This window comes from Saimiri boliviensis, chromosome 6 (assembly GCF_048565385.1).
Source record: "Saimiri boliviensis isolate mSaiBol1 chromosome 6, mSaiBol1.pri, whole genome shotgun sequence".
In the NCBI taxonomy this organism is placed as follows: Eukaryota; Metazoa; Chordata; class Mammalia; order Primates; family Cebidae; genus Saimiri; species Saimiri boliviensis.
The window spans coordinates 119,382,374-119,526,552 of record NC_133454.1 but is presented as its reverse complement, the minus strand read 5'-3'; the positions used below and the strand labels follow the sequence as shown (position 1 = coordinate 119,526,552).

The window sequence follows — 144,179 nt, the reverse complement described above, 5'->3', positions numbered from 1 at the left end:
TGGACGTCAAGAAACTGAGGTCACAGTATAGACTTGACTTAGCTTGTTCCTTTGGGTACTCAGTTTCTTGGTTTTATTTCTCACTCTGGTTCTCATTTCTACATTTATAAAGTAAAAGGAATAAATAAACTGATCTCAGAGTGACTTCCTTTCTACTCCAACTCACACAGAAAAGAGAATTGAGCTAAGAGCATTCTGAAAGCTGTAGTTATAGGTAGGCAGCCTCCAGGGCACACCCCACAGCTGTACAGTAGAGTGTTAGGTAATCCCACATGGGCACTTCTTTTTAGGAACTCACCAGTTGATGCTTTGGGACTCTGATTTCCCAACATAATGACTAAAGTGTATACTCCTGGGGCTTCTAGTAGCCAGTGGTAGTCCTGATGCCCAGAGTATGTATCTTAGAATAAGCTAGATTCACCTTGAGACGGCACTCTTCTGCAATCTCAGAAAGGGCTGGTACAATGTGTGACAAGAGGAGAACTCACTAAAGCCTGGAAATCTCTAGTGAGTCTGAGCCCACCCTGAGACCACAACCTGCATCCTTGAGCTTCCTGCATGTTCACTGTGGGATTGTTCTCTGGAGGAAGAGGCCCAGATATTTCCTCCTAGAAGTTTGAAAAGACTACCCTTGTGCTAGGCTATACTCTACTCAGTATTGTTGCCAATAGCCACATTGACTATTTATATTTAAAGTAAAATTAAGTAAAATTTTTATTCAGTTGCATTATCTATATTTCACATCATCAGTAGCCATATGTGATGGCAATATTGTACAGTACAACTGTTGTACATTTCCATCATTACACAAAGTTACATTTCATTTCCATTGTAGAAAGTTTGGAGTGTAACTCAGGGTTCCAAATAATAATCTCTAAATAGCAAAGAGGGAAAAAAAGAATTGGGACTTTTTCTTGATGGCTTTGGAAGCTTTTTGTAGCCAGAGTTTCCAAATTGAGTTTCTGTGCAATTAAATTATATGACATTCTCTCATATAATCTCCAACATCAACCCTTTGAGGGATATAGGATTGAGTGAAGATTTAATGAAACTTTACAGACAAGAAACACTTCTGGCTATAATCCAGCCTTTCTCCCCCTGCCACTTTCAACTCTAGTTTTTGCTGGAATAGGAGATAAAGGCAGGTAAAGCTTTTTTTTTTTTTTCTTAGCCAATACAAATGACTAAGGACAACTTTTAGGGTGCAAGACTTTATACTCAAACAAAACAAAAGTATTATCTTTCTGGTGAGATAGATGAAAGAATGAGACATAGTACCACACATAAGCAGCATGTTGACTCATTTTTTTTTCAAGGGTTGTAACACCTGGGCTTAAACAGTGAACCCCAACCAATAGACCTCTTTATAACACTGTCAGCTTCCTTGCCATTGAAAACCTAAACTTGAAGGCCAGTTATCACCAAAAGGGCATCATAAATAAGCAAGATTTTTCTGTGATAGAATCTTGGATACCGGCTGAAAGGATGTTATAATTCCCTGAATGCAGACTCTGATGTAAGGTACAATAATTGGAGAAATGTGCTCTGAACAAGGCTATGGAGCATCCAGGTGCAGCTACTAACTCTAACAACTAACTGCTCTGGAACTGAGTTTTCAGCTTTTCAAAGTAGGAAGACTGGCCCTAATGAGTTCTAAGTTTCATTTTGAACCACTGAATTGTGGGTTATAGTTCTCATACTCACCAAAAGCTTGGTTAACCTTTTCTCTGTGACAATTGATAGAATGCCAGAGATGACAAACTAAGATAAAAGAGAAAATGGTCAGGTGAGTTTCCATGTAAAGAGAAACTGCAAGGTCACTATCACAATGTTTATAGAAAACTCTCATGGGAAAAGCCCTGGGGGACAAATGATCAATGAGGCAAGATCCATTTAAAGACAGATTTATCCCGTTTGTCCATATAGTGTTCAGATAGCAACAGGAAAAAAAAAAAGCAGAAATATATCCAAATAAACAAAATGAAGACCTTAAAAGCCAGGAAATAACATTTGTTTTCTTAATGAAATGAGAAAATTTTGGTATAGGATGTTCTTTAGAGAATGACATGAAAGCAATGGTATGGAAAGAGAAAAGAAATGGAGAGAATCATGTGGTTTTCATACATTGTTATATTGATGTGATGCAGCACATTTGATTTATGTATGTTGAGCTATGATTGTATCCCTGGAATAAATCTCACTTGATTATAGGAAGTGATCCTTTTAACATGTGGTTGAATTCAGTTTGCCAGTATCTTGTTGAAGATTTTTGCATCAATGTTCATTAGGGATATTGATCTGGAGATTTCTTGTATGTTTTTGTCTACCTTTGACATCAAGATAATGCTAGCCTCATAAAATGAGTTTGGAAATACTCCCTCCTCTTCAGTTTTTTGGAAGACCAGAGAAATGTTACTAGGTCTTCTTGAAAAGAAAATAAAAGATGGGAAAAGCTAACAGATATGGAAGGTCAGAGACATGGATCTTACATTGCTGGCTCCCCAGTTTAAGATAAAATGGTCAATGAGAACAGAAGGAAAGACAAGAATGGATGGCAGAAAACCTTCAAGGCTGTGTTTACACAATCAAAGAAATTTTCATCTTCTAGAATATTCATGATCTACCAGATTTAGTGCCATTAAGGAACAGAAAATTATTTGGCAGTTAGAAAAAAGGGGGACAAAGTTCAAAGAAAAGTTGTGATTCCTGTGACCCAGGTATTTAATTATTTGTCTATATAAACAAACCCCAAGTCCTTAAAAATATGAATTAGATGCCCCTTCAAAGGTGGACTGTGCTTGGTGACTTGCTTTTAAAGAATGGATTATAGAAAAAGGAGGGAAAGAAGCAGTAACTTTATAGAGTAAAAACTTGGAAAACACTACCCCAAACACATGATCAAGGTAAAGTGTATCAGTGACGATAAGTTGGTAGCATGACCCTTGATGTGACTTGATGAAAATGGTGCTTTACCTCTGTTATCATCAGCCAAAAATTCACTCAAGTCTAAACATCAGAAAAATATCAGACAAACCCCAATTTAGGAACATGCTATAAAAATCTCATCCAGTACTACTCCAAACTATCAAAGTCCTCAAGGAAAAAGAAAATCTGAGCAAGTCTAAAGGAGCCTGAGACGTCATGACGAAATGTAATATAGTGTAATGTAATAGCCTTGCATGGATCTTGACACAGAAAAAAAGGTCATTTGGGAAAACCTTTGAGATCCAAATCCAAATGAAACTTTAGATAATAAAAGAGGAAAAATGGACAAGATAGTAAAAAAGGTGGACTTCTTGATGCATCAAATAAACAAATATAAAAAAGGAGCTAATAACAGGTACGGAGTTTCAGGAAGTTGAAAGAGAAGCTTAATTATGAGAAAGCCTCAATCTAAGAGAAAGCAGTTTTCTGAGAAAAAGACTACTAAGTCCTTTTGAAACCCTAGACCTGCAGCTATTTCAGAGGAATTTCCAGCCCATCCCTGGGACATAGACAAGTGCTCAGCCTTCCCTGGGCATCAGTCAATGCCGTGAAAGCATTTTCAAAAAGCTCAGAGGTGAAAGTTTCCGTTCCTCCATAATCCGCGCAAGCATCTGTGTGGTTTTTCTGTGAGTGTATGATGTCTTCCATTGATGCTCATTTTTTTTAATAGCAAAAGATCCTTCCCAACTTTATCCTAATTTATGGATGTTTTGTCACTAGCTTCATCACAGCTCAAGATGATTAGGTAAAAAACAAGATGATCTTTAAAAGAAATGCTTATTTGAGTCTGATAAGTTGATCAAAATCAGGCAACCCCTGTCATCCTACCCCACTGAGTCCTCCCTGAACTATACACACAGGAGAACAAATTTCACCATGGACTCCTCGCTCCTGGCAGACAGAACATAGCAAGGTGGCAGGTGGAGAGTTTAAGCTATTGGCATCTTCCTTCCCTCTTCTCCCATGCTTCCCTCTTCAGAAACTCTCCTCACCAACAAGGGTCCTATGAACGGGTAAGCAGACTTCAGCAGTGTAGAAATCACTTGTGTAAAATTTGGAGAGAAGGAAACAGATGCCAAAATGATTCCCAAGCTTAACACCTTCATACCACACGAGATCTGGATAATCTGTGGAAAGAGAAAGGGGGACTGAGGATTAAAACCTTGGCACTTGTAATGTAACCCTGCCAGGCCAGGTGCAGTGGCTCACGCCTGTAACCCCAGCACTTTGGGAGGCCGAGGCAGGCAGATCACCTGATCTCTTGATCTGCCTGCCTCAACCTCCCAAAGTGCTGGGATTAGAGGCATGAGCCACTGCACCTGGCCAGGAATAAATACTTTTAAGACAACCTCTTGTGCGAAAGTTCTGGGACAGCTTTCTCCAAGTGGCTTCTACCCTTAAGTCCTTCTGGCAAAACTTAAGGCTCTCGACACACAATGGATGTCCAATCCCAAAACATACATCATCCCTTCCGCCTTCCCCCAACCCACCTCCAGCATGTTCTGAATGAGATTTACCCCAATAACTTTGACTTTTGCCTGTAGACGTTTCTTCAGGCTATCCTGCCTCTGGTTGGTGGGTTTGGGTTTCTCTGCTTGGGAGAAGTTGGTGTCGTTTGATGGGAGCACTATGATGGTCTCGTCGGGAACAGATTGTGATGTCATGATGGTGCTGCCAACTATGGAAAAAAAAATAGATTTAGCTCTTAAAAAGTACAGAGCTCTCAGATTCTGGCTGCAAAACTGGTAAGTCAGTTTCTGCCAATTAGTTCAGACTTGGCCTGTCTGTTAGAAAAAGAAACTGGTAGTATGGAGCAGTGAAAACCACACAACCTTGGTTTCATAAGGATTTTTCCATAATGTTTGACACAATCCATTATAGATAATAAACATATCACAGGGTGGCAGCAGCATGAATCTTGAGAGGTCCCAATATCCAGAGGCAAATGGTCTCACAAAATTTGCAATATGCAGCAATCTCCCTTCCCCTAGTCTTACTGACAACAGCTATATTGCCATATATTTGATGAATGTTTTAGACTAATAAATGAACTCTGCTTATCTATTTTTGTCTAATATGATTTATTAGCATTCATTGTAGATACATCTATCATATTTTACTAGACATGCTCTTAATTCTTATCATGCAATGGTTTTAATCCTTACGACAGCTCTACATGTTAATAAGTTAGTACAAACATGTAATAAATAAGAAAATGCAAAATAAAGTTTTAAGTTATGAATGTGAATAATATACACATTGCATATATGCATGGCATAGAGCTAATTCTGAAGAAAGATTTGCAGTTACCCTTCTTATTCAACCCTGTTCACACAGCTGGGAAGTTCTAAAGCCAGTCTTGGGGCCCAGCTTTCCTTGAGTGTGAAGCCTCTGCATAAATCTCCAGATTATTCAACCTCTTCCTACTTTCCCACCTGGCAATGCCAGCATGTGTCTGAGTTTACTCAGGCTGGAGAAGTAGCTGCATGCAGTCATATGAAAACAAGTCTTGGAGTCATAAGACATGGGCTCGCGTCCTGGATCCTCCACTTGTTAACATAAGGACAAAGTTGGCTGTGGTATTTGTTGCTGAGCTCAGCTTGGATCTCTTTTCACTGCACCATTCTTAGCCCACAGACTGCCCTGTTTGCAAATGGCCTAAGAACATTTGAAGAGACAAGAGCTCTGCTCCCGTTAATTACACAACCTTAAGTAAGTGACTCATCAGGATCATGCAGTTAGAATACAGAAGAAACAGAGTTAAAACCAAATGCTCCTTCCATTTGCCCACTCCAAAATGCTCTAGTGTCTCTTAACTGCTGTCAAGGAGTTTCAAGTCAAATTACTCCTCCAACGAGGTTACAGCAAGGGAATGGTGAGACGAGAAAAGTCTTTCAGCATTACCTACCTGTGCTCTTTGGTTCCAGCTGAGTCCTCAGAAGCTTCCAGCAGGGAGCTGGACAGTGTCTGGGTTCTTAGTCCCACCAATGGTTTCTACATACGTTCATCTTCTGAAAGTCATCCGCCCTTCCTTATTCCAGTGTTTGCAGCTATACAGGATGTGATACTTAGAGGTTGTAGATTTGTGAAATGTGCCTGCCCTTCCTTTTCTGTAAACTTCTAGCAACTTCAGAAAAATCACGAAAAGAACCAACTTATGACTGTGAGAATTCATGAGCACAAAGATTTATGTGTGAATTGCCACTTTGAGACATTCAAGTTACCCTTTATTAGGCCAGTCTGGTCTTAGAGCCTCATTTTTCTAATTTGGTAAATAGAGGAGCAATACCAACATTGGAGAATTGTCACAAAGATGAGCAAAAATATTTATAAAAAGTCTATGCTGCTTTGAAGCTTTCAATAATATGTAACTAATAATAGGAATATTGCTAATACTTATAAATAAAAATATTCTATCATATATAAGTAACCATAATAATCACAGCAATAATGATGATATTGCTTTCAATTAACATTCAATAATACATAGCTAATAATAGTATTATAGAATACAGGGAAAAAAACTTCCTTAAAAATTTGTTTTTTATGTATATATTTTGTTTTTTATTTTATTTATTTTTCTTTTTCTAGTTCCCCAAGCAAGCCCTTGGCAGGCTGAAAGCAGCCTTTCAACACTCATTGCCCAATTGCCACCTACCCTAAAGTCACCTTCCTCCTCTGGCTACTCTCTTTCTGTGGCAACATCTTTGCCCTCTGGAAAGGTTGGGCTACTCTAGGGAAGTAGTGAAGCTTGAGAAGGAACAAATGGGAAAGATTTAGCAGGACCTAAACAAATGCGACAAACTCACATGTAGGCTGGTTTTGTGAGGACAGAGCCACTGTGCCACTTCAAACCCTTGGCTGGGCATTCTTTGGAAGCTGACTTTAATGTATCAGGTAAGGAAACCTGAGTCAGCCAGGTGACTGCACAGCCCCATCGTGCAAGCTTCCTTCCTCCTTTCCTTGGGGCAGCTGGCAGAATGAACCCAGAAACACAGCCTGAACCATCACTGTCACATCAGAGGCCCATGGGTTCTGCACTTAATTCAAAACACTAACTCTTCTATTGAAGAAAAGACTTAAGAAACACTATTTAGAAAGGCTGGATTAATTCTCAGGGTCTGAATGTTACAGACACTACTAAATGTAATTGGCTTAAGTTCTAACCATGAGTCTGAAGAGGGGAATGGACTCACCCAGAAAGCCTGGGGAGAGGGGCAGAATCACCCTGGTGTAGTGAACCCCAAGTTTCTCTTCAGAGAATTAGTATGTCAGTATGTTCAGCTCTCTTATTCTTTAATTCTCTATTTTAAGGTTTAACTTCCTTGTAATTCCAGTAAACAACCTTCTCCACAGGTTCTAATCAATAGTTCACATCTGTTCCCCTGGCCCCCGGCTCTGTCCTGATTTATTCCAGTTACCTGCTCCGGTAACCTTCTTTGACCTAGATCCCCCCTGGCTACCTGCTCTGACCCTCCTGTAATCATCCTTCCTGACAAAACACCCACCCAGCCATTCCAGCTCGGATCCCTGCTCTCTTTAAAATAGCCAGTCGGGATTAGTCTAGCCTGTGCAGTCTAACCCTAGCCTGTAGGGGAATGACACAGCAATAGGGACGGCCCCCATGAGGCATAAGTATCCCTTTCCCCCCTTGTCCAAACATTCAGCCTCGGTTGCTAAATCTGTGAGCCACACCCTTCTATGGAAGTAAACTGCCTTTCTGAGAGGATTTTTCTTCAAGTGCTATTTCTTTTGCAGCACTGAAGTTTTACTTATAACACCTTTGACCTCGCTCACCTGAGCTCCTGGTGCCCCTTCCCCTTTCTCAAAGTGCCAGCTGTTTTTCCCATGGGTGCTCTGCATCTTTGTCACCTTCACAGCATCTGTGAAACAGTGGAATGCAGCTCTCCTCCTGAGCTTTGGTTAAGCAGGAACCGGCCGTGTCAGGAGCAATTATACCGCCTTTTTTTTAGGGGAATGTGCCAATAAACCAGTTGAAGTTGGCTACCCAAGCAAGGACTCCCTCTCCACTCTGTTTTTCTTTCTGTGCTATTTAATTTAAAATGATCTCTGATTTTAAGGATTATGTGAGACAGCACATGTAAGGTGCTTAGCACAGACCCCTGCAGAATTATGGCCTCTAAGTGGTCTGTTGGCTGTCTTCCTCTCCCCAACCTCCTTTTTTTTTCCATTTTGTCTTCAGTAAGCTCCAAACAAAACGCCTCTCTTGTCTTTCAGTTTACACTCATTCCGCCTTTTATATTCTCAGTTTTTTTCCGAAGTCTGAACTCTACCAACCTAACTAGAAGGGAAAACACTGGTATATCGATAACACATTCTGATTAATAATCTAGGACATGTTGCTCAAATAAGCTACAATGCCCTTTTGGACTGGGTAATTGTTTGGGGTAGGCGGTTATCCTGGGCACTGTAGGATGCTCAGCCGACTCCCTGGCCTATGCCAGCACAACCCCACCCTATGTGTAACAACCAGAAACATCATCAGATATTGTCAAATGTCTCTTGATAGAGGGAGAACAAAATCCCCTCACATCCATGTTGAGAACCACTGACCTAGGAACAAAAGGGTTTTTGTGTGTGTGTTCTGTGTAAAGGCAGGTGTGCAAGAAATAAAGCAATATTCTCCTTAAATCAATTTTTAATGTTTAATTTTAAAAAATTTAAATTGTCGAAACACATACAATTCATTATCTTAACCACTTTTTAGTGTATAGATCAGTAGTAGTAATTATGTTCATATTGCTGTGTAACAAATCTCTAGAACTTTTTCATCTGGCAAAACTGAAACTGTATACCCTTTGAACAACAACTATTACTCTCCTTCCTGCTCCTAATCCCTGGTAACCCCCATTCTAATTTCTGTTCCATATTCGTTCTATATCTACTTTGGATACCTCATGTGAGAGTGATACAGCTCCAACGACTGGATGATGACCAGGGTCCTTGGTCTTGCACTAATTGGATAAATGATATGGAGATATGGAGACATGCAGAGTGGTTTTAATGAGTGAATAATTTAATGGGCAAGAAAAAAGAAAGAAGAAAACAGCTTCCTTGTACAGAGACAGAGGGAGAGGGACTCTGAACAAAGAGAAACCCCGTGTGTGCCTGAAAAGTAGTTGGTTATTGCATAGGACCCAGGGGATTGGTTTGACCAGGGGTATCATTCATGTAGCCCATGAAAAATGTGGGTCTTTCACCTTAATATGCAAATGTGGGAGACCATGATGTCCTGAACACACATGTGTGAGTTATCTGGAGGTGGCCATCACACTGCACACTGGCACATGTGGTGACAAGCAGAAAAGGGTGGGAATTGCCATGTTGGCCATCTTAGGTTTCTAATCGTGAGTATTTGGATATCAAAGCTTGCCAGTCTGGCTCTCTAAGTTGGCTTTTCTGTTAGAAAATAAATGGTTCCAGGGGTTGCTTCTTATTACAGGAAAATTTCCACTGAGAACCTATACCTTTTGTAGCTGCCTACAAATTATTTCTTAATAACTTATTTAATAAGAGGAATCATACAGTATTTGTCTTTTTGTGATGGCTTATTTTACTTAGCATGAGATCGAAACTCCCTTTGCAAAATTATGACTGAGACAGTGAAAGAGATCTGACTTAACTGACTCCATCTTGCTTCTCACTGCCAACCTGTCTTTGTTCATTTCTGGGCGTAGGCTGAACTAACTTTGGGAGAAACTTAGTTTATAGTTTAATCAAAATGGTAACAGCTCTTTCCCAAAGCAGACCTTCTTCTTGCCTGGGGACTAGATTGCCTTTGTAGGACTAACATTAGTCACGAGATTAGAAATTACGGTTTAGGAGACATGCAGCTAAAGGCTACAAGATTCTGACCCTCCTTAAACTGCTCCTAAGATCAGTGCTTGTGATATTTTGCAGACCCTGCACTTGATGGATCAGCTGGCACCACCCAGATCAGTAAACTGTCTCATCTGATCTTGTAGCCGCCCCCCATCCCCCCAACCAAGGAACTGACTCAGTGCAAGAATATAGCTCTGACTCCCTGTAATTTCATCTCTGACCAATCAGCACTCCTGGCTCACTGGCTTCCTCCCACCCACCAAGTTATCCTTAAAAACTCTGCTCCTCAAATGCTCCAGGAGACTGATTTGAGTAGTAATAAAACTCCAGTCTCTGATGCAGCTGGCTCTGTGTGAATTACTCTTTCTATATTGCAATTCCCCTGTCCTGATAAAGCAGCTTTGTCTAGGCAGTGGGAAAGGAAAACCCCTTGGGCTGTCACAAGATGCCCAAGTTTCATCCATGTTGTAGCATGTGATTGGATTTCCTCTTTTGCAATGCTGGTTCATGTTTCTTTGTATGTCTTTACCACATTTTCTGTATTCATCCATTGAGGCACTTTTGGGTTGCTTCCACCTCTTGGCTATTATGAATAATGCTGCAATAAATATGGGTGTTTAAACATCTTTACAAGATCATGTAACTGATAGATATTTGTTTCTTTAAAGTTACTTTCTGGAGTTGCATTGTGTTCCTCTTTTTGTAATGCCCATGATTAGTTTTGTTGGTTTTGGTGTTTTAATTAGTGGAATCACATGGCATGTATTTTCGTGTGTGTTTGACATCTCTTCAGTATTATTGTAATATGTTGCTGGGTTTCACACAACCAAAATACTCAGGAATTAAATTAAATCTGTATTATTCCTCTCAAGTGTGTAGGTCAGGAGGTTTCAGTATGGTGAAAAGGGGCTAACAATAAGGAAAAAAAGTTTAGGGACTATGCTAACTTTTCATTTTCACATTTAACTCAAAACTTGCATTGAATGTATTAAACTTCCTCCTAAAGGGTAATTCTAGAATGAAACTAGACTGTCAGCTTCAAGAATTCACAGACAGCCCAGTTTGTTTATTCTATACTCCCAGTAGTGCCTGGAATGTAGCAGATATCAGCTAAAGCACCCTCTGTCTGTTTTCACTAGAAAACAGAGCCTGAGACAGGGACCGAATGCCAATGTTTTGTTGGGCGGGCACATAAAGTGCATAAATCATAAATGTACAGCTCAATGAATTATCAAAAAGTGAAGACATGTGTGTTCCTATCTTCCAGTTAAAAATTAGAAAATAGCTAGTACTAAGAAGGTATAAAGCCCTTTTGCTCCCTTCCAGACGCTATATCCCAAGAGTAACCACCATCTCAACCTCTAATCCCTGTGATTAGTTTTGTTGGCTTTGGTCCGTTAATTAATGAAATCATATGGCATGCATTTTTTGTTAAGTTTGACTTCTCTTCAGTGTTATTGTGTTATACTGCTGGGTAACACACAACCAAAAAAACTCAGGGATTAAATTCAATCTGTATTTTTCCTCTCAAGTTTGTAATTAAGTGAAGTTTCAGTATGATGAAAAGAGGCTAATTATAAGAGAAAATTAAAGTTTAGAAACTATGCCAAGTTTTCGTTTTCACTTTTAACTGAGAGCTCACATCAAATGTGCTAAAACTGTCTCCTAAAGGACAACTGTAGAATGAAACTGCAGTGTCGGCTCATGAGGTCATAGACAGCTCAGTTAGTTCGCTCTATATTCCCAGCAGTGCCTTTGTTCTCCAAAGGACAAGTGCCCTTATTCGAGACCCTCCCAGCAGTGCCTTGAATGTAGTAGACACTCAGTAAATATTTGTTGAATGAAGATATTGTGATAGAGGTAATTTACAGAGGTACTTAAGAGCTCTGTCTTCATCCTGGGGATGGCTGAATATGGATTTTGACCCTTTATCAAACTAAGAACATTGGCATTTATAATGTGAAGTTTAGAATCCTTTAAACCCTTGGCAAGCCCCAAGGTCAGTTTCTTTGCTAATAACTTGCAACTAGCCTAATGGGTGTGACAAGCCTGTGTTGACTATTTACTATTCAATGGGATAGAGAGAGTTTCTTAAGTAGATCTGGGCAGTGCAAGTCAGAAACTGGCCGGGTTCATGTGTCTGGTTAGGCCTGTGGGGAGCTTATACTGAGGAATGTCTCCGGTGCTTGCCTGCTCTCTCTTGCTGCATTGTACCGTCTGCCTTTAGGAAAAAGCCTTAGGTAAGTACATTCTGCGTTGTTTATTGAGTCCTTTCAAATATCTGCCTGTGGAAAATAATAGATTCTGATTGGTAATGTGATTGGAAATAGTATCATATCATATTTACAAAGACTTTGAATGGGTTTTCTTCTTTAATCAAATGTCCTTTAGATAGAAAACCAAAAAGTGAAATATAAACTGATCATTTTCTAGGTCAGCTAAAACAAATCTATGCATATGATACATTTCTAAGCAAAACTTGCAGAATTTGCAGGCTAATTTCTAGTTCCAAAATAAATTCAATCAAAATACTGAAATAATACAACCAATTACTAAATAACTAAATTTTCTAATCCAGATTCTGGGAAAGATAATCTTTGTCAACAACAAAATAAGGACTCTTATCTCACATGCAGATACTGTCAGAGTTTTATAATGTAAGAAAAAAAGTATATGCATATATTGGTTTGAAATATATATAAATTTGTATCTAATATACAAGTTCTTTATATACGTAAATTTATTTTCAAATAATATACATTTGTACATATTAAAATTATTTATATATTTAAATATATTTTCAAAAATATACAAATTTATATATATATTCCATACATATTTGTGTTTTTGTATATACATATGCATATATATCATTTAGGCCATTTACTGATCCTGTTATGAGCACAGTTTCTGTGGCTTCAGAGTTGGAGGTAAAATGGGAATACTTTCATTATTCTCCAAATATGGAAGAGAACACTAAGTAGAAAAAAACAACTTAAGATAAAAATTCAAGCCGGATGCAATGGTGTAAGCCTGTAATCCCAGCACTTTGGGAGGCCAAGGCAGGTGGATTATGAGGACAAGAGATGGAGACCATCCTGACCAACAACATGTTGAAACCCCATCTCTGCTAAAAAATACAAAAATTAGCTGGGCGTGGTGGCATGAACCTGTAGTCCCAGCTACTCGGGAGGCTGAGGCAGGAGAATCATTTCAACCCGGGAGATGGAGGTTGCAGTGAGTTGAGATCACACCGCTGCACTCCAGCCTGGGGACAGAGCAAGACTCTGTCTAAAAAAAAAAAAAATCAATTAATGAAAGTAATTGACAAGAGTTGAAGCACTTTGCCGCTGGTGTAAGGGGAAAAGGACCACTCTAGATGATAGCTGGCTTATAAAGCACTGTGAGGTTCCTGAGCTCCATCCACCTAGACTATGGCTCTCCTCATTTTGATGTCCAGCCCCTCCTGGACTCAAAAGCATACATTCAAGAGATGGGAGGAAGTTACAGGGTTTATCTGGTTAAGCTGTACCTGGAGTCTGAGAAAAAGTAGAACAAGCTGTCTTGACCTTTTACTGAAAAAACAAACAAACAAACAAAAACAAACAAACAAACAAACAAACAAAAAACACCCTTTGCTGAAATAGATGATAAAAAGATCCAGAGGGGGAACCACAAAGAACCTTCTGAACTGCTTCCTCTATTGGAAAGAGTGTACTTATTGAAGATAAATTTTTTTAGTCTAGTATTATCAGCCCCACACAGTTACTCAAAAGTATTTAAGTTCCTGGGAATCATATGAGCAGTAGCAATCTCAACAAACATTAGCCAGTAAAAAACAAAAACGAAAACAAATTGCTGATCTTGAAGAAATTTAAACCGGAAAGCAAATGCATCCTTAGTTTTGTTTAAACCATATCTCAAATTTAGTTGTTTTTTTGCTTTTTCATCCACCAGGCATTCAAAAGGAGGTTGCTTTATACATCTTTTCTGTGTTTTTCTACAGTAAACTCAAAATTCGAACTGAGACACATATTTTAATTAATTCAAAGATTGAAATATTTTCCCCAGAATTTGTATAGCTTATGTTTCCTCTATTTATGTTGTGTGAAAACAAAGTTTTCCATTATATTAAAACTGTCTGAATATTACTATATAACACATTGGAAAATATCAAAAATTAATTTAATTAATTAAATATAAAATAACTGCAATATGCTAGTGTCTTTTAATATTTGCTTCTTATGAAACCCAAACAAGGTGACTAAAGTATGAGCATATGAAAATACTTTAATTTTCTGCTTGAATATTTTAACTTATAAGTATTGATTAGATTAAGTTGTATATGTTGACATGCTTAAATCAATTTTAATATAAAAATGAAATTAAAATGCTAGTATCTGTATTCATGAACTTTTTTTTTTTTTTTTTTTTGAGATGGAATCTTACTCTGTGGCCCAGGCTGGAATGCAGTGGCATGATGGTAGCTCTCTGCAAACTCTTGCCTCCCACATTCAAGTGATTCTCCTTCCTCAGCCTCCCAAGTCGGGATTACAGGCATGAACAATTAACTTTTGTATTTTTAGTGGAGACAAAGTTTCACCATGTTGGCCAGACTGATCTTGAATTCCTGATCTCAAGTGATCCGCCCCCTCGGCCTCCCAAAGTGCTGGGATTACAGGCATGAGCCACCACAACCAGCCTGTGAGCATCTTTTTAAAGTTGAAACTCAACTCTTCCAATTATGATAGCACCAGACTTAATCTTCCACTCTGTTGTTGGTTAGAAAACTGGGTTGGCCACAGTGGCTAATGCCTCTAATCCCAGCATTTGGGAGACTGAAGTTGGAGAATCTCTCGAGCCGAGTATTTTGAGGCTGCAGTGAGCTATGATTGCACCACTGCACTCAAACCTGGGTGTCAGAGTTAGACCTTGTTTCAAAAAATTTTTTTATATCATGAATAAAACTGGAAAAAAAATAAGTACAACTGCTTCCTGACATTGAGCAACAGTTAGTGCAGGACTTTAAACATTAAAAAATGAAAACAAATGTAAATGTAATAATTGCTCTGGTTTTCTGCATAAGGAAACTTTCCAGATCATGGTCAGGGAAAGGGATCCATTCTGATATTGCCAAATTCAGAAGACAAAAACCAGAATTTTAGGGCACTGAGATGCTATAATTAGTGAGAAGAGAACCATAAAGGGGATAGCTATGCAGAGGCAGAGGTCCAGAAATCTTCAAGGAAGTATCCTAAATTTGTTGTCTAACACTAAGCTGTGCATTTATAAACCTATGCATGTAATAAAAGTTTAAAATACAGTCAAAGATTAGCCAGGTAGTTGTAAGCTGTATGATTAATAATAAGTCAATTATTATTAAAGCATATGCCCAACTAATAACAACTATAAACCTTCTGATATCATTTGGCTCCATGTCCCCACTCAAGTCTCATGTTGAATTGTAATCCCTAATGTTGGAGACAGATCTAATGGGAAGGGATTGGATCATGGGAGTGGACTTTCGCTTTGCTGTTCACATAATAGTGACTTCTCACGAGATTTGGTTTTTTAAAAGTGTGTAGAACTTCCCCCCCTTCACTCTCTCTTCCTCCTGCTTCCACTACATAAGACATGCTGGCTTCGCCTTCACCTTCCGCCATGATTGTAAGTTTCCTGAGGCCTCCACTGCCATGCCTCTTGTAGAACCTGTGGAACTGTCAATCAATTAAACCTCTTTTCTTTATAAACTACCCAGCGTCAGGTAGTTCTTTATAGCAATATGGAAAGGGACTAATACACCCTCCCTATCATGCCTTTTTAAAAGTCTCAAAAAAATCAAATTAGTCTTCAAGTTTAAGCTCCTGCATGAAATAAAGTAATATCTTGTGAAAAAAAGAAAAATTTGAGCACTCAATCAAATAAAACTCATAATATCCAGCATCTAGTCTACATTATTATATATGCCAAGAAGCAGGAAAATCACATAACAAATAGCTAGGAGAAAAATTAATTAATAAAAACAGGCCTGTAAATTTCAGAGATGACAACGAGAGAGAAGGTCTTTAAAATATATATTATAAGCATGCATAAGGATTTCAAGAAATGCATGGATACAGAGTATAAAAGTTAAAAATATAAAAAAATTAAAAAACATAAAATATAAAAAAATACTAGAAAAGGAAAAGCAAATAGCTAAAGAATAGGAACAATTACAGAAAAAGAAAATGGAAAAAACCATGTGCTTTAATTAATAAGAAACTCAACTGAAATGGTTTAGACCATAAATATTTATTAAAAGTCAGAGTTAAAACAAGTTTCAGGACCTAGCTTCTCACGGAATCAAGGATTAATTTTATTTCCATTTATTGCTATATCTGCTTATTTGGCTTTCTCTTAAACCTACTTCCTTTATAGACATACACATATGCCAGTAATAAAGCAGGCTACATGTATTCTTACTAATGTCCAATAAGAGATATAAAACATCTACATTGAAATAAATGCAGTAGTATTAAGTTGTTTGGTGGTTCTTGCTAGATTACCTTCCAACCTTCAACCAAGAAGATAGAATGTCTTAATTGACTTTTCCATACATCGTCCATCTCTGGAGCTGGAGAAAGTAGACGGGCTAACATTGATAGAAGAAAGACCTCCCATTCCCATGAAAGGCATGCATGGAGAAAAGGTGGATACTATAATAGATATGTGATTGTAGGGCAGAATGCAATATATAGAAATACTATATACTGAGTTGGAAAATAGGAAAGTCTATGAAAATTCATTATAAGATAAAAATTTTATCTTATCATAAAGATAAAAATTTTTATCTTATCATAATGAAAATATTACTTCCTCAAAAAAAAACTTTCCTGTTTACACTCTAATGACTCATCTCTCGCCACTATGACCAGCAACTACTAGCTAGCACATTAATTCTTCCAGTTAGCTTCTAACAACATATAAAATGTTTTGATTAATTGTTTATGTGTTAATCTATGTCCTGTCCCATAAAAGTTTAACCTACAAGAGAGGAAGGATATTATCTCTCTTACTCACCACTATTATCTTGTATATATAAGATATTATCTGTCTTACCACTATTTTCTTATATGCTTAAAACAATATCTGCCTCATTATAGATATTTTATAAATATCTGCCAAATAAAATGATAAATTGATATATATAATACATATCTATGTACATATATACATTTCTTTATATTAATTAAAACTTTTGAGGCTCCATATGTACCAGAGTCCTGGTATTTCTACCTTTGTTATACCAAGTAATTCTCACAGGTCTATGGGCAAGACAATATTACTACTACTTTCCTGAAAAGAAATATGAGGAACAGAGAAATTCTGTGGCATGTTCATAGCTACATAGGTAGTAAACAACAAAGACAGGACAGCAAGATGAAAACCCAGGGTTGTCTGATTAGAAAACCCACATTATTTACCACAATACTGTATTTTTGACATCAATACTTAGTATCTTTTCATCATATTGCATCAGAAAAGGAAGTAGGTAGCACATGAAAGTATTGCTTCTAATTGTATTTATTTTTGCTCTGCAATGAAAAATGTATTTAAAAATACCATATGTTGCACATTTCCATATATGGCACAGGATACAAATTCAGTTAAGATATAAGTCTGCCCAGTAGAAGGTGGGAGAAGGGGAAAAAAGAAGAAGATATAGAAAATATAAGATGAATCTGATCCTTAATATGATTTTTACTTCATCTGTGCTTTTACTCAAATGATAGCTTGTGCAGATGCAAGGACAGACTGTGCTATTTCAAGATGCTGTATATGGGGGGAGGAAGAGAAGGCCAAGCATCTCTACTTCCTGAAGGAAAAAGCACTTTGGTCCCCATAGGTGGGCGAAAAAAAGAAGTTAAATAAATGAGAGGAATATTATACAGGGGAGCAGAAGTATGTGTTTTGCATGGAGGCCTCATTTTAGCAATACCTTTTTTACTCTTCTGCTTCCAAATCTTATTTGCCAATGTAATGCCTTTATAGAAAGATCTTATAATGAATGAAAAACTTTCAAGTGCTGTTGTCTCATTAAATGCATTATTTATTTATTTAACTTCTAGTACTCGATAAAAAGCCAGGGAAATGAGTTGTTGAGTTCCAGGGGAAAAATGAGAACATAATTTTGAATTTATTATCTCTCTCTATACACACACAGAGTTTATAATTGGATTACATATAATAATGATATCAATATGTCTATCAGTATCAGAGTTGGATTCTGGTATATTCTCATGTGGGTTTCCTGTGTTACAGTCAGCATAGATTTTCTGGAACATTTTTCTGTTGCTCTTTTGGTGGCATCAAACCTCATTAAGTGGAGCAGGAGATGCTGTTCCTGCCATGTGAGAATTTGGTGGCAGAATTAACACAACCTGTGAAATCAATCAGAATGCCATTGGTGAGTCACCCAAGTAATCTCAGAGTACCCCTTTCCTGCTCACATAAATTCATCATTACCAGAGTTTACTCTTTTCTTCTCTGATTCATTCTCAAGATCAAGCATGTGGGGCTTCTCAGTCATCCTCTAGATCAGGCCAGATTTAGGGCATAACATTCAGTGATAGCTCTTGACCTGAGCTGCTGATGACCACTTTCCCGGTCTTGCAAGTGGATCAATCTTATGTGTGGATGGTGGTGCCCAATATGTTGAGTAAACCAAGGTGTCATGAAAAATATGGGGCTCTTCTTCCAAACCAGATTGTTCATGCTGATGACCTCAACATACCCAAATCATGATTTACTGGTTATGAATAAAGCATTTGCAAAAAAAAAAAAAAAAAAAAAAAAAAAACCACACTGGCCCAGAATAGCTGGGATCATCACAAAACTCAGAATAAGTTCTGGTTGTTCTTCCACAAACTCGGTTTGACATAGGGTTGGCAGAAGCACCAGGAAGAGATAAAGTGCTAGTCATCATATGCCTCCAAACCACTGCTTTTCTGAATTCACACCAGGAGATCAGGAAACAACATTCCCCAGCTCCTATGCTAAGAGCTGAAGGGAATACAGGCTTAAATATTATGACATGAAAGTTACTAAAGAGTTTGCCTCCATGTCCAAATGTTTTACTTAATGAAAACAGAAAGCTTTACTCAAGGAAATTACAGAATTATTGGTAATTGCTGAGAATCTCTCAATCTTGTGTTTTGCAATGCAAAACCCCACTACTAGAGTTAATGTGCTATAGACAATTTCTACTCTGTGAGGAAAGGCTGTAGGGAAGTGGGATGTGGTGTTGCCTTGGGAATCTCAAAAGAAGGCAGAGAGGTACAAAATGATGGAGAAGGGGAACAGAAGAACCATCTCATCACACTATGATCATTTTATTGTTTGGCTGTCGGTTTTGTCTGCCTGTGGGCCTTTGGGTAATGAAGCTAATGGGAAGCTGTTGGGGTTTATTATCCATTTCCTCATTCTGCCATCCTGAACCCTTGGAGGATATCCCTCCCTGTTCTTCCTAGAGCCTCTTTCTTGGTCTCTTCTCTCCTTCTATTCCCCACTTTCCTCTCTCTGTGTGACATTCTTTGGGCTTAGCTGCCAGGATCATCTAATGCAGGTCTTGGGGTAAGAGAGTGAGCAGGTGTGCACAGACTGATAGAGAAGTCTGAGATCCTGACATTTCTTCCCTATTCCAGGAAAACTTGTAATAGGATAATGGAATAAAATAAAATACTTTTGGGGGGCTTTTTCATTGTGAATTATTTTTGTATCTGGATTCAGAGGTTATGCCCTTTAATGGAGAAAGGAAAGGGAAAAAGAGCTCTTATGTAGCTATTGTGGTAGGCAGAGTTCTAAGGTGACACTCACTGACCCCTGATGATTCCCTCCCCTCCAGTGTGAATGGAACCTATGTATAAGATGGGATACAAGTCCTGTGTGTAGGTACTGACTACCTGACTTTCAGTTTATCAAAGAAGGGATTATTCTGAATAGACCTCACCTGTTCATGTGAACCCTTTATGAGAGGATTAAAGCATTAGCAACTGAATTTCCTGCTGGTCTTAGAGAAAATGTACATTGTCCTGAGTTCTCCAACTGAGAGGAAATGAATTCCGCCACATTAGCACAGAAGAGAATTAGAAGCTTCAGACAAGGCCACAGACCCAGCCAACTTCCTGATGACAGCCTTGTAAGATCCTGAGCTGAGGACCCACTTCAGCTGGGTCCAGACTCTTGACCCTTGGAAACTGAGAGATAATGAATGTGTGCTGTGTTAAGACTCTAAGTTTGTGTAATTGATTATTCAGCAATAGAAAACTAATACAGACATCTTCAAATGAAGGCCAATACTCACCCCACCGGGGTTACAACACATCGCTTTACATCCAAAGGCAGAGAGGGACACAGCAATGCAGAATTCTAGCACACTTAAGAGGAGCACTAAGCCATCCATACCCTAGGAGAAAACTCATACCAAAGAAATGTGAGAAATGGAGATGACAGGTGAAAACATTTACTAGTAACCACAATGTCACAAGAGGAAAAGCCCTGGCTGGGAGTCAGGAAACCTGCCTCCCAACTTCAGCCATACCCTTGACCGATTCTTGATCTGCTGAAGTAATTTCTCATTTTTTTCACTGACAAAATAATCACAGACATTTATTCCCTAGTTCAGTACTTCCAAGTGCTATTGTGCATAAGAAAGATGAAAGTGCTTTAAAAAATCAGAAAGGCAGTATAAAGACAATTATCATCTTAGTCCTTTTGAGTACTAGAAATTCATATCATTGACAAAATATTTTTATTCCATAATTTAGTGCTTGTAAGCAGAGTAATGGTACCCCAGGGAGATCTGCTAATCCTAATCTAATCCTCAGGTTCTGAGGTTTAGAATGCAGACCTCCCTGGGGGACCATTGTTCTTTTTGCATAGCAAAAAGCATTAAATTTGCAGATGAAATTAAGATTGCTTATTAGCTAGAATGGGAGAATTTTTCGGGATTATTCAAGTGGGTTCAAAGTAATGACAGAATCTTTTTAAGTGGAAGCAAGAGGCAGAATAGAGTTCAAGAGAGATTTGAAGATGCTGCCTTGCTTGATTTGAAGGTAGAGGATGTGATGATAAACCAAGAAACATAGGCAGCCTACAGAAGCCAGAAAAGGCAATAAAACTTACCATCGCCTAATCTTCGGAAAGGAGTGCAGCCTTGCCAGTACCCTGATTTTAGCCTAGTGAGCTCCGTTTTGATCTTCTGACCTCCAGAAATATAACCAAACTGTGTTGTCTTGAGACACTAAATTCATAGTAATTTGTTATAGTAACAATAAGAAGCTAACACAACAGTGAACACCAAGTAGGTCAGTCTTTATTCCGTCTCCCAAGAGCACTGATTTAGGTCTAGTCCTCAGCTAAGAAAGATGGTCAAAATTTGGAGAACATTGGGCAGTACACTGATTTCTATTAATTTTACCCTGGATTGACACAGGGATTATCTGGTTTAAAAATTCTCTTTTTCTCTCCATAGTTAGGGATAGTCTCTCTGTTGTGGAAGAGCCAATAGACCAAGAACTCGGGATATGAGTGATGCAGACTTAAGACCTTGAGAATATGTGCATTCATTGCTGATTTATTTCCTGGTACCTTCAACAGACGTAGTGGCCTCTCGGTTTCAAACACTGTTGTAGGCACAGAAGATAGAGCAGCAAACAAAACAGGCAATTCTCCTGTCTTCATAGATTTAACATCTAGAAGGGTAGACTAGAAGATGGCAAGCTTTCTGTGAAGGCCAGATGGTGTACATTTTAAGTTTTGCAGACTCTAAAGTGTCTCTCACACATAATCAAACCTGCTGTTATCACACAAAAGCAGCACTACACAGTATGTAAACAGATGGGCTTCTTTATATTTCAATTAAACTTTATGAAACTTTATTTACAAAAACAGATATAGGGCTGGGCCTCCAAAAAAAGTTCCATATCATGTAGAGTCTCTTGTTTAAAATTTTTAAAAATAATTTCAAGATAGCAACAGCAGAGCATTAGATCAAGCACAGGGCTCTTTCAACTGTGAAGACCTGAGTAACTGCACAGGTCCCATGCTCAGGAAATCAGCCCTACGAAGCCAGCCAATTCCAGATTTCGTCTCTATCATTGTGCCCTTAAAATATACAAATGAAGAGATCTTCAGAAACTAAAAGTAAAGTATTCTTCAGGATAACTGTAGCAAATAAGAGGGGAATTAGAAACAAGAAGTTGTAGAATCAAATCTTGCTTTTGCCAATTTCCGAGTGACCTTGGAAGAATTTGTCAAATTCTCTGAATAAGATTTTCTTATTTTGAGTGAGTGGCAAGAAATAAAACTGCTTACTATAAAGAACTCTAGGAATCTCAAGGGAAGTGAATTAGTTTAGCAAAGACACCTCAGGGGGTGATTTTGGCGTGACTATATAGCCCACAAAACTATGTAGAATTAGCTAGGAATGAAGTAAACAGAGTGCAATTGATTCTGCTTAGTAAGTTAGGAACAACGTTGAGTTTCCATGTTTACATGAGGGAAGGACACAGTGAGGAATAGAACTAAGCAGCAAAGTGAAAGGCTGAAAGTCCATATACAGGAAAAGTAACAGAAAATTTGCTGGTGTTGAAAACGACCAATAGGATTTTCCTTCCCCCTTTTCTCCCTCTCTTATTCCCTCTCTTTCGCCCTCCCTCTCTTTCTCCTTCCCTCCCTTCCTCCCTTCCTCCCTCCCTTTTTCCCTTTCTCTCTCTCTTTCTTTCTTTTTGACAGAGTCTCTCTCTGTTGCCCAGGCTGGAGTGCAATGACGCGATCTCAGCTCACTGCAACCTCTGCCTCCCGGGTTCAAGTGATTCTCCTGCCTTAACCTCCTGAGTAGCTGGGTTAAAGGTGTGCACCACCATGCCAAGCTAATTTTTGTATTTTTAGTGGAGACAGTTTTCACCATGTTAACCAGGATGGTCCTGAACTCCTGACATCGGGCAGTCGGCCTGCCTTGGCCTCCCAAAGTGCTGGTATTACAGACATGAGCCACCATGCCTGGCGACACCTTTTAATAATAGTGATTTATTTGTGCATTTTAGTCTGCTGTTACGTGCTGCAAGAACTCTTCCTCCTCACACCTACCCAATGACCTAAAATGTCAGGAAGTTTTATTACCTACAAAATATTGTATAAGTGGTATTTTCAGAATAAAGCAATTAGGATAGCATTGAGATAAGAACAATGGGTATAAAAAGTAGTAAAATTCAGAATGAAGGTTGAGAATTTTCCAGGAGCTAGATGTTGAGGATAAAAATGATTAACCTTGCAAGAACACCCAAAGATACTTAAAAGGGTACTGAGTTACTCCCCACTTGTAAAATACTGTTCAAGACAATTTTGCTTCATTACTAGAGAATGGGGACTGACATCTGGGCCCCGTTTTTAGTGAGGATAATAGTACATACTGAATCAATGTTTTAAAATTTAAATTGAAAAATTTATATAAAATAGCCAGCACAGTAACTAGTAATGAGTAGGTATTCTGTAACTGTAAGCTTTCTTCCCATTGTGCCTCATTGTATATAGAAGAAGAATAAAGACATGGATGAGACACCTACCTAACTCTTAAATAAAACATTATTCTATTTCTCAATCACTCCAATGTCATTCAGCAATTAGGGATCAATTATTGTTGTTGCCAGAGCCAGCACTCCCCAAACTTGCTCCTACGATGATATCCCATGAAAAGAGGCAGCACTAACCATCAAAATGGACACAGTCCCGTGACAATCATTTGACTCATCATAGTAGTAACAGTAAGGGTGATGGAATGAATAAATATCCAAGCTAAATGCGTTGATTAAGATCCCTGACACAGCCAATACAGAGCTGGTGATATTCACTCCCAGACTACCTCGAACCTAGAAAGGAATGAAAATCAATTAAACAACCAACAGCATCCTCAGATATATCTCCGTGAATCACTTTACACCCACTATTTATTTCTTACTGCCGTCTATCTTTATCTTGATTGTTTCCACAGTCTTCTAACTTATCTCCTTAGAGTGGTTTCAACTCTAATCTCTTGCCAAAATATAAATACGATCCCATTATTCCCCAGCTTAAATTCTTCAGATGATTCCTATGGGTACATGAGATGACCTCCAGATCTCTTCAGCAGTGTTTCCAACGTCTTTCGCACATTAGCGGGACCGCCTGATTTCTTATCTTTTTTCTAAATGCTGTTTGCCTGTCATGCCTCTCTATCTTTTGTATATTATCTCTCTCAGCAGTGTATTGTTTTCTGTACATTCTCTTCTCACAGGTAAAGGTTAGGAGGCTTTCAATAAGAGCTAAAATTGCACAGCAAAGTGTGAGGAGCCTAGTGTGGCTGCAGCTGGAAGAGACACGAGGCCAGATTTGGAAAACCCATGTTTATTATGCTCCAGAGTTTGATATTTATCTTTTGAACAAACTAAACTCAAATATAAACTTGAACTAGAAAAAAACATTTATTGAGATATGGGCTTTTGCATTTTATTGACTTTATGAAAGGTATCTTGGCATGAGAGTTACATTTTAAATTTGCTTCTTCTTATGCAATAACCTATTGTGAATTTCTTTTATTGAAAACTCAAATACAGTTGGAATCTACATTTTAATCAATCAGTCAGTAAATATTATGCCACACCAATGCTTGGTGTCACTGTCATGGGCCGACTCTCATGCTGCAGGGTTTTGCTAAGTAGTCCCACTTAATAGTTCTTCTCAATAATTCTCTGTATCTAAAAACAGATTCCCTCAGCAAGGGCAAGATTCCCTTCCTTGCCAAAATATCCAGTCTTAATGGCAGTAATTATATTACTAGCCTGATTGCAATTTTTGAAAGAATCGCTTCTGATTTTTTACAAACAAAGAAACAAAACCTGCTTTATACCCTAGCAGAATACATTTTTTTTATTAATCTTTCCTTTTTTTTGATACGAAAAAAAGAAAATATTACTCACCAGGCCTTTTGTAGTTCTAATTCCTGCTGCAACTGACAAGGATCCTGAAATAATAAACTAAGAAATGATAGAAAAACTGAAGGTAAAAAACTTTAAACAAGTATTGGAACTCATAACTTACTTTGAAATTAGATAGATAGGTTAAATCAGACCAATATTCTCAGGAAAAAAAAACACAAAAGTTTGCACATTATTTTCTCTTTTCCTAGAAAGAACAGGGAAATTATACCAGATAAATCCATGGGAGAATATATCAAGCTTTTCAAATAACACCTAACTGAAATGATATTAAAACTGTCTGAGGGCACTAAAAGATAGTTTCCAAACTCCTGATACAAAGTAATTCCTACATGGTACCAAAAGCGATGATGATACTTAAATGAAAAGTACTCTAAAATTATTCTCAGTCGGGCGCGGTGGCTCAAGCCTGTAATCCCAGCACTTTGGGAGGCCGAGGCGAGTGGATCACGAGGTCAAGAGATTGAGACCATCCTGGTCAACATGGGGAAACCCCGTCTCTAATAAAAATACAAAAAATTAGCTGGGCATGTTGGTGCATGCCTGTAATCCCAGCTACTCAGGAGGCCGAGGCAGGAGAATTGCTTGAACCTGGGAGGTGGAGGTTGCGGTGAGCCGAGATCGTGCCATTGCACTCCAGCCTGGGTAACAAGAGCGAAACTCCGTCTCAAAAAAAAAAAAAAAAAATTATTCTCATTTAGAATATTTTTTAAAGTTATAAGTAAAACAGTAGCAAAAATAAAAAATAAATTCACAATTAGATGATGACTAGAATACACTAGTTCATTTAATTCCAGCAGTAGGGCAATTATTTTTCATCTAACTAAAACAGCTAGTCAAGTTGGTTGGCCCCTCTACCTTAAAATATTCAATTCTTTTTTATTTGATTTTCAAATTTGATTTCAGATGATTCAAAAATTACACCTTCATATAAAAAATATTCAACTAACAAAAAAGCTCAATACATTTATTTAACTAACTTCCAAATACCCAGACATAGTGATGATTCATATTATCTAAATAGCTACTAGAATAAAAACACTAAAGGGAATCACCCATCATATAATATAAAATACATCATGAACATTTGGGATGCTCCTTCAACTCTACAAACATTTTTAATATTGAAATATTCTAATTTATGCAATTAAAGAATTTAAGAAAAAAATACATGCTAATTGCTATTCATGTTTGCAGTGTTGATAGGATAGGACATTTAATACAATTCAACATTATTGGCAATTTCAACATTACTGGTAAAATATAAAGAATTATACTTTCTGTAACATGATAGAAATCTGTTTCAATCTAGAAGTCTTTATTGTGTTCAATGATAAAAGAAAAGTAGGACCATTTCATTAAAGTTAAAATCAAGATAAAGTTAAAGACTATTATATAATAAATACTATTTGGGTAAATTAACCAAAATCATTATATAAAAAAAATAGTTGAAACAAATGGTTACAACTATTCTTATTAAAGTATGAACAATGTATATTGCAAACATCCAAAAATATGAACTAAAAAGTTCCATAAACTATTTTAAAAATTCAGTAAGTCACCTTGGAAAAACATTTTATACAGAAATTATTTACACATATTGTAAGTGTATATTTATGTTTGTGTATTTGAGAATAAGACTGAATAAGAGGACTTTATTCACCACAGGAAAAAATATGTATACAGTATCTCAGAGGAAAACATTTAACAAGGAATGTGCAACATACAGGAATAGAACTCAATAGAACTGAAGAGTCCAAAAACAAGAGAAACTTGTGAGTGGTTCTTGGTATTGATACTTACACTGTATGAGGGAGAAAAAGGAGGCACTTTACAGATGAGGTTTGGAAAGAAAGGTTGAAAGAATAATGGAAGGTGGCCGCAGAAAAGGTTTCACTAATTAAGTAAAGGCTCATTTAATGCAATGCCTACTAGAGTCTGCTGATGTCTCAGTGGAAAATGGCTCCCGCAGTTCCTGGTAATCTACTGAACATGTGTAGAAGATTTGCACCACATAAGCTGGTTTTCAATGTAATCTTGGAAATGGAAATAAAAGCAGAAAACTAGGTGGTTAGATGCATGTAATTCTGAAAATACGCTGGCACTATTTGAACCTTCATTTCTGTGCCAAATAGTTGTGATCTTGGGCAAGTTACTTAACCTCTCTTCATCCATAAAATAGTGATAATGAATAATCAGAAGTTTGTGGTAATTGTTTGAAGTGAAATTGTACATATAAAGCACTTAGTAGAGTGCCATATGATAGTAAGAGGTATTATTGGCATTAGTAATTTGGGATATATAAAGTATTGAGCAACTTTCCTGAAGTATCTGTTCTTCCAATCTCGCACTTCTGATGCAAACAGGTGAAGGGGAGCAAAAAGCAAGCTCTATTATAAAACTCTAAAATATCTCATTCTCACTTTCAGAAATAAATGGAAACCCTGTAATGCTAAAATAGACTCCCCGATTCTAACATAAATCCAACTTATAAATTTTATTTTTCTCTCATCAGTGGATAAAACTTGGTATTTTATTCTGTATGTTACTCTCAATTTGCATAAAAACTGTCTTGTGTTTTCTCTTGTAAGAAGGTCTTAACATTTAAATTCCAATTCTAATTTTAATTTAATATTAATAATAGTTTTAATTAATTTAATATTAATTATAATAATTATAGTTATTTTATTGAACTTATGAAACAAAATGTATCAAATACAACTTCATTTTCTAAGGTAACAATTTCCTGAGTTTCATTAGTCAGTAGATTAAATGTTAAAAACTGCTTGTGTGCCAGCCACATCTCCTCTTTCTCCTGCTCACTGAACCATCATTTCTTTCAGTTTCTCATGAGCTAAAAGGTAGGGTAGTATCCTCCCAGTTACAGAGGTAAATCTTGATTAGTACAAGCCAATAATGGCAAGTTCATTATTTTTACTGATAGTTGATTTGGGAATATGTTTATAAAATATTTACCAAAAGTGGAATGTGTCAACCATCTCCCTCTGATATGGTCTGCTAGCAGTCCTGTATGAAATCCTTATGCCATTGAATGAAGCAGTCCTAGAAGTGACAAGCCACTAATCTTGTTGTGAAATAATCAGTGCTTTCAATGTTTAAGCCATTCTGGTTTGGGTCTTTGGCAATGTGCTGCTGTAATATATCTAACTGACATATATAAATATTTAATCTACCCAGCTTTAATATAATACTATATTATTATTACTACTTTAAATATGATAAAATTGAATAAAAAATGGTTAGACACCACTCTCAAATTTACAGAATTATAAGATACAGTTAGACTAGGATTCCAAAGATGAGGGTATTGACAATTACTTTATGTTATCTTCAATTATATCTAAATATACTCTACTTACCATCACTGACCCCCAAATTGTGTACCCAATGTACACAGTAATCGGGTGAGGTCCATAAGCGTTAAATGCAATACACATCATTGTTATTCCCATGCTAAGGCTCATCAGAGCAATCAGAATCTGCACAACCTAGAAATGATGAAGAAAGTAAAAACTGATTATCCACCACAAAAATGATGCTTCCACCACCAGAGGTAATATCAATATTACCTCTCAGGATGTCTACCATTACCAATCATTTCAAGGTTAAAAGAGTATGCCAAAACCAGCCCAGAGGTGCTTTTCTGATACCTATGATGCTGCTTCTACCACAGTTCACTCAGAGAAGTGGCCTAGGAATCAGAAAGCAATTATTGTGGCAAGGGGAAGTAACCTGAAGAAAGGAGAATATATACAGGGGAAGAAAAAAAGAAGAGCAAATATATTTTCTTAAGGTCTAGGGTATGAGGACATGAGAATGAGTACACAGGGAACTAAAAATAGCAGAGTAGGAGTATCATTAACCCACGGCATTCAAAGCTTCAAAAACATTTAAACAACTTATCACGATTTGTGGGATGTAGTGAAAGCAATGCTTAGAGGAAAAGTTACAGCACTGAATGAGTATATTAGAAAATAATGATCTGAGTCCATGTGTTCTCATTGTTCAACACCCGCCTATGAGTGAGAATATACGGTGTTTGATGGGGGGGTGGGGAGGTGGGAAGAGATAGCATGGGGAGAAATGACAGATACAGGTGAGGGGACGGAAGGCAGCAAACCACACTGCCATGTGTGTACCTAAGCAACTATCTTGCATGTTCATCACATGTACCCCAAAACCTAAAATGCAATAAAAAATAAATAAATAAATAAATAAATAATAAAAAAAAATGATCTGAAATCAATCACCTGAGAGTCTACCTTAAGAAGCTAGAAAGAGAAGAGCAAATTAAACTCCAAGTAGGCAGAAGAAAAACTAGAATAGAAATTAGAGCAGAAAGCATGAAATCGAATGAACAGACAAAATCAATAAAATCCAAAACAGTTTTTAAAAATATATGTATAAATGAAATAAAGAAGCCTCTAGCCAGGCTAAGAAAAAGAGAGGACACAAACTACTAATATAAATGAAAGAAGGAACATCACTACAATTCCCATAGAAATTAAAATGATAATAAAATAATGCTATGAACAATTCTATGCCCACAGTTTGATAGCCTTGATAAAATGGGTAACTCCTTAAAGACAGTTTGTCAAAACTCACACAAGAAGAAGTAGACATTCTGAATATGCCTATAATTGTTAAATAAATTGAATCAATAATTAATAAATTTCCAAAACAGAAAGCATCAGACCTAGAAGGGCTCAGTGGTGAATTCTACCAAACACTTAAGAAAGAAATTATACCAATTATAATTATACCAATTATACCAATTATAACAGAAAATAGAAACAGAGGAAATACCCCCTAACTCATTCTATGGAGCTAGCACTATCATCTACCAAAAACCACGAAAAAACATTACAAGAAAAGAAAACTACAGATCAACATCTCTGATGAACAAAGCTATAAAAATCATCTACAAATATTTGCAAATGAAATCTAACAATGTATTTTAATTTATGTACCATGACTACATGGGATTTATCCCAGGTATGCAAAGCTGACTAAACATTCAAAAATTGATTAATGCAATTCATCACATCAACAGGCTAAAGAAGAAAAATCACATGATTATATTAACAGATGCAGAAAAACTATTGAACAAAATCCAATGCCTGTTTATTATAAAAACTTTTGAAAAACTATTAATAGAGGAGACCTTCTTCTGTTTGATAAAGAATATTTATTAAAAACCTACGGCTAGCCGGGCACGGTGGCTCACGCCTGTAATCCCAGCACTTTGGGAGGCTGAGGTGGGTGGATCACGAGGTTAAGAGATTGAGACCATCCTGGTCAACATGGTGAAACCCCGTCTCTACTAAAAATACAAAAAATTAGCTGGGCATGGTGGCACGTGCCTGTAATCCCAGCTACTCAGGAGGCTGAGGCAGGAGAATTGCCTGAAACCAGGAGGCGGAGGTTGTGGTGAGCCGAGATCGCACCATTGCACTCCAGCCTGGGTAACAAGAGTGAAACTCCGTCTCAAAAAAAAAAAAAAAAAAAAAAAAAAAAAAAAAAAAAAACCTACGGCTAACTTCATAGTTGGTGGAGAATCCTGGAACTAACAAACAATTATATTAGGTTTGTAGGATACAAGGTTAATACACAAGTGTCAATTACTTTATTATGTACTTATAATCCAGAAGTAAAATTTGAAATTAAAAGCATAATACCATTTAAATTAGCACCCCTAAAAGTGAAATATTTAGGTATTGGTATTTGGTATTTGTTAGGTATCAGTCTAAAAAAAATGTACAAAATCTATAAGAAACTACTAGTTTTGATAAAATAAATTAAACAACTAAATAAAGGGAGAGATATTCCATGTCCATGGATAGGAAGACAAAATATTGTCACCATGTCAGTTCTTCCCAACTTGATTAGTAGATTTAATGCAATCTCCATTAAAATCTCAGCAAGTTATTTTGTGTATATTGATAAACTGACTGAAAAATTTATAGGGAAAGGGAAAAGACTTAGAATAGCAAACACAATATTGAAGAAGAATAAGGATTTGTAGGACCAACACTACCCAGTTTTAGGACATACTATAAAGTAATAGTAATCAGGACTGTGCAGTATTAGCAAAGAAATAGACAAACAGATCAATGGAATAGAATAGAAAGCCTAGAGATGGTCACATAAATATAGTCAAGTGATCCTTGGTAGTGAACTAAGGTAATACAATAAGAAAAAAAAAGAGTCTTTTTAAAAATAGCACTAGGCCAGGCGCATTGGCACATGCCTGTAATCCCAGCACTTTGGGAGACCGAGGCGGGTGGATCACCTGAGGTCAGGAGTTCATGACCAACCTAACTAACATAGTGAAACCGGTCTCTACTAAGTACAAATATATAAAAAGAAAAGCTTGGCATGGTAATACAAATAACTTGGCATGGTGACGCATACCTGTATTCTGAGCTACTTGGGAGGCTGAGACAAAAGAATCACTTGTACCTGAGAGGCGGAGGTTGCAGTGAGCTGAGATCAGGCCATTGCACTTTAGCCAGGGCAACAAGAGTGGGACTTCATCTCAAAAAAAAAAAAAAAGTACTTAAAAAATTTGATATCCATAAGTAAAAAATAAAACTTAGACACATACCTTATATCCTTCATAAAAATTAACTCAAAATTAATACAGACACAAACGTTAAACTAAAAACTATAAGGTGCACTAAAATCTCAGAAATTACCACTAGAAAACCTATCCATGTAACAAAAAACCTGTACCCCAAAACCATTGAAATTTAAAATTTTTTAAATAAAAGAAAATGTAGTGCTGGTGATAGGTTATGAAAAAAACATGCTTGTATACTGTTTTGGGGTGACGAATTAGTAATGCCTCCTTGCACCAAAATTAAAATACACATACTCTTCCATCCAGCACCTCCAATTAGAGGTATCTACCTGACAGACATGCTCATATGTGCACATAAAGACACTTACTCACACCACAGCATGACTTGTAATAGTAAGAAATTAGGAGACAAACTAAATTTCCAGTAGAAAGGAAATGGTTGAATCTTTTGTAGAAGGATAATATAGATGGCTAGGATTCTAAACAAACTCTTCTACTATAACAACTAAAATGCTAGAAAAAAAAAATACTGAAAACTAAGAAACACTAAGGAAAGATACAAATGGAGGTGGGAATCCAGGCTGGAAAGCAGAGAGCAGAAGTCGGCTCTCACTCTGAGGGCATCTGCCAAACCTAGAACACTTGTATTTCGTTCTGACAGTCTGAGGAATGCCAAGATCTGCCAAGAGTGGGCAGACTAATAGAAGATGTTCATCCCATAAAGCTAAGGCCCCAAAGGGCTATATTCTCAAAAGGAGGAAAAGAACCTGTAAGTTATACCCACAAGCTGTTCCTCACACTAATTTATTGCCAAGATTCACAGTCTGAGGTGGTCTTTAAAAATTATCACCCAGGCCGGGTGCGGTGGCTCACACCTGTAATCCCAGCACTTTGGGAGTCCAAAGTGGGTGGATCATGAGCTCAAGAGATCGAGATCATCCTGGCCAACATAGTCAAACCTCAACTCTACTAAAACTACAAAAATTAGCTGGGTGTGGTGGCACACACCCATAGTCCCAGCTACTCAGGAGGCTGAGGCAAGATAATCACTTGAACCCAAGAGGCGTGGGTTGCAGTGAGCCAAGACTGCACCACTGAATTCCAACCTGGCGACAGAGTGAGACTGGATCTCAAAAAAAAAAAAATTATTAACCATCATTCCATGTATACATATTTCAAAATGACATGCTGTACATGGTAAATATAGGCATTTTGTTTGTCAATTAAAAATGCATAAATAAAAAATGCATAACTTTTAAAAGGAAAAAAAAACCTAAAAACTATAAAACTCCTAACAGGTAACATAGGCCAAAATCTAGCTGATCTTGAGTTTGGCGATTAATTTGTCAATACAATACCAAAGGCATGACCCATGAATTACAGAATTAATCATCTTAATTTTCATAAAATTAAAAAATTCTGCTCTGCAGAAGAGATCGTCAAGAGATGAAAAGACAAACCACAGACAGGGAGAAGATATCAAAGGATCATTATCCAAAATACACAACAAACTTAAAACTCAACAATAAGAACATAAACATCCTTGTTTAAAACTGTGCCAAAGAATTTAAGAAAACGCCTTACAAAAGAAGATATAGAGATGGTAAAGAAGTGCATGAAACGATGCTCCACATCTTGTATCACAAGAGAAATGCAAATTAAAATGATGAGAGTCCACTAGCACCTATTAGAACAGTAAAAATCCAAAGCACTGACACTACCAATTGCCAGAGATTACGGAAAACAGCAGGAACTGATTCACTGTCAGTTGAAATTCTTCAAAATGACAAAGTCACATGGAAGACAGTATGGCAGTTTCTTACAAAACTAAACATACCCTTACCTACACTATAACAATCATACTTACCCAAATGAGTTGAAAACTTACCTCCACACATAATGTGCACATGGATATTTATAGCAACCTTACTCATAACTGCCAAAGTTTGGAAGCCATCAAGATACCCTTCAGTAGGTGAACGCACAAATGGTGGTACATCTAGACAATGGAATATTATTCCGTACTAAAAATAAATGAGCTACAAGCCATACGAAAACATGGAGGAAATTTAAATGCAGGTTATTAGGTGATGGAACACAATCTAAAAAACCCGCCTATTGTACAATTCCAACTGTATGACTTTCTGTAAAAGGCAAACAAACTATTAAAACAATAAAAGATTGGTGGTTGCCAGAGATTGGTGGGAGGAAAGGATGAATAGGCAGAGCACAGAGAATGTTTAGGGCAGTGAAACTACTTTGTATGATACTATAAAGGTAGATATATATCACTATACCCTTGTTAAAACCCATAGAACACACAACACAGAGAAGGAACCCCATTGTGATTCGTCTATTTTGAGGAATGATGTGTCAGTGGAGACTCATCAATTGGGACAAAGGTACCACTCTGGTGGGGAGGTTGTTAATTAAAAAGCTATGCATGTGTGAGGGTAAGAGGCAGATGGGATACATCTGTACTTTGCTGTCAATTTTTCTTTAAACCTGAAATTGCCCTAAAACATACAGTATATTTTAAAATAAGTATTTATACATTAAAAAATAAACCTAGTATGTGTCAACATAAGTAATATATTTTATGAAAAATAACTATATCCCCCCCCCCAAAAAAAATAAGTAATATGAAAAATGGATCCAAAATATTGTCAATGACATTTTCCCAGTGGTTCGAAGATTGGGCTAGTGATAAACCTATATTTAATATCTTTCACCTGCCCTATTCTGTCATTTTGTAAATCCTTTATTTCTTTTAGGCATGTTCACCTGAGACTCCAAATAGAAATGCTCAGAAAATAGATTTTTTTTTTCATTCTCTGAGCAGTAGGCTAAGAAAAGTTGCCAGAAAGAAATAGTAGCAATATGTATCTGTTTCAGCTATCAGGAAGGCCTGTGAAGAGAGCTGTTTCAGCTATCAGAAAGTCCTGTGAAGGGAGTGTCAGCTAGTAGTGCACAGGCGGCCTTTTCTTTTGCTGCTCTTCCATGCTGAGTTTAAATATAATTATCATGGATGACCCACAACCCTAGAATAGATCTGAAGCCAATATATTTCAAATATAACTCAATGGGAAGCATGTTGTGATAGAATACTATACAGTTTTTCAGATGAAGGGCCTGAAAAGTAAATGATGTTTCGAGGGCTGGCTGTTGTATTCTGAGGCTGGTAGGACAGTGCATTTGGTATTAGGTCTTATGAAATATGAGTTTATACCACCAGTGGTCTTCTCCTAGATTTGCAAGTGACTTACCCCAAGGACTTTGGGTTCCCCCTTCAAAAACTTCTCTTGCAACCCTTTCCACAGATACGAATGTAAGACAGCCACATTTCCCAGCTGGGGCACACCAGGGCCAGCCCCTGGCATGGTCTGTTCCATTCCTTGCATGGTTGTCATGGCAGCAGAAAAGGTGCTACAATAAGAAAGAAATGTGATTTAGGATGAGGTCCTGGAAATTACAAAGGAAAGACATGACACTTTGGGGCCGGTTCCTCCCTAAGGACAAAATCTGGTCTACATTCCCCTCCTATATCATAATAGCTGTTAGAGCCTGGGAAGTGGAATAGGCCACACATTAAGGATCGGGGGAGAGAGGGAGAAGCTACATGTCATATGATATCAAGGTGTTAGAAAGTCCTCAAGAGAGGGAGGTGTTGACAGAAGTGAGGTAAATATGTTGGACCTTTAAAATTAGAGAAATTTCTTTAAGTTCAAATTCCAAATCTGCTCAGATTTGATTTCTATCCCTCTTACCGCCTGGTCCCTTGATTATAACCACTTCCCCAGGAAGGATTACTTTTATAATAGTACTAAGGTATACAAAATCCTCTGTCTTCCAATTTTTGTACAGTATTGTATGGTTCTCCCTTTTCTAATCAGAGCACAATTAAATTCACAGGGCTGAAAATATTACTGAGGTGTTTCATTACCCACTTCCGTAAATTCTTAGGGAAGTGAAGCTTTCTAATGTCCTTCAAGTAATAGTTAATTTTGATACTATTTATGCTCCATTGAAACCCTACAAAAGTCTTAAGTTTGGAGATGTCTGCCCTTTTATTGGTAACATAAATGAAAAAAAAAGTGTTATTGTACTTCAAATTTGCTATGTTGAGAAAAAATTAGGATTTATTTGAAAGAATTATCATCCTGTATTTGTTTTTGATGCATCAATGGAATTATTAGCTATCTAACAATATTAAATTATTAGCTATCTAACAATATTAAATTATTAGCTATCTAACAATAAAACGGATTAAAGTGAGAAGGAGGAGGGTGAATTTCAGAGAAAGGAAAGTTAAAATGAGACAACAGATGCTGGAGGGGATGTGGAGAAACAGGAGCACTTTTACACTGTTGGTGGGAGTGTAGATTAGTTCAACCATTATGGAAGACAGTGTGGCGATTCCTTGGATCTAGAAATAGAAATTGCATTTGACCCAGCAATCCTATTACTGGGTATATACCCAAAGGATTATAACTCGTTCTAGCATAAAGACACATGCACATGTATGTTCATTGTGGCACTGTTTATGACAGCAAAGACCTGGAACCAACCCAAATGCCCATCGATGATAGAGTGGACAAAAGAAATGTGGCATATATACACCATGGAATACTATGCAGCCATAAAAAATGATGAGTTCATGTCCTTTGTAGAGACATGGATGAATCTGGAAACCATCACTCTCAGCAAAACTGACACAAGAACAGAAAACCAAACACCACATGTTTTCACTCATCGGCGGGTGATGAACAATGAGAACACTTGGGCACAGGGAAGGTAACAACACTCACAGGGCTAGGTGGAGGTGGGGAGGGGAGGGGAGAGGAGGGACAATATGGGGAGAGGATGGGGAGGTATAACACCGGGAGAAATGCCTGACATAGGTGACGGGGGCAGGGGCGGGGTTGGAGAAAGCAAACCACCATGGTATGTATGTGCCTATGCAACAATCCCACAGGATGCAGGATGTGCACAGGTATCCTACAGACCAAATGCAATATTTTTTTTCAAAAGACAAATATGTAAAATAAAAAATGTAAATATGACTGAAGTAGTTAAGGCATTAAATATAAGAATGTAACCAAAAAGTTAATCTTCTTATCACTTTTAGAAAAGTTCAGAAAACAACTTGGACAAACAGAATTAGAACTCCATTCTGTTATGAAAGTGGGAAACAGCTAACATTTCTATAAATCAGATAAAATTAGTGTTAAAAACAAAGATTACATGAGGATGAATTTGGGGGAACGTGTAGAGAGAGTATGAAAGAAACAGGACACCATGGCCAGAGATTTCAGAGTATACTTATCAAAGATGAAAGGCTCCCTGAGGTATGCAACATAAATTATTGTTTATAATCCTGAGAATTAAATATGTAAGTAGATAACTATCACTTCACTGGAAAAGTATAGTTCAGAGAATCACCAAAGTCAGCAGTAAAAGAGAAATACACTGAAAAGCCACATGTTTAGAAAGCAATCAGGCTCCAAATAAGTCTTACATTGGATTCTGCAAAGAAGTAAATAGATATCCTTGATACAACCTTCCAAGAAGTCCCACAGATTAGGAGCATCTGTTTGTGTGTGTATGTATATATATATAGAATATGTAAAGAGTATGGATAACTTATTCAAATAAAAATGAAATCAAAACAATGAAAAGTCAAAGATAAAGTTCATAGAGTGAGAGGGCATATTTGCAACATGGTCTCAAACAAATTTCAAATATAATATAATGTTGGCCAAAAATAATTGGCCAATGTGTTAAATAACAAGGAATAGCTGAAAATAGAATTAGTCAACTGGAAGAAAAATTTTAAGAAATCACCAAGAGTTCCATAGAGAAACAAAAAAATGGTCATAATACAAGAGAGTTAAAATATTAGAAGGGTAGAATTAAAAGGTCTAGAATATATCTGATTAGAATTCTAGAGAATGTCACCAAGATTAGCCAACTAGAAATTACTAACCCTCATCACCATCAACATACATACACACATACACATCAAAAAATGAATAAACTATATTCCAACCAAAATAACTGAAGAAGAGCACCAGAAAACAGCAAAGGAGTAGCAGAAATCTTACGGAGCACTGAAACACAGGATGGTTGCATGAAGGGAGAAAGCATATTTCTTACACCACCCCTGCCCCCAATTAGGACCCTGGTTCAGCACGTCCTTCTTCCTGCAGGGAATAGGTAATGAGAGGACTCAGCAGCTCCCATCCCCACCATGGACACCTGCAGTCTTACTACTGGAGACACTCTGAGTCTTCACAGGCTCTGAGCTCTGCTGACAGAGCTACCTGAAGTCCACATGTCTGTCCTATCTCAGAGGAGGTGCCGACACTGCCCTGGCCTCCATGACCTGAGCTGCTACTATGCTGCCCCTTCTTGGAACTGAATCAGTGCTAGAGTGCATTCTGCTTCAGGAGTAGCCACTGCACCCCTCCATCTCTGAGGCTTAACCACCACTATAACGTGCATACCTGGTAGCCATACCTGAGTCAAACTGATGCCATCTACTCTCTACCTTCTGAGGCCGGGCTGCCATGGAACTGCTCCATACCCCAATCTTAGTTGCTGGTGCACCCTGGCCCTCCAAACTCAAGCTGATACTGTGTACCACTCTCTGGGGACACGTAGCTTTGACTGAACTATGTCACCCAAACATCCAGGCAAAATAGCTGCAGTGCCCCCACCTCCCTGGAACTAACTAGTCCCTTGGAGTCCAAGCTTCTGAGAGACCCTGGCTCCCCTTGGGGTCATTTTTGCATTGCTTCAAGAAACCTGAGGACCAAGCCACAGACAGGCCTAGTCATTCCTCAGGACTTGCTGCTGCTACATTCAGCCTTACAGAGCCTGGGATATCACCATGTCCTCCTACCCCAGGATCTAGAGTTACCACTCTACAGCACTCCATCCCCCAGGGTTGGAGTTGCTGCTGTGTCTGATTGGCTCTGAAACCCAAATTTCAACTGTAACTTGCTCCCCAGAGCTGAAGCCTCCAAAGCACCCCTCTTTCCCTGGAGCCATGCTGGTGTTGTACACTGACCCCAGAATCAGTAACTATTCCATCCCTGCCCTGTGGGCTTGAGTTACTGAGGTATGCCTTAGAGTCAGAGCCTCATCGTTGTGGGTGATCTGCATCCAGCCATGTCTTGGTGAGTGAACTTGTGCCACAGTAGTTTTGCAAGACCCTGAGCCCAGGACCCCAGTTCCACAGCCACTATAATACTTGTGCCTAAAATGTACAAGCTGTCAACCTCAATGGCAACCATGTGGTGTTAACTATACATGCTCACAGACTGCAAGAGCTATAGGGGCATGGCTTTCCCCACCTAGTTTCAAAGGATGTCACGGATAGCTCTGGGAGTGGAGCCACTTCAAAGAGCCTCTATCAGGGCAATGCTGAGTGAGAATATGGGGTGAGAGCCAACACTGAGAGTCCCAGTTAGGGATATGCCTAGTGGAGCCATGGGAGTGAGGCTACATTTGAGATCTCAATAGCCTCAAAATTTTTACCCATTCCAGCATCAACTCTAACATTCTAAGTCTACAGTCACATCAGAAGCAGATATGGATGAGACTTGAGATATGATTTATCTGGAGGCAAATGTTTCCAGCTGTGAGACTGTGAAATCAAAACAAGTGATTTGTTTTCAAAATATTATGGTGGGACAGGTACAGAATAGACTCTCTCAGTTCAAAAGAAAGAACTAGGCAAGAAAAAGGCCTAACTGGTTTCAAGTGAGTCCAAAACCCAGCCGAGAAAATAGCATTAAGCTTTAAATCTGGAGAATAATTTCCTTTGACTCCATGTCCTGAATCCTGAGGACACTGACTGGGGACCCTCTGAGGGTCCCCAGACAGCCCTACACCCATATCTTTGCTGGATTCAGTCTGTGCTTCAGCTCTGTTAGGTTGGAGTTGTGTGCTAGTGGTCCTGTAGTTCTGAGATCTCAAAGGTAGCCTCACTCCCACGGCTTATCCCAAGACCGGAGCAGGTTGAAGCAGGAGCCTGCTAGAAATAAAGTCCTCTCCAGCATTTCATTGAGTGGCAGGAAATGTTAGAGGAAGTTTATGTTTTATGCTTCAAGCCAAAAATGAGTAAGTGATAGTAGGAACACCAATAGAAGTATTTAATATGTACTTAGCATTTATTAAATAATATGAACTAGTTTAAATATTTCATATGTGTTATTTCATCATTAAATTCTCCTGAAAGATATACTCTATTATTTACAGGACAGAAATACAGAAACAGAAGGTTAAGTAACTTGAGTAAAGAGTGGCAGAGCCAAAAATTAAATCCAGGTGATGGAATTCCAGAACTCCTTTGCTTAAGAGGATCCACTCTGCTAGTCTGGTGAGTAGAAGATCTCCACATCCTCAAATTTTATTACACGTGGGGAAATTGTCCCTCTCTGGGCTTAACTTAAAATCATTATAATAAAGCCCATAAATTGACAATTTATCTGCTTGTTCCAGAAGAGAGAAGAGGTAATTTTTATTTCAAAGCTTAGAAGACCTAAATAGAAGATATTCAGTCTTCCTCAAAAGTTTTCTTTCAAAAAAGTAAGGTGGTGCAAGGAATAGTAAGTGGAGATTATTTCAGAGCCCTACAAGTAGTCCCTAATCAAGAGTGGCAAGAGTTAAATGTAACAGGAACCCTAAGAAGCTTATGGGACTGCAAATGTCCTTTTTTGGTGGAAGGCCCAGAAATTAACTTAATTGTCCATGTTAAAGATCTGGAAGCTTAAAGTTGGGCATTGTGGTGCCTCACTTTGAGAGGCCAAGGTGGCTCACTTTGAAAGGCCAAGGATCTCTGGAGCCCAGAAGTTTGAGATCAGACTGGGGAACATGGCGAAACCCCATCTTTACACAAAATACAAAAAGAGCTGGGTGTGATGATGGGCGCCTGTAATCCCAGCTACTCAGGAGGCTGAGATGGAGGCTGCAGTAAGCCATGATGACACCTGTATACTCCAGTCTGGACAACACAGTGAGACTCTATTTCAAAATATCTGGTAGTTTGTCACTGATGCCTTCTATTGTCTACCCTCTATGCTCAATCTCATTCTAATCCTACAGAACCATTTTTCAATGTATTTCTGTGTATTTCTTCCATCTTCTCAAGGCAAACCATTATCCTATATTTGTCAGAGTATTCATTATAGCCTCTGAATGTTCCCTGTGTCCATCTGTGGCTTTCAGTAGTCAATCTACCACTGACTTTGTAACCAGAATGATCAAATACAAAAATAATTGTGCCACCCTGCCCTTTAAAAGCCTTCCTTTGCATTTCATCACCCTTAGCATAAAGTTAAAATTTTTAATGTTGAGAAAAACTCTGCTACTTCAGCACAAATCTATTCTCATAGACTTAACTTGAATGTCTCTCCTTTTCATTTTAAAGTCCCAAATATATCTGACTTATTTAAGTTGTTCCAGAAAGTTAATTTTATTTCTATATTGAGACATTTGCATATATTGAACCCATTTGCAGGAATGTTCCACCCCTCTCCATGGCCACCTTGTAAAAACAAAAACAAACCCACCACATCATCTAGTCTTCTCACACACTAACATTGCATGGTCTCTGTCTTCTCTCAGACACTATTCTCCCCCTTCCCCACCATCGCCCACACGTGGATTAATCAACCTATGATGGTAACGAAGGGTTTAAGCAATCTATGTTATTTCCCTTTTGCATCACAGAAGTCAACGTTATTTGTAAAGTAACTGAAGATGATTCTTCTTAGTCCATCTAAATGTGTACTTCATTCTTCTTTAATGTAAAGGAACCTCTGTCTCAATCTCTTAGACACCACCTTCAGACTGAGAATTTAGGAAATGTTGGGCCTATCTTATCAAATACACTGGTGGTTCTTCCTCTGCGTTTAGTGTCTCCGTTAAGACTGTAAACTTCCCAAGGGCAGAGCCATTATATCAAAATAAAACTTATAACTGGCTCCTAAGCTTTTCCATGATTCTTTGGTGACATAGGTCAGGTTCTGGTCATTCGAGGCTGGTGCTTTGTCGCTCTAAGAAACTCTGGCCATAAACTCATATAACTGCTTCCTATTTTTACAACACAGAAATTCAAATCCATGTGTTAGTTATTCATGGCAGATAAAGTCCCCAAGGACAAAAACATGTGTTAACCATCCAGGGCTCGACATCTCTATATTCAAAAAAATTTTTTAAACAGCTGAAAATATTGGATACATATGAGGGACATTTCTTCTGGGTATGAGAAGAATCTGAACCTTGGTTTTGTCACATCACCTGTATGCGTCAGGCTCTTGACAATAATAATGTCTTCTCCCCACCCCCACCAGATAAAGAGGCGGGGGAGACCTAGACCACCCTTCCCTCTTCTGTTGGCTCCAATCTCCTTGTGGATCAGCAGCACCACCAGTCTCTTGTTTTCTCATTTTTATGTCACCACACCCCTCATGGGTCACAGTTGCAAAAAGAGAACATGAGGAGAGTGGAACAAATGGCCTCTTTTTTTTTTTTTTTTTTTAAATCTTGGCAAAGTTATTAAATAGACTAGAAACTCAAAATGAGGCCTGAACCTGGATGGTTTTTGGGAGGATGATGGGGATGCAGAAATGGTGGCACAGAGAGGGAAAAGGCCTGGACTAGGAAACAAGAATTCTGGGTGTTTTTGCTCCCAGCACTTTTATTAACTTATGTGATTCTGGGTCCATTAGTTCCCTTTTCTGGGTTTCATTTACTTCACCTGGGGAAAGATTACAATGGCTATGACTACGTACAAGCTTCTTTCTTATCCCAAGAATGCTAAAAGTCTGCAAGGTGTTTTTCATTAGCAAATTTTCTCATGAGCAGCCTCAGTTTACTGCCTGGGTGCCCCATGAATAGTGCCAAAGACCACTGGAGAACTAGATAAAGCCACAGCCCAATGTACAAGGCTGGGGACCCTGCCGGCACCCTGCTCCATGTACACCAAATTCTGCACGTGGTAGATATTTTCTTAAATCTTAAATTATAAAAATAACCAGTCAGGGACAGAATAAAGACAGTGGAAGAAGGACATTAACAGTAGACGAGGTAATCAGTCAAAAGTTTAAAATACTGCTTTCTGTGTTTTGATATTCTGAGGACTTGGGGAACAAAAGTAAGTAAAACAACCTCATCCAGCCTCCAACTTCAGTGTTTAGGACACTTTTCTAACTCCCATCGACTGTAGCAAGGACTATTCCTCATCCCCCCACCAAATGCACATTTAAAGGTGCACTCAACCCACCTCAATCCTGAATACCAGTTTGTGTCATGGGAAGTGGCCTCATTTTTTTCTCACTCTGCTCCCAGAAATCCTAAACCCAGAAAATAAACCTTCAGCCCAAAAGTCTAGAAAGGCAAGTCCCTGGACCTACCTTTCTTCAGGCCTTCAATATTCACCGTAGGTCTGATGCACGCAGTGCTCTGGGCAAGTTCCACAGAGTTCTTTAGTCTAGACCCAGTGAACTTCCCCTACTCCACACCTCACTCACTTTAAATCTGCATTCCTCTTCTAACGGATGTTTGGAAGCTTAAAGGCTCTGTTGAGAATTTCTGAGAAGCACAACTAGTTCCTCTTTTATATCGGAAGCATTAACTGATTTTGTGTTCCCAATATGGGTGTGGATGTCTATTCGGAAATTTGCTGAAAAAGCAGTGACTGCCTGATATAGTCTTTCCTGTGAAAATAATAGTGCTAATTACTGTGGATATCAGTGGTGGAGGATCTACTGTATGCCAGCCTCTGCTCAAAGGTCATTATATACACAAGCTAAGTAAATGGTATTTTGTAAGTGCCCCCTTTCACAGTTTTACACATTTCCACAGTACTCTTGTCTTCCTGGAGAACTACTATTACTATTTTATTAGGCTGGTGCAAAAGTAATTGTGGTTTTGGCCATTATTTCATGGCCAAAATCACAATTACCATTGCACCAACCTTAATATACACAACTTAAATGTTTTATTTACATGAAATCCCACCTTCAAAGATTCATCATGAGTGGCCATAAAATGGCAACAAGCTGGTTGTATGACAGTAAAACAACACCTTTCTAAGTGAAGGAAGCAGCCGATATCATAAAACCAACTGGTCTTTGACTAAGATAAAACCAATGGCAATCATTTATTACATGACCTTGTTACTACCCTGAACCTAAGATTAATTTGTAAAATAACATAATGCCTACTTAACATGGAGGCGAAAAGCAAAGTAGTGGGCAGTTGTCATTCATTCAGCATTTTCTTTAGAAAAACTACTAAAGGCGTGGTAGCTCATGCCTGTAATCCCAGCACTTATGGAGACCGAGCCAGGCAGATCACCTGAGGTCAGGAGTTTGAGACCAGCCTGACCAACATGGAGAAAACTCTGTCTCTACTAAAAATACAAAATTACTTGGGAGACTGAGGCAGGAGAATGCTTGAACCCAGGAGGCGGAGCCAAGACCATGCCACTGCACTCCAGCCTGGATGAGAGTAAAATTCTGTCTCAAACAAAAGAAAAACTACTGTAAGCCAAACAGTGTGCCATGTGCTTCTGATAAAATGGTAAAAAAGTAATTTTCACTCAAGGAGTTTATAGACTACTTGGAAAAACAGACCAGTAAATAAATCACTACAACCCATTATAATCAGTTATCTGCAAGGTAAAGTGGCAATACAGATGAGTAAATAAATCGTTACAACTGATTATAATCAGTGATCTGCAAGGTAAAGTAGGATATTGTAAGATAGCTCATGGGAGGATCAATGAACCCAACATTGGGTAGGCAGAGGAGATATCCTAGATAAGGGAACATCTAATTGGAGACCTGATGAATGAGCAAAAGATACACTAATGGATGGAGAATGAAGAAAGGTAACATATTTTTCAGAAGAAGAAAATGAAAAAAATCAGAGATAGTCCTATAGCTGGCATAGATGAGATTGAAATCCAGTTTTGCTCTATTCCAAAAACTATGTGGCCTATAATCTAAAATTATAATTATCAGAATTAAAATAGATTCTATTTCAGAAATACTGTCCTGATTTCATGTAAAGAAACAACAGGAATAAATAATAATACAATCAGAAAGGCTCAAGGAAGAGGCAGTTCTCTAGGGAAGGGATGATGGTTACCTGAACTACCTGTGATGCTAGTGAAGTTGGAGAGAATGAATGAATTTGAAAGATGTTTAGGAAAGAGAAATGACAGTATTTGTTGGTAGAATGAATGTGTAAATCAGGAGAGAAAACAGGAAAGGATGGCACTCAGATTCTGGGTTAGGAAACTGAATGAGTGATACAGCCATTCAATATGGCAATAGACATGGACTGGGATGGAACTGCAGGAACAAAGAGTTAAATTTTGAACGTATTTAATCAGAGTTGTTTAGAGACCTTCAAATATAGTTGACAAGAAGTGGATAACTGGTGGGAGCTAGGGAATAAGATCATGGCTGTAGAGGTAAACCCAACCACTCTTCACCCAGAGGAATGAGGTCACCCAGGCTTGTGGGTGGAGACAGAAAATGTCAAACCCTTTTTTGCTAGAGGATAGAATCAGTGTAATCAGAAATAACAGTTCCCAGAGGATTATGAAAAAGAGAGTAAGGAAGGTAGCAGGCAAACTTGGAAAATGTGGTGTTGCAGAAGACAAGGACACAAGAGAGCTTGAAATTCTTCACTAAGGACAGATATCACTGTCTCCTCCCACTCCATGTGTTGTGAAACGAGACATTATTAGCTTATTAGCAGGCAACAATTTCAAGAGAACAGTAACATGAAACTTGACAGGGAAACATATATCTTATAGAATCACTCCACCTATAAGTAAACATCAAACAAAGCTAACTACTATAGAAATAAGAGCAAATCAGAAAGAGCTCAAGTTCAGTCTCAAAACTACAAGAAGCAGGGGAGTAGGTCGGGGCTCAGAGCAGTTGTTAAGGTAGTTGCTTTCTAAAATTACATTGGAAAAGCTGGGTCAATTGTTCCTCTTTCTCTCACACAGGCATCACATAACAAGGTGTTTATTCCCAAAACAAAATATGACAGCTGTTTTATGAACAAAATTATGGTTCTGCTCTAGATAAGTATACAGAATGCGAGTGTCAGCTCTGCATTAAAAAAAAAGAAAAAACAGGAAAGAGACAAGAATAACATCTAAACTTCAATTAACAGGGTATACAGAAAAAGAAAAAAGCAGAGAAAATTATTATGAAATTGATCCCTAAATGAAAGTCCAGAGTTCACTCTCTGGAGCTGGGATTCTGATCATGGAGACAGAGAGGCCACCTTAGTCTGGAGAAGTAGGGGGCTTTCTCCCACCTACATCACAGTCATTGTATGTATAACCTGGCTTCATGCCCACTCCTGTCCCTCAGTCACCAGATGTAGGCAATGGAAGCAGGATCTACATTCCCTGATATGATAAGAGAAATTACCAAATGAAAGTGTAAATGGACACTGAAGATTTAAGGAAACCAATAACGTAAAATAAAAAAACCAAAGACAACAAACAAATGAACAAACAAAAAATGGTTTCTATTATTTGGTCAATGGTTCTGTATACCCTTAACTCCCCTTTATTGCATTATTTCTCTCTCCAATTAATTTAATAGTTATAAAGTCTTTTACTATGTGTTTTCTTTTTTTTATTGCATTTTAGGTTTTGGGGTACATGTGAAGAACATGCAAGATTGTTGCATAGGTACACACATGGCAGTGTGGTTTGCTGTCTTCCGTCCCCTCACCTGTATCTGTCATTTCTCCCCATGCTATCTCTTCCCACCTCCCCACCCCCCGCCCCTCTCCCATTTCCCCCCAACGGACCCCAGTGTGTAGTGCTCCCCTCCCTGTGTCCATGTGTTCTCATTGTTCAACACCCGCCTATGAGTGAGAATATACGGTGTTTGATTTTCTGCTCCTGTGTCAGTTTGCTGAGAATGATGGTTTCCAGGTTCATCCATGTCCCTACAAAGGACGTGAACTCATCGTTTTTGATGGCTGCGTAATATTCCATGGTGTATATGTACCACATTTTCCCTATCCAGCCTATCATCGTTGGGCATTTGGGTTGGTTCCAGGTCTTTGCTATTGTAAACAGTGCTGCAATGAACATTCGTGTGCACGTGTCCTTGTAGTAGAATGATTTATAATCCTTTGGATATATACCCAGTAATGGGATTGCTGGGTCAAATGGGATTTCTATTTTTAGGTCCTTGAGCAATCGCCACACTGTCTTCCACAATGGTTGAATTAATTTACATTCCCACCAACAGTGTAAAAGTGTTCCTATTTCTCCACATCCTCTCCAGCATCTGTGGTTTCCCGATTTTTTAATGATTGCCATTCTAACTGGTGTGAGATGGTATCTCAATGTGGTTTTGATTTGCTTTTCTCCGATGGCCAGTGATGATGAGCATTTTTTCATATGTTTGTTGGCCTCCTGTATGTCTTCTTTTGTAAAGTATCTGTTCATATCCTTCGCCCATTTTTGAATGGGCTTGTTTGTTTTTTTTCTTGTAGATCTGCTTTAGTTCTTTGTAAATTCTGGATATCAGCCCCTTGTCAGATGGGTAGACTGCAAAAATTTTTTCCCATTCTGTTGGTTGCCAACTCACTCTACTGACGTTTCTTTTGCCGTGCAGAAGCTGTGGAGTTTGATTAGGTCCCATTTGTCTATTTTGGCTTTTGTTGCCCTTGCTTTCGGCGTTTTGGTCATGAAGTCCTTGCCTACACCTATGTCCTGAATGGTTTTGCCTAGATTTTCTTCTAGGGTTTTTATGGTGTTAGGTCTGATGTTTAAGTCTTTAATCCATCTGGAGTTAATTTTGGTGTAAGGTGTCAGGAAGGGGTCCTGTTTCTGCTTTCTGCACATGGCTAGCCAGTTTTCCCAACACCATTTATTAAACAGGGAGTCCTTTCCCCATTGCTTGTTTTTGTCAGGTTTGTCGAAGATCAGATGGTTGTGGGTATGTTGTATTTCCTCTGAGGCCTCTGTTCTGTTCCATTGGTCTATATCTCTGTTTTGGTACCAGTACCATGCTGTTTTGATTACTGTAGCCTCGTAGTGTAGTTTGAAGTCCGGTAGTGTGATGCCTCCTGCTTTGTTCTTTTTGCTTAGAATTGACTTGGCTATGCGGGCTCTCTTTTGGTTCCATATGAAGTTTAAGGTGTTTTTTTCCAGTTCTGTGAAGAAGGTCATTGGTAGTTTGATGGGAATAGCATTGAATCTGTAAATTACTTTGGGCAGTATGGCCATTTTCACGATGTTGATTCTTCCTAACCATGAAGATGGAATGTTTCTCCATCTGTTTGTATCCTCTCTTATTTCGTTGAGCAATGGCTTGTAGTTCTCCTTGAAGAGTTCCTTTACGTTCCTTGTTAGTTTTATTCCTGGGTATTTTATTCTCTTTGTAGCAATTGTGAATGGCAGTTCGTTCTTGATTTGGCTCTCTTGAAGTCTATTACTGATGTATAGGAATGCTTGTGATTTTTGCACGTTGATTTTGTATCCTGAGACTTTGCTGAAGTTGTTTATCAGTTTCAGGAGACTTTGGGCTGAGATGATGGGGTCTTCCAGATATACAATCATGTCATCTGCAAATAGAGACAATTTGATTTCCTCCTTTCCAATTTGGATACTCTTTATTTCTTTTTCTTGCCTAATTGCTCTGGCTAGAACTTCCAGTACTATATTGAATAGGAGTGGTGAGAGAGGGCATCCTTGTCTAGTGCCAGTTTTCAAAGGGAATGCTTCCAGTTTTTGCCCATTCAGTGTGATATTGGCTGTTGGTTTGTCGTAAATAGCTTCTATTGTTTTGAGCTATGTTCCATCAATACCTAGTTTATTGAGGGTTTTTAGCATAAAGGGTTGTTGAATTTTGTCAAAAGCCTTCTCTGCATCAATTGAGATAATCATGTGGTTTTTGTCTTTGGTTCTGTTTATGTGGTGAATTACGTTTATGGACTTGCATATGTTGAACCAGCCTTGCATCCCCGGGATGAATCCTACTTGATCATGGTGGATGAGCTTTTTGATATGCTGTTGCAATCAGTTTGCCAGTATTTTATTGAAGATTTTTGCATCTCTGTTCATCATGGATATTGGCCTGAAATTTTCTTTTCTTGTTGAGTCTCTGCCGGGTTTTCGTATCAGGATGATGTTTGTCTTGTAAAATGATTTGGGAAGGATTCCCTCTTTTTGGATTGTCTGGAATAGTTTCAGAAGGAATGGTATCAGCTCCTCTTTGTATGTCTGGTAGAATTCGGCTGTGAACCCATCTGGACCTGGGCTTTTTTTGGGTGGTAGGCTCTTTATTGCTGCCTTGACTTCAGACCATGTTATTGGTCTATTCAGGGTTTTGGCTTCTTCCAGGTTTAGGCTTGGGGGGATGCAGGTGTCCAGGAATTTATCCATTTCTTCCAGGTTTACTAGTTTATGTGCATAGAGTTGTTTGTAATAATCTCTGATGATGGTTTGGATTTCTGTGGAATCTGTGGTGATATCACCTTTATCGTTTTTTATTGCATCAATTTGGTTATTCTCTCTTTTCTTTTTTATTAATCTGGCTAGTGGTCTGTCTATTTTGTTGATCTTTTCAAAAAACCAGCTCCTGGATTTATTGATTTTTTGAAGAGTTTTTTGTGTCTCTATTTCCTTCAGTTCTGCTCTGATCTTAGTTATTTCCTGTCTTCTGCTAGGTTTTGAGTTTTTTTGATCTTGCTCCTCTAGCTCTTTCAATTTTGATGATAGGGTGTCAATTTTAGATCTCTCCTTTCTTCTCATGTGGGCACCCATTGCTATATATTTTCCTCTAGAGACTGCTTTAAATGTGTCCCAGAGATTCTGGTATGTTGTGTCTTCGTTCTCATTGGCTTCGAAGAACATCTTTATTTCTGCCTTCATTTCATTGTTTATCCAGTCAACATTCAAGAGCAAGTTGTTCAGTTTCCATGAAGCTGTGCGGTTCTGAGTTAGTTTCTGCATTCTGAGTTCTAACTCGATTGCACTGTGGTCTGAGAGACTGTTATGATTTCTGTTCTTTTGCATTTGCTGAGGAGTGATTTATTGCCAGTTATGTGGTCAATTTTACAGTAGGTGTGATGTGGTGCTGAGAAGAATGTATATTCTGTGGATTTGGGGTGGAGAGTTCTGTAAATGTCTATTAGGTTTGCTTGTTCCAGGTCTGTGTTCAGGTCCTGGATATCCTTGTTGATTTTCTGTCTGGTTGATCTGTCTAATATTGACAATGGGGTGTTAAAGTCTCCCACTATTATTGTGTGGGAGTCTAAGTCTCTTTGTAAGTCGTTAAGAACTTGCCTTATGTATCTGGGTGCTCCCGTATTGGGTGCGTATATATTTAGGATCGTTAGCTCTTCTTGTTGCAGTGATCCTTTTACCATTATGTAATGTCCTTCTTTGTCTCTTTTGATCTTTGTTGCTTTAAAGTCTATTTTATCAGAGATGAGAATTGCCACTCCTGCCTTTTTTTGCTCTCCATTTGCTTGGTAGATCTTCCTCCATCCCTTTATTTTGAGCCTTTGTGTATCCTTGCATGTAAGATGGGTTTCCTGGATACAGCACACTGATGGGTTTTGGCTTTTTATCCAATTTGCCAGTCTGTGTCTTTTGATTGGGGCATTTAGTCCATTGACATTTAGGGATAGTATTGTTATGTGTGAATTTGATGCTGTCATTTTGATGCTACCTGGCTGTTTTGTTGGTTAGTTGATGCAGATTCTTGATTGTGTTGATGCTCTTTTACCATTTGGTGTGTTTTTGGAGTGGCTGGTACTGGCTGTTCCGTTATATGTGTAGAGCCTCTTTCAGGAGTTCTTGTAGAGCAGGTTTGGTGGTGATGAAATCTCTGAGTGCTTGCTTGTTCACAAAGGATTTTATTTTTCCTTCACTTATGAAGCTTAGTTTGGCTGGATAGGAGATTCTGGGTTGAAAGTTCTTTTCTTTAAGGATGTTGAATATTGGCCCCCACTCTCTTCTGGCTTGTAGGGTTTCTGCTGAGAGATCTGCTGTGAGTCTAATGGGCTTCCCTTTGTGGGTAACCCGACCTTTCTCTCTGGCTGCCCTTAGCATTTTCTCTTTCATTTCAACCCTGGTGAATCTGACAATTATGTGCCTTGGGGTTGCTCTTCTTGAGGAATATCTTTGTGGTGTTCTCTGTATTTCCTGTATTTGAATATTGGTCTGCCTTGCTAGGTTGGGGGTGTTTTCTTGTAATCTTAAAATTAAAGCATGTGCATTTGATTTATCAATTTTCAATAAGAATTAGAACTTTTATTTCCTCCAGGAAAGTCAATAGTGTGATGGTAGATTTAATCCCAACTATATGAACATCTGTATGTAATAAAATACAAATATTTCAGACAAAATCTTAAAAACTCAAAACTGAACTGCTTACTATATGAAAGAAGTATATTTTAATGCATACAAAAAGTATAAAGTTAAAGGATGAGAAACAATATATCAAGCAAACCCCAAACCAAAAAACTTATCAAAGCTGAAGTTAGAGCAAAAAATGTTACTGATGAACACAAGAATTATTTCTTAATTATAAAAATAGTTCAATTTTCAGGAAGATATAATCATTTTAAGTGTATAAATATCTCATGATAGACCCTCTAAATATATATAGTAAAAATTCACTACCCACAGAGTTTTAGATTATATTTTAATACATATTTTTGAAATATTTGAATATTTGAAAATATCTTTTATTTAACCTTAATAGTAATTAAGAAAATGAAAATTAAAACCACAATTAGATACCACAGTACATCTACCAGAACCAGAAAATGCTCTTTAATAAAAGCATCACAAATTCTGGACTCACTTCTCTGAGTTTACTTATTGTTTTATTTTTCTTTCCAACTTTTATTTTCAGTTCAGGAAGTGCATGTGCAGCTTTGTTATATGAGTAAATTGAACGTTGTGAAGGTTTGATGTACACATTTTTTCATAAGCATAATATACAATAGGTAGTTTTTTTATCCTCACACTTTTTCCACCCTCCACCCTCAAGTAGGCCCTAATGTCTATTTTTTTTATTTCTATGTGTACCCATTGTATAGCTCCTACTTCTAAGTAAGAACAAGTGGTATATTATTTTCTGTTTCTGTGTTAGTTCACTTAGGATAATAGCTTTCAGCTTCATTCATGTTGCTGCAGAGAATATGATCTCATTCTTTTTTATGGTTTTGTGGCATTGCATGGTGTGTATATACCACATTTTCTTTATCCAGCCCACTGTTGATGGGCATTTAGGTTGATTCCATGTATTTGCTATTGTGAATAGTTCTGTAATGAGCATATTCATGTATGCATCTTTATGGTAGAACAATCTATATTTTGGAGGGTTTGTACCCAGTAATGGGATTCCTGCATCAAATGGTAGTTCTTTTTTTTTTAAGTTCTTTGAGAAATTTTGAAACCACTTTCCACAGTGGCTGAACTATTTTACATTCCCATCAGGAGTATAAGTGATCATTATTTTCTGCAAACCTGACCAGCATGTTATTTTTTTCACCTTTTAATAAGACTCATTCTGACTGGTGTGAGATGGGATCTCATTGTGAATTTGTATTTCTCTAATGACCGATGATGTTGAGCATTTTTTCATGTGCTTGTCGGCTGCATGTATGTCCTCTTTTGAGAAACGCAACAAAAACAAAACTTTACAATTAGGACCTAATTGAACAAAAGGGCTTTTTTACAGCAAAGGAAACTATCAACTGAGTAAACAGACAAAGTATAGAATGGGAGAAAATATACACAAGCTATTCATCTGATAAGTCTAATATCCAGAATCTATAAGAAACTTAAAACAAATTAACAAGAAAAAACAACCCCATTAAAAATGGGCATAGGACACGCACTTCTTCTTTTGAATTACTAAAGGGAAATGCCATAGGATGGTGAATCACCCTGCCTGTGTAAATCCTCTGACCTCTCTCTCCTCCTACTCTCCCATTTCTGCCACTGGCCAAGCCTAACCAAATGCCAGAAATCACCTCTACTATTGTCTCCTGTTTCCAAAGTGGTTTATGTTGTTATTTTCCAAGGTGTTTCAGTTGAACCATAGTTCTCTTAGATGCTTTGAAGGGCAAAAATGGAGTAAGTAGATCTCATGGACCATTAATTAATTTAGGCACCAGAAACTCATCAGTCTAAAGCAAATATACATTTGTCTCATGAATGCAAATTCTAGAATCAGGCAGAACTAGGTTTTAATTTTATCCCTTAAATGACCTGGAGCACCTTTGATCAGTTATGAATTTTATATAAAGCACAAATCAGAAAACAATAGCTAATAAATACTCCCAAATTAGAGATCTGTCTCATGTGTCTCTCAAGAACTCATAAAATAATTAGCAAAACTGATTAATTAATCATACCCAACAGGTCGTTTGTGAACAACCAAGCAACTAATCATCAAAAAGGAGGATTTATTTCAAGGGAATTTTTAGTAGTAGAGACCTTTTTGGCATTTCCCACATTGGCCCTCACATAGACAGGTGCATGGGCAATAAAAGAACTCTTTGGAAATTTAGGGGGTGGTTGTCAGAGCAGGGGTAATGTCATTTGGATATATGTCCCCACTCAAATCTCATGTCAAAATGTAATCTCCAGTGTTGGAGATGGGGCCTGGTGGGAGGTGTTTGGGTCATTGGGGACGATTCCTCATTGCTTGGTGCTATCCTTGCTATAGTAAGTTGTCACAGGATCTGGTTGTTGGAAAGTGTGGCACCTCTCCATCTCCCTTGCTCCTGCTCTGGCCATGTGATGTCCCTGCTCCTGCTTTTGCCTTCTACCATGAGTAAAAACTCCCTGAGACCTCCCCAGGAGCTGAGCACGTGCCAGTGCCATGCTTCCTCTTCAGCCTGCAGAACTGCGAGTCAATTAAACCTCTTTTCTTCCTAAATTACCCATTCTTGGGTATTTCTTTATAGCAATGCAAGAAAGGATAACTCAGGGGATTTAAAATTTTATTTGCTGAGCTCCAGAAAACCAGAACAAACCCAAGTCTGCCACCAACACAAGGCCCAAGCAAGCCTCTGGTGTTTGCTGGCACATGATCCCTGGTGTTGGGGATGGCTTAGAGACTCTTGCCTGACCCTCCATGAAGAAGCCTGAGGGTGGGAGGTCCTATTATAGATGTTGCCCATGACAGAGAAAGCTGAGGAGTGGAGTGAACTACACTGGGTGCATGCAATGTGTGTGGACCAAGTAGATGATACAGACGGCAACTGGGTTAGAGGTATTTCTTAAATAATATTTGAAATTTATTCACATTGCAGTTTTGAAAGTAAAATTATTTTCAAAGAAAGAGAAAGGCCAATAGAAATACTAATCCTGTGTGCAGACTCTGAAATCATACTGAATTGGGTTTTGGTTTTGGTTTTGGGGTTTTTGTTTTTGAGACTGAGTTTCGCTCTGTCACCCAGGCTGGAGAGCAGTGGCACGACCTCAGCTCACTGCGACCTCTGCCTCCTGGTTTTAGGCAATTCTCCTGCCTCAGCCTCCTGAGTAGCTGGGACTACAGGTGTGTGCCACCACACCTGGCTAATTTTTGTATTTTTGATAGAGGTGGAATTCACCATTATGGCCATGCTAACATTATGGCATAGTGTTGTTGAAAGGGTTATATTAGATAATATAAATAAATTGCTTATTTTTAATTGTTTCTTTTTGTGTTCACTTCCATATTTCTATGTGAATGATTTTAAATACTGTTCTAATTTTTGGTTTTATGTATTATCAACTAACTTCCTACTACTGAAGGCAATCAACTAAGCCCTGTAGCCTTCATTTTTACCCTGACCACCCTCCTCACCATAACACTTCCTTTTCCCTCATTCTCCCAATATAGCTTTATCATGATTTTTGGTTAATTCAATTTATAGTATGTAAATCACTAATGGCTAATTAATTACGAATGTTATGATTATGCTTCTTTTGACTGTTTTTCTTCTCTGAAGTTAATAACTGCTTCACGTTTTATATGCTTTTTTCTGCATACCTAAAAATAAGTTGTTTTAAATACTCCACCATAAATGTAAATCTCACTGTCCACAGACCAACAAGGTAATTGATCTGTTTCATTCATATTTTTCTGGAGACATTCTCCTTTCCTGAAGCATTATATTCTCCTATTCCAGTTAGGACTCCAGGGATCTTACTTCACTATTCTTAGTGAATTCACTTACCTCAATATTCACTATAGATATGGTTTGGCAATGTCCCCACCCAAATCTCATCTTGAATTATAGCTCCCATAATTCCCACATGTTGTGGGAGGGCACCAGTGGGATATAATTGAATCATGGGGGTGGTTTCTCCCATACTTTTCTCACGGTCGTAAGTCTCACCAGATCTGATGATTTTATGAGTGGTTTTCCCTTTTGCTGGACTCCTATTCTCTCTTGCCTGCCACCATATAAGATGTGCATTTTGCCTTCCACCATGACTGTGAGGTCTCCCCAGCCACGTGGAACAATAAGTCCATTAAACCTGTTTTTCTTCATAAATTACCCAGTCTTGGTTATATCTTTAATAGCAGTGTGAGAATAGACTAATACAACTACCTTCTCAGACACTTGCAACTCATTCCTTTGTACCCAGACATATTCAGCTGAAAGCATTTGTAATTCTTGAGACTTACTCGGGTTCTGCAAAGAGAATCAAGTTTTTTTTCTAGGCTTCCAACTCTATCAATCAGGTTTTCACTTTCTGGAGGCTACTAAGTCACTTATTACTTGTCTAGCTGTTTCCTAACATTTAAAAAAGGAGATGCCATTTCTCTCATATTCTTTTGGAATTTTTAGATTTGTGACTTTCTCCCTACCTTCTATAGCCATTTAGTTGGTTTAGCTGGCTTTCATGAGGAAATAAATGTGTTTAATACACCAAGATTAGCCATTAGTTGAAAATTATACTTTTTGTAAGTGTTTTTCTTACCAGCTCATTGTATCTCTGAGGACAGATAATGTATCTTATTTATTTTTTTTTTATCAGCATTTCTCAATGTCTGATACCAGGTAGGAACATTTCTTTTGAATGCTATGGGGTGGGTAAAATAGAATATATGGAGAGAAAGGATATAGGTGACACATCAGTCAGCAGTGAGCTGAGATACAGTATCAGAGAAAATTATATTCCAATCTCAGCTAAAAAGATGGCAAAACCTTAGAGATGTCTGGAATAAAAGATTAGCACAGAGGAAAAATGTGAAAACAAATATATCTGAAAGTAGAAATTTATTAGAAAACAAATATATTAGAAACATAAAGTTGAGGTGCTAGATCTAAGCACTGTACTTCCTTCTTTTAAATCTAAAAAAAAAGCATTGTTTTCTTTTAATAAAAATATTTTCCAATGCCTATATAAGCCTAAATGAAAAGCACGGAATTTTTTTTTCTATATGGGTTTCCTTTGTGCTTAAGAAGTGGTTCTTCAAATAGTACATATATAGCAACTACAGGTATTATTCTTAAGAAAACACTTAAAATTATTAACTCTTAACCTCAGATACTGGTGCCTATGTTTGTTAATATGCAAAATAAATGCCAGTGTCCCCTAACGACAGGATCTGTTTAGCCCAACTCGTTTATGCTGACACCAAAGTAATGTATAAACATCACATTCTTATCTTCTTTACCATTATGAGACCTCTCAGTTCTGACCAATTTATTGTTCTGCAACCATTTTTGCCAACTAAGGAAATTAAGTTTTTATCTGAAACTCTTAGAAAATGATTTATAAGCCAATCAGGTCACTCAAATTGAACAAATATGTAAGTTATCAAAGGAAACAAAAGCTTTCTTTTTTTTTTTTATTTTGTCACATGCCTTCTAAATACCTACAATTATAGAGACATCTAATCTTGCTTCTCTTGAACATTGAGTTTCACAGAGGGTGATAATCACCAACTATCTTTGGCAAGTAATTTCCCCAACATTTTCATTTTATCAAGTTTCCTAAAGTCATGTTTCTAATACACTGGATTTTGTCTTGTGAATTTGAGACAGATTTTTAAAAATCCACAAAAAAACTAAATAAAATGGAAACCAATAACAAGTTCTGAAATCGAGTTATAACAAAAAGCCTACCAAGCAAAAAAACCTCTGGACCAGATGGATTCATAAGTCAATTCTACCAGATGTATAGAGTTGATAGCATCCTACTAAAACTATTCCAAAAAACTGAGGAGGAAGGAATCCTTCCTAACTCATTCTATGAGGCCAGCATTATTCTAATACCAGAACCTGGCAGAGATACACACATACAAAAGAAAACTTTAGGCCTTGATGAACAGAGATTCAAAAACCCTCAAAAAAATACTAGCAAACCAAATCCAGCAGCACATCAAAAATCTAATCCACCATGATCAAGTAGGCTTTCTCTCTTGAATGCAAGGTTGGTTTAACATAAGGTGAATCAATAAATGTAATTTGCCACTTAAACAGAATTAAAACAATGATTATCTCAATAGATTCAGAAAGGGATTTTGATAAATTTATACATGTCTTTATGTTAAAGCCCTCAACAAACTATCCATTGAAGAAATACACCTCAAAATAATAAAATAATAAGAGCCATCTATAACAAACCAACAGCCGATACCATATTGAATGGGCATAAACTGGAAATGTTCTTCTGGAGGACTGAAACAAAACAAGGATACCCACACTTATCACTCCTTTTCACAGTACTGGAAGTTATAAACAAAACAATTGGGCAAGAGAAAGAAAAAAAATGAATCCAAATAGGAAAAGAAGAAGACAAACTATTTCTGATTGCAAACGATGTGATTCTAAACCTGGGAAACCCTATAGTCTTTGCCCAAAACCTCTTACATCTGATAGACAACTTCAGCAAAGTTTCAGTATACAAAATTAATGTCTGCAAATCAGTAGCATTTCTATACACCAACAACATCCAAGTTGAGCGCCAAATTATTCACAATAGGCTAAATAAATAAATAAATAAAATATCTAGGAATACAGTTAACCAGAAAGGTAAAAGATCCATACAACAAGGATTAGAAAACAGTGTTCAAAGTAATTAGAGGTGACATAGACAAATAAAAAATTCCATGCTCATGGATAGGAAGAATCAATATTATTAAGATGGCCATATGGCTGAAAGCAATCTACAGATATAATGCTATTCCTATCAAACTACCAATGACATTCTTCACAGAATTAGAAAAAAACCTATTTTATAATTCATATGGAACCAAAAAGGAGCCTGAATGGCCATAGAAATCCTAAGCAAAAAGAACAAAGCTGGAGACATCCTGGTACCTGACTTCAAACTGTACTACAAAGCTACTGTAACCAAACCAGCATGGTAAGGGTACACAAACAGACAAATTGACCAATGGAACAGAATAGAGAGCCCAGAAAGAAAGTGATATGCCTACTATTATCTGATAATTGCCAAAGTCATCAAAAACAAGCATTGTGGAAAGGAACCTTATTTAATAAATGGTAACGGGATAACTGGCTAGCCATATACAGAAGATTGAAGCTGGATCACTATCTTACACCATATACAAAAATCAACTAACGATGGATTAAAGACTTAAATGTAAAACCTAAACATACAAACACCCTGAAAGATAACCTAGGAAATACCATTCTGGACATAGGCCCTGGAAAAGATTTCATGTCAAAGATGGCAGAAGCAATCACAAAAAATATCAAACATTTCATGTCGAAGATGTCAAAAGCAATCACAAAAAATCAAAATAAAAAGAAATTGACAAATGGAACCTAATTAAAATAAAGAGTTTCTGCACAGCAAAAGAAACTCTCAACAGAGTAACAGACAATCTACAGAACAGGAGAAAGTATTGGCAAACTATGCATCTGACAAAGGTCTAATATTGAGAATCTATAAGAAATTAAATTAACAAGTGAAAAGCAACCCCACTAAAAAGTGGGCAAAGGGCATCAACAGACACTTTTTATTTATTTTTTTAAATATATATTTTATTGCATTTTAGGTTTTGGGGTACATGTGAGGAACATGCAAGATTGCTGCATAGGTACATACATGGCAATGTGGTTTGCTGCCTTCCTCCCCATCACCTATATCTGGCATTTATCCCCATGTTATCCCTCCTCAACTCCCCACCCCCTGCTGTCCCTCCCCTAGTTCCCCCCAACAGACCCCAGTATGTGATGCTTCCCTCCCTGTGTCCATGTGTTCTCATTGTTCAACACCTGCCTATGAGTGAGAACATGTAGTGTTTGATTTTCTGTTCTTGTGTCAGTTTGCTGAAAATGATGGTTTCCAGGTTCATCCATGTCCCTACAAAGGACATGAACTCATTGTTTTTTACGGCTGCATAGTATTCAATGGTGTATATGTGCGACATATGCCCTGTCCAGTCTATCATCGACGGGCATTTGGGTTAGTTCCAAGTCTTTGCTATTGTAAACAGTGCTGCAATGAACACTTTTTAAAAGGAGACATACATGCAACCAACAAGTATATTTAAAAAAAAAAAAAAAGAACATCACTAATCATTAGAGAATTGTAAATCAGAACTGTAATGAGATACCATCTCGTCACTCAGAGTGGCTATTGTTAAGATGTCAAAAAATAACAGATGCTGTTAAGGTTGTGGAGAAAAAGAACACAAACACTGATTGTGAGAATGTAAGTTCAGCCTTATGGAAAGTAGTGTGGCAAAATTTCTCAAAGAACTTAAAACAGAAGTTCCATTCAACCCAGCTATCCCATTATTAGATAAATACCCAAAGGAATATAAATTATTCTATCATAAGGACACATGTCCACATATCTTCATAGCAGAGACATAAAATCAAACTGAATGCCCATCAATGGTAGATTGGAAAAAAATTGATACACACACACCATGGAAAACTACACAGCTATAAAAAAGAATGAGATCATGTTCTTTGTAGCAACATGGATGTAGCTGGTTTCCTTTATCCTAAGCACGCTCATGCAGAAACAAAACTATCGCCTGTTCTCACTTATGAGTGACAGATAAACATTGAGTACACATGGTCACAAAGAAGGGAAAATAGACCTGGGTTCCTACTGGAGGGTAGAGGGTGAGAAGAGGCTAAGGATTAAAAAACTGCCTATTGAGTAGTATGCTTATTACCTGGGAAATAAAATAATGTACACCAAACTATGTGACATGTAAGCATTTATCTTCTTGAACATCATAATACAAATCCTTAGAGGTCACTGGAACTTGTTTGGACCAAAGAAGTGGCAAATGCAAATCTCTTGAGATGAGCATTTTGTGTGCTTCTGAGGAGGCTGTGAGTCTGGAGACACACTGAGACCGGGATATGGAAAGGAGAAGGCAATGTTGTCTGAGGTGCCCGGGAGCTGAATTGCGAAGGAACTTGAGGTCTTATTAAGGACTTGAGGTTTATTCTAAGTGAAAGAGGAGGCACTGGAAGATTTTCAGCAAAAGGAACACAGGATCTGACTTGTGTCTCAACAGGGTCACTCTGGCTGCCTACTGTGATAAGAACAGACTGAAGGGAGATGAGGGAAGACAAGGGGAAAACAGTGAGGAGGCTCTGACAGTAGTCCAAGAGAGAGGATGGTGGGTTGGGTTGTTGAGATGCAGCAACACTGCTCACTGAAATCCTGGGAGGTTGGTGCCTACACTTGTCTTTCAAATTGCATCTCACAGGGGTTTGGTGTACAGATTATTTATTTTAAAACTATACTTGTACCCTGGACGTAATATAAAATTTTATTTTTAAAGACTGCATAAAGCATCAGGAAGAGCAATGGAACACTATCAACGAAAGAAAACATTTTAATCCATGGTTTATATCCATTGCCAGCTCTTATTTCTCTTTGGAGGGGAAAAACGGGAATGAGCAGACAATATATTTTCTCACCCAGTTATACTTCCAACTTTCCCTATTTGTTATCTCTGTGTGTCAAAGCCAAGTCTCATGTAATTGTTTCTCTCCAGAGGGACACCTCGTAGTGTAGTGGAAAGACCACAGGGCTAAGAATCAGCAGGTCTCACCTCAAGACAATTCAGCCATTTGCCAATTGTGTGACTCTGGAAAAATCTCCTCAAATCCACTATAAATTTGTGATATAATAAAGCAAACCATTCAGGTTTGTTTGGAAAATTACAGGCTCTAAAGAGAGAAAGGACAAAGCATTACTTCTCCTGTTCTCTCTTCATTGACACAGCCTCTGAAAGTAGCTACTTCTTCCGCAATTATACCACAAAGCAACTTCTGCTCTTTATTGGTCTCCCATAATCCTATGAGCTCTTTCAAACCCTTCCTGCCTTTCTTATCTGTAGGGCCCTCCCTTTTCTTCTTTGTTCCTTAACTGTGCCCAAATTCTGTGAGGTCTTCATAAAAATCCCTTAAATAGGTCACATAGGACAAATTATGTTTCTTGGGGAGACCTTTACTGTTACGTGAGCCTTCAAAGTGACTGACTATGGGGAGTGAAAGAAAGAGAATTGTAGGCACCCACCTCCCAGGATTTGAATAAGCATTGATGCTGTGTCCCAACAACCCAACCCACCATCCTCTTTCTTGGACAATTGCCAGAGTCTCCTCACTATTCTCCCCACCTCTTTTCTCACCTCCCTTCAGTCTCTTCTTACCGTGACAGGCAGCCAGAGTGATCCTGTTAAGATGCAAGTTATAACCTGTCTCCCTTTTGCTTAAAATCTTCCAATGCCTCCTATCTCACTCAGAATAAACCGTATGTCCTTAATAAGCCTCAAGTCCTTTTATAATTCCACCCCCCACAAACCTCAGACAACATTGCCTTCTCCTCTCCCTATCCCAGTCTCAATGTGTCTCCAGACACAGCTTCCTCAGAAGCACAGGAACATGCTCACCTCAAGAGCTCTCCTCTTACCAGTTGTTGGTCCAGATAACTGCCAGGGATGTGTATTTTCAGGTTCAAGAAAATAAATACTTGGTGTGTGTGTTTTATTTGAGAAAGTTTTCAGTGAGAGTCTCATTGACTTTAACACTGCTCTAGTACAAAAAAGGAAGTGGTGTTTTCAGGGCTGAGTTCATCCCATGAGTCACACACTCACAGGAAGGTAACTCAGGGCCATTCAGGACACTGCTCAACCTCAGGCCACTTGGTCAAAGGGCCAGGATGTGCAGGATACAGGATTAGAGCCTAAGTTCTCTGGCTTCAAGATAAAGCATATTCCTTTCATGCATATCTACGGCAGATTGAATAAACTTAGAAATGAAGATGCCAAAGGAAGGAAGAGGGCACAAAAGGAGCTGTGATGGTCTAGTGAAATGTGCCACAGAGAGCACCTTACCAGTAGCACAGACACATATTAATAATAACTTAAAACACTGGCATTTATTTGACCCCCCCCCCGCTTTGTTTCATATGTTAAAACACTTCATGGATGTGAATCATGTAAACTGTTCTGTGTCGTATGCAATTGACTTAACAATAATTAAATTTCAGAATGGTAAGGATTAATGTGTGTCCTAAGAAGGTTCTTTGTAACATAAAGATGATGATTATTTCTAAGTGTACAGAAAGGCAACCCAAAAGAAACTGACTGGAAAATGCCATGTATAAGAAACTAAATAACAGTAACAAAAATAACAGAATTCACAAGCACATTGAAGATGAGAGAACTTGGGGTGATGGTTCTGAAGATATAGGAAAAAGCTAATCCAGGGCTAGGAGTTTTGTGAGAAGACATTTGGGTAGGGAGGATAATGGAAAGAGGGAAGGAGATGACAACAATTGGGACTACAGAGCAACTCTTAAGAGAAACTCTTTGCATTTCTGGACCCCTCAAAACTGTGCACCACCTTCTACACATCTTTGTGGTCAAGGCCATATGGTGAACAGGCTATACCATGACTGCTAGGAGAATGTTTCTGCTGACAGAATTTGAGATTTCCATTGCTCATTTAGCCAATTGATTCCCGAAGATACGTTACCTTTGGGGAAGAAACTGGGGAAAGATTGCAAAGTAAATCCTAGCTTGCATTCCGGGGACAATTAATCCCTGAGAGATTTATAACTTTAATCTTGGTTCTGAACTGAGGTCATTGTCTCCTCTAGTAACCTGAAGCAGCATCATGGCATCACATCCTGCTCTCTGTCCTTACAATAAAAGGTATCAGTTTAGTATCCCCAAGTCCAAGTTGGCCCTGCCCACCAGACACAAATGTGAAGATGTAAAGAGAAGGCCAGAGCTTATGGAATAAATATTACTCAGAAGAGAAGATAGGCACAGAGCCAGGTTCTATCCTTCCTGGCTCAATACGAACAGTAGAATTAAAGAGCCTTCAGTTGCATCTGGAGAACTCCAGGTTTGTCTGGAGCAGTAGCTCTTCAAGGGTGGTTCCCAGACTAGTAGCATCAGTATCACTTGACACTGTGATGGAGATGCAAATACCCTAACCCCACACCTATTGAATCAGGCACCCTGGGTGTGCAATGTGTTTTAACAAGCCCTCCAGATTATTTTGATACACATTCAAGTTTGACATCTACAGACTTACACCAGTAATTGGCAATATTGACTGTATTATATGGTAGAATCAGCTGAAAAGCTACAAAAAATTTTGTCTCTCCAGCCATAATCCATATTAATTAAATCAAAATACATGGTAAGGGGACTCATGTGTTAGTATATGTTAAGTTTCCTAAGTTATCCCAATACTCAGACAAGATTGAGACCCATTGCTCTAGAGGCAAAGGCAGACTTCTGAATGAGCCTTTTGCTTCTGTCTCCATCTTTTCAGCTAACTAGTTAAAAGGCCCAGGCCTTTCTCACATGAACTTCCGTTAAGCAAGTTCTAGTCCCATCTCAGGTTTGTGCAGGTGATTTTATTTTTAAATGTAATTTTTGGACTTTAATTTTATCCAATTAAATTTTATCTGTATTTCAATGCTCACGTTCCAGACTTTTGGGTTGTATTTTCCATCTTGATACTCTCATTTTATAAATTATGCATCTTGGTTTTAGATCATTTACAAATAGAATCAGCAACTAAGTTTTCGATGAAAAGATTAAGTGATTAAAGATCCAATCAAGAGACTCTACATAGGATGACATTAACACTCACTTCATAGGATTTCTACCAGATACAATCCATATAACTGAGTTATTCAGGGCATGGTAGGCAGCTATAGTCCTGATTCTCTGGTTTTCCATATTTAGTTTCAACCCTGAGTCACTGACTGAGACCAGTTGGGCCTGAATGTCATCTGATCACCTTTGTTACAGGATCAGTCCCAGGCCTGTACACTTAGGCCTCCTCAGTAGTTGCTTTGAACCATTAACACAAGATTCCAAAATGTCAGGTACAGGAGAAACTTTGTGTTGGAGTTATCTGGTCCTGGGTTTTTAAAACTTAAGTAAGGACAAAGGATGTCAAGAGATACAACTTTGATGTTCAGGTTTCTACTTCAGTCTTCCTCACTTGGCTGTCTTTCCAGCCCTGAAGGAAATATAACAATGCCACACCACCACCATAATTGTGCACTCTGACTGGATGCAATCAGAAGACAGCAGGGCTTGCATTTCACCGCCAGCCCCCTAAAAGACCACATAACAGCCATCACAGAGCCTTCCTGAACTCATGTCCCTAGGAACTTGAACTCTAATTACTCTTCATGCTGATCCTGTGAAAACCACAGTGTGTGTCCTGTCCCAGCTTCCTCTTTCCCAGGGACTTTCATGTCTTAGTCGTTCCTCTAGCGGTAATCTCAGAGCTTTTCTCCACCAACCACTTTTTTATTTTTTTATTTTTTTGCATTTCAAGACACATCACTTTTTGTTTCATTATACAAATTATTTGCTTTCAAATCCATTTTTTCATGCATAAATGCATGACCATGTCTATTTTTTTTTTAGTTAAAATGGTCATGCACTTTATCCATTTTTATTTTTTCTGTGATTACTATCTGGGTTTTCTATTCTCATTTTCCTGCCATTCAGTCTATTTCAACACAAGTAACACATCAGTTGTATTAGTTATTGTACCCTCCATTTTTATTTCTGATGGTACTGTCTTTACTTCAACATTAGTCTTTATTAAAATACTTTTGGCTAGTCATACTCAGTCCATAGGAACATAAAAACATTAAGTCAATTTCCACAAGAAATTTATTTGAAAGTATATTATATTACATCTGAAAAAAATTTGGAATAGCTGACAACCAGAAATAGGTCAATACAGTCAAGTATCTATGTTTCTAAATAAAAAATGTGTATCTTTTCTCATAAAATTCTTCATGTTTCCACTTAAGTGAATTACTGAATACTTTCCACTTAAGTGAATTACTGAATACATAAGTAAGGACAACGGATGTCAAGAGATAGAACTTTGATGTTCAGTTTTCTACTTCAGTCTTCCTCACTTGACTGTTTGCCTAAGTACCCATAAGGAGGAGCGAAAATTCCTGGTGAGAGGGGTTCTTATCTTTTTTACTTGGTCGTGCCAGTGTTTTTCATATATTAGTCAAGAAGAGAAAGACTTTTATTGCCTCCAGCCCATTTTTCCATTCCTTCCCCATGAATGGCCTGGTTTGTTTTTCTCTCCTCATTTTTCGTCTTTCATTTCCAGGGCTTAGAGTAAAGGGTTTTGATCATTTACTTGTCTAAATTAGAATCTGAATTGGAGAAACAGTGGTCTTTGTGACATTAAACAAATCATTTTTTGTGTGTTTCTAAATGTAAAGGAGGGGGAGGAGGGAGGAGTACATTATTTAATCACACAGGGAAAGTCAAAACAAAACATGTAGGCTAATGCATCTGAAGACTACAGAGTTGAGGTGAGCTTCACACAGGTTGGGACTATTGATTTAGATGTTTAGATGTCATGGAGGCTCCAGCCCCAACTCTTGTGTTCCCTTGTACAGTGTATTAGTCTCCCGTCCTTTGTGTGTTGGCCTCATGCTTAGGTTGATTTCCCACCTCTCAGCAAAGTTGTCAATATCAAGTCTGGGCCTTACATCCATATATCACCCTGTAGTTTCAAAGAATAGTGCTTTTGTCTGAGGTTTCAAAACAAAGCTCTTGAGAATCATTCTGATGAGACCATGTAGGGTTACATGTCCACAATGATTCAATTATTGTGGTAGGGAGTGAGGGCAAAAAGCACAGATTGACTTAACCTAGAGCCAGAGCACATTGGAGGCAGGGGTGGAGGCAGTCCTTGAATTACATGTATACCCAGTCAGAAGTCACAGATTGTTGGGAAGAGGAAAGTCAAAGATTGACTCTGGGCAGGCAACAAGTGCAAGCTACAGGTCACTGCTTAGTCTTCTCTGTGCACAAGGACACTTTCTTCTGATCCATACGTCCAACAATAATCATAGCTAATTGATGTGCATTTAGCTTTTTCCTAGTGGATGTCAAGCCAAAACTCTCAGGCACTAAACACTGCATTGGAATATTAAGGGAGCTCTGTCTACATAGGGAACTCTGTCAAAATAGTAACATGTGTTTCTTGGCCAGACAGTTCAGCCACCTCCAGGTCTTTATGAAAAGGCTCCTGAACATCTTTGTTAGTTTTCTGTCTCAGTGATCTGTTTAATCTGTGAGTGGGTGTCAAAGTCTTTGGATGTTATTGTGTGGTTATCTAAGTCTCTTCATATGTCTCTAAGAGCTTCATTTATGAATCTGGTGCTCTTGAGTTTGGTACACATGTGTTTAGGATAGTTCCATCTTCTTGTTAAACTGAACCTTTTACCATTATATAATACCCTTCTTTGTCTTTTCAAATCATTGTTAAAGTCTGTTTTGTCTGAAATTAGAATAGCAACTGCTTTATTTTTCTGTTTTCTTTTCCTTGGTAGATTTTTCTCCATCCCTATATTTTGAGTCAATGGATGTCATTTCATGTGAGATGAATCTCTTGTGGGCAGTATACAGTTGAGTCGTGTCTTTTTATCCTATTTGCCACTCTGCCTTTTAATAAGGGCATTTATCCCATTCACGTTTAAAGTTAATATTGATATTTGCAGGTTTGATCTTGCCATGATGTGTCATCTGGTAAGTATGCAGACTTGATTGTGTGGTTGCTTCAGTGTCAATGGTCTTTGTACTTAAGTATGTTTCTGTGGTGGCCAATAATGTTATTTTCTTCTCAGATTTAACACTCCATCAAGGACCTCTTTTAAGAAAGATCTGGTGGTAATATATTTCCTCAGTATTTGCTTGTCTAAAAAGGATCTTATTTCTTCTTCACCAATGAAGCTTACTTTGACTGCTTAAGAAGTTCTTGGCTGGAATGTCTTTTCTTTAAGAATATAAACCCCCAATCTCTTCTTTCTTGTAATGCTTCTGCTAAAACATCTGCTGTTAGCCTGATGGTTACCTGCTCCTTCTTACTAGCTTCCTTTAGTATTTTTTCTTTCATTTTGGCCTTCAATAATCTGACGAATATGTATCTTGGGTATGGTTTTCTAATATCATATCTCACAGGGGTTCTCTGCATTTTCTAGAGTTGAAGGTTGGCCTCTCTAGCAATGTTGGGGAAATTTTTGTAGATGACAACTTTAAGTATGTTTCTCAAGTTGCTTGCTTTCTCCCTTTCTCTTTAAGAAACCAACAAGTAGTAGATTTGATCTTTTTACCTTATCCTTTATTTATCAGAGGCTTTGTTCTTTCTTATTTATTGATTTTTTCTTTATTTTTCTCTGACTGAGTTATTTTAAAGAACCAGTCTGTCAGCCCTGAGATTCTTTCCTCAGCTTGTTCAATTCTGCTGTTAATACATGTAATTGAATTATGAAATTAATGAAATGAGGTTTTTTTGCCTCCATCAGTTCAGTTTGGTTCTTTCTTAAAAGAGCCATTTTATGTTTTATCTCTTGTATCATTGTATTGTATTCCTTAGATTCACTGGATTAGGTGTAGACTTTCTCCTGTCAATGATCTTTGTTCCTATTCATTTTCTAAATTCTAAATCTGACATTTCAGCCTAGTTAAAAACCATTGCTGGAGAACTAGTGCAGTCATTTGGAGATAAGAAGAGACTTTGGCTTTTTGAGTTGCCAGTTCTTCCAAAGCTCTCTGTCATCTGCTTGCTGATGTTCCTTCAGTCTTTGAAATTGCCATCCTTTAGAATATTAATCATAGTTATTTTAAATTTCTGATTGGATAATTCATTAGAAAAATACAGATCCAGCTGGGCATGGTGGCTAATGCCTGCAATCCCAGCAATTTGGGAAGCCAAAGCAGATGGATCACCTGAGGTCAGGAGTTCGAGACCAGTCTGACAACATGGCAAAACCCTGTCTCTACTAAAAATACAAAAATTAGCCAGGAGTGGTGGTGGGCCCCTGTAATCCCAGCTACTCTTCTGTGCCCTGCAATTTCTTAGAAAATCCTTATTTTTCCTCACTTTCAAGCAATAGTATTTTGTTGGGACTTGTTTTAATATGTTGATTTGCATGGTGGCCTACCAGAAGACTGATGAGTTTCTAGTGCCTCCTAAACTTAAAGGTCCATGAGATTCCAGGAGGTGGAGGTGCAATGAGCAGAGATTACACCACTGCACTCCAGCCTGGGCCACAGAGCTAGACTCTGTCCCCTCCCCCACCAAAAGAAAAGAAAAATGCAGATCCACAATAAGATATCATCTCATACCAGTCAGAATGACTCTTACAAAAAAGTCAAAAAATAACATGCTGGCCATGTTGCAGAGAAAAGAGACCACTTATACACTGCTAATAGGAGTGTGTATTAGTTCAGCCACTGTGGAAAGCAGTTTGGAAATTTCTCAAAGCACTTAAAACAGAATTACCATTTGACCCAGCAATCGCATTATTGAGTGTAAACCCTCTAAAATATAAATCGTTCTACTATAATGATGTATGCATGCATATGTTCATCACAGAACTATTCACAATAACAAATACATGGAATCAATCTAAATCCCCATCAACGGTGGGCTGGATAAAGAAAATGTAGTATATATGCACCATGGAATGCCACACAACCATAGAAAAATGAGATCATGTCTTTTGCAACAACATGGATGATGCTGGATGCCATTATCCTGAGTGAACTAACACAGGAACAGAAAACAATATAACACATGTTGTCACTGATAAGTGAGAGCTATAAAATGGGCATACATAGACACAACGAACAAAATAATAGACACTGGGGCTTACTTGAAGGTAGTGGGTGGAAGGAGTGTGAGGAGGATAGAAAAGTTATCTACTGTGTATTATACTTATTACCTGGGTGACAAAATACTGTGGACACCAAATCCTCACAACATGCATTTTACTCATATAACAAACCTGAACATGTTTAGATGTACTTCCTGAACCTAAAATAAAAATTGGAAAGAAAAATTAAACAATAAGTTTCACTCAGAGAAGTGAGTCCAGAATTTGTTATGCTTTTTTCAATATCATTTTCTGATTCTGGTGGATGTACTGTGGTATCTAATTGTGGTTTTAATTTTCATTTTCTTGATTAACATTAAGATCAAACATGTTTTCAAATATCTTTCGTGCATTTGGGTATTTTTTGTGACATGTCTGGAGAAGCCTCTTGAACGATTTTCCACTGAGTTGTCTCTTTTAATTAATGCATACAATGGTTCTTTATATATTCTGGATATATATCCTTTGTTAATTATATGTATTAAAATATTATTTAATACTCTGCAGATTGTCCATTTTTGCTTCTATATTTAGAAGTTCTGTTATTAAATATATACTCACTTAAAATGATTATATCTTTCTGAAGATTGGACTATTTTTATAATTAAGAGTTAATCCTTCTGCTCATCAGTAACATATTTTTCTCTAAGGTCAATTTTGTCTGGTAAGTTTTTTTGGGGTAGGGTTTACTCAATATATCATTTCCCATCCTTGTACATTACACTTTTTGTATGTATTAAAATGTACTTCTTTTAAATAGTAATTATTTCAGTTTTGACCTTTTAAAATTTTGTCTGAAATATTTGTATATTATTGCATATGACATATTTATTTACATATTTGGGATTAAACCTACCATCACACTATTGACTATCCTGGAGGAAATAAATGTTCTAAATGTTATTGGAATTTGATAAATCAAATGCACATGCTTTGATTTTTAGGATTACAAGATAATACATAGTAAAAGACTTTATAACTACTAAAATTAATTGGAGAGAGAAATAATCCAATAAAGGGTAATACAGAACAGTCAATCAAGAAAATAGAAAACATGTTTGTTGATTTGTTTGCTGTATTTGGTTTCTCTGTTTTACAATATTGGTTTTCTTAAATGACCAGTGTCCATTTTTTTATTATGTCAGGGAATGTAGGTCCTGCTTACCACAGCCTACATCTGGTGGCTATGAGAGAAGAGTAGGCATAAAGCCAGGTTATGCATACAGATTGGTTGTGATGTAGGTTGTAGAAAGCCCCCTGCTTCTCCAGACTAAGGTGACCTCTGTGTCTTCATCATCAGAATCCCAGCTCTAGAGAGTGAACTCAGGACTCTCATTTGGGGATCAATTCCTTAATGTTCTCTGTTTTTTTCTTTTTCTTTATACCCTGTGAATGGAAGCTTAGATGTTATTTCTTGTCTCTTTCCTGTTTTTGCTTAGCGCCGGCACTCACATTCTATATACTCGTCTACAGCAGAACTATAAACCAGTTTTTTTAAATTTTTATTTTATTGCATTGCATTTTAGGTTTTGGGGTACATATAAATCAGTTTTTGGTTTGGTTTTTTGAGCATAAAACAGTTTGCATATTTTGGTTTGGGAATAAACTATCTTGTTATGTGATGCCTGTGTGAGGGAAAGAGGAACAACTGACCCAGCTTTTCCAATATAATTTTAAAAATTAATTAACAACTGCTCTGGGCTCCGACCGACTTCTCTGCTGCTTACAGTTTTGACACTGAACTTGAGCTCTTTCTGATTTGCTCTTATTTGTATAGTAGTTAGCTTTGTCCTATACTTACTTAGAGGTTGGGTGATTCTATTTGTTTCTCTGTCAGATTTCATTTTTATTGTTCTTTCTGTCACCATAAGTTCTCAAAATCACTTGTCTGCGAATAATAACACTAATCATGTCTCATTTCACACCATATGGAAAGGGAGGAAAGACTGATGTCTGTTCTCAGTCTAGAATTTCAACCACTCTTGCAAAGTCATGGAACTCTGTACCCTTGTCTTCTGTAATGTCACATTTTCCTAGTTTGCCTGTTATCTTCTTTAATCTCTTTTTTTGTCATCATCTGGGGACTCTTATTTCTGATAATACTGGTTCTATCCTCTAGCAAAAAGGGTTTAATCTTTTCTGCCTCTACCCAGAAGCCTTCGTGTCCTCATCCCTCTGGGTGAAGAGCGATTGGGTTTACCTCTACAGCCATGGTTTCATTCCCTAGCTCCCGCCAGTTATCCAACTATTGTCAACCTTATTTGAAGGTCCCCACACAATTCAAATTAAATATGCTCAAAATCTTGCTCTTTGTTCCTGCAGTTCTGTCCCTGTCCATGTCTATTGCTTTAGAGAATGGCTCTATCACTCAGTTTCCCAACCCAAAATGAGTGTCATCCTTTCCTGTTTTTTATCCCAATTTATACATCCATTATATAAAGAAGTACTGTCATTTCTCATTCCTAAACATCTTTCAAATCCATTCATTCTCACCAACTTCGCTAGCATCACAGGTAGTTCAGGTAACCATCATCCCTTCCCTAGAGAACTGCCTCTTCCTTGAGCCTAACTCTCTGATTACAGTATTATTTATTCCTATTGTTATTTACATGAAAACTAGGACAATATTTCTGAAATATAATTCATTTTAATTCTGAGAATAAAAATAATTTCAGATCATAGACCAAAAAGTTTTTATAATTAGGCAAAACTGGATTTCAATATCATCTATACCAGCTATAGAAATATCTCAGAGTTTCAGTTCCATCTTCTGGAAAATGGGAATAATAATGTCATCTACCTCCCTCCTCCTTCCATTTGTGTGTCTTTTCCTCATTCATCAGGTCACCAATTAGATGTCCTTTTATCTAGGAAGTCTCCTCTGCCTACCCAATATTGAGTTCATTGATCGTCCTATGAGCTCTCTTAGGATACCTTATTTTACCTTGCAGATCACTGATTATAATGGGTTGTAATGATTTATTTACTCATCTGTATTGCCACTTCACCTTGCAGGTAACTGATTATAATGGGTGATTTATTCACTTTTCTCTATTGCCAAGTAGTCTACAAACTCCTTGATTGAAAATCATTTTTCATCATTTTATCTGAAGCACATGGCACACTGCTTGGCTCTCTAAGAAACAACACTGCTTGGATCTCTAAGAAAATGCTGAATGAATGAAAAATATATGCCACTTTGCTTTCCTCCTCCATGTAAAGTCAGCATTATTTTATTTTACAAATGAATCTTGGGTTCAGGGGATTAACAAGGTCATGCAATAAATGATTACCATTGAGTTTGTCTTAATCAAAGACCAGCTGGTTCTATGATACCAGCTGCTTCTTTGACTTAGAAAGGTGTTGTATTAATTATTGTTGTGCAACCATTTTATGGCTATTCATGTTGAATCTCCAAAGGTGGGATATCATGTAAATAAGAAATTTAAGTTGTGTATATTAAGGTGCAATTACTTCTTCATCAACCTAATAAAATAGTAATAGTAGTTCTCCGGGAAGAAAAGAGTACTATGGAAATGTGTGAAATTGTAAAAGGGGACATTTACAAATTATGATTTATTTAGTTTGTTTATAGGACAATCTTTGAGCAGAGACTGACATACAGTAAGTCCTCTACCACTGATATCCACGGGAATTAGCACCATTATTTTCATAAAAAAGACTGCATCAGGCAGTCACTGCTTTTTCAGCAAATTTCAAAATAAACATCCACACCCATATGGGAAACACTAAATCAGTTAATGCTTGCCTTGTAAAAGAGGAACTAGTTGTTGCTTCTCAGAAATTCTCAACACAGCCTTTAAGATACCAAACATCTGCTAGAGGAGGAATGCAGATTTAAACTGAGGTGTGGAGTGGGGGAAGTTCACTGTGCTTTAACCAAAGAAATTTTAGGAACTTGCCCAGAGCACTGCACACATCAGACCTACGGTGGACATTGCAGGCCTGAAGAAAGGTAGGTCCAGGGACTTGCCTTCCTAGACTTTTGGGCTGATTGTTTGTTTCATTTCCTGGATTTACGACTTCTGGGAGTGGAGTGAGAAAAAAATGAGGCCACTTCCCATGACACAAGCTGGGAGTCAGGGTTGGGGTGGGTTGAGTGCACCTTTAAATGTGCATTTGGTTGCAGTGGTGGGGGGTGGGGGCAGGCATTGATTGAGGAACAATGTTTGCTACAGTCGATGGGAGTTAGAAAAGCTTCCTAAAGGCTGACATTGAAGTCTGGGTGAGGTTGTTTTAGTTACTTTTGTCCCCTAAGTTCTCAGGTTACTGAAACACTGAAAGGAATATTTTTAAACTCTTGACTAATTACCTCATCTACTGTTAATGTCCCTCTTCCATGGTCTTTATTTTCTGTGTCTGACTGTTTACTTTTATAATCCAAGAATTTAAGAAATGATCTACCACGTGCAGAATTTGGTGTACATGGAGGACGGCACAGGCAGGGTCCCCCAGCCTTGTACATTTAGATGGGCTGTGGCCTGACCTAGTTCTCCAGCGGTCTTTGGCACTCTTCATGGGGCACCCAGGCAATCTACTAATGAAAAACACCTTGTAGACTTTCAGCCTTCATGGGATAAGAAGTAAGTTTGTATATAGTCATGGCCATTGTACTCTTTCCCCAGATTAAGTAAATGAAATCCAGAAAGAGGAACTAATGGACCCAGAATCACACAAGTTAATAAAAGGGCTGGGAACAAAAAACCCAGCATTCTTGTTTCTTAGTTCAGGCTTTTTCCCTTCCCATGCCACCATTTCTGCATCCCCATCATCTTCCTAAAAACCATCCAGGTTCAGGCCTCATTTTAGGTTTCCAGTCTGTTTCATAACTTTGCCAGAAAAAGATGATGGTCATTTATACCACTCTCCTCATGCTCTCTCCTAGTGATTGTGACCCATGAAGGGGATGGTGACATAAAAATGAGAAAACAAGAGACTGGTGGTGCTGCTGATCCACAAGGAGATTGGGGCCAATAGAAGAGGGAAGGGTGGTCTTGGTTCCCCCACCTCTTTATCATGGGGGGAAAAAAAAACATTGTGGTTGTCAAGAGCCTGATGCATATAAACAATGTGACAAAACCAAGGTTTAGATTCTTCTCCAATCTGGAAGAAATGTCCCCCATTGTATCCAGTATTCTCTGCAGTTAAATTTTTTTTTTTTTATTGTAGAGAAGTGGAGCCTTGTAAACACATGTTTCTTTCCTTGGGGACTTTACCTGCCCTAGGTAATTAACACATGGATTTCCGTGGTACAAAGATAGGAGACAATTATATAAATTTATGTCCAGAATGTCTTATAAAGGCAAAGCACCAGCCTTGAATGGCCAGAATCTGACCTATGTTACTAAAGAATTATGGAAAAGCATAAGAGGCAGTTATAAGCCTTATTTTGACATAATGGCTCTGCCCTCGGGAGGCTTACAGTCTTACCAGAGAGGCACTAAACATGGAGGGAGAACCGCCAGGTATGTTTGATAAGACAAATCCAACATTTCTTAAATTCTCCTTCTGAAGATGTGTCTGAAGGACAGAAGCAGAGTTTCTCTTATGATAAAGAATTTGGTACACATTTAGGTGGACTAAGAAGAATTATCTTCAGTTTCATTCAAAATAACTTTGGTTTCTGTGGTGTAAAAGGAAAAATAATACAGATTTCTTAAACCTTTAGTTACCACCAGAGGTTGAGTAATCCACATGTGGAAATCAGGGATTGTTGGGCAACAGTGTCTTGGAGAAGACAGGAGCTATGCAAAACTGTTAGTGTGTGAGAAGATCAGATGCTGTGGTGGGTTTGTTGTCATTCTTGTAAGGTTGTCATGGTGGGGAGAGTGGAACATCCCTGCAAATGGGCTCAACATATGCAAATGTCTCAATATAGGAATGAAATTTCTTCTTTGGAACAACTTAAATAAATCAACATACTTGGGGCTTTAAAAAAATAAAAAGGAGAGATTCAAGATAAGGCTAGGATAATAGATATGGGCTGAAGTAGCAGAGTTTCTGTTATCAACAACATTAAATTTTTATCTTTCTACTAAAGGTGGTGAAATGCAAAGAAAGGACTCTAAAGGAGATTGGCATTTGATAATTTTTGCTACAAAGTCAGGGGTGGGTTGAACATCTAAGGCCACAAATGGACACTGGGGAACATTCAGAGGGTGTAAGCAATAGTTCTGATAAAAATAGGATGATGGCTTGGCTTGAGGAGGTAGGAGAAATACAGAGTTAAAAAATGATTGTATAGGATTAGTATATGATTGATGGAGCATAGAGGGTATGTAACGGAAGGCATCAATGACAAACTACCAGACAGTTAACACAGACAATTGAGTTAATTGTTAGGCCTTCTATCAAGAAAGGACACATGCAGTCCCACAGCCCTCTTAGATTTTCTGTTACCTTTAGCTCTTGCCTCTCTTGATTAAGGACTGCTTATAGAGTTCTAAAATAATCTCCACATAATATTCCTTGTGTCACTTTCCTTTATTTGAAAGATAAATTTTGAGGAAGACTGAATATCTTCTACTATGGTCTTCTAATGTTTGAAATAAAAATTACCTCTTCTTTTTGCTCAATTTGCTAAATGATCAAATTATGGACTTTATTAAAATGACTTTAAATGAAGCTCAGAGGGAGACAATTCTCTCAGGTTTAACAAAATATGAGGGTATGGATTCAGTTTAAGACCAAAAATAAGGCCTGCTATTTTATTTTACTCTTTTGCTTCAAATCTTCTGTTCAGGGAATGCTAAAGTCTACATATGGGTTCAATTATACCTACTCAGTAAAATGTAAATATAACCCACCTCACAAATTTCATTATCATTAGAACAGAGATTACAAGAGGAAGAGGAGGGCCTTTTGGCCCAGCTCTACATAGTCTTGTATCTAACTTATTCAATGAGAGCAAAAATGAGCACAACCCTGACTCTTCTGACCAATCTTTGAGACAAACTGCCAAAGAGAGGAAGAATCAACCTCTGACAACATGGTATCATGAATAGCATGCTCTCACCAATTCTATAGACCCCTCTCCTCTGCTTTTCAACTTCCCCCAAGACAGGAGCAGGTTTGAGCAGGGGCATGTCAGGAATAAAGCCCCACTTTAGCATGCCCTTGAGTGGCAGGAAGTGTTAGAGGAAGTTTATGTTTTATACTTCAAGCCAAAAATGAGTAAGTGATAGTAGGAAGACCAATAATAATAGTCAATATGTAGTTAGTATTTATTAAATGACATGAGCTGGTTTAAATGTTTACATGTGCTATTTCATCATTAAATTTCTCCAAGAGATATGCTCTATTATTCACAGGACAGAGCTACAGAAACAAAACATCTACAAAAACAGCTCCCAAAATAACAAAACAGCACTAGTAAATACTTACATATTAATAATAACCTTAAATATAAAGGAATTAAATTCTTCAATTATAGAGTGGCTAAAATTTAAAAAAAAAGATCTAATTATATGCTATAAGAGACTCACATTAGCTTTAAGAAAAAACACAGGCTTAAAGATAAAGGATGAAATATTCCACGCAAATAGTAGTCAAAAGAGGATTGTGGTTCACACCTGTAATCCCAACACTTTGGGAGGCCGAGGCAGGCAGACCACAGGTCAGGAGTTCAAGATCAGCCTGGCCAACATAGTGAAACCCTGTCTCTACTAAAAAACAAAAGATTAAGAAACTCAAGTAAAGAGTGGCAGAACTAAAATTTCAATCCAGGTAATTTGTTTCTTTCCTCATCTCTTATCTCCCTTTGTGATTTAGTAATTTTGTGAAATGCTAAGCTTTTAATTTTTTATTATTCATGTATCTGCTGTAGTTATTATAATTCTTATAGCTCTAGAGGCTGGGAAGTCTAAGGAACTCTAAAATAAGCCTCTGGTGAGAGAAATCCCATGGAGGAAGGTGGAAGTTGAGTGTGCAAAGCAAAGAGAGAGAGATGGGGCCAAATTTATTCCTTTATCAGAAGTCCACTCCTGCCATAACTAACCCACTCCCCTGATAATGACATTTATCCATTCATGAGGATGGAGGTCCCTGAATGTAAGTATATCTGTAAGGTCCCACATCTTATATACTATTACAATGGCAATTAAGTTTTTACATGAGTTTTAGAGGGAACATAAAGACCATAGCATTTCATACACAACCCTCCCAAATTCATGTTCTTCTCACATACAAAATACAATAATTCTATCTTAATACCCTCAAAAGTTTTTACTAATTCCAGCATCAACTCTAAAGTTCTAAGTCCAGAGTCATCAGAAGCAGAAATAGATGATACTCGAGGTATGACTTATCTGGAGGCAAATGCTTCCAGCTGTGAGCCTGTAAAATTAAAACAAGTGATTTGCTTCCAAAATATAATGGTGAGACAGGTATAGAATAGACTTTCTCAGTTCAAAGGGGACAACCAGGCAAGAAAATGGCATAACTGGTTTCAAGTGAGTCCAAAATCCAACAGGGAAAATATAATTATGTTTTAAATCTGAAGAATAATTTCCTTTGACTCCATGTCCTGAATTCTGGAAATGCTGATGGGCCCTCAGACATGACTCCATTACCTCATCTTTGCTGGACTCTGTCCATTGCTTCTGCTCCATTAGGTTGGTGTTGCATGCTAGTGGCCCTATAGTTCTGAGATCTCATAGGTAGCCCCATTCCCATGGCTCCACTAGGCATATCCCTAATTGGGATTTTCTGTGTTAGCTCTGACCCCACATTCCCACTCAGCTTTGCCTGATAGAGGCTCTTAGAAGTGGCTCCACTCCCATAGCTATATGTGACATTCTTTGATCCCAGGTGAAGAAAGCCAAGCCCCTACAGCTCTCGCAGTCTGTGAGCCTGCAGAGTTAACACCACATGGATGCCACCAAGGCTTACAGCTTGTACCTTCCAGGCACAGGTATTCCAGACATAGCAGCGGTGTGAGCTGAGGTCTTAGGCTCAAGGGCTTGCAAAACTACTACAGCATCTGGGACTTGAGGCAAAGGTTCACTCACTCAGTCATGGCTGGATGAAGATTACCCACAAAGCTAAGGCTATGACTCCAGAGCATACCTCAGTAACTCATGCCTATGGGTAGGGATGGAATTGTGACTGATTCTGGAGTCAGTGCATAACATCGTCATGGTTCCAGGGAAGGAGGGGTTCTCTGGAGGCTTGAGCTCTGGGGCACAAGTTACAGTTGAAATTTGGGTTTCAGAGCCAGTAGGGCACAGCAGCAACTCCAACCCTGGGGGATGGAGTGCCACATAGTGGTAATTCTAGCCCCTGGGATGGTGGGGCATGGCAATATCCCAGGCTCTGTAAGGCTGGATATAGCAGCAGCAAGTCCTCAGGAATGGCTAGGCCTGTCTGTAGCTTTTTCCTTGGTTTTCTTGAAGCACTGCAGAAATGAAGAAGCTTGGACTCAGAAGCTTGGGCTCCAGGGTACTAGTCAGTTCCAGGGAGGTGTGGCACTGCAGGTATTTTGCCTAGTTCGTGTGGTGACATAGCTTAATCAAAGATATGGGTGCCCAGAGAGTGGGGCATAGTTTCAACTTGAGTTTGGAGGGGCAGGGTGCACCAGTGACTCAGATGGGGCATGGAGCAGCTCCATGGCAGCCTGACCTCAGGGCGTACAGTAGATGGCAGCAGCTTGATTCAGGTATGGCTACCAGCTGTGTGTGGTGCAGTGGTGGTTAAGCCTCAGGGATGGAGGGGTGTAATAGCTACTCACTCCTGGAGCAGAATCCACTCTAGCAGAGATTTGGTTCCAAGAAGGTGCAGCACAGTAACAGCTCAGGTCATGGAGGTCAGGGCAGTGTCAGCACCTCCTCTGGGATAGAATAGACATGTAGACTTGAGGTAGCTCTGTCAGCTGAGCACAGAGCCTGTGAAGACTCTGAGTGTCTCTGGTAGTAAGACTGCAGGTGTTCATGGTGAAGATGGGAGCTGCTGGGGTGCTCTCACTTACCTTTTCCCTGATGGAAGAAGGCCCTCCTAACTCAGAGCTGGTTCTAACTGGGGTCAGGGGTGGTGGAAGAAAGATGCTTTCTCTCCTTCATGCAGCTATACTAAGTTTCTGTGCTCTACAAGATTTCTGCTACTCCTTTGCTGTTTTCTGGTGCTCTTCTTTATTTATTTTGGTTGGAATGTAGTTGTTTATTCATTTTTGGGGTGTGTGTGTGTGTGTGTGTGTGTGTGTGTGTGTGTGTGTGTATTGATGGTGATGAGGGTTAGTAACTTCTAGTTGGCCATCTTGCTGACATTTTCTAGAATTCTAATCAGACATATTCTAGACCTTTTAAATTTTGGGATGATTTCTTCAATTTTTTCCCAGTTGACTAATTCTAATTTTCAGCTGTTACTTGTTATTTAACACAATGGCTAATTTTTTCAGTGAACATTATTTTATATTTAAAATTTGTTTGAAACCCTGTTGCAAATATGTTGTGTCACTTTTTGCACTTTATCTTTGACTTTTCATTTTTGTGATTTCATTTTCATTTTCCATGCCTTTTTACATATTATCCATACTTTTTACATATTATCCATACTTTTTACATATTCTATATTTGATATATATCCAGATGTTCCTAATCTGTGGGACTTCTTGGAGGCTTATATCAAGGATATCTGCTTCTTTCTTTATGGACTCCAATATAAGACTTATTCAGAGACTAACTGCTTTTGAAGGATATTAGCAAGCTTCATATCCCTAAAATTTTATGGAAGTGGGCCATGAAACATCTGAATATAAATTGAAATATAATAATAAAAATTCCCATGTGGCTTTAGCCTATCTGCATATTACTTTGTTGTAGTCATTATACTGAGGAGAGAAAGAGGCATAAGAGTAATATGTTTGGGCTTAGAATCTCAAAAAAGGACTATGTATCCTTGCTATGCACCAGCAAGTTAGGATTTAAAGCACTGTAATAGGACAAGTGATTTAAATTTGTGGTGCCAAGAATATGACTCAGAGCCATAAGTTTCATTCCCAAAGTTCAGAGTTTGTGGGACAAAATATAAGTTTACGTGGGAGGATTTTCAGCCCTGAGAATTTAACTATTCTCTGGTTATAAAAGGAGGAACTTAACAATGCTATACAATTAATTGGAAGGCAGATGAGTTTGTGTACCTTATTCATATTATAAAAGTAACCCTTCACAAGGAAGTGTCTCTAATCAAGGGACTAGGCATTAAATGGGATAAAAATAAAATCTGAACAGACTTGAGATTTGAAGTTGAAGAAATTTCTCTAATTTACCTCACTTCTGTCAACATGTGCTCTCTTCTAGCATCTTGATATCATATAAGATTTAAGTCTCTCTTTCCCCTTAATGTATTGACTCTTCCACTTCCCTAGCTCTAACAGCTATTATAATACAGGAGGTAAGGTACACCAGATTTTGTCCTTAGGGAGTAATCAGCCCCAAGGTGTCATGTCTTTCTTCTGGCATTTCCAGGATATCATCCTAAATTACATTTCTTACTGCAACACGTTTTCTGCTGCCAGAACAACCATGCAAGGAATGGAACAAGCCATGCCAGGGGCTGGCCCTGGAGTGCCCCAGCTCGGAAACATGGTTGCCTTACATTCACATCTGTGGAAAAGGTTGCAAGAGAAGTTCTTGAAGGGGGAACCCAAAGTCCTTGGGGTAAGTCAGTTGCAAATCTGGGAGAAGACCAGTAGTGTTGTAAACTCATGTTTAATCAGGTCTAATGCCAAATACAGACTCCCATTTGCCTCATAATATATCAACCAGCCCTAGCAACATCAATATTTAATTTCAGGAACTTTCTTTGAAAAGCTATATAATATTCTATCACATCATGCTTCCAAATTAGTTATATTTAAAATATATTGAATTCAGATCTATTCTAGGGTTGCAGGTCAGCCATGAGAATTATATTTAACTTCAGCATAGAAGAACAGCAAAAGAAAAAGCCACCTGTGCCTTAGCTGATGTCCCCTCCACAGGCCTTCCAGATAGCTGATAGCTGTATACTATCTATAGTATATACTATACTATCTACTCTTTCTTTCTGGTACCTTTTCTTAGCCCACTGCTCAGAGGATGAAAAAATCTTCTATTCTCTGAGCATGTCCATCTGGAGTCTCAGGTGAATGTGTTTAAAACAATGTAGGATTAAAAGAATGACAGTTTAAGGCAGGTGAAAGAACATTAAATATATGTTTATCACTAGCTCAAGCTTCAAACAAATGGGAAGATGTCATTGTGGATTCTTGGATTCCTTCTTTTTTTCACCTTTTTCATTGTTTATTTTGGAGGGGGTGGATATGGTTATTTTCCATAAAATATGTTATTTATGTTGGCACATACTAGGTTTAATGTTTTAATGTATGAATAATCATTTAAAAATATACTTGGATGGGCGAGGTGGCTCATGCCTGTAATCCCACCACTTTGGGAGGCGGAGGTGGGGGCAGATCACGACATCAGGAGTTTGAGACCAGCCTGGCCAATATAGTAACACCCCATCTCTACTAAAAATGCAAAAGTTAGCCAGGTATGGTGGTACACGCCTAGTCCTAGCTAGTTGGGAGGCTGAGGCAGAAGAATCACTTGAATCCAGGAGGCAGAGGTTTCAGTGAGCCAGGATCACACCACTGCACTCCAGCCTGGGCAACAGAGTCTCCGTCTCAAAAAAAAACAAAAAAAAAAACAAAAAACAACAACAACAAAAAAAACACAACTGTATGTTTTAGAGGAGTTTTAGTCTTAAAGAATAATTGAGAACAAAGTATAGGTATATTCCATATGCCCCTTGCCCTCACACATACATAGCTTTTTAATTATCAACTTCCCCCACCGGAGCGGTACATTTGTTCCAATTGAAGAACCTACACTGACACATCATTCCTGAAAGTACACGAATCACAATGGGGTTCATTCTCTGTGTTGTGTATTCTATGGGTATTAACAAGGGTATAGTGATATATATCTACCTTTATGGTATCATACAAAAGTAGTTTTACTATCCTAAACATTCTCTGTGCCCTGCCTATTCATGCTTTTCTCCCACCAATCCTTGGCAACCACCAATCTTTTATTGTCTTCATGGTTTGCCTTTTCCAGAAAGTTGTAAAGTTAAAATTTTAAAGTAGGTAGTTTTTTAAGACTGCTCTCTTTCACCTAATAACTTGCACTGACTTTTCCTCCATGTTTTCTTATGGCTTGATTGTTCATTTATTTTTTAGTACTGAGTAATATTTCATTGTTGAGAGGTACCACAGTTTGTTTATGCATTCACTTACTGAAGGGCATCTTGATTGCTTCCAAATGTTAGCAATTAAGACTAACATTTCCATAAATATCTGTGTGCAGGTTATATGTAGACATAAGTTTTCAATTCATTTAGGTAAGTATGATTCCTATATTGTATGGTAAGAGCATGTTTAGTTTTGTAAGAAACTGCCAAACTGTCTTCCATGTTACCTTGTAATTTTGAAGATTTCAACTAGCAGTGAATGAGAGTTTCTGCTGTTCTACCTAATTGCCAGCATTTGGGGTCCTCAGTGTTGTGGATTTTTACCATTTTAATAGTTGTGTAGTACAATCTCATTACCATTTTATTTTGCATTTCCCTGGTGACATAAGATATGGAGCATCTTTTTATGTTTATTTATCATCTCTATATATTCTTTCTTGAGGTGTCTTATTGCTTTGGTACATTTTTTTAAATTGGAATGTTAGTATTCTTAATGTTGAGTTTTAAGTTTGTTGTATATTTTGGATAACAATCCTTTGTCAGGTATGTCTTTTGTGACTAACTTTTGTCAGTTTGTGATTTGTCTTTTCATCTCCTGACAGTGTCCTCTGCAGAGCAGAATTTTTGAATTTTAATAAAATTAAGGTGATAAATTCCGTTTTTCATAGATTGTGCCTTTGGTATTGTGTTGACAAATTCATCACCAAAATCAATGTCATCCAAATTTTGGCCTATGTTATCTGTTAAGAGTTTCATAGTTTTAGTTTAACATTTGGGTCTGTGATCTATTTTGAGTTAACTTTTGTGAAGAATATAAGGTATGTGTCTAAGTTCAATTTTTGCCCATGGAGGTCCAGTTTTTTAAGTAGTATTTTTTTTTTTGGAAAGACTATTCTTTTAATCATATTACCTTATCTCTTTATCAAAGATCACTTGACTGTACTTATGTGTCTATTTATAGGCTTTGTATTGTATTCCATTGATCTATTTGTTTCTGTGCTAATACCACACAGTCCTGATTACTGTCACTTTATAGTACATCCTAAAGTTGGGTAGTGTTATTTCTACAATTCCTTCTTCTTTTTCAAGATTAATTTTTTGCTATTCTAAGTCTTTTGCCTTTCCCAATAAATTGTGGAGTCAACTTAGCAATATACACAAATAACTTGCTAACATTTTGAGGGAGATTGCATTAAATCTACAGATTAAATTGGGAAGAACTGACATCTTGACAATGTTGAGCCTACCTATCCATGGACATGGAATCTCTCTCCATTTATTTAGTTATTAGATTTATTTTTTTTTAACTTTTTCTTATAAATTTCATACATAATTTGTTAGATTTATGCCTAACAAACACCAAATACCAATACCTAAATATTTCATTTTTAGAGATGCTAATTTAAATGGTATTACATTTTTTTTATTGCATTTTAGGTTTTGGGGTACATGTGATGAACATGCAAGATTGTTGCATAGGTACACACATGGCAGTGTGCTTTGCTGGCTTCCATCCCCTCACCTGTATCTGTCATTTCTCCCCATGCTATCTCTTCCAACCTCCCTGCCCCCCGCCCCTCCCCCATTTCCCTCCAACGGACCCCAGTGTGTAGTGCTCCCCTCCCTGTGTCCATGTGTTCTCATTGTTCAACACCCGCCTATGAGCGAGAATATACGGTGTTTGATTTTCTGCGCGTGTCAGTTTGCTGAGAATGATGGTTTCCAGGTTCATCCATGTCCCTACAAAGGACGTGAACTCATTGTTTTTGATGGCTGCATAATATTCCATGGTGTATGTGTACCACATTTTCCCTATCCAGTCTATCATCGTTGGGCATTTGGGTTGGTTCCAGGTCTTTGCTATTGTAAACAGTGCTGCAATGAACATTCGTGTGCACGTGTCCTTGTAGTAGAATGATTTATAATCCTTTGGATATATACCCAGTAATGGGATTGCTGGGTCAAATGGGATTTCTATTTTTAGGTCCTTGAGCAATCGCCACACTGTCTTCCACAATGGTTGAATTAATTTACATTCCCACCAACAGTGTAAAAGTGTTCCTATTTCTCCACATCCTCTCCAGCATCTGTGGTTTCCAGATTTTTTAATGATCGCCATTCTAACTGGTGTGAGATGGTATCTCAATGTGGTTTTGATTTGCATTTCTCTGATGACCAGTGATGATGAGCATTTTTTCATATGTTTGTTGGCCTCCTGTATGTCTTCTTTTGTAAAGTATCTGTTCATATCCTTCGCCCATTTTTGAATGGGCTTGTTTGTTTTTTTCTTGTAGATCTGCTTTAGTTCTTTGTAAATTCTGGATATCAGCCCCTTGTCAGATGGGTAGACTGCAAAAATTTTTTCCCATTCTGTTGGTTGCCAATTCACTCTACTGATGTTTCTTTTGCCGTGCAGAAGCTGTGGAGTTTGATTAGGTCCCATTTGTCTATTTTGGCTTTTGTTGCCCTTGCTTTTGGCGTTTTGGTCATGAAGTCCTTGCCTACACCTATGTCCTGAATGTTTTGCCTAGATTTTCTTCTAAGGTTTTTATGGTATTAGGTCTGATGTTTAAGTCTTTAATCCATCTGGAGTTAATTTTGGTGTAAGGTGTCAGGAAGCGGTCCTGTTTCTGCTTTCTGCACGTGGCTAGCCAGTTTTCCCAACACCATTTATTAAACAGGGAGTCCTTTCCCCATTGCTTGTTTTTGTCAGGTTTGTCGAAGATCAGATGGTTGTGGGTATGTTGTATTTCCTCTGAGGCCTCTGTTCTGTTCCATTGGTCTATATCTCTGTTTTGGTACCAGTACCATGCTGTTTTGATTACTGTAGCCTTGTAGTATAGTTTGAAGTCTGGTAGTGTGATGCCTCCTGCTTTGTTCTTTTTGCTTAGAATTGACTTGGCTATGCGGGCTCTCTTTTGGTTCCATATGAAGTTTAAGGTGTTTTTTTCCAGTTCTGTGAAGAAGGTCATTGGTAGCTTGATGGAAATAGCGTTCAATCTGTAGATTACTTTGGGCAGTATGGCCATTTTCACGATGTTGATTCTTCCTAACCATGAAGATGGAATGTTTCTCCATCTGTTTGTATCCTCTCTTATTTCGTTGAGCAATGGCTTGTAGTTCTCCTTGAAGAGGTCCTTTACGTTCCTTGTTAGTTGTATTCCTAGGTACTTTATTCTCTTTGTGGCAATTGTGAATGGCAGTTCGTTCTTGATTTGGCTCTCTTGAAGTCTATTACTGGTGTATAGGAATGCTTGTGATTTTTGCACGTTGATTTTGTATCCTGAGACTTTGCTGAAGTTGTTTATCAGTTTCAGGAGATTTTGGGCTGAGATGATGGGGTCTTCCAGATATACAATCATGTCATCTGCAAATAGAGACAATTTGATTTCCTCCTTTCCAATTTGGACACTCTTTATTTCTTTTTCTTGCCTGATTGCTCTGGCTAGAACTTCCAGTACTATATTGAATAGGAGTGGTGAGAGAGGGCATCCTTGTCTAGTGCCAGATTTCAAAGGGAATACTTCCAGTTTTTGCCCATTCACTATGATATTGTCTGTTGGTTTGTCGTAAATAGCTTTTATTGTTTTGAGATACGTTCCATCAATACCTAGTTTATTGAGGGTTTTTAGCATAAAGGGTTGTTGAATTTTGTCAAAAGCCTTCTCTGCATCAATTGAGATAATCATGTGGTTTTTGTCTTTGGTTCTGTTTATGCGGTGAATTACGTTTATGGACTTGCGTATGTTGAACCAGCCTTGCATCCCCGGGATGAATCCTACTTGATCATGGTGGATGAGCTTTTTGATATGCTGTTGCAATCGGTTTGCCAGTATTTTATTGAAGATTTTTGCATATATGTTCATCATGGATATTGGCCTGAAATTTTCTTTTCTTGTTGAGTCTCTGCCGGGTTTTGGTATCAGGATGATGTTTGTCTCGTAAAATGATTTGGGAAGGATTCCCTCTTTTTGGATTGTCTGGAATAGTTTCAGAAGGAATGGTATCAGCTCCTCCTTGTATGTCTGGTAGAATTCAGCTGTGAACCCATCTGGACCTGGGCTTTTTTTGGGTGGTAGGCTCTTTATTGCTGCCTCAACTTCAGACCATGTTATTGGTCTATTCAGGGTTTCGGCTTCTTCCAGGTTTAGGCTTGGGAGGTTGCAGGTGTCCAGGAATTTATCCATTTCTTCCAGGTTTACTAGTTTATGTGCATAGAGTTGTTTGTAATAATCTCTGATGATGGTTTGGATTTCTGTGGAATCTGTGGTGATATCCCCTTTATCGTTTTTTATTGCATCAATTTGGTTATTCTCTCTTTTCTTTTTTATTAATCTGGCTAGTGGTCTGTCTATTTTGTTGATCTTTTCAAAAAACCAGCTCCTGGATTTATTGATTTTTTGAAGAGTTTTTGTGTCTCTATTTCCTTCAGTTCTGCTCTGATCTTAGTTATTTCCTGTCTTCTGCTAGGTTTTGAGTTTTTTTGATCTTGCTCCTCTAGCTCTTTCAATTTTGATGATAGGGTGTCAATTTTAGATCTCTCCTTTCTTCTTATGTGGGCACTCATTGCTATATATTTTCCTCTAGAGACTGCTTTAAATGTGTCCCAGAGATTCTGGTATGTTGTGTCTTCGTTCTCATTGGCTTCGAAGAACATCTTTATTTCTGCCTTCATTTCATTGTTTATCCAGTCAACATTCAAGAGCAAGTTGTTCAGTTTCCATGAAGCTGTGCGGTTCTGAGTTAGTTTCTGCATTCTGAGTTCTAACTCGATTGCACTGTGGTCTGAGAGACTGTTTGTTATGATTTCTGTTCTTTTGCATTTGCTGAGGAGTGATTTATTGCCAATTATGTGGTCAATTTTAGAGTAGGTGTGATGTGGTGCTGAGAAGAATGTATATTCTGTGGATTTGGGGTGGAGAGTTCTGTAAATGTCTATTAGGTTTGCTTGTTCCAGGTCTGTATTTAGGTCCTGGATACCCTTGTTGATTTTCTGTCTGGTTGATCTGTCTAATATTGACAATGAGGTGTTAAAGTCTCCCACTATTATTGTGTGGGAGTCTAAGTCTCTTTGTAAGTCGTTAAGAACTTGCCTTATGTATCTGGGTGCTCCCGTATTGGGTGCGTATATATTTAGGATCGTTAGCTCTTCTTGTTGTAGTGATCCTTTTACCATTATGTAATGTCCTTCTTTGTCTCTTTTGATCTTTGTTGCTTTAAAGTCTATTTTATCAGAGATGAGAATTGCAACTCCTGCCTTTTTTTGCTCTCCATTTGCTTGGTAGATCTTCCTCCATCCCTTTATTTTGAGCCTTTGTGTATCCTTGCAAGTAAGATGGGTTTCCTGGATACAGCACACTGAGTTTTGGCTTTTTATCCAATTTGCCAGTCTGTGTCTTTTGATTGGGGCGTTTAGTCCATTGACATTTAGGGATAGTATTGTTATGTGTGAATTTGATGCTGTCATTTTGATGCTACCTGGCTGTTTTGTTGGTTAGTTGATGCAGATTCTTGATTGTGTTGATGCTCTTTTACCATTTGGTGTGTTTTTGGAGTGGCTGGTACTGGTTGTTCCTTTATATGTGTAGAGCCTCTTTCAGGGGTTCTTGTAGAGCAGGTTTGGTGGTGATGAAATCTCTGAGTGCTTGCTTGTTCACAAAGGATTTTATTTTTCCTTCACTTATGAAGCTTAGTTTGGCTGGATAGGAGATTCTGGGTTGAAAGTTCTTTTCTTTAAGGATGTTGAATATTGGCCCCCAATCTCTTCTGGCTTGTAGCGTTTCTGCTGAGAGATCTGCTGTGAGTCTAATGGGCTTCCCTTTGTGGGTAACCCGACCTTTCTCTCTGGCTGCCCTTAGCATTTTCTCTTTCATTTCAACCCTGGTGAATCTGACAATTATGTGCCTTGGGGTTGCTCTTCTTGAGGAATATCTTTGTGGTGTTCTCTGTATTTCCTGGATTTGAATATTGGTCTGCCTTGCTGGGTTGGGGAAGTTTTCCTGGATAATATCCTGAAGAGTATTTTCCAGCTTGGATTCATTCTCTTCATCACATTCAGGTACACCTATCAGACGTAGATTAGGTCTTTTCACATAGTCCCACATTTCTTGAAGAATTTGTTCATTCCTTTTTGCGCTTTTTTCTCTGTTCTTGCCTTCTCTTTTTATTTCATTGAGTTGATCTTCGTCCTCTGATATCCTTTCTTCTGCTTGGTCAATTCGGCTGTTGAAGCTTGTACGTGCTTCACGAAGTTCTCGTGTTGCGTTTTTCAGCTCCATCAATTCACTTATACTCTTCTCTATGCTGTCCATTCTCGTCAGCAGTTCGTCCAATCTTTTTTCAAGGTTCCTATTTTCTTTGCGTTGGGTTAAAACATGTTCTTTTAGCTCATTGTAGTTTCTTACTACCCACCTTCTGAAGTCTGATTCTGTCATTTCATCACCCTCCTTCTCCATCCGGTCTGGTTCCCTTGCTGGTGAGGTGTTGTGATCCCTTTTAGGAGGAGAGGTGTTCTGGTTTCGGGAGTTTTCATCCTTTTTGCGCTGGTTTCTTCCCATTTTTGTGGGTTTATCCACCTGTTGTCTGTCTCTGTCCCAGGGAGTTGGAGCTTTATGAGTTTCCGTTGCACTACTGCCTTTTTTTATTTTTCTTTCAGGTGGGACCCGCCCAGCTAGCAGCAGGCCTAGCCACTGCCTGCCCGCAGGGGCTTTGCTGAGCTGCTATGGGCTCCGCCCAGCTGCTCTGAGCTCTTCCCTGTAGTCCTTTTTATATGGGTGTAGTTAGAACTGTCTGGGCAATGGTGGCCCCGCCTCTGTTATGGTGGACTCTCTCTGTTGTGGCAGGTTGCCTCGGCAACGGCGGGTTGCCTCGGCAATGGCAGCCTGCCTCCGTAGCAGTGGAGAGTCTCAGTAATGGCGGAAGCCCCTCCCCCACCGAGCCGGACCGTCCCAGTTCAGCTGTGCTTGGTTTGAAGGGCTCAACCCAGAGGGTTTCCAATTACTGTTTTTGTTTTCGTTGTTGTTGGGGGTGGAGGGGTGGGACCAACCGAGCCTGATCACCTGGCTCCCTGACTCAGAGTCTTTTCTTTTAAGTTGAAGGACCCCGCGTTCAGGTCGCTTGTTGAAAAGGCGCTGGGATCTCCCGTGCTGTGACTCACGGAGTCGGCTCGAACTGCGGCGCCGGCTCCTGGCGGATTTTTTGCCTAGGAATCTCCTGGCCTGACTCGCTATTTCAGCTGAATGGGGAGCTCTGCCATCTCAGGGTTCTGCTCACCAGCTAAGAGGGCTCCTAGACCAGTGGCTTTTGTATGGAGAACCGCAGCAACAGGGAGTGGTCACAGCAGCCGCGCGGGCGGAATCAGCCCCGCGGGGGCCAAAACAGCCGCACCGGCTGGGACTGCGACTCTGGCAACCCCTCTGCCTGGGTATCTCCTGGTCTGTGGGCAATAAGAGTTCGTCTGGAAATGCGGCGTCCACTCACCCTCTGCACTTTCACTGGGAGCTGAAGTCCTGAGCTGTTCTTAGGCGGCCATCTTCCCCGGTATTACATTTTTTATTTCAAATTTCACTTATTCATTCTAGGTACATAAGAAAGTAATTGACTCTTGTGTATTAACCTTGTATCCTAAAACTTTAATATACTCATTTGTTAGTTCCAGGAGTTTTCAGTTGATTCATTCGGATTTTTATGCAGACAATCATGTCATCTGTGAATAAAAGCAGTTTTATTTTTTTCATTACCAACTATATACCTTTATTTTCCTTTTTTGTCTTACTGTTTCAGCTATGACTTCCAGTACAATGTTGAAAGTAGTAGTGACAGGGCTTGGCCCTGCTTTGTTCTCAATCTTAGTGAGAAAGCTGTGAGTTTCTACATTAAGTATAAAGTTAGCTGTAAATTTTTTATAAATATTCTTTATCAACCTGAAGAAGTTCTCCTCTATTAATTAATAGAAGTTCTCCTCTATTAGTTTTTCAGAATTTTTATAATAAACAGGCACTGGATTTTGTCCATTTTTTTTTCTGCACCTGTTGATATAATCATGTGATTTTTCTTCTTTAGCTTGTTGATGTGATGAATTACATTCATTGATTTTTATATGTCTAGTCAGCCTTGCATATCTGGGATAAATCCCACATGGTCATGGTATAACATCTTTGTTCACCAGGTGTGTTGGCCTGCAGTTTTCTTTTCTTGTAACATTTTTTACTTTTTTTCTTTTTGTAGATGGTAGTGCTAGCTCCATAGAATGCATTAGGGAGTATTTCCTCTTTTTCTATTTTCTGTAAAGAATTAGTATAATTTCTTTTCTAAGTGTTTGGTAGAAGTCACTGATGAGCCTTTTCAGGCCTGCTGCTTTCTGTTTTGAAAATTTAATTATTGTTTCAATTTATTTAATAATTATAGACTTATTCAGAGCATCTATTTCTTCTTGTGTTAGTTTTGACAAATTGTCTTTAAGAAGCAATTCATTGTCTCAAGGTTATCAAATTGTGGGCATAGAATTGTATCATTTACTATCCTTTTAATTTCTGTGGGAACTGTAGTGATGTTTCTCTTTCACTTATGAGTAATTTGTGTCCTCTCTCTCTTTCCCTTAGCCAGGCTAGAGGCTTATTGATTTTATTTATGTATTTTTTCTTTTTAAAATAATACCTTTGGATTTTTTTGAGTTTGTCTATTGATTTTCTGTTTTTTTAATTTTATGATTTCTGCTCTAATTTCTATTACTTTTTTTTCTTCTGCTTATTTGGAGTTTAATTTGTTCTTCTTTTTCTAGTTTCTTAAGGTAGGCTCTTAGGTGATTGATTGTAGATCATTATTTTCTAATACATTCTTTCAGTGTTATAAATTTTTTCCTAAGCACTTCTTTTGCTGCATCCCATACATTTTGATAAGTTGTTTTAAATTTCTTGATCCATTTTAATGTCTTGAGAGAATTGTACTCCAACTCTCCTATTTTAAGAACTCTCTTTACTCATACTCATGTCCTCAGGCCCCAGACTTCAAGAAAATATCGTATTTTCTCTTCTTTTTTTCTTCCCCTGTATACACTCTTTTTTCTTCAGATTACTTCCCCTTGCTAGAATAATTGCTTTATAATTCCTTGGGCACTTCTCTCTGAGTGTGTGACAAAAGAGGGAAACAGTTGTGGTAGTATCCTAGGTATCAGAAAAGCACCTCTGGGCTGGATCTGGCATACTCCTTTTAACCTTGAAATTATTGACAGTGGTAGAGATCCTGAGAGATAATATTGGTAAGATAATATTCATGGTTCTGTATGTGAAAAAAGAGTGACAACAGAATATCAAGGTTATATGAATATTTCAATGAACAAGAATAAGGATAGCTTCGTCATTGGAAAGGGGGTGGCATAAGCACAGTTTTTGTGGTGGATAATCAGTTTTTGCTTTCTTCATTATTTCTAGGTTGTGCAGATTCTGATTGCCCTGATGAACCTTAGCATGGGAATCATAATGATGTGTGTTGAATTTATGTCTTATAGACAACGTTCCATTTCCTTCTATGCTGGGTACACAATTTGGGGATCAGTGATGGTGAGTAGAGTATCTTTTGATATAATTGGAGATAACATAATATAGGTGCTAATACCTTGATCTTTGCAATTTTATTCTAACTCTATCTTGTAATTCTGTAAATTTGAGAATAATATCTAACCTTTTTAAACTCAATTTTCCCATCTTTAAAACAGTAATAATAATATAAAACTTAAAGCTAGGCAGATTAAATACTTTATATATGTTAGTTAGAATATATTACAGCAGCAAATTGTCAAAGACCCAAACCAGAATGGCTAAACATTGAAAGAACTGATTGTTTCCCACAAGCTTAGAGGCTTGTCATTTCCAGTATTGCTTAACTCAGTGGTGTAAGGATTTTATCAAGGACTGCTAGCCAACCATATCAGACGGGATATGGTAGCCATGTCTCATTTCTGATAAATATTTTGTGTATATATGCCCAAATCAACCATCAGTAAAGATAACAAACTTGCCACTACTGGCTTGGGCTAATTAAGATTTACCTCTATAGCTGGGAAGAGTCTAAACTACCTTTTAACTTAGGAAAAACTGAAGAGAATGATGGTTTAGTTAGCAAAGAAAAAAAGGAGATGTGGCTGGTACACAGGCAGTTTCTCATATATAGTCTATCGGGTATCAAATCTCAGGAAATTTTTACTTTAAAAATTAAATTGTTATTTGAAATAGTTTGTTTTATAAGTTTACTAGCAGTAACTATAATTAATATTAAATTAAAATTAGAATGAAATTTAAGTTAAAAAAACCTTCTCCCAAGAGAAACCACAAGAGAGTTTTGATGCAAATTGAAAGGAAATTGAGAATAAAATACCGAGTTTTATCTATTGACAAGAGAATAAAATTTATAAGGCAGGTTTATTTTAGAATCAGGGAATCTATTCTAGCATTACAGGGTTTTCATTTATTGCTATAACTGAGAATGAGATACTTCAGAATTTTATCATAGAGCTTACTTTTTGTTCCTCTTCACCTGTGTACAGCAGAAGTGCAAGATCTGAAGGAGATTATATCAGTCAGGGTTCTCTAGAGGGAAATAACTAGTAGGATAGATGTATATATAAAGGAAAATTTATTAAGGAGTATTGACTCACACAATCACAAGGTGAGGTCCCAGAATAGGCCATCTGCAAGCTGAGGAGCAAGGAAGCCAGTCTGAGACCCAGAGCTGAAGAACTTGAAATCTGATATTCGAGGGCAGAAAAGATTCAGCACAGGAGAAAGATGTAAGCCAGAAGACTATACCAGTTTAGTCTTTTTTTTTTAATATTTTTTTAATTGCATTTTAGGTTTTGGTGTACATGTGAAGGACATGCAAGATTGTTGCATAGGTACACACATGGCAGTGTGGTTTGCTGCCTTCCTTCCCATCACCTGTATCTGTCATTTCTCCCCATGCTATCTCTTCCCACCTCCCCACCCCCCCATCCCTCCCCCATTTCCCCCCAACAGATCCCAGCGTGTAGTGCTCCCCTCCCTGTGTCCATGTGTTCTCATTGTTCAACACCCACCTATGAGTGAGAACATGCGGTGTTTGATTTTCTGCTCTTGTGTCAGTTTGCTGAGAATGATGGTTTCCAGGTTCATCTATGTCCCTACAAAGGACACGAGCTCATCGTTTTTGATGGCTGCGTAATATTCCATGGGGTATATGTACCACATTTTTCCTATCCAGTCTATCATTGATGGGCATTTGGATTGGTTCCAGGTCTTTGCTATTGTAAACAGTGCTGCAATGAACATTCGTGTGCATGTGTCCTTATAGTAGAATGATTTATAATCCTTTGGATATATACCCAGTAATGGGATTGCTGGGTCAAATGAGATTTCTATTTTTAGGTCATTGAGGAATTGCCACACTCTCTTCCACAATGGTTGAACTAAAAACCAGTTTAGTCTTAAAGACTATACCAGTTTAGTTCTTCTGCCTGCTTTTAATATGGCCTCCCTGGTAGCTGATTAGATTATGCCGGCCCAGAATGAAGGTGGGTCTGCCTTTCCCAGTCAGCTGACTCAAATGTTAATCTCCCTTCGCAACCACTTCACAGTCACACCCAGGAATGATACTCTGTATCCTTCAATCCAATCAAGTTGGCATTCAATATTGACCATCAAAAGTCTACCCCTTGTCAACCTGAACCTGTACACATCTCCTGAAATCATACATAATTTTCAAATAAAGAAAATAAAGACAATAATAAGGTCAAATTATGCCTAACATAATACAGCTATTTTTTTTTGTATGACCCAAAATGCACCAATCCCAAACTCAAATGCTATTACATAAAGTTAACAACACGTAAATGCCGATATAGAGTTAATAAATATTATGTCACGTGATAAAGGAAAAAGAAAGGAAATAAAATGAAGATATTTTCTTAGTACAAGTGTATACGTGCACAAACATGTTCTTAACAAAAGGAAGAAAATAGTCATGACAATTATGATCTTCATTTCTGCAACTGATCACATGGTCATAGCTGGTATTGATGACAAACTTCTTCTACCCATTCTCTATTCCCTTTGCCTTCAGTAAGCACCTCAGCAAGCCGTGTGTGTGTGTGTTTGTGTGTGTGTGTGTTTTCTGTCAGAGTGACCAAAACCTTCATTCCTGAAGGGTTTGTACCATTTATAGTCCTGCCCAGATTGGGTTGTTGTAGTTTCCCGTTGATCTCAATCATAGGGCATGGTAATACTAAGAGATATCCTAAGGGATCTCGTGCATTCCGCACATACTCTTTCTTACCTGCATTGTGGAGTAATAGACTAATTTTTCTTGATAGTCCAGGTCAGTCACCCTAGCCAACACTGTCACTCCCTTCTTAGCTAGGTAACTTAGAGATAAGCGAAAACCAAAGTGTTCAGGTGGCAATCTTAACTTCCAGTTTAATAAGATCGTTGTTGTGTCTCCTGGTGGCTGCATTCCTTCCTCTGGAAATAAGACCCATAGTCCAGCAGAACATGGTGTCATGGGAACAGGAAGCAAATATTTTGCTAGTAGGTCACTAGGGGTGATGGTGAGTGATGTCACTTCCACTTATACCCGTTGATTTCTGGACCCATGAATCTTGGCTATAGGAGAAACAGTATCTTATATTAGATGCTGATTCAGAGCATACACAGCCTTCTGGAGAAGGCTTTTCCCCAACCCTGAAAAGTATCGTCACCGCCAGGCGTGGTGGCTCATATCTGTAATCCCAGCACTTTGGGAGGAAGAGGTGGGTGGATCATGGAGTCAAGAGATAAAGACCACCCTGGCCAACATGGTGAAACCTCATCTCTACTAAAAATGCAAAAAAAAAAAAAAATTAGCCAGCGTGGAGGCAGGCACTTGTGGTCCCAGCTACTTGGGAGGCTGAGGTGGAAGAATCGCTTGAACCCAGGAGGCAGAGGTTGCAGTGAGCTGAGATTGCACCACTGCACTCCAGCCTGGTGACAGAGCAAGACTCCATCTCAAAAAAAGAAAGAAAGAAAAGTATTTTCACTTAGTTGGTGTTGTAATTGTGACTTCAAAAGCCCATTCCACCATTCTATCAACCCATTCCACCATTCTATCAACCCATTCCACCATTCTATCGACCCAGCTGCTTAAGGATGATGGGAAACATGGTAAGAGCAGTTAATTCCATGAACATGAGCCCACTGCCACACTTCTTTAGCCATCAAGTGAGTGCCTTGATCAGAGGCAATGCTATGTAGAATACCAGGATGCTGGATAAGGAATTCCTTGAGTCCATCAATGGTAGTCTTGGCAGAGCATTGTGTCCTGGATAGGCAAACCCATATCCAAGGTGTCTATTCTGGTGAGGATGAACTACTTCCCTTTCCATGATGGAAGAGGTCCAGTATAATCAACATGACACCAAGTAGCTGACTGATCACCCCGAGGAATCATGCCGTATAGAGGGCTCAGTGCTGGTCTTTGCTGCTGGCAAATTAGGCACTCAGCAGTGGCTGTAGCCAGGTCAGTGAATAGAAGTCCGTGTTGCTGAGCCCATGCATACCCTTCATCCCACACCATCCACTTTGTTCATGGACCCATTGGGTAATGACAGGAGTGGCTGGAAAAAGAAGCTGACTGGTGTCCACAGAACAAATCATCTTGTTCACTTGATTATTAAAGTCCTCCTCTGTTGAGGTCACCCTTTGGTAAGCACTCACATTAAATATAAATATCTTCACAGTTTTTGACCACTCGGAGTGGTTCATTCACATACCTCTTCCCAAAATTTCTTTGTCACCAATTTTCCTTTCATGCTTCTTCTAACTCAAGAAATGCTTGAGTTTTCTAATTTATACAAGCAGAAATCTGGAAAATAGGCATGGGAATGAATATTAAGTGTGGTATAATGGTGGAAGGAACCTAGAGTTGAATCAGGCTGAATTTATTGATTTGGGCCCTCTAAGCAGAAATTCTGCATTTATTGTTGCAGTTTGGAGAGTCAAAAAAAAGGTTCTAGTTTATTTGCTTAGTTATCTGAAACTGGATTAAAAGATGGCCCACTGTGAGTGAGCTAGAAATGCCTTGGTTTAATGTAGAAGAAGGGATCCAAAGGCTTAGGGAGATTGGGATGGGGGAGCAGATTAGTCACGTTAGACCTACTCATCCCAGCTGGGAGGGTTTCTCTTTATCCTTATTTTATGAATGAAGAGAGGTCAAGTAACTTGCGCAAGATCACAACTATTTGGTATAGGAATCAGGGTTCATATAGGGTCATTCTATTATCAGAATCACACACATGTAACTACCTAGTTTTCTGCTTTTATGTCCATTTTCTTTTCAAGATTACATTGAAAACCAGCTTACATGTTTTTAGCCTTCCACACATGTTCAGTAGATTACCAAGAACTGCAGGAGCTGTGTTTGTCCACTGAGACATCACTCAGACTCTTGTAGGCATTGAACTAGGTGAGCCTTTACTTAACTGGCAAACCTTTTTTTGCTACTACCTTACATTATTCTTTCAACCTTTTTTTTCCAAACATCACCTGTTAAGTGCCTCTCTTTTCTCCCTTTTACAGTGTAAGTACCAATACCAACAACCAGCTGCAAGTCTCTATTATCTTTGGCCTCTTCAGTTCTGTTCCTATTTATGTTTCACATCCTTTGTTAAGGTTTTTTTCTCTGAGATACTATACGTGTAATTTTTCCTGTGGTAAATGAAGTCCTTTTATTCAATCCTATCTTCAAATATACAAGCATACATACACACTTCTAATACATATATGTAATTTCTCTATATAACGTTTTTGCAAGGTTCTTTACTGAAATTTTTAGTTTATGGTACTTTTAGTTCATCTTTTTGAATGTTTGCAATATATATTATTTATACTTAAATAACAGTAGTTTAGCCATTTGTTTCAACTGTTTTTTTATATAATTATTTTGGTTAATATACCCCAAATAATAATACATAATAGTCTACATCTTTATCTTGATTTTGACTTTAATAAGATGGTCCTACTTCTTTATCATTAAGCATGGTAAAGACTTGTAGACTGAGATGGATGTTTTATCATGCTACAGAAAGTATAGTTCTTTATATTAAACCAATAATATTTAAGTCACTAACCTTATTGAATTGTATTAAACATCCCATGCTATCAACACTGTAAACATGAAAAGGAATTAGCATGTAATGTTTTTCTTAATTTATTACATACAATAGAATATTTCAATATTAAAAATCTTTGTAGAGTTGAAGGAACATCCCAAATGTTTATGATGTATTTCATATCCTATGATGGATGATTTGTTCTGCTTTTTTTTCAATGGTGATTTAGATGACATGAATCATTTCTATGTCTGAGTATTTGGAAACTAAAGAAATTTATTGAACTATTTTGTTAGTTCAGTTTCTTTATATTAAGATACAATTTTTGAATCATCTGGGATCAAATTTGCAAAGGAAATTTTGAAAACCTCACACAATGGAATATTATAAGGTAGAGAGTCCAACCAATTTGACTAGCTATTTTGACTAAATGAAAAATAATTACCCTATTGTTGGTTTCAAATGAAGCAGTATATTATAGTCATCAAATTATTGGGAATTAAATTTTATGTCCTAATATTTTATTTTATAAATTTTTAAACATATTTTAATGAGAATGATTTTAGTGTATTTTTTATTATATTCAATATTGATATCATATAAGAATTATTTCTCATCAAGAATTTGTAAGCTTTATCTTTTAGGGCCCTCAAACAGTTTTAATGCCATTCCAGTTGTTTATCATTTGAAAAGCTTGGTAAATTATATGATAGACTCATCTGGCAGAATTTGTCTGTTCTTTATGGAAAAAGAGAAAAGTACATGCAATCTCTTGTTTTCTAAGATAATTGACTTGTTTATACATATCTATCTAATTTGGAATTAAGTTTAGTACATTGTGATTTCCAATACCTGTTTAAAGTTTTTTATCTTCATTTTTTTTCTCTCATTCCTAGTTTGTTATTTCAGGATCCTTGTCAGTTGCCGCAGGAATTAGAACTACAAAAGGTCTGGTGAGTAATAATTTGTTGGGGGGGTATCAAAAAGAAAGGATTAATAAAAAATGTATTCTGCCAGGGTATAAACAGGTTTTGTTTGTTTGTTTTTTAAAAAATCAGGAGTGATTGTGCATTTTATTTAGCAGAATCTGTCTTTCAAAAATTGTAATCAGGCTAATGATAAAATTACTGACATAATAATGGATATTTTGTCAAGGTAGTTGCTGAGGAAATCTTTATGGAGATATAGAGAATTATTGAGAACAAATATCAAGTGGGATAACTCAAAAAAAAAAAAAAAACTCTGCAGCTTGGGATTCCGCCCATGAGAGTCACAACAAGTATTTGTGTGGCATAATGTTGATTGACAGATTAAAAGGTAGATTCCGGTCAGGCACTGTGGCTCATGCCTGTAATCCTAGCACTTTGGGAGGCTCAGGCAGGTGGATCACTTGAAATCAGGAGTTCGAAACTAGCCTGGGCAATATGGTGAAACCCCATTTCTGCTAAAAATACAAAAAAAAAAGTTAGCTGGGCTTGGTGGCAGGTGCCTGTAATCCCAGCTACTTGGGAGGCTGAGGCAGGAGAATTGCTTGAACTCAGTAGGTGGAGGTTGCAGTGGGCCAAGATTTCACCACTGCACTCCAGCCTGGCAACAGAGCAAGACTCCATCGGAAAAAGAAAACAAACAAACAAACAAACAAACAAAAATAGATTCCAACTGTATCCAAAAAGGATTTGAGTTTTCAATATAAGAAATTCACAATAAAATTGTTACATAAGAAGCAAATTTAAAATATAACTCTTATGTCAAGATGCCTTTCAAAAAGCCAATAAAGTGTAAAAGCCAAGATCTCAATGAGAGTTTTTCTGGCTGAACACCATATTTGAGTTTTCTTTGTTCAAAAGATAAATATCAAACTCTGGAGCATGATCAACATGGGTTTTCCAAATCTGGCCTAACCCAGCTTCCTGATATCCTGCAGGTGTCCTTCCAGGGACCTGCAGCCATACTATACGCCTCATACTTTCCTGTGCAATTTTAGTTTGTATAAAAAGCCTCCTTACCTTTACCCGTGAGAAGAGAATGTACAGAAAGGAAAACACAACCTAGAAAAATAATTTAAAAGTTAGAGAGTTACAAGAGGCAAGCAGCATTTAGAACAATAATAAGAGATCTGACACCAGAAGCAAGGAATGGCAGGGAAGGACACAGACAGGATGGTCCAGCTAACATGTAAAAATCACTGAAAATCCTACTACATGATCTGGAGATTATCTCATGAGCCCACAGGAATCATCTGAAGAATTTAAGCTGGAGAATAATAGGATCATATTTGTGTTTGGGCAAGAGATTAGAGTTGAAACCACTATAAGGAGACAACATAGAAGACTATTGAAATAATGAAGCTAAAGATAGATGGCAGTAAGAAATGGTGGGTGTAAAGTGATTCATGGAGATATATCTGAGGATGCTGTTGGATTGCTTAAGTAATTTTCATTTCTTTCTAGGTCAGAGGTAGTCTAGGAACGAATATCACCAGCTCAGTCTTGGCTATCTCAGGGATCATAATCAATGCAATAAGCTTGATGTCTTATCTATTCCGTTACCACTACTGTGGCTACAATCAGTTGTCAAATAATTGTTATTTGACTTTGTCCATTTTAATGGTGAGTGCTTCATCTTTTCATGAGATACTATTATAGAAGCAAGTTTGGGGGAGTGCTGGCTCTGGCAATGACAATAATTAACATTCCCTAATTGCTGAATGACTTTGGAAGTTGGAAGTGATTGAGAAATAGAATAATAATCTTTTATTTGGGAAGAGATAGCATGGGGAGAAATGACAGATACAGGTGAGGGGACGGAAGGCAGCAAACCACACTGCCATGTGTGTACCTATGCAACAATCTTGCATGTTCATCACATGTACCCCAAAACCTAAAATGCAATAAAAAAATAAAAAAATAAAAAAATAAAAAAATAAAAATAAGAAAAAAAAAAGGAATCAGGTACACATCTCATCTCTGTCTTTATTTTTCCTCTATATGTGGTGAGACAAAATGGGAGGAAAGCTTATCGTTATAGAACACCTAGTCCTTAATAGTTACTGCGTTGGGTATTTTGCATAAATTTTTTTGTTTAATTTTAAAACATTGATGTAGTGTGTACTGTTATCTTCTATAAAAATGGGGCCCAGATGTCGTTCCCTATTCTCTAATAATGAAGTAAAATTGTCTTGAACAGCATTTCACAAGTGGTGAGTAACTCAGTATGCTTTCCGACATCTTTGGATGTTCTTGCAAGGTTAATCACTTTTATCTTCAACATGTGGCACCCGAAAAATTCTCAATCTCCATTCTAAATTTTACTACCTTTTTTTTTCTAGTTGTCCTTATTTCAATGCTCTCTTAATTGCTTTATTCAGAAAATTGTCACTTATACAATATTTTGTAGATAATAAAATTTCTTGATTTTTTTTTTTTTTTTTGGCCATTGGGTAAGTGTAAGGCAGAAGAGTTTTTGCAGCATATCACCGCAGACTAAAATGCACAATTAAATCTTTATTATTAAAAGGCCTATTGGCTGGGCACAGTGGCTCATGCGTGTAATCCCAGCACTTTGGGAGACAGAGGCGGGTGGATCACCTGAGGTCAGGAGTTCTAGAGCAGGCTGGCCAACATGATGAAATCCCATTTCTACTAAAAATACAAAAATTAGCCAGATGTGGTGGTGTGTACCTGTAGTCCCAGCTACCTGGGAGGCTGAGGCAGGAGAACCACTTGAACCTGGGAGGCAGAGGTTGAAGTGAGCCATGATCACGCCACTTCACTCCAGTCTGGGTGACAGAGTGAGGCTCCTTCTCAAAAAAAAAAAAAAAAAAAAAATGCCCATTGGTCATTTTCAACACCACCAAATTTTCTGTTACTTTCCCTCTATAAGTGCTTTCAGCTTTCATTTTGCTACTTAGTTCTGTTCCTCACTGTGCCCTTCCCTCACATGTATGTGGAAACTCCACATTCTTCCTAACTTACTAGACAGAATAAATTGCATTCCATTTATTTCATTCCTAGCTAATCCCACATAGTCTTGAGGGCTATATGGTCATACCAAAATAACCACTTAAGGTGTCTTTGCTAAACGAATTTACTGCCCTTGAAATATCTAATGATTTTTATAGTAAGCAATTTTATTTCTTGCCACTCACTCAAAATAAGAAAAGAAAGCTTCTTTTGAGAATTTCACAAATTTTTCCAAAGTCACACAGTTAGAAATTGGCAAAAGCAGGATTAGATTGTACAACTTCTTGTCTCTAATTCCCTTCTTATTTGCTATTGTTATCTTGAAGAAGAACCTTACTTTCAGTTTATGAAGATCTCTTCATTCATAGACTTTAATAGCACTAGGATAGAGACAAAATCTGGAATTACCCAGCATCATAGGGCTAATTTCCTGGGCATGGGACCTGTGCAGTTACTCAGGACTTCACAGTTATAAGAGCCCTGTGCTTGATCTAATCTTCTGCTGTTGCTATCTTGAATTTATTCTTAGAAATTTTAAACAAGAGACTCTGTAAGTTACATGGCTGTTTCTGCATTCATCTCAATCACTTTTTCCCAGAGGCCATCCTGAATTCCTGTTAATCATGGAATAACAGTATTAACAGGAATATAAACATTTTATATGCCTGTTCTTATAGCAGAGGACTTCCATAAGGGCTTTCTGGGATTCGAAACAATGGGTCTATTCTTGCCTGGGCACCTGCACAATCAATCCACAGGTCTATGAGCCAATATTGTATGCCCCATCACAGGGTTGTCACTCCAGTAGACATAAGATGGAAAATAGTTCCCTACTATAAAGAAGCATCAGTTCTCCTGGAAGAAAAAGATAGAAACGCTGGAAAGCATGTAATTATTAAAGAGCCTAGAAAAAGTTAAGCTCTAGAAAAAAGTAGTAAGGGTCTACTACCCAGAATCATTAGGCGGCACCAGAAGAAATTGCCAATGATCAACTATACTTAACCTAGAAGGACAGCAGTTTCATAAATTCCTGTTAATTGTGTGAACATTTTTATGCCTGTTCTTATAGCAGAGGACCTCCCTAAGGGCTTTCTGGGATTTGAAGCAATGGGTCTATTCTTGCCAGGGCATCTGTACAATCAGTCCACAGGTATACATATATCATACTTTTTTTGGAAGTCCAGCCCCATATTTGTTTTTGTAAATAAAGTTTCATAAATAAAGTTTAATTGAAATATAGTGAAGCCCACTTGTTTACATACTGTGTAATGCTGCTTTTGTGTGATAACAGCAGGTTTGAATATGTGTGACAGAGACCTTGTGGTTTTCAAAACCTAAAATGTACATTATCTGGCTTTTACAGAAATCTTGCCTTCTTTCAGTCTACCCTTCTAGATGCTAAAATCCTCGAAGACAGGGGAATTGTCTGTTTCATTTGCTGCTCTATTTTCTGTGCTTACAACAATGTTTGAAACACAGAGACCACTACGTCTGTTGAAGGCACCAGAAAAACAAATCAGCAATGAATGCACATATTCTCAAGGTCTCCTTAAGTCTGCATCACTCATATCCTGAGCTCTTCGGCAACACAGGGACTATCCCTAACTACGGAGAGAAAAAGAGAATATTTAAACCAGATAATCCTTGTGTCAATCCAGGGTAAAATTAATAGAAATCAGTGTACTGCCCAATGTTCTCCAAATTTTGACTGTATTTCTTGGCTGAGGATTAGACCTAAAGTCGGTGCTCTCGGGAGATGGAATAAAGACTGACCTACTTGGTGTTCACTGTTGTGTTAGCTTCTTATTGTTACTATAACAAATTACTATGAATTTAGTGTCTCAAGACAACACAGTTTGGTTACATTTCTGGAGGTCAGAAGTTCAAAACGGAGCTCACTAGGCTAAAATCAGGGCACTGGCAAGGCTGCACTCCTTTCCGAAGATTAGGCGATGGTAAGTTCTATTGCCTTTTCTGGCTTCTGTAGGCTACCTATGTTTCTTGGTTTATCATCACATCCTCTACCTTCAAATCAAGAAGTGCAGCATCTTCAAATCTCTCTTGAACTCTATTCTGCCTCTTGCTTCCACTTAAAAAGATTCTGTCATTACTTTGAACCCACCTGAATAATCCCAAAAAATTCTCCCCTTCTAGCTAATAAGCAATCTTAATTTCATCTGCAAATTTAATGCTTTTTGCTATGCAAAAAGAACAATGGTCCCCCAGGGAGGTCTGCATTCTAATCCCCAGAACCTGAGGATTAGGGGACTAGGATGCAGACCTCCCTAGGTACCATTACTCTGCTTTCAATCACTGAGATATGGAATCATAGTATTTTGTCAATGATATGAATTTCTAGTACTCAAAAGGACTAAGATGATAATTGTCTTTATACTGCCTTCCTGACTTTTTAAATCACTTTCATCTTTCTTACGCATAATAGCACTGGGAAGTACTGAACTAGGGAATAAATGTCCATGATTATTTTGTCAGTGAAAAAAGTGAGAAGTTACTTCAGCAGATCAAGAATCAGTCAAGGGTATGGCTGCAATTGGGAGGCAGGTTTCCTGACTCCTGGCCAGGGCTTTTCCTCTTGTGACATTGTGGTTACTGGTAAATGTTTTCACCTGTCATCTCCGTTTCTCACATTTCTTTGGTATGAGTTTTCTCCTAGGGTATGGATGGCTTGGTGCTCCTCTTAAGTGTGCTGGAATTCTGCATTGCTGTGTCCCTCTCTGCCTTTGGATGTAAAGTGGTCTGTTGCAGCCCTGGTGGGGTGAGTTTTGACCTTCATTTGAAGATGTCTGCATTAGTTTTCTATTGCTGCATAATCAATTACACAAACTTAGAATCTTAACATAGAACACATCATTATCTCTCAGTTTCCATGGGTCAAGAGTCTGGGCCCAGCTGAAGTGGGTCCTCAACTCAAGATCTTACAAGGCTATCATCAGGAAGTTGGCTGGGGCTGTGGCCTTGTCTGAAGCTTCTGATTCTCTTCCGTGCTAATGTGGCGGAATTCATTTCCTCTCAGTTGGAGAATTCACGACAATGCACATTTTGTTTGAGACCAACAGGAGAGTCAGTTGCTAATGTTTTAATCCTCTCATAAAGGGTTCACATGAACAGGTGAGGTCCATCCAGAATAATGTCTTTTTTGATAAACTGAAAGTCAGCTAGTCAGCACCTACTCACAAGACTTGTATCCCATCTTATACACAGGTTCCATCCACAATGGAGGGGAGGGAATCATCAGGGGTCAGTGAGTGTCACCTTAGAACTCTGCCTACCACAGTAGCTACATAAAAGTTCTTTTTCCCCTTCCTTTCTACCTCAAAGAACATAACCTCTGAATCCAGATAAGAAGATACTTCACAAGGAAGAGGTCCCCAAAAAGTACTTGATTTTATTCCATTATCCTATTATAATACTTTTCCTGGAATGCCAAAGAAATGTCAGGATCTCAGACTTCTCTGTCAGTCTGTTCCCAACTGCCCACTCTCTTGCCCTGAGACCTGCAGCAGATGCTCCTGGCAGCTAAGCCAAAAGAACATCACACAAAGAGGAAAGTGGAGAATGGAAGGAGAGAAGAGATCAAGAAAGAGGCTCTAGGAAGAATGGGGAGGGATATCCTCCAAGAATTGAGGGTTCCAGAATGAGGATATCGACAGTAAAACCCCAGCAGCTACTCATTAGCTTCATTACCCAAAGGTTGACAGGCAGACAAAACCAACAACAAAATTGTAATCTTAGTTTGATGAGATTGTTCCTCTGGTGTCCTTTTCCATCATTTTGTACCACCCCATCTTCTTTTGGGATTCCCAGGTAACACCACATCCCACTCCCCCACAGCTCTTCCTCACAGAAGAGAGATTGACTGTAGCACATTAACTCTAGTAGTGGGGTTTTGCACTGTAAAACCCTGGAAGTGAGAGATTCTCAGCAATTTCATCAAGTGAAGTAACTTTCATGTCATAAGATTTAAGCCTAGGCCGGGCACGGTGGCTCAAGCCTGTAATCCCAGCACTTTGGGAGGCTGAGGCGGGTGGATCACGAGGTCGAGAGATCAAGACCATCCTGGTGAACATGGTGAAACCCCGTCTCTACTAAAAAAATAAAAATAAAAATAAATTAGCTGGGCATGGTGGCACGTGCCTGTAATCCCAGCTACTCAGGAGGCTGAGGCAGGAGAATTGCTTGAACTCAGGAGGCGGAGGTTGCGGTGAGCTGAGATCGCGCCATTGCACTCCAGCCTGGGTAACAAGAGCGAAACTCCGTCTCAAAAAAAAAAAAAAGATTTAAGCCTGTGTTCCCTTTGGCTCTTAGCGTAGAAGCTGGGAAATGTTGTTTCCCTAATCTGGTGTGAGTCCAGAGAAGCAGTGGCTTTGGGGCATATCTTAACTAAATCTGTATTTCTTCCTGGTTCCCCCACCATGCTCTACCAACCCAATGTTGCACTGAGTTTGTGGAAGAATAACTGAACTTTTCTTAGTTTCATGATGATCCCTGCTATTCTGAGCCAGTGTGGTTTTTGCAAATGCTTTATCCATAATCAGCAAATCATGATTTGGGTATGTTGATAACATCAGCATGAACAACCTGGTTTGGAAGAAGAGCCCCATATTTTTCATGACACCTTGGTTTACCAAATGTCTTTTGCACTATCATCTACATGTAAGATTGATTCACTTCAAGACCAGGGCAGTGGTCATCAACAGCTCAGGTCAAGAGCTATCACTGAATGTTATGTCCTAAATCTGGCTTGATCTAGAGGATGACTGAGAAGTCCCACGTGCTTGATCTTGAGAATGAATCAGAGAAGAAAAGAGTAAACTCTGGTCATGATGAATTTATGTGGGGAGTAAATGAGCACCCTGAGGTTATTTGGGTGACTCACGTATGGCATTCTGATTGTTTCACAGGTTGTGTTAATTCTGCCACCAAATTCTCACATGGCAGAAATAGCATCTCCCGAACTACTTAAGACAGTTTGATACCACCAAAAGATCAACAGAAGAATGCTCCAGAAATCTATGCTGACTGTAACACAAGAACCCCACAGGAGAAAATACCAGAATCCAACTCCGATACTGATAGATATATTGATATCATTATTTTATGTAATCCAATTATGAACTCTGTGTGTATGCATATATGTATATCAATTCAAAATCATGTTCTCATTTTTTCTCCTGGTATTCAAAAACTCATTTCACTGACTGTTTTTTGAGAGCACTAGAGCTAAAATAAATAAATAATGCATTTAATGAGGCAACAGTATTTGAAAGTTTTCATTCATCATCAGTCATTTAATGCCTTTCTATAAAGGCATTAAATTGGCAAATAAGATTTGGAAGCAGAAGAGCAAAAAGGTATTGCTAAAACGAGGCCTCCATGCAAAACACATACTTCTGCTCCCCTGTATAATATTCCTCCCACTTATTTGACGTTTTTTTCTGTCATATTTGGGGACCGAATAGTCGATCTTGGAGAAAGTTTCATGCACTGTTGAATAGAGTGTATATTCTGCAGTTGCTGGATGAAATGTTCTGTATATATCTGTTAAGTTCATTTGTTCCAAGGTATAGTTTAAATCCATTGTTTCTTTGTTGGCTTTCTGTCTTGATGACCTGTTTAGTGCTGTTAGTGGAATATTGAGGTTCCCAACTATTATTGCGTTTCTGTCTATCTCATTTCTTAGGTTTATTAATAATTGTTTTGTATATTTGGGAGTTCCAGTTTTAGGTGCACATATGTGTAAGACTGTGATAGTTTCTTGTTGGACAGGGCCTTTTACCAATATATAATGTCCCTCTTTGTCTTTTTTAACTGCTGTTGCTTTAAAGTTGGTTACGTCTGATATAAGAATAATTACTTCTGCTCACTTTTGGTGTCCATATACATGAAATGCCCTTTTCCATATCTTTACTTTAAATTTATATGAGTCCTTATGTGTTAAGTGAGTCTCTTCAAGGCAGCAGATAGTTGGTGAATTCTTATCCATTCTACAGTTCTGTATTTTTTAAGTGGAGCATTCTGTAAGTCCAGTTGCATTCAATGTTAGTATTGTGATGTGAAGTACCATTCCATTCATCACACTATTTGTTGCCTGTGTACCTTGGTTTTTTGTTTCTTAAATTGTATTTTTATTTTATAGGTCCTGTGAGATTTATGCTTTAAAGACATTCTTTTTTTGTGTGTTTCCAGGATTTGTTTCAAGATTTAGATCTCCTTTTAGCAGTTCTCGTAGCAGGGGCTTGGTAATGGTGAGTTTTCTCAGCGTTTGTTTGTTTGTCTGTCTGAAAAAGACTGCATGTCTCTTTCTGATATGCTGGTTAGTTTCACTGGATACAAAAATCTTGGCTGATAATTGTTTTGTTTGAGGAGGCTGAAGATTGAGCCCCAATCCCTGCTAGCTTGTAGGTTTCTGCTGAGAAATCTGCTGTTAATCTGATAGGTTTTCCTTTATAGTTTACCTGGTGATTCTCTCTTACAGCTCTTAAGATTCTTCCCTTCATCTTAACTTTAGATAATCTGATGACAATGTACCTAATTTCCCAGTGATGAATTTCCCAGGTGTTCTTTGTGCTTCTTGTATCTGGAAGATAGGTCTCTAGCCAGACCAGGGATGTTTTCCTCAATTATTTCCCCAAATATATGTTTCAAACTTTTACATTTTTCTTTCTCAGGAATGCTAATTATTCTTAGGTTTGGTCATTTAACAAAATCCCAGGCTTCTTGGAGGCTTGTTAATATTTTCTTATTCTTTCTCTTTTTTTGGTCTTTGTTTGATTGGGTTAATTCGAAGACCTTGTCTTCAAGCTCTGAATTTCATTCTTCTACTTGTTCAATCCTGTTGCTGAGACTTTCCAGAACATTTTGCATTTCTTTAAGTGCAATTTTGTATTTCCTGAAGTTTTTATTGTTTTTTATTTATGCTATCTATTTCATTAAATATTTCTCCCTTCACTTCTTGTAACATTTTTTGGATTTTCTTGTATTGGGCTTTGCCTTTCTCTGGTGCCTCCCTGATTAGCTTAATAATTAACCTCCTAAATTCTTTTCCAGGTAAATCAGGAATTTCTTATTGGTTTGGATCCATTGCTGCTGAGCTACTGTGGTTTTGGGGGGTGTTAAAAAACCTTGTTTTGCCATATTACAGGAGTTGGTTTTCTGGTCCTTTCTCATTTGCATAGGCTCTGACAGAGAGAAGGTCTGAGGCTGAAGGCTGTTGTTCAGATTCTTTTGTGCCAAGGGGTATTCCCTTGATGTAGTACTCTCCCCCTTTTTCTAGAGATGTGACTTCTTGAGAGTCAAGCTACAGTGATTGTTGTCCCTTTTCTTGATCTAGCCACTCTGCGAGTCTACCAGCCTTCGGGCTGGCATTGGGGGTTTTCTGTACAGAGTCCTGTAATGTGAACCATCTATGGGTCTCTCAGCCATGGATACCAGCACGGTATTTGGGATGTCTCCCTGTCTTGCAGGAGATATCCTCTTCCTTCAAAGGATCTGTGGGTTCTCTCAAGTTTCCTGATTTATTTCTGTAGTCATTCTGGATCTAAAATTTACAATGCAGGCCTCCACACACTGCTTTGTCTGTCCGAGTCAGAGCTGCAATCAGGCCTGCCTACTGTCTACCATGATGGACCTAAAATATACTATTTTGCATTTTCTTCCCTTCTTAATTATTTTGTCTCTGGCATTTATTTTTGTTAGTATTGTTTATTATTATAAATTGAATATGTTTTTTGTGTTGTTGACAAGTATGACATTAGTACTTAATACAGAGCCTACCATCACCTAACTGACCTTAGCTGTTAATATTTTACCATATCATAAAGAAATATTAGTCTATTCCTATATCTAATTATAATCTTTTAATTATTGTCTATGTGCTGATATCTCACTTATTTCTCCAATGTTTTATTAATATTTCACAGATTTTAATACCCAGCATTTATTCCCATTTGTTCTGACAATTATGACCTAATTTCCTCCAAAATATCACCATTATCTAATTCTTAATTTAGGTACAAGGGTGGAGCTCACTCAACTCCCAGCTCCAGGAGTTGACCTGCGCCCTACATCTGGGAAATGGCAAAAATTACATCAACTCAGCTAGAGTGAAGTTCTGTGGTAGCTTTGTGATGTAGGAAAAACCAATTGTGTAAATGACTGACACGTTTCCAATCAAAACTAATCTCATCACTTTCACTTCACTGTCCAGGAAATGATCTTCCCCTCCTTCCTGTTTCCTGTTGGACTTGAAGCTGTGAGGAGGTAAGTTTGCTGCTGTCATGTCCTTTGCATGTCCAAGCCAGAGTTTACCTCAAGTTGGGTCAATTCCTGGTGTTTTACATATATAAAGGCAAGAAAAGAGCATTAACTGCAATAACTGGGGAAAATCCTTCAGTGACTTCCTCTCTAATTCAGAATAAAAGCCAGAACTCACACTAAATCCTACGAGCCCTTACATCACCTGATTCTTGTTCTCTCTTGGATTTTGTAAAATATCCTAACTTACATCCTGATATATTGCTTTGAGATTATTTTAAATGGCATGAGAATACCTTCTCTTAGTTTAAATTAGAACATATATAAACTTTTTAAGGTTAACACTTACATAAGCAACCTAAGATTAGTGCATTTTTAGTTGTAAAAAGTTAATAAAAATATCTTAGGCTATTCATGCAAGATACTATGATTTCAACTTGTAGAGACTACATCATTTATTTCATATCATGCGATTTTAAATGTTTTCTCCATTTGGTTATTCTAGGTTCTATCTATATATGATTAGGAGGTAAAGCAGTAGGAAAATGTCCGTGAGCACTTTGCCTTCTTTTGCTACCTTTACAATAAAAATAGTTATTCTTTTTATTTATTTATTTTTGAGATAGGGTATGGCTCTGTCACCCAGGCTGTAGTGCAGTGCAAGGGTGTGATTCTGGCTCAATGCAACCTCTACCTCCTTGACTTAAGTCATCCTCCCACCTCAGTCTCCCAAGTAGCTGGGCCTACAGGTGTGCACCGCCCGGCTTATTTTTGTATTTTTTGTAGAGATGAGGTTTCGTTATGTTGCTCAGGTTGGTCTTGAACTCCTGAGCTCAGGCAATCCACTCACCTTGGACTCCCAAAATACTGGGATTATAGGCATGAGCCAATGCACCTAGCCAAAATAATTATTCTTCATATACATGATTAAATTCCCCACAACTTACTAGCTGTGGGCAGCTTATCATTGTGTTGCCTCAGTTTCTTCATCTATGAAAATTACAATAGTAGCTACCTTGTAGGTTCTTATGAAGGCTATAGGTATTATTAATACTTGTAATCACAGAATGAATATTGACACTGGTAGGTGATATGTAAAGAATGGTGAGTGATACTGATAGGTGATATATAAAGAATTATTTAACAAATAAAATGAAAACAAATAACAAAGTAAAAATAAACAGGCTAAAGATTAAGATAAGTCTTAACATGAGCACGTAAGCAGTCATCCTTTTAAATATGCAGGAAAAGAAACACATGGGGTGTCCACAGAGTTCTGAATTTTAAATAAGTGTACTAAGTATAAGAATAATGTCCACATGGGTCACAAAGAAACTGTACTATCCTGAAAATCAGTAATGTGCATTAACTTTAGTGAAGTTTTAGAAGTGGCAATTTACAATATTCCAGTTTCAAATTTATTATCAGAATAATCTAAGATTCTCTAAAAATGGAGTCATCTTCCCACAAGCCTATTTTCCATGGAGTCATTGTGAGTTATGCAAAACGAAGTACCAATTATAGGACACAGTTTTCCACTGTCAATAGTGATATGCAGTTGGGATAAAGTAGTGAATCTTTTTCTCTAAGAGAGGTGTATTAACTTCTACAGCTGTCATGTTGAGAATGACATGGGGCAGAACAGGGCATCTGGAGTCAGGTTGGAAGGATAATCATCCTGCAAGAATCAGCAGTGCACCCATGTGATATAAATCAATTTTGTGTTTAGGAAAAACTCAGTGAGGGTTACTTAGTTGCTTTGATGTATATTTGGAAACCAGGACTGTTTTCAGTTTTGGTGATAGCTCTCCGATGGCTATCTGAGAGGATTTTTAGGACAGAAGAAACATAGTAGGGAACAAGAAAAAAACTATAATCTAAGCCAGTGTAGTGTAACACAAGTGCATGCAATCAGATAATTTTAGAATGCTACTGACCAGAATGAATGGCAAGCTCCCATACATTCTATATACAAAGCATCAAAAAGTTATTTAAAAATGTGCCACTCTGTCATTAGTCTTCATTGTAAACACATTCATAGCACCAAAGAATAGCTTTGTTTCAAAAATATAGCAACAATTTACCAACAGCACACACCATAAATATTGTCCTTCAGATCTTCAGTTTAGGTCCTTATCTACACCAATTCCTTTCCTTTAGATCATCTCAACTTGTATTAATGAGACATAGGGGCAATTTGATTCTATTTGCTTAATGATTGCAGTGGATGCTTTGTTGGGTTGAAGTAGGCCAAGAATTGCCTTTGTAGTGGCTGCTATGTACATGTCTGAGTTTGAGGCCTCTGTCAATTAACAATAGTGCTTAACCATCATTTTGCCCTGTGAATAGGAAGAATAAAAACAAATTATAAGGTCTTGAGTATATATGATGATATTATTGATAACTTCTAACTATAAGTAGTCCAAGCTCTTCAGGTAGGTGCAAGATATTTGGGACTAAAAATGATTTATTTTTTTTAAAGTATTGATCCAGTATTTTTTTCTTTAGAATCACTGAAGCAATATGAAGCCTTCACACTAAGTTAAATTTGTGTTATCATATATTTCTGTCCCCTTCCTCCTCTAAAATCTAATTTCTCTTCACCCATCCTGTATATCAAAGACAAGAAAAATAACAATTAAAGATTAAAGAATATTCAGACTTGTGATTCTTTCAATGATAAAGAAATGGGTAATCAATAATAAGCCATTTGTAAGTGTACTATAATCAGTATTGCTGCAAAAACTGTTATCTATTGAGAAAACATGCATTCAACTATTATAAGTAATTCATATTTATAAAATCAAATTAAACCCACTTATAAATGTAAGAGAGGCCTCAAAGGGCTTCAAAGGGCTTCGATCACTGTTACAACAGTTATAATAGGCATTTCTATATTTTAGGTTGTAAAATGATAATACTGAATACCATATGCAAAGTCGGGGCAAATCAAGATGTGTAACCCTTACATTATGCAGTAAATTGGATCATAGAGCATGAAACAGATTCAGGAAGAATCATCTCGGGTGTTCACAGTGACCATTAAAAATCTACAGTTTATCTTAGCTTAAATTAACTGTTTTTAAAATTTACCATTTTCCACAACTCGTTTTTTCTGATTCTGAGTCTTGATCCTGTAAACTTGCAGTACTCTGTGGAAAGGATTTCAAGAGAGATACACTTTTATCTTTAATAAAAAACAAATTATCGTGGGCTCTGTGGTCTGTAGGGGGGGAATAGGGGAGGGACAGCAGGGGGGTGGGAGTTGGGGAGAGATAGCATGGGGAGAAATGCCAGATATAGGTGATGGGGAGGAAGGCAGCACATCACACTGCCATGTGTGTATCTATGTAACAATCTTGCATGTTCTTCACATGTACCCCAAAACCTAAAATGCAATACAAAATTCGAAAAAAATGAAAAAAAAGACTAACACTTTCTTCTGATTTTAAAAATTGAAAAAAAAATAATTAATTAAACCAGGAAGAAGGAAATAAAGAGTTGAAGGCCACTGCTATGGCTACTGAAATAATTGATGCATTTTATCTTAATAGTTGATTAGAAATTTCCTGTTTCTTCAGTTTGTATCTTGCTATTAATTTTCTTCATTTTTAAAATATATAATAGCTTTATGGTAGCATATGTCTCATTTTTCTTCATTACTAAAATTGATTTGGCCCTTCTAAGTCTTTATTTCATGTAAATTTTAGAATTGGCTTGTCAACATATCAAATCAAAAAGGACTTTCTTGAATTTTGGTTAGGAGAGTATTGAATCTGTAGATCTACAAGGAAAAAATTGCCAGCTTAACAATACTGAGTATTCTAATCCATTAACAGAACATACCTTCAGTCTTCATTAATATGTCTCAGCAAGGTTTTGTGATTTTCTGTTAACCTGTAGAACTTCCTTTGACATTCATTGTATTGATTTTTTAAGGTACTAAATCTTCTCAGATCTTATTGTCTGTTGTCTGAATATATCTCTATTTTATCTTAAGTTTTGATGAATATTTTCAAAGGATATGGATCCCGTGTTTACAGTTTTTGCCTTCAAGTACTCTAATGATGTCTTATGACTATCTTTTGGCTTACATAATGTCTTATGAGAAGTCTGAAATTATTCTTATCTTTGTGATCATGTATCTTTTTTCCCCTCTGCTATTACAATGTTCTCTTTCTTACTCAGTTTTAGCAATTGAATTAAGTTATGCTTTGGTGTAGTTTGATTTTTCTTTATCCAGCTTGTGGTTAGCTAGGCTGTTTAGGTCTATGGGTTTATACTTTTATCAAATTTGGAAATTCCAATAATTTATGTAAATAAGTTTTTAATTCATGCCCTCTTCCTCTTCTGGGACTCAGCTTACATGTTAGATCACTTCATGCTGTCCCATCGATGTTTCATTAATCTTCCCATACTTTTTTCCTTCTCTTTGCTTCAGATTATAGAGATTCTATTTCCATCTTCCAGTTCGCTAACATTTTCTTCTGGAAAACATGATGCATTGTTACTCATAGGCAGTGATTTATTCATTTCATATATTGTAGCTTTTATCTCTAGAAGTTCTATTTGGTTCTTTTTATTTTTATACTCTCTATGACCATGTATTTCTTGAAATAAGGGAGGGACAGCGGGGGGTGGGAGTTGGGGAGAGATAGCATGGGGAGAAATGCCAGATATAGGTGATGGGGGAAAAGGCAGCAAATCACACTGCCACATGTGTACCTATGCAACAATCTTGCATGTTCTTCACATGTACCCCAAAACCTAAAACACAATTTAAAAAAATAAAAGAAAAAGAAAAAAAATTTAAAAAAAGAAATTCTTATGCACATTTATAATGTATATTCTAAATCATTTCTCTTTTGTTGTAATCTCTGTAATTTACAGGTCTGTTTTTATTGATTAATTTTTCTCCTGGCTATTTGTTATTGTGGTTTTTTTTTTTTGCTTATTGGCATATATAATAATTTTGGATTAGATGCTGGATATTATGATTTTTATTTGATTGAGTGCTCAAATTTTTATTTTTTCACAAAGTTTTACACTTTGTTTCTTGCAGGAATTTAAACTTGGAGACCAATTCTTTTGAGGCTTTGTAAAAAACATGATAGGGAGGGTATATTTTTCCATTTTCACAGTGCTATAAAGAACTACCTGACACTGGGTAGTTTATAAAGAAAAGAGGTTTAATTGACTCAGTTTCACAGGCTCTACTCAAAGCATAGTTGGGGAAGCCTCAGGAAACTTACAATCATGGCAGAAGGTGAAGAGCAGGAAGCCAGCATGTCTTATGTAGTGGAAAGAGGAGGAAGAGAGAGTCAAGGGGAAGTGCTACACACTTTCAAACAACCATGAGTTCTCACTATTACGTGAACATCAAAGGGAGAGTTCACTCCCACGATCCAATTACCTCCTACCAGATCCTTCCCCCAACACTAGGGATTACAATTCAACATGAGATTTGAGTGGGGCACAGAGCCAAATGTTATCAGAAGAATTATAGTTGTTATTAATTGGAAGTATTCTTTACTAGTAATTGGCTTTTTATTAACAGATTAATTATCAAATGATTAATAATAATTGACTTATTTTTAATGTATAAACTTTCTGGAGGTCTCTATTCTATCCCTCAAGTATTCATGGAAGTCCCTGCATTCTAGCTGATTGGAACTTGAATATCTCTCAGCATTGTGTGAGCCCTGGTAATCAGACAGCTTACAATTACCTGGCTAGTCTTTGACTTTACTTTAAAATTTTTAACCTATAAAAGTATAGCTTAGTATTGGACAACAAATTTAGGATACTTCCTTGTAGATTTCTGGAACTCTGTCTCTGTAGAGCTAGCCCTTTTATGATTCTCTTATCACTAATTCTATCTGTCTCAGTGACCTCAAACTCTGGTTTTTGTCTTCTGAATTCAGCAATATCAGAATAAATCTCTTTCTCTGACCATGGTCTGGAAAGTTTCTTCATGCAGAAAACCAGAGCAATTATTTTATTCACTTTCTTTTTTCATTTTTTTTAGTGGCCTTAGAAGAAGAGAAAAAGAAATTTATTGTATTAAACCACCAGGAAACCATCTGTCAAAAGTCCTGCACTAACTTTAATCAATGTCTGGAAACAGTTGCGCTTATTTTTTTTCCTGTTTTCTTTATGACTTAAAAAATTTCATTGAGGCAAGGACTAACACTATCATCCAGGATTGAGTGCAGTGGTGCAATCATAGGTCACTGCAGCCTTGAAATCCTGGGCTCAAGGGATCCTCCCACTTCAGCCTCCCAAGGTGCTGAGATTAGAGGCATGAGCCACTGTGTCCAACCCAGTTTTTTAACTGTACAGAGTGGAAGATTAAGTCTGAGTCTATCATAATTGGAAGATCTGAGCTTCAGCTTTAAAAAGATGCTCATGAATATAAACCTTAGTGTTTTTATTTCTTTCTTTATATTTAAATTTTACTTAAGCATGTCAACATATGTAACTTAATTAAATTGATACTGGTAATTTAAAATATCCAAACAGAATATTGAAGTATTGTCATTTTTATATGCTGCTATTTTTAGTCACCTTATTTAGGTTTCATGAAGAAACTATTAAAAGACACTAGCACATTACAGTTATTTAATATTTAAATCAATTTGTGGTATTTTCCAATGTTTTATGCAGTAATATCCAGTTTTAATATATGTTCAAAAGTCTTTGTCTTCACACAACAAAAAAACACAAGAAATATAATAAGACAAAATTATACAAATTCCAGGGAAAATATGTAAATATTTTATTAATAATTTAATAATTTAATAATTTAATTAATTAATTAATTAAAATATGTCCCTTTGTTTGAATGTTGAGTTTACTGTATGAAAAACAGAGAAAAGATGTATCAAGCAACATCCTTTTGATTGCCTGGTGGATAGACAAAGGAAAAAAACAACTGCATTTGAGATACAGTTTGAACAAAGCTGATGAGGCTTTTGCCTTCCTGTTTGAATCTCTTCAAAGTCAGCAGTTTATTTTTTTACTGACTAAGGTTTGTTGGGATTGCTAGTGCTCATGTGATTCCCAGGAACTTAACTTCTTGTGAATAACTGTGTGAAGCTAATAATACTAGATTAAGAAAAAGAATTGTCTTCAATAAGTATACTCTTTCTAGCAGAAGAAGCAGTTCAGAAAGTTCCTTGTGATTCCCCCTCTGGATCTTTTCATCATCAGTTTTAGCAAAGGGTGGTATTTCTGCCTCCTGAAGGGTAACTGTAGAGTGATATCAGAATGTCAGCCCCATGAGGTCATAGAGGGCTCAGTTAGTTCACTCTATATTCCCAGTAGTGCCTAGAATGTAGTAGATGCTCAATAAATATTTGTTGAGCATCTGCTGCAGTAAAAGATCAAGAAACTTTGTTTTAATCCTTCTCAGACTCTAGGTACAGCTTCACCAGATACAGTAGGCAACTTGCTCCCATCTCTTAAAAGGGTGGTTTCAGTTTGGCCAGGAGGGGCTGGACATCAAGAGAAGGAAACCCACAGTCTGAATGGGGCTCAAGAACCTCAAACTGCTGTATTAGCTATCATCTAAGGTGGTTCTTTTCCACTTACACCAGTAGCAAAGTGCCTCAACCCTTGCTGATTACTTCCAGTAATTTATTTTTTATCTTAAATTTTTTTCTACTTATTATTCCCTCATATTTGGAACAAAATGAAAACATTTCCATTTTACCTCCTGCACTGAAGCCACAGATGCTGTGCCCCTAACAGGGTCACCAAATGGCCTAAATTCCATACATGCATATCTATATCTATATCTATATCTATATCTATACACACATTCACATATATATATGGAATATATACAAATTTGTAAGTTATTTGAAAATATATTTAAATACATAAATAATTTGTATATTACACACAAAAGTATGTTATTTGAAAATATATTTAAATATATAAATAATTTGTATATTACATATAAATGTATGTTATTTGAAAATATATCTAAGTATATATATATATAACTTGTATATTACTTAACAAATTTATCTATTTTTCATATACATATATGCATACATTGTTTTTTCTTAAGTTATAAAAAGTTGGCAACATCTTATATAAGATAAGATTCCTTATTGTGGAGAAAGATCCTCTTTTCCAGAATCAGGATTAGAAAATTTGGTTATTTAGCACTTGGTTATATTGTTTCAAAGTTTTAATGTAATTTATTCTGGAACTAGAAATGAGCCTGCAAATTCTGCAAAAATCTTCATTATAAATATATCATATGCATATATTTGTTTTAGCTGACCTAGAAAGAGGCAGTTTCATATTTCAGTCACTTTTTATTTTTATATCTAAAAGAGATTTGATTCAAGAAGAAAGTCTGTTCAAAGTCTTTGTAGATATGATATATTCTCTATTTCCAATTATATTGCCCAAGTCAGAGTCTATTATTTTCCCCAGGTGGCTATTTGAAAGGACTCAACAAACACTGCAGAATGTATTCACAGAAGGCTTTTATCTAAAGGCAGACGGTACAATGCAGCAAGAGAGAGAGTAGGCAAGAACCAGAGACATTTCTCAATATAAGCTCCCCACAGGTCCAACCAGACACATGAACCAGGCCAGTTGCTGATTTGAACTGCCCAGATCTACGCAAGAAATTCTCTGTATCTCAGTGAATAGTAGTCTAGACAGGCTTGTCACACCCATTAGGCTAGTTGCAAGTCATTAGCAAAGAAACTGATCTTGGGGCTTGCCAAGAGAGTTTAAATGATTCTAAACTTCACATTATAAATGCCAATGTTCTTAGCTTGATAAAGAGTCAAAATCAATACATTCAGTCGTCTTCAGGAATGAAGACAGAGCTCTTAAACAAGTCTGTAAATTAACTCTATCTCAAAATATCTTTATTCAACAAATATTTACTGAGCATCTACTACATTCCAGGCACTACCGGGAATATAGAGTGAACTAACCGAGCCATCTATGACCTTATGGAGCTGACAGTCTGGTTTCACTCTACAGTTGTCCTTCAGGAGGCAGTTTTAGCACATTCAGTGCATGTTCTTAGTTAAAAGTGAAAACGAAAACTTGGCATAATTTCTAAACTTTAATTTGTTCTTATAATTAGCCTTTTTTCATCATACTGAAACCTTACTGACCTACAAACTTGGGAGAAAAAAATACAGATTTAATTTAATCCCAGAGTTTTTTGGTTGTTATCCAGCAAAATAATAAAACTGAAGATAAGTCAAACTTCCAAAAAAAATACATGCTGTATGATTTTATTAAGTAAAAGACCAAAAGCAACAAAACTAATCACAGGTATTAGAGGTTGAGATGTTGGTTACTCTTGGGGTATAGTGGCAGGAAGGGAGCAAAAGGGCTCTATACCTTCTTAGTACAAGCTATTTTCTAATTTTTAATTGGGAGGTAGGAACACACATGTCTTCACTTTTTGATAATTCATTGAGCTGTACATTTCTGATTTACACACTTTATGTGCTCCTCCAACTGAAACATTGTCATTAAATCCCTGTCTTAGGCTTTGTTTTCTAGTAAACCCAGTGCTTGAGCTGACACAGTGCACAACCTTCCTAGGAAATAAAATCTTGGTTGATTCAAGCAGTCTTATCTCCCAGAACCTGAGCTAATGCAATGTCCCATTTCACCGCTATTAGAGTCTTGGCCCAACCAAACAGTTATGCCTCCTTGCACCTGAGCTAATCCAGTGCCCTGCCTTCTGAAGAAATAGAATATTGGTCAAGTCAAACAGCCATGCCTGCAAGGGCCTGAGCAGACATGATGCCTCACCTCCTGGGGAACCAAAGTCTTTAATGAGCTTTGCCACCCAACTCTAAGGACTGAATGTCTAGAGCTCTCTGTCTCCTTGGAATGAGCCTAGCCACCTGGAATCTGAGCTGCTGACGTATGCTGTCTCCTAGAGAATGGAATCATTGCTGCACTACCCGCTGCCTCCCAGGGCCCAAGTCACAGTTGCACCTCACCACTCTTGTATCTTTGCTGCCACTGCACTTCCCTTTTCAGAGCCTGGGCTGCTGCCATGTTCCATCAATCCAAGGAACAGAGTCATAATTAAATGAAGCCTTATCCCTTGAGGTCTGAGTTGCCACTGTGCCTTGTTGACTCCAGGACCTGAACTGCAGATGCACCCAGTTTTCCAGGCCCTGAGCATCTAAACCATCTATTTTTTCTCCAGAACTATGATGATACTTCACTCTACCTAGTCAGAGTCACAGCTCCATCCCTTCCTCTTTGGCCTGAGCTGCTGGGGTACCTTAGAATCATAGACCTTAGCTTTGTAATCTACATTCACCATGACCTGGAGAGTGAAACAGTGCATTAACAGTGAAACCATGCACCAAGTCTTAGATGGAAGTTGTTTTATAGACTGTGGGTCCAGAATCCTGGCTCCACAGCTACCCTAAGAGACTGTATCTTCTATTTCAATACTGTTGTGGCTGCCTGTGGGCTGTTAGACCAAATATCAAAAGGGATTCCCTCAGATAAGTCTCTCTAGTGTGGGGGAAATGATTAAAAGTGGAAACCAAAAGCCCTGTCATTGAGGACCCAAATAACCAATGGTGTCACCACAGCCACTACAAACTTTTGAAGCCGAAGACATTTTGACACCTGCAATCATCACTGATGTGGACCACAGATAAGGAAGCTGCATCCTGTGCACAACTGGAAGCAGAGCCACCACACCCCGCCCAACTGGCACCCTTGGACCCATTTGCAAGTGAGGCTTTCCAGTAGAAATTCACTCTGTAAAGTTTGAAAGAGGTGACTGCACCATCAGATATATCAACATTACCAAAGACATCCAAGAAATGTAAAAAAGCAAGAAAATATAAACCCACTAAAGGAACACCATAATTCTCAAGCAACTGGCTTCAAAGGAATGGAAATATACACATTGCCTGAAAATAAATTCAAAATAATAATCTGAAGAAAGCTCAGTAAGATATGAGAATACATTTAGACAATTTAACAAAATCAGAAAAAAATTATATGAATGAGATTGAAAAATAGAGATCGTTGAATCATTGAAAATAATTAAACAGAAATCATGAAGCTAAAGAATTCAATGAATTAAATAAAAAATATGTTAGAACTTTGACAGATGACTACATCAAACAGAAGAAAAGATATTCCATATCTTGGGCATTTTATTGTGTTTTTCCATGAGCTTACATTAACTATTTTAATAAGAACACAACATACAAGATGTGGCTTACTTACCAACTTTCCTTTGCATCACACAAGGAGGCACGTGATAACAGTTTATTCCAATTTTGGCAAGGATTTCTTTGATCAATTAATTAAGGTGGTGTTACCTACTGAATGTTTATGTTTTCCCCAAATTCATATGTTAAAATTCTAACCCCTAAGATGATGGTATTAAAAAGTGGGGCCTTTGGGAGGTGATCAGGTAACAAAGGTGGAGTCCTGATGAGTGGAATTGGTGCTCTTCTTAAAGAGACCACCACACTAGGTGCAGTGGCTCACATCTGTAATCTCAGCACTTTGGGAGGCTGAGGTGAGTGGATCACCTGAGGTCAGGAGTTCGAGACCAGCCTAGTCAACATGAACCCTGTTTCTACTAAAAATACAAAAAATTAGCCAAGTGCTGTGGTGAGTGACTGGAATCTCAGCTACTCAGTAGCCTGAGGCAGGAGAATTGCTTGAACCTGGAGGCAGAGGTTGCAGTGAGCTGAGATCACACCACTGCTCTCCAGCCCGGACAAGAGTGAAACTCTGTCTAAAAAAAAAAAAAAAAAATCAAACCAAAAAAACCCAGAGAGCTCTCTCATTCCTTTCTACCATGTGAGGACACAGTGAGAATATAGCCATCCTTGAATCAGAAAGTCGGCCCTCATCAGACATGAGGATATGCCAGTACTTAGATGCCAGATGCCTCTGCCTGCAGAATAGTGAGAAATAAATATTTGTTGTTTCAGCTACCCAGTTGATGGTATTTTTGTTATAACAGTCTGAACGAAGATAGGTGATATTCGCATGCTAGCTTCCTTTTAAAGGTATATGTTTAACTTCATAACTAAAAAGTAATCAGTAGGCTGATACTTTTAAGACCATGTGAATATTATGTTTCCAAACGTGTTTTCACTGGCTGGTTTTCACATGCATTAAATTTGTCATTTCATCCTCTTTCCTCAGCCTAAATGTGTTAATCTATTTTATTACTCAAGTTACAACTGAAGGACAGAAGCTCAGATATCAAGCTATAAATATTCTGCATTTCCTGGGAACACATAATTGTAGCAAACTCTTAGACAAATTGATCCTAATTATGTGTCAACGTTCATTATTCATGAGGAAGTTAGCCTTGATCTTATGTCAGTTCATGGCATAATTTGAGCCATCTATATAGCCTAAGTAAGTCAGTGTTTCCCCATGTAGCTGAGGTGCTAAGTGTAGGTATTAACTTATTCAGAGCACCATAAACCTTGTCAAAACCATGAAACTGCTATCTCTTTATTAGTTGACCCAAAATAACAATTTAGACAGAGATGTTTCAAGACATTTTCAGATATAAACCGTTAAACAAATATACCAAATAATGTATGAGACACAAATAGAAAGCAATGGATTTGAGGCTATTCTTCATATAACAAGTCAGGTTTTATCTTGTTAGAAACACAGACATGCCCGCAGAGATCAATCAGAGCCAGAGGACTCTTTCTAGCTGTTGATTCCTCCTCCTCACAAAGAACCCGCACACCTCACTCTGTTAATTGTCAGAGGACAGCATTTCCTCCTTTCTTTCTTTCATACTTCTTTCTTTTCCTCCATTATAGGAAGAAACTTCTCATGTATGTATGAGAAGTTACAGTCACTTTCATGAAGTAGCTTATGCTGAATATTAGTCCTTCCTTCTCCGAATCTCTTAAATAGTGGAATAGTTGCCAAGCTGTGTTTTCAACTGAAGACTCCTGTTGCCCAATACTAATTTATTCACTGGAGATTACAAGAAAAATTAAAATTCTTACAAGCACATAATTTTTTATTCTCAATTCCAACCACTTAGGACTTTCTTAGTTCTTTTCTTAAGATAATATATGCAAAGGGAGAAATAAGTGAAGGAGATAGAGGAATATACTAATGGAGAAGGGAAAAGGAGATGTTGTTTACTAACTTCTAGTTTTTGCTTTCTAGCAATCCAAAGAATAACATCTCACTAGAGATTTTATGGTAAGTGCTTCAGAACGATGTATCAAAAGAGAAGAGTTCCTAGTGTATGGAGAATGAGAGGTGTCATGGAATGGAGGAAATAACATGATAATTAAGAGAAGCACAGATGTCCTTAGGGAATAGATGATGCCCCTGGTCCTGAAGGAGAGAGTTGGAGAGTAGGAAATGAAAACTGAAATGCAGATGGGACCTGGGAAACAGGGCTACCTAGGAAACAAAAGCCCAAATAATTGTTTTGGGTCCAAAGAGTTAAGGCCTTCTTATTCTCTAAGGAGAGATCCTTGGAACTAGAAAGGCCAGAGAACAGACTTGCCCACAGACCTGCAGGAACAAGAGGTATTTTGTGGAGAATGTGCACACGGAGTTGTATGTATATTTAGAGGAACACCAGAATTTCTCTACAATGCTCTTGTTGTCAAACATGAACATCTGTTTGTGAGCTTTGCCATGGGAACTTGGGATAACTATATGACCTTTCAGCACAATAGAATCTAGTAATAGGAAATTAACTTGATCTTGTAAAGATATTTGTACACTCATATTTATTGTGGCATTATTCATAATAACCAGAGGTGGAAGCAACCCAAATGTCCATCAATGGATAAATAAAGAAAATGTATAGATCTACAATGAAACATTCATCAGCCTTACAAAAGAAGGAAATCCTATCATGTACTACAACACGGATGAAACTTGGAGATTTCATGCCAGTAAAATAAGCCATCACAAAAATACAAATACTCTGTGATTCCTCTCATATGAGGAATCCAAAGCAGACACAGAGTGAATAGGGAACTGAAAGTAGGACGGTGGTTCTCGGGGACCAGGAGCAGGAAGGAGAGGGGTAGTTGTTCAATGTGTATAGAGTTTCAGTTTTGCAAGATGAGAAAGTTCTAGAGGTCTGTTATACACCAATGTGAACATAATGAATACTAGTGATCTGTACACTAAAAACTGGTTAAGATAATGAATTATATGTGTTTTATATCACAATTTAAAATTTTAACAAAAGTTTAGAAATTGATTTAAAGAAAATATTGTTTTGTTTCTCACACACCTGCCTTTACACAGAACACACACAAAAAAACCCTTTCGCTCCTAGGTCAGTGGTTCTCAACATGGATGTGAGGGGATTTTGTTCTCCCTCCATCAAGAGACATTTGACAATATCTGATGATGTTTCTGGTTATTACACATAGGGTGGGGTTGTGCTGGCATAGGCCAGGGAGTTGGCTGAGCATCCTACAGCACCCAGGATAACCGCCTACCCCAAACAATTACCCAGTCCAAAAGGGCATTGTAGCTTATTTGAGCAACATGTCCTAGATTATTAATCAGAATGTGTTATCAATATATCAGTGTTTTCCCTTCTAGTTAGGTTGGTAGAGTTCAGACTCTGGAAAAAACTGAGAATATAAAAGGCTGAATAAGTGTAAGCTGAAAAACAAGAGAGGAGTTTTGTTCAGAGCTTACTGAAGCCAAAACAGAAAAGAAGGAGGAGGCTAGGAGAGGAAGACAATCAACAGACCACTTTCAGGCCATAATTCTGTAGGGTTCTGAGCTAAGCCCCTTACATGTGTTGTCTCACATAATCCTTAAAACTCAGAAATCATTTTAAATTAAATAACACAGAGAGGAAAACAGAGTGGAGAGGGAGTCTTTGCTTGGATAGACAACTCTAACTGGTTTATTAACACATTCCTCTGAAGGGAAAGCGGGTATGATCGCTCCTGAAGAGGCTGGGCTCCTTCTTAATCAAAGCTCAGAAGGAGAGCTGCACTCCACTATTTCATGAGTGCTGTGACAGTGACAGAGATGCAGGGCACCCATGGGAAACACAGCTGGCACTCTGCAAAGGGGGAAGGGGCACCAGGAGCTCGGATGAGCGAGGTTGGAAGTGATTCTGCCTGTCTCCCCAGCCTTTCTGGGTGAGTTCATTCCCTCTCTCAGATTTATTGTTAGAAATTAAGACAAGCCAATTATATTTTGTAATGTCTGGGTCATTCAGACCCTGAGAACTAATCCAGCCTTCTAAATGGTGCTTGGTAACTCCTTTCTTCAACAGAGAAGTTAATGTGTGGAATTAATTCAGAACCCATGGCCCTCTGAGGTGACAGTGATGGGGTTCAGGTTGTGTTTCTGGGTTTATTCTGCCAGCTTCCCCCCACACACACACAAAAAAGGGGAAAAGGAATCTTGCAGGGTAGGGTTTTGCCGTTGTCCTGTCTGGCTCTGGTTTCCTTGCCTGACACATTAAAATCAGCTTCCAAAGAACGCCACCCAAGGGTTTGAAGGGGCACAGTGGCTCTGTCCTCACAAACCAGCTCACATATAAGTTTGCTGAATCATTAAGGTCCTGCTGAGTCTTTCCCATTTGTTCTTCTCTGTTTCAAAACATCCCTAGAAGGGCCCAACCTTTCCGGAGGGCAAAGATCTGTTGTTAGAGAAAGAGTGTAGCCAGAGGAGGAAGGTGACTTTAGGGTAAGCAGCAGTTAGGCAATGAGGGTTGAAAGGCTGCTTTCAGCTTGCCAAGAGCTTGAGGAATTAGAAAAAAACAAACAAACTACATATATATGCATATATATAAATTGTTTAAAGATTTTTTATGTTCTATATTATCATTATTAGTTATATATTATTGTATGTTCCTTAAAAGTATAGTCATTATTGCTGTTATTATTATTATGGTTAGTTATATACAATGGAATATTGTTGTTTGTGTTTACTATGATTACTAGCAATATTATGATTATTAGTTACATATTATTGAATGCCTCAAAGCAGCATAGGCTTTTTATAAATATTTTTGCTCATCTTTGTGACAATTCTCCAGTGTTGGTATTGCTCCTCTATTTAACAGATTAGAAAAATGAGGTTCTAAGATCAGACTGGCCTAATAGCAGGTAACTTGTACACCTCTAAGTGACAATTCACACATAAATCTCCGTGACTCATGAATTCTCACAGATATAAGTTGTTTCTTTTAATGATTATTCTGAAGTTGCCAGAAGTTTACAGAAAAGGAAGTGCAGGCACATTTCACAAATCTACAATCTGTGAGTATCACATCCTGTGTAGCTGCAAACACTGGAATAAGGAAGGGTGGATGACTTTCAGAAGATGAAGGTATGTAGAAACCATTGATGGGACTGTCTGAGAACCCAGAGTTAAAACTTCTTGGGAGCTTCTGAACACTCAGCTGGAACCAAGGGGCACAAGTAAGTAATGCTAGAAGACTTTTCTCATCTCACCATTTCCTTGCTGTGACCTCATTAGACGAGTAACTTGACTTGAAACTCCTTGACAGCAGTTAAGAGACACTAGAGCATTTTGAAAATAGAGTGGGCAAATGGAAGGAATATCTGTTTTTAACTCTGTTTCTGCTGTATACTTATTGCATGAACTCAGTGAGTCACTTACCTAAGTGTTGTGTAATTAGCAGAAGAGCTCTGGTCTCTTCAAATGTTTTTGGACTGTTTGTAAACCAGGCAGTCTGTGGGCTGAGAATGGTGCAGTGAAAAGAGATCCAAGTGAGCTCAGCAACAAATACCGCAGCCTACTTGGTCTTTATGCTAAAAAGCGGGGAGGATCCAGGACGGGAACCTATGTGAGATGACTCCAAGACTTGTCTTCATACCACTGCATGCAGCTGCTTCTTCAGCCCGAGTAAACTCAGACACAGGCTGGCATTGCCAGGTGGAAACGTAGGAAGAGGTAGAATGATGTAGAGATTTATGCAAAGGCTTCAAACTCAAGGAAAGCTGAGATCCAAGACTGGCTTTAGAGCTTCCCGGCTGTGTGAACAGGGTTGAACAATAAAGGTAACTGCAAATATTTCTTCAGCATTAATTTTAGGCCATGCATTTATACAACATGTATACTATTTGTGTTCATAACTTAAACTTTATTTGAGTTTTCTTATTTATTACATGTTTTTACTGACTTAGATGCAGAACTGTTGTAGGGATTAAAAGAACTCCAGGATAAACTAAAAACATGTCGAGTAAAATATGATAAACATACCTAAGATGAATGCTAATAAATAGTATGATTAGACAAAAAATAAATAAGCAGAGTTCATTTATTAGTCTGAAAATTCATCAAATATACGGCAATACAGTCATTGTCAGTAGGACTGGGGAAAGGGAGATTGTTACATTTTGCAAATTTTGTGTGACCATTTGCCTCTGGACATTGGACCTCTCAAAACTGATGTTGCTGCCACCCTGTAATGTGTCTATTATCTGTAATGGACTGTGTCAAACATGATGGAAAAATCCTCATGAAACCAAGATTGTGTGGTTTTCACTGTTCTATACTATCAGTTCCTTTCTCTAATGGGCAGGCTAAGCCTGGACTAATTGGCAGACTGACTTAACAGTTTTTGGAGCCAGAACCAGGGAGCTCTGTACTTTTTAAAAGCTAAATCTATTTTTTCTTCCATAGTTGGCAGCACCATCATGACATCACAACCTGTTCCCAATGAGACCATCATAGTGCTCCCATCAAATGTCATCAACTTCTCCCAAGCAGAGAAACCTTCAGCCACCAACCAGGGGCAGGATAGCCTGAAGAAATATCTACAGGCAGAAGTCAAAGTTATTGGGGTAAATTTAATTCAGGATGTGTTGGAGGTGGGTTGGGGGAAGTTCCAAGTGATGATGTGTATCTTGGGACTGGACAGCTGTTGTGAGTGTAGAGACTCTTAGACCCTTCATTTTTGCCAGAGCAAGTCCAGGGTAGGAACCACTTGGAGAAAACTGTTGCAGAACTTTTCCACAAGGGGTTGTCTTAAAATGTTTTTTTTCCCTTATTCTGAATATGAGGAATTGATTTTCTGTTGTTGTTTTTGTATTTTTACAATACAGTACTTCTCTAATTTTCTTTTACAAAAGTAATGGTGGTAAATAATTACATATTATATATGTGTGTGTGTGTGTATATATATACATAAATATATACATATCTATAATATGTAATTATATTATATATATGTCTGTATTTCACAATTGCATGCTTAATAACTCACACTGGTTTTTGCAAAGAATTTTCCCCTCACTGCAAATTACAGAAAAAATACAACTCCTTTTTCTCTTTCTTCCTTACCTTTTTGAGAATGGAAATGATATTCACCTTTGGTTTGTCTGCCTTTCATCTCATCCAAAATTAATGAAAGAAGCTGTATTGCATGAAGGAAGGAGAGAAAGAAGGGATCTGTATTGGACTGGGAGGGAAACACAGAGTTTTGGTTTCTAGAATTGCCTCTGCACTTATATGATGTGAGGTGAGGCCCTCTGTCTGACTGGGTTTCAGGACCTGGTGGGACTGGTTTCTTTGCCTCATGTACAATTGTGGGTTTCTATGAGGCTCATGTTACATAAGGTCTAGAAAACTTCTTGGTAAATAATAATAGAGCTGTAATCTCTGAGGTGGATGTCAGGAAGGAAACTGCCCCCTAAGACAGACTTCAGTTATACATGAGAACACACAGTATTTGGTTTCTGTTCCTGTGTTAGTTTGCTAAGGGTGATGGCCTCTATATGATGAGAACACATGGACATGTAAAAGGGAACAGTGCACACTGGGGCCTTTCAGAGGGTGGAGGGTGGGAGGAGGGAGAGGATCAGGAAAAGCAACTAATGTGTACTAGGCTTAATACCTAGGTGATTAAATAATCTGTACAACAAACCCTCATGATGCAAGTTTACCTATATAAAGATTTGCACTTGTACCCTTGAACTTAAAAGTTTAAAAAAAGAGAGAGAGCTTCCAGAACTTCAGTTACAGGGTTCTGGACTGCAGTTTCCAAGGAGGTGACCAGAGAGGGCCAAGCTCCGTGTCCAATGGAGTCTGGGGGATGAGGGGAGGGACTTCTGCACTGCCATTACTGCAGAGAATGTGGGGCTTTCAGGTGCCCTGCTTGCAGACAGGTAGAAAGACAATCCACTAGTCATGGATTCAGAGGTCCTGAGAGCTGGGAAAGCAGATCCCAGCAGCTGCTGTGAGCTAGAAGCAGGGGTCATGAGCAGACCAGCGTCTGAAAGGCAGAAATGCCTGAAGCCTTGCTGAGCACCTGCCAGACACCCAAGACTGTGGCTTTTGTGGCAGACCCACACACCCTCCAGGATGTCTTTTTATGTTTCTCACTCCAGAGTTTCCACAGGGTTTGTCTCCTCACTGGGATCTTGCTGAAGGTGATAATATATTAGCACTGTGGGAGAGGCAAAAAGACCCAGTCTTTACAAATGCTGGTTTTAATCCTCAATTTCCCTTTCTCTTCCCACAGACTATCCAGATCTTGTGTGGCATAAAGGTGTTGAGCTTGGGGATTATTTTGGCATCTGCATCTTTCTCTCCAAATTTTAGCCAAGTGATTTCTACGCTGCTGAAGTCCGCTTACCCATTCATAGGACCCTTGTGTGTGAGTAGTTTCTGAGGAGGGCATGATGGAGTGAAGATGGGAGGAAGATTCCAATAACTTAGACTTTTCCACCTGCCATATTACTGTGTGATCTGCCAGAACCAAGGAGTTGATGGTGAAACTTGTTCTCCTGTGTGTGTAGTTCTGGGAGGATTGAGTAGGATAGAATGCCAGGAGTTGCCTGATTTCAGATCAATTTCTTGTCAGACTCAAATAAGCATTTCTCTTGAAAATCATCTTATTTTTCATCTTATCATCTTGAACTCTGATGAAGCTAGTGACTTCTCTCCAGATTTAGGGGGAAAAATCCATGAATTAGGATTAAGTTGGGAATGAATATTTTATACAAAAAAAAAATGAGTGTCAATGGAAGACATCATACACTCACAGAGAAACCACACTGTGATCCCCTCATGCTTATGGGGATTATGGAGGAAGGAGAATTTACATTGCTGAGCATTTTGAAAATACTTTTACTGCACTGACTGATTCCCAGGGAAGGCTGAGTAGATATCTACACCTCAGTGATGGCCTGGAAATTCCTCTGAAATAGCTGCAGCTCTGGGGTTTCAAAAGGACTTAACAGTCCTTTTCTCAGAGAAATGCTTTCTCTTAGATTGATTCTTTCTCATAATTAAGCTTCTCTTTCATAGATGTTTTTTCCTTCAGTTCAGTAGCTATTTGTTTTTCTTACATTTGCTTATTTGATGCACCAAGAAGTCCACTTTTTGTGTGTCTTGTCCATTTTTCTTCTTTTAACTAAACTTACACTTGGATTTGGATTTCACCAGCTTTCCCCAAGATTTTCCCCAAACTTGGACCTTTTTCGGTTCCAAGATCCATGCAAGGCTGCGACATTACACTATGTAACATTTCACCATGAGGATTTCTTGGGTTCCTCTAGGCTTTCTCAGATTTTCCTTTTCCTTGAGGACTTTGATAGTTTTGGGTAGTGCTGGCTGAGATTTGTATAGAATGTTCCTATACATTTGGGTTTGTCTGATTTTTTTTTTTTTTTTGATGTTTGGACTAGGTAAAGCACCATTTCATCAAGTCATAGCAAGGGTCATGCTACCAACATAATGTCACTGACACAATTAACCTTGATCATGTGGTTGGGGTAGTATTTCCAGGTTTCTCCTCTCTAAAATTACTATGTTTTTTCCTCCTCTTTCTATACTCTTTCAAAACAAGTCACTAAGCACAGTCCACCACTGGAGAGGCACCTAGTTCATTTTTTAAAAGACTTGCCATTTGTTTATAAAGACACATAACTAATTGTCTGGGTCACAGTAATCATAACTTTTCTTTGGATTTTGCCCCTCCTTTCTTTTTTAACTGTCAAAGAATTTTCTGTTTCTTAATGGCTCTAAATTCATTAGGTCATGAATACTTTAAAGGATGAAAACAATGTCTCTGATTTTTTAAACACAGCCTTGAAGGATTTCTGCCATTCATTTTTGTCTTTCCTTCTCTTCTCATTGACCATTTTACCTTAAGCTGGGGTGCCAGCAACGTAAGATCCATGTCTCTGACCTCCCACATCTGTTAACTTCTCCCATCTTTTACTTTCTTTTAAAGAACCTAATAACAACACTTCTCTATCTCTTCCAAAAAATTGAAGAGGAAGGAATACTCTCAAACTCACTTTATAAGGCCAGCATTACCCTGATACCAAAGCCAGGCAAGAACGTTACAAGAAAACTATAGGTCAATATCCATAATGAACATTGATGCAAAAATATTCAACAAAATACCAGCAAACTGAATTCAACCACATCTTAGAAGGATCATTCACCATGATAAAGTGAGATTTATTCCGGGGTACAAGAATGGTTCAACCTACGTGCTGATTATCAGCTTAGTTGGGAGACCCCACCCAGGCGGCATTGAAGGTAATGAGAGGCAGACACCCACATAGAACAACACAGTGGATCTACTGGGGGGGCCAGCAGACTCTCAAGCTGAGAGCCTCAGCATTCCAGGATGAAGGCCCTGAGCAGATCCTCATCCATGTAGTTATTCTCTCTTGAACAGGTGATTCTTATTAATCAACAGGTGTTCTCAATTTACTCATAACTCAAAAATATACCAAGTAGGCAGCTGTTACCCACCTCCCACTAATTGCAAACTAAAAGGTATTCTCCACAAGGGAGCTATGGGGGCAGGGTAAACTTAATGTTTCTCAACACCTATATAAATCAACAAATATGATATATCACATCAATATAATGAAGGACAAAAACCACATGATTCTCTCAATTCTTTTCTCTTTTAATGCTATTGCTTTCAAATTCTATTCTAGAGAACATCTTACACCAAAATTGCCTCATTTTTATTAAGAAAACAAAAATTATTTCCTGGCTTTTAAGGTCTTCGTTTTGTTTATTGGGATATATTTCTGCTATCTTTTTTTTCTGATACTATCTGAATGTTATATGGGAAGAAGGGAAAAATCTGTGTCTTTAAATGGATCTTACCTCATTGATTCATGACAGTCTTTCCCATGACAGTTTTCTGTGAACATTGTGATAGTGACATCACAGTTACTCTGCACGTAAAAACTGACCTGATTATCTTCTCTTTTATCTTAGTTTATCATCGCTGGCTCTCTATCAATCACCACAGAGAAACGGTTAACCATGTCTTTGGTGAGTTTGAGAACTATAACCCACAATCAAAGAGATCAAAATGAAACTTAGGACTCATTAAGGCCAGTCTTTCTACTTTCAAAAGCTGAAAACTTAGTTCCAGAGCAGTTTGTTGTTAAAATGAGGAGTTGGGCCTGGATCCTCTGTATCCTTGTTCAGAGCACATTTCTCCAATTATTGTACCCTACATCAAAGTCTGCATTCAGAGAATTACAATATTCCCTCTGCCCATGCCGAAGAATGTGCCACAGCAAAATTGTGCTTGTTTATGATGTCCTTTTTTGATAATTGGCCTTCCAATTCAGGTTTTCAATGGCACGGAAGCTGACAGTGTTATAAAGAGGTCTATTGGGTTTCACTGTTTAAGCCCGGGTGTTACAACCTTTGACAAAAATGAGTTGAAGTGTTGTTCCTGTGAAGTATCCAAAGTAGGCTACTACAGTATACACAGAGCTGTACACAGAGGCCGCTACATTATACACAGAGGTGTACACGGAGGCTGCTACGTCACACACAGAGGTGCACACAGAGGCCGCTACATTATACACAGAGGTGTAGGCGGAGGCTGCCGCGTCACACACAGAGGTGTAGACGGAGGCCGCCGCATCACACACAGAGGTGTACACAGAGGCCGCTACATTACACTACATTACGTTTAGTCATGATGTCTCCTCAGGCTCCTCTAGACTTTCTCAGATTTTCCTTTTCCTTGAGGACTTCAATAATTTTGGATAGTGCTGGCTGAGTGTATTCTTTCATATATCTCACCAGAAGTGTTATTTTGTTTGTGTATAAATTCTAGCACCCTTAAAAGTTGTCTTTAGTCATTTGTATTGGCTAAGAAAGTAAAAAGCTTTACCTGTTTTTAATCCCTTATTCCAGCAAAAACTAGAGTTGGAAGTGGCAGAGAGAGAAAGGCTGGATTATGGGGAGAATTTCTTGTCTTTAAAGTTTCATTAACTCTTCAATCAATCTGTTATCCCTCAAGGGGTTGATATTGGAGATTATGTGAGAGAATGTCATATAATGTAATTGCACAGAAACTCAATTTGAAATCTCTGGCTATGAAAATCTCCCAAAGGAAGCAAGGAAGTGAGAGAGAGTGCTCAGAAAAAAATGCCAATTCTTTCCTTTTCCCATCAGTATTTAGATATCATTATTTGGAACCCTCAGTTAGACTCCACAATGCTAACTAGATCTGTGCTGTTCAATGTAACTTTCTATGATGATGGAAATGAAATGTAACTTTCTATAATGATGAAAATGCACTACAGTTGTACTGTACAATATTGCCGTCACGTGGATATCAATGCTGTGAGATCTAGAGAGTGCAACTGAATAAAAATTTCACTTAATTTTACTTTAAATATAAATAGTCAGTGTGGCTATTGGCAATCATACTGGGTATAACCTGGCACAAGGGTAGTATTTTCAGACTTCTAGGAGGAAATATCTGGGCCTCTTACCCCGGAGAACAATCCCACAGTGAACATGCAGGAAGCTCAAGGATGCAGGTTGTGGTCTCAGGGTGGGCTCAGACTCACTAGAGATTTCCAGGCTTTAGTGAGTTCTCCTCTTGTCACACATTGTACCAGCCCTTTCTGAGATTGCAGAAGAGTGCCATCTCAATGGGAATCTAGCTTATTCTAAGAAATATATACTCTGGGAATCGGGACTACCACTGGCTACTAGGAGCCCCAGGAGTATACACTTTAGTCATTATGTTGGGAAATCAGGGTCCCAAAGCATCAACTGGTGAGTTCCTAAAAGAAGTGCCCACTTATTAAAAGAAGAAGTGCCCTAACACTCTACTGTACAGCTGTGGGGTGTGCCCTGGAGCCTGTCTACCTATAACTACAGTTTTCAGAATGCTCTTAGCTCAATTCTCTTTTCTGTGTGAGTTGGAGGAGAAAGGAAGTCACTTCTGAGATGTTTATTTATTCCCTTCACTTCATCAATGTAGAAGTGAGAACCACAGTGAGAAGTAAAACCAAGGAACTGAGTATCCAAGGGAATAAGCTGAGACAAGTCTAGTACTGTGACCTCAATATTCTGACCTGCAGTTCAGACCTTCTTTTTCTACTCCCCGCTGCCTCCCACATGTTACACCATCCTTGGGCCTGCACCTAGTCCTCTGTCTACAGCCGTCCCGTGCTGCCCTCTCTGTGGCCAATCATATGCCCACCCAGGTTCCAGGGCCTGCCTGAGACTCAGAACCAGCCCCTCATCTTTGAGAGGTGTGCTTTTGAGAGAGGCAATGGGCATGCAAGCGTGAACTATTAGGTTGATACAATCATAATTGTGGTTTTTCCCATATGGCAAAACCACAATTACTTTTGCACCATGCTAATACAGTATCTACTTTTTCTGTGTGGCTGATGCTTCCACCAAGGGTTTCTGAGTTGAGCAAGAGAGAAACTGCATCTAGTACATTGCTACCTTTGCTTTGGGTCATGCTCTCGTGGTAATGTTGCAAGCAAAGCCTCATCCAGACCCTACTATCTGTCCCAGAGAAAGAATTTAGAAGAGTAACATTCTCTACAACATCACCGAGGTCCCACTTAAGGGAAACCAGTTCATATATTCATTCATTCAGCCAAGATTTACCTTGGAGAATCTGAGATTTTTGCTGGGCACTGGAGAGTCATATAGCAATAAATGATCAATCCCAGACCTCCTGAGGAGACACAGAAGGGAATAACTTACAATTTAATGGCAAAGATGTATAAGAGAGATTCTGGCTTATTAGCATTTCTCTTTTAGGTGCACAGCAGCCAGGCTGGAAGCATTCTGAGTGCTCTGTCTGCTCTGGTGGGTTTCATTCTCCTGTCTGTCAATCTGGCTGCCTTAAATCCTGCCTTATTGCAGTGTGAGTTGGACAAAAATAATACGCCAACCAGGAGTTATTTTTACCATTATGATCCAATTGATACCACGGACTGCTATATAGCCAAAGCCAGTCTGGCTGTAAGTATTTTTAGATGGGACGTTCTAATTTCATGAGGCATTCAAAAGCCTTGATTTCTTGTTATTTCTTCTTTTGAAAATCTCTCTGTTTGTTCTGGTTTGGGCATATGGGGGGGAGGCCAGGGTTATATTAATCTAAGGAGACTACATGGATGAGATTAAGGGGATTACATACTAATAGAGTAGAATTGAAAATGTTAAACAAGGTTGATGATGAAAAACTTTTAACTTATTGTTTGTAGAGTTTCTTAATTATCAAACTAATCCAATTTTGGAAAGTTAAAATACGAGTTTGTCAAACTGCAAATCTTGGTACATGGAATGGTGGATTAAGAATGGAAACAGAACAGAAAGACCTAGATGATCAGAATATGCCAACAAGAAAACCTAGTATGTGTGTGCGGTAAGGAGTTTATTTGGTCTGAGAAGACACCTGATTCAATACTAAGAAAAAGAGAATAGGAAATATGGGGTTAGAAGGTAAGGGCTTCTCCTAATGATCACAATAATAAATAGTACCGAGCACGTGAGAATGCAACGTTATTGTTGCTTTTTGTTATAGCTGAAAGGAGTATGATATATTGAATCAGGAGATAAGAAATAGAGGGAGAGAGTGTAACTGAATGATTGCAGGAGAATTCGATCTCTTTGGAAGAAGAAAAATAAGGAAATTTGGCTAATAGAAATAATATTTCAGAAGTTGAAAAATTAAGGAGCATGTGCATGGTCAGCAACACGCTATGAGGAAAACAGGCAACATAAGAGTAAATCAGTTGCAGAATATTTATTGTCCTGTAATCACATAAATGAGATAAGCCAAGAACTCAGCAGGAAGATGGATGGATAGAAAGGTCTGGTCACAGTCATGCTGGTAGAGCACTCATTATAAAGTGGACCTTGCTCTCAAGGGAATGGTATAATGAGAAAAAGTACAAGTAAATGAGGCTGACAGTAATTAGTACAAATTAACACCTGGCACAGCCAATTCCTCCTTGGGAAAAATTCTGAAGAGAAATTTGGGAGTGATAAAGTATAAATTCAAAATGAGACAATTTTACATTGGAAATAAGAGAGATTCTGTTGCTCTTGCTTGCTGGAACTATTTCTAAGGAATGGAAACAAGTTGTATCTTCTCTTTAACTATGTGTAAATGCCACAAAACAAAAGTTCATGTGGTCAAATTATTTCCTTTTATTATGGGCTGGCCAGTTCTGCGCAAAGAATGTCTCAGGATGGAAGTGATAGAACCTATCCTTTTGAGTTGGTGTTGGTGATTAGCAACTCTGAGAGTTTACTACCTTCATTGTTTTTTCTAAGGCTTCCAGTCACCAAAAAAAAGAAAAAGAAAGAAAGAAAGAAAGAAAGAAAGAAAGAAAGAAAGAAAGAAAGAAAGAAAGAAAGAAAGAAAGAAAGAAAGAAAAGAAAAGAAAAGAAAAGAAAGAAAGGAAAGAAAGAAAGAAAGAAAGAAAGAAAGAAAGAAAGAAAGAAAGAAAGAAAGAAAGAAAGAAAGAAAAAAGAAAAAAACAAAACAAAACAAGAAAAATCAAGAACAAATCCAAAGGGGCTCTGATACCTAGACACATAGACACATAGATGGGGATGTCAATACTGAATTTTATGGAGGACTTGTGCAGTCAAAACCTCCTTGATCCTCACAAATCTCTGAGAAGGAAATGTTAGTTTTCATGTTTCATACATAAGGAAACAGGAGCTAGAGAAAGAGAGAGACTTGTCCAGGCTTACACAGCTACTAAGCAGTAAAGGTGAGGCTAGAATTGGAGCTGCTGATTCTCAGTCCTGGGAGTTATGGCACCACACGGCTTTCTTACTGAGTGGACAATGTCATCAGAACTATCGATGTCTCAAATAAGTAAGAAAGAAGTGTATGAAGTGGATTAGTTGATTTAGTTACTACTTATCTCCCTTTCTCCTCTGAAGGAAGTGAGTAAGTGAAGGAGTTGAATTTAGACAATTGTGTGGTGTGGGAGGAGCAGTTTTGTTTTCCTGATGATGTCCTTACTTCATTCTCTAGTGGTTGAGGTGGTCTTCATCTCTATGGGCACCTCTCAACTAGGCATGAAGGCTTCAGCTGACCCAGGTGCCACCAATTTTTTTTATTTCTTGACTTTCAGGGAACTCTGTCTCTGATGCTGATTTGCACTGTGCTAGAATTCTGCCTAGCTGTTCTCACTTCTGTGCTGCGGTGGATACAGGCTCACTCTGACTTCTCTGGGGTGAGTGTGCTGGCTGGCCTAACTTAATCTTGTCTAGGTGTATCTTATCTCTACACTGTGATGAGCTAGCTATGTCACCAAAAGTAGTAGAAGGATTGTTTGACAGAGGGTTTATATCCAAAATCTACAAAGAACTAAAACAGATTTACAAGAAAAAAAAAACCATTCAAAAGTGGGCAAAGGATATGAACAGACACTTTTCAAAAGAAGACATAGAAAAGGCCAACAAACAAATGAAAAAAAGCTCATCATCTCTGGTCATTAGAGAAATGCAAATCAAAACTACATTGAGATACCATCTCACACCAGTTAGAAGGGTGATCACTAAAAAATCTGGAGACAATAGATGCTGGAGAGGATGTGGAGAAATAGGAACACTTTTACACTGTTGCTGGGAATGTAAATTAGTTCAACCATTGTGGAAGACAGTGTGGTGATTCCTCAGGACCTAGAAATAGAAATTCCATTTGACCCAGCAACCCCATTACCGGGTATATAGCCAAAGGATTATAAATCGTTCTATTATAAGGACATATGCACATGTATGTTCATTGCAGCACTTTTCACAATAGTAAAGACTTGGAACCAACCCAAATGGCCATCGATGATAGATTGGACAGGGAAAATGTGGCACATATACACCATGGAATACTATGCAGCCATAAAAAATGATGAGTTCATGTCCTTTGTAGGGACATGGATGAACCTGGAAACCATCATTCTTAGCAAAATGATGCAAGAACAGAAAATCAAACACCACATGTTCTCACTCATAGATGGGTGTTGAAGAATGAGAACACACGGGCACAGGGAGGGGAGCGTCACACACTGGGGTCTGTGGTGGGGGAACTCGGGGAGGGACAGTGTGGGGTAGGGAGTTGGGGAGGGATACCATGAGGAGAAATGCCTTATATAGGTGATGGGGGTGGAGGCAGCAAACCACATTGCCATGTATGTACCTATGCAGCAGTCCTGCATGTTCTTTACATGTACCCCAGAATCTAAAATGCAATTATATATATATATATATATATATATATATATATATATATATATATGAAAAAAAAGAGTAGTAGAAGGAATATCAGACAGCCATGAAACGGCACAGGTCATTTTCCTGGTAATGGAAGGCAGAGAAGGAAAGCAGATGGCAGTTGAGTAGCTGACAAGCTGAGAGTTCACTGGATATGAAAATAGTTAAGCATGAGAAATCAACTGGTTCCATCTTCCCATTTTGTCAATGGAGGGAATGACACTCTGAGAAGTCAAATGACTTGCCTGGCTTGCCTGGCATTATGCTATGAGTTCGTGCCTGTGCTGAGGACATTAGAACCCGGCTTGCCTCCCTCCTAAGCAGAAACAATTTCTGCCACAACCACTAGTCTCTTGATTAGTATTGACTCGGTAAAGGGCATTTACACATGTGACTAGTTCCAGTGAATGTCTTATGCTCTGCTTTTCCTCCTGGTGATCCTAAAATTCTTTTTCCTCTTAAAAGATATATTAAACATGTATTGTTGAATCAAATTCCATAGGATACCACCCCTATGGACTCATGGCTTTATTTAACTGAATTAAAAAACCTTGATTTCTCCAAAATTTTATTAAAGAGAATAGAATGAATACTAGGGTGACAAATTGCAATTATTGAAGAACCTAGTGATCTGCTCTACTTACCTTGGATTAGCTAAGAATTCTATGTATACAGTTGGAGAAAATGGTATCTGTACATCTGTCTTGAATCTGAATGAAGTCTGAAGACCTAACATATTTTGTCTCTTCCAGAGTGTGCATTTCCTACCTCGCAGTTTCGTCGATAATTCTAGCATGTCCTCAAAGATGACTCATGGCCCTGGATATGAAGAACTATTGAATTCTTAGGGAAAAAAGGATAAATATTCATCAGAAAGTTGATTTTTATGATAACACAGAAAACCTAACCTTTATCAAAAAGCAAACTTAAGTTTTCTAAATGTAAGCTTTTAAAGTAATGAACATTTGAAAAAAAAAATTATTTCACTATCATTTAAGGTATGTGTTCATTGGAGATCTCTTGATTTGCCTGACATTGACCCAGCAAAGGCACAGACCTGTAAATTACTGTTTACTAGACTAGTCATATAGTCATAGACATTTCCCAGAAAACTAGGCAGTATGATGATTCCAAAAACACAGTGAAGCAAAGGATACAACTTTTTTTTAACCCCTGAATGGTCAACAGGTGTTAACTGATTCGTTGTGGTGTTAAGACTCCTTTCTCATGGGTGCTAGTATTTTATCTCCTGTATTTTACTCATCATTGTATAAAGGCAAGACCCATATGATGAAGCCTCGTGGTGTATGGAAAAGTAGCTAGCTTCAAAATAAAATCTTATTTTTTTGTTTCTTTCTTTAAATACAGAATAAGTCAATTATGACAGACATAAACCCAAATTTGAACTCCATTTTCTCCCCATCAAATATTAAAGCAAAACTAATGAGTGGACAAAAGCTAACCAAGAATATTTATCTGTTATGAAGCACCAACCAGTTCATTCTTATTTTCTTATTTTAGAAAAGACCAATTGTTTGTGTATAAATGTTAAGTCTTAGCGTACGCGCATGCACATGCACACACACACACACACACAGAGAAAAGTATTTCAATTTTATATAAACTCCATTTCTTTGAAATATCTGGTCATGTTTCTCTGCTCTGAACCACTATAGCAGGGATCATACTCACTGTATCAGATATTTTGGTAACCAGACCATTTCTCTGCTGTTTTTTTCCAGTCTAAAACTGGACTGTCTGATTCTTTGATTTTAGCTTTATCTTCAAAATCTGTTTCGTTATGGCTTCTCTCTGTCCTTTGCACCTGCCCCCCTACACCCCACACTGCCACACACCATTTCTTTTATTTATTTACCTATTGTGGACATTCAACTTTTATTGATACTTATTGGATACCAGACACTATGTCAAATAAGGGAAACAGAGATGACAATGAAATTAGGAATGTATACAGGGTACTAACTATTCGAACACAGAGTAAAGTATACCTTCTTCTGCCTAAAAGAACGTAAGGATAAACACATGTGTTTGTATGCATGTGTCAGGTGGGGAGAGAGAGCAAGTGAGAGTGAGACAGAGAGAGAGAGAGTCCTTTCTTTGAAAATCCACCTCCCCCCTATCAATCACATGGTGCCACCTTCTGCCACAGGAGAGGACTGTGACCCAGAATCCACAATTGGTGTATCCATCTACTGTATTCACACTCCAGCTTTGTTCCTCACCCCTGCCACCATATCTTCACCACCACCACAGCACTCTGGATACCAGAAGTTTTACTGATTATCCAGTCACACTTCTGGTCTTCAAAGTTCCCCTGGGTATCTCTTCAGCTTTGACTTGTTTATCAGAGAAGGCATCCAGCCCTTTAGGCACACTCAAAGCCACTTTTTATCCTAGGCTCAACCTCACTGCCACGTCAGTCATTGATATGGCTTCTTTCAAGTAGCAATGCCTCTCCAGCCCAAGTCAAATGAGAATGACACCTACCTTAAGATAGAAGTTGTATTGAGATGACCTTAACAAAGCAATTACCTTGATATCTGGGACATGAAAGATGCTCAGTGAACTTGAGTTCTATTGTCTGTTTACTTCCCTTTGGTTTCACTTCCATAGTCCAACTTTCCTTCCCCTTTCACTTCCATACTCTATGTCTAAAATTAACGTCAACCCCAATACATCACTGGGATTTGGAACCTGATTATACTCATCAAATCTTTCACTTCTTCAAGAAAGTCTGGGCCAGGCACAGTGGCTCACGCCTGTAACCCCAGCACTTTGGGAGGCTGAGGTGGGCAGATAGCTTGAGTCCAGGAGTTTGGGACGAGCCTGGGGAACATGACGAAACCCTATCGCTACAAATTAAAAAAAAAAAAAAAAATAGCCAGATCTGGTGACACATGCCTTGTAATCACAGCTACTCAAGAGGCTGAGGTGGGAAAATCAACTGAGACTGGGAGGTTGAGGCTTAGTGAGTCATGATCCTGCCACTGTACTCTAGCCTGGTGGACACAGTGAGACCCTAAAAAAAGAAAGGAAGGAAGAAAGAAAGAAAGGAGAAAGAAGAAAGAAAGCAAGAAAGAGAAAGAAAGAAGGAAGGAAGAGAAGGAGGGAAGAGAAGAAAAGAAAAAAGAGGGAGAGAAAGAAAGTCTGTAGAATGCTTTCAATAAGGTGCCTCAGACTGTTAGGAAACATGTTTTCTTTTCCCTTCGCAGGAGAAAGATTTGAGAGTAATTGGCCTTTTCTAATTTCTGCCCAATTGACTCTACTGACACCTTGTGGTGATTATGAGGAACAACTTTCCACCCAAGAGAAATAGAAAAAGGCAAACCAAGACACTAATTGTGCCTCCAGGAGAATTCCCCGGAGGTAGCTAACTTGACCATAGGAAATTGCACTTGCCACCTTTGTCCTTTACAGTGTCTCTACATGTCATCAGTGAGAGAAAACTATGCATTTTTCAAAAATTATTTATTCCTGTAAGGAAAATGGCTATGCTTGTCAGGAGTAGGTTGAGGCAGACATCTGGTATGGTGTGACACAGCAGGTTTGGAGTGCAAGTGCACAATCCCAGGCATTATGTAGCCATTTCATGTAACCTGTTTGTGTGAGCTCATACCTGGCTTTGAGCCAGTATGTCTGTGGGTAATATAACTGCACTGCTGACTCGTAGGACAGAAGAGAGAATAAAGCCATGTCCCAACTGCCTACAATCCCTCCAGTATTCTTTCAGCCACCCACCACCTGTCCACCAGCTCCTCTCAGAACCCAGCTCAGGTTGGAACCTAACAACTGACATAGTCAGTAGGATCCCAAGGTGAGCAAGCCCTTCCCTGAGTGATCCCAGGTCAGCCATGTGGCCCCAGCATGGGTTGTGGTATCTGGTGGCAGTCATGCTGCTAGGATGGGCCTGAGTGGAAACATGGGTGGTGGTGGACAGGTCCCCTGTGAGCATGGAGAGGGCACTGAAGCACTTGGAAGTACAGAGCACTGAGAAAGAGTGTGCCTGTGCCAGCAGAGTTGGATGGGCATTTTTTACTGTACTACAGGAGATGCACATTCAGTCCCTGTGGGATGCAGCAGAGGTAGGGGACCTCCAGGCACATGCAGAGCACCTGGAGACCCAGATACACAGCTTGTAATGAGAATTAGAGGCTGCCATTATTGTGGGCTTGGGCCCACCATCTCAGAGACCCCTGCTTAGTCTGATACCAAGGAGGAAGAACATCTGTTGTGGGTTTGTCCAGTAGTCCATCAGAAAATAGAGCAGGAACAGCCATTGGGGCCACAGGGCTGGGCTCAGGGAGCCTCTACCATGACAGAGCACATGTCATACAGTGCCTATACTCCAACTGAGCTGTTGGAATTAAACAGTGTTAGCAGCACTCGGGGAAACCCCTAATTGCCTGGATGCCTTGCCTTTGGGATGAGGAAGCCAACAGTATCACCACTCTGTCTCTGAAATGGAAAAGTTGGCCTCCATTACGACGCATCCCTCCTCCATCAGTAATCGCCAGTGAGCAGATGGTTATTAGCAAAGGCGACTACACCATAATTGACTGGCTGATGGTGGCCATTTGAATGGTATGAAAAGATGCCAGAGAAATACCAGAAATAGTGAGTAATGGCAGTTGTATCCAGATCTGGTGCAAGTAATCCAGGAGATGTGTATGTAGCAGGCTATGTTCAATCTGAGGGCCAGATGATGAAGCTTTACCTCCCACATAAGGGACCTTATGTTGGGCTCTACGCTCCTGAGTGCCTTAGGCTCCCTGGCCACCATCCTCATTCTGTATGTGAGGTGACTACTTCCATGGTGGCTCTCAGGGAAGCAGAGGGCTGTAGGCAGGACCAGGGAGTCTGTGCCACTGAAAAGGGGAAGGTTTCCCTTCCACAAGGGACCATCTCTTGGAACAAAATGTGGCCCCAGTGGATGACCTGCACAGAGATGTAGATTGATTTGATTTTGGTTGGGGTTGCTCAAAAGAAAACTGATAGGCAACCCATTGAAGTGCTGTTAAGTTTGTGGAGGCAATTGTCCCCAGAGCAGCAATTCTGGAACATGCTGAAGAGGGAGAAGGATGATGCTGCTTGACCCAGTCCCACCCAGACACTCTGGCTCAAGGACTGTTTTCAGATTGGTGAAAGTATAACCCTTTTGTGTGTAATTAGGGAACTGGCTGAGGTGCCTGACTTAGGGGGACACCAGGTGACCAGGAGGCCACATGTGGAATTGGTAATCCACTGGTCCTTCACCAGTGTACAGCTGGTGCTGGCACAGACTGTAGACTTGTCTGTGGGAACCCAGATCAGTTTCTTGGCAAGGCTGCACATATAGACAGCTAAGGGGCCGGTGAGTGAAAGCGAAACCTGAATCTTTTCACCTTGGCATCAGCTGGTGGCTCCATGTTTATGCACTGTGGATGTCCCTCCCATACATGAATACATTCTAGGGGTGGATATTCTAGGGGTGGATATTCTACATGGCTTGGCTTTACAAACCACAGCTGGAGAATTCAGACAATGAGTATGTGTGGTTAAGCCGGTACTGCGTGGACATAGGCATCACCGGCCCCAGGTACTGCCACAACTCCAACATTCCATTCCACCTGTCAATACCACTTGCCAGGTGAGCATGCAGAGCTGACTGTGACTATTAAGAAGTTAGAGAAGGGAGAATAAAGGCATGTCCCAACTGCTTACTGCCTCTGAAGTGTTCTTTCAGCGACCCGCCACCCGTTCCCACCAGCTTCCCTCAGGCCCAAGCTCAGTTTGGAACCTGATAATTACAGACATATGCAAGGAATATTTACCATAGGAGAGCTGGTGTAACTATATTTACATCAAAGAAAACATACTTTAAGATAAGAAATATTGCTAGCAAGAAAGAGAAGAAAAAGTTCTTTTCATTTTTATTTTATTTTACTTTTTAAATTTTTATTTTTATTATTAATTTTTTGAGACAGATTCTCACTCTGTTGTCCAGGTTGGAGCATGATCTCAGCTCGTTGCAATCTCTGCCTCCAGGTCCCAGTGATTCTGGTGCCTCAGCCTCCCAGGTAGCTGGGGTTACAGGCAGGCACCAACATGCCTCGCTAATTTTTGTATTTTTAGTAGAAATAGGGTTTCATCATACTGGCAAGGCTGGTTTTGAATTCCTAGCCTCAGGTGATCCGCCTGCTTCAGGCTCCCAAAGTGCTGTGATTACAGGCCAAAGAGGGACATTTAAAAATGGTCGATGTAGCAGAAGGATACAACTGTAAATTAATGCAACCTAACAGCAGAGTCCCAAAATATATGAAGCAAAAATTATAGAATTGAAAGAATTTTTAAAATATCAGTAATAGTTGAATTTTAATACTTTATTCTTATTTATTGATAG

General features: G+C 38.2%; 4 protein-coding genes across 14 annotated transcripts in view; 2 read left to right on the top strand and 2 right to left on the bottom strand.

Moving 5' to 3' along the window:
* Window positions 1–6,018, bottom strand: part of LOC101041679 (membrane-spanning 4-domains subfamily A member 6A) — a 10,960-nt gene extending 4,942 nt beyond the window's left edge. For 2 of the 3 annotated variants that reach the window (XM_010335146.3, XM_074401542.1), the window contains exons 1-4: window positions 5,894–6,018; window positions 4,503–4,663; window positions 3,978–4,112; window positions 1,705–1,761 (exon numbers count right to left, since the gene is read on the bottom strand). In XM_010335146.3, coding sequence (XP_010333448.2) covers window positions 1,705–1,761; window positions 3,978–4,112; window positions 4,503–4,649 — 339 coding nt within the window. In that variant the 5' untranslated portion in view covers window positions 4,650–4,663; window positions 5,894–6,018. The remainder of the gene's footprint in view (window positions 1–1,704; window positions 1,762–3,977; window positions 4,113–4,502; window positions 4,664–5,893) is intronic. The other variant, XM_074401541.1, reaches the window with a different exon arrangement.
* An 11,953-nt stretch (window positions 6,019–17,971) lies between these two features.
* On the bottom strand, window positions 17,972–43,053 carry MS4A4A (membrane spanning 4-domains A4A). Of its 2 annotated transcripts, XM_003920178.4 has the most exons (7): window positions 42,867–43,053; window positions 34,710–34,869; window positions 28,220–28,348; window positions 24,822–24,878; window positions 23,577–23,735; window positions 20,171–20,272; window positions 17,972–18,248 (listed from the first exon to the last, which is right to left on the bottom strand). In XM_003920178.4, exons 2-7 carry the CDS (start codon window positions 34,851–34,853, stop codon window positions 18,177–18,179), a joined length of 663 nt encoding a protein of 220 aa, XP_003920227.3. In that variant the 5' UTR covers window positions 34,854–34,869; window positions 42,867–43,053; the 3' UTR covers window positions 17,972–18,176. The 2 variants fall into 2 exon arrangements, with proteins under 2 accessions (XP_003920227.3, XP_074257641.1); XM_074401540.1 differs by lacking the exon at window positions 20,171–20,272.
* Window positions 43,054–72,449: 29,396 nt separating this feature from the next.
* Window positions 72,450–125,521, top strand: LOC101054211 (membrane-spanning 4-domains subfamily A member 4A-like). 6 transcript variants are annotated; one of them, XM_074401538.1, is made up of 10 exons: window positions 72,450–72,626; window positions 80,131–80,322; window positions 91,327–91,455; window positions 97,907–97,963; window positions 99,461–99,619; window positions 103,647–103,748; window positions 109,200–109,252; window positions 122,438–122,473; window positions 125,334–125,376; window positions 125,475–125,521. In XM_074401538.1, coding segments are annotated over exons 2-9 (672 nt in total). In that variant the 5' UTR covers window positions 72,450–72,626; window positions 80,131–80,187; the 3' UTR covers window positions 125,335–125,376; window positions 125,475–125,521. The 6 variants fall into 6 exon arrangements, with proteins under 6 accessions (XP_074257639.1, XP_074257637.1, XP_074257638.1 ...); XM_074401536.1 differs by lacking the exons at window positions 122,438–122,473; window positions 125,334–125,376; window positions 125,475–125,521 and adding an exon at window positions 115,275–117,105; XM_074401537.1 differs by lacking the exons at window positions 125,334–125,376; window positions 125,475–125,521 and having other exon boundaries at window positions 72,451–72,626; window positions 122,438–125,028.
* Window positions 125,372–139,142, top strand: MS4A6A (membrane spanning 4-domains A6A). 3 transcript variants are annotated; one of them, XM_039471377.2, is made up of 7 exons: window positions 125,372–125,529; window positions 126,920–127,080; window positions 128,760–128,894; window positions 131,489–131,545; window positions 134,309–134,512; window positions 136,645–136,746; window positions 138,532–139,142. In XM_039471377.2, exons 1-7 carry the CDS (start codon window positions 125,427–125,429, stop codon window positions 138,625–138,627), a joined length of 858 nt encoding a protein of 285 aa, XP_039327311.2. In that variant the 5' UTR covers window positions 125,372–125,426; the 3' UTR covers window positions 138,628–139,142. The 3 variants fall into 3 exon arrangements, with proteins under 3 accessions (XP_039327311.2, XP_039327312.1, XP_039327313.1); XM_039471378.2 differs by lacking the exon at window positions 125,372–125,529 and adding an exon at window positions 125,595–125,691; XM_039471379.2 differs by lacking the exon at window positions 125,372–125,529 and adding an exon at window positions 125,698–126,294.
* Window positions 139,143–144,179: the final 5,037 nt, after the last annotated feature.

Excerpts from the sequence above, each read along its gene's own strand:
- MS4A4A (XM_003920178.4), bottom strand. The coding sequence starts at position 34,853 with ATGACAACCATGCAAGGAATGGAACAGACCATGCCAGGGGCTGGCCCT. Across the intron at positions 23,736-24,821 it reads TTAGAACTACAAAAGGCCTG|GTTCGAGGTAGTCTGGGAGT; the intron begins GTGAGTAATATT and ends ATTCCTTTCTAG. Across the intron at positions 20,273-23,576 it reads GGACTGTGTCCATTTTGATG|GGTATGGATGGCTTAGTGCT; the intron begins GTTAGTGCTGCC and ends GTTTTCTCCTAG.
- LOC101054211 (XM_074401536.1), top strand. The coding sequence starts at position 80,188 with ATGCAAGGAATGGAACAAGCCATGCCAGGGGCTGGCCCTGGAGTGCCC. Across the intron at positions 91,456-97,906 it reads CAATTTGGGGATCAGTGATG|TTTGTTATTTCAGGATCCTT; the intron begins GTGAGTAGAGTA and ends TCTCATTCCTAG. Across the intron at positions 103,749-109,199 it reads TCTGTTGCAGCCCTGGTGGG|GAAATGATCTTCCCCTCCTT; the intron begins GTGAGTTTTGAC and ends TTCACTGTCCAG.
- MS4A6A (XM_039471377.2), top strand. The coding sequence starts at position 125,427 with ATGAATTCTCACAGATATAAGTTGTTTCTTTTAATGATTATTCTGAAG. Across the intron at positions 125,530-126,919 it reads ATTTCACAAATCTACAATCT|TTGGCAGCACCATCATGACA; the intron begins GTGAGTATCACA and ends TTTCTTCCATAG. Across the intron at positions 128,895-131,488 it reads CATTCATAGGACCCTTGTGT|TTTATCATCGCTGGCTCTCT; the intron begins GTGAGTAGTTTC and ends CTTTTATCTTAG.